This window comes from Puntigrus tetrazona, chromosome 5, assembly GCF_018831695.1.
Source record: "Puntigrus tetrazona isolate hp1 chromosome 5, ASM1883169v1, whole genome shotgun sequence".
In the NCBI taxonomy this organism is placed as follows: Eukaryota; Metazoa; Chordata; class Actinopteri; order Cypriniformes; family Cyprinidae; genus Puntigrus; species Puntigrus tetrazona.
The window spans coordinates 32,076,325-32,213,789 of NC_056703.1; the positions used below are offsets into that span (position 1 = coordinate 32,076,325).

Sequence of the window (137,465 nt, forward strand, 5' to 3'; positions counted from 1 at the left end):
ATGGCTCCAGGTAATCACTGTGTTGTTTGGTGATATGGTGTGTACCACACTGGACCAGAGGAAGCAAAGGAAAGAGTTGTCTCAAGAGATCAGAAAGAAAATTATAGACAAGCATGTTAAAGGTAAAGGCTATAAGACCATCTCCAAGCAACTAGATGTTCCTGTGACTACAGTTGCACATATTATTCAGAAGTTTAAGATCCATGGGACTGTAGCCAACCTCCCTGGACGTGGCCGCAGGAGGAAAATTGATGACAAATCTAAGAGACGGATAATCCGAATGGTAACAAAAAGAGCCTAGAAAGACTTCTAAAGAGATTCAAGGTGAACTTCATGCTCAAGGAACATCAGTGTCAGATCGCACCATCCGTGTGTTGTTTGAGCCAAAGTGGACTACATGGGAGACGACAAGGAGGACACCATTGTTGAAAACGAATCATAAAAAGCAAGACTGGAATATGCCAAACTACATGTTGACAAGCCACAAAGCTTCTGGGAGAATGTCCTGTGGACAGATGAGACAAAAATCGAAGTTTTTGCCAAGGCACATCAGCTGTATGTTCACAGACGAAAAATGAAGCATATCAAGAAAAGAACACTGTCCCTACTGTGAAACATGGAGGAGGCTCTGTTATGTTCTGGGGCTGCTTTGCTGCGTCTGGCACAGGGTGTCTTGAATCTGTGCAGGGTACAATGAAATCTCAAGACTATCAAGGAATTCTAGAGAGAAATGTACTAGCTAGTGTCAGAAAGCTTGGTCTCAGTCGCAGGTCATGGGTCTTGCAACAGGACAATGACCCAAAACACACCGCTAAAAACACCCAAGAATGGCTAAGAGGAAAAAATTGGACTATTGTAAAGTGGCCTTCTATGAGCCCTGACCTCAATCCTATTGAGCATCTTTGGAAGGAGCTGAAACATGCAGTCTGGAAAAGGCACCCTTCAAACCGGACACAACTGGAGCAGTTTGCTCATGAGGAGTGGGCCAAAATACCTGCTGAGAGGTGCAGAAGTCTCATTGACAGTTACAGGAAGCGTTTGATTGCAGTGATTGCCTCAAAAGGTTGCGCAACAAAATATTAAGTTAGGGGTACCATCATTTTTGTCCAGGTCTGTTTCATGAGTTTATTTTTTTAATAATTCTGTTGAAGCATGGTTGAAAAACAATGTCTGACTTTCATTGGTTAACATTTATAGAATTTTATTTATTATTACTTTTGTCAGATTAAAGTTATTTCTGTGACCATTGTGAGTTTTTCTTTCATTGACCAAAGGGTACCAACAATTTTGTCCACGTCTGTACTGTTATATTGGAGTCTGTGTTTAACCTTTTATAAATTTGTAATACAACAGAAGTCTGAAGTGAAAGTGTGTGAAGGAGATCAGTCTGTGTGATGCAGGGCTTGTCTGGCTGCTGGTGTCATGGAGTGAGTCATCAGACGTGTGTGTGTGTGTGTGTGTGTGTGTGTGTAGGTGTGCGTTGCATATGGCAGCTCGGGCTTCTCCAGCCGGTCATGACAGAGCAAAGAGAAAGAAGTGACACAGCCATCTGCCTTCAGTCCATGACCCACACCGCTCCACCCGCCCCGTCTGGACACACACACACTCTATCACACACACGCGCTCACACACACACACACACACACACACACACACACACACACACACACACACACACACACACACACACACGCACGCACACACACGCGCTCACACGCGCTCACACACACAATAAAGAGGTCTACACCTTATTACACGTTCTTCTAATACAAGTCAAGGATTCAAGAACTTCAAAAAATAAAATAAAAAAATAAAAATCGGTCCATTTCATTTTACATAACCACATTAACTCTCCATTAGACTCTTAAACAGGTTGCTTTTGCTACTGAACTTCTACACGTAAATGCCATCCCTCTTGACTGACTAATGCCTGCATTTTTACAAATTTCTGCTCTTATTAACAATCAAAGGCAAATGGTTAATGCCAAATCCGTAATAAAGATTCTATTTTGAGCTACTGCTGTAGATAATGCAGCCTTTCTAGGATTTTGGAAAAAAATAAAATAAATTTTGTTAAATAAACAGATTCAGAACGGGTGACGAAGCATTACTACTAAGATCATGGTAACTGCTAAAATCTATTTCGCTAACTGAAATGAAGATAAAATTAAACAAAAAACATCTTTTTTGAAAATTGAAAATTAGGCACTGAAATAAATGATTAAAACTAAATTTCTAAAATTAAAAAAAAAAAGCTAAAAAAAAAGCTAAAAACTTTAAATACAAATTCTAAATAAATTTGAAAATAAAGCTAATTTAAAATGTTAATAAGCACTATAAAATAACTATAAACATTTTTAAAAGTTTCAAAAATGACAATTTTTTAATAAAAATAAAACTAAATATAAACAAAAAAATTAAAACAGAAACATTAAATCACTAAAAATATTACTGAAATTAATTTCAAATATAAATGAGTAGTTAAAATAGATATATTTGAAAATGACTAATCCTAAAAAAAAAAAACAAAAAGAAACAAAAATGTAAAAAAATGACATTAATAATTCAAAATATTAATAACATTATAAAACAATACTAATATGACACTGCTATATTCTCACATAACACACTTTAAACCGTCAAACACAGAACGTTTTTTCTTGTTGCATATCTTGTCATTATCCCAAAATGCATCATTATGGAAGTAAATTGAGTTGCAAATGCCATTTTGTGTAGACAACATCTCTTATACAGATGTTGAGTCCATATATGCTGCTGTGCAGTGTTCAGTCACACACACACACGCGCACACACACGCACACACACGCACACACACGCCCTTCTGAAGTCTTACTGGATGAAGTGAATGACTTGGAGTCTGTTTAAGACTCGGAGCGTTGCATGTGTCATCATCATCACGCTCAGTGAGCTGAAGAATTACTGCTACGGCTCTAAAAGCCTTCAATATAAAAGTCTCCAGAGGCTGCATGAGCACCAGAGCAGCATCTCACCACTACTTCTCCAAATGTGCGGTGAGAGCTGATGCTGGACGTTTTCACGACCACCATTACATGCACAACATACAAATTTAGAAGCCAGATCAGATTAGACCAGAGTTTTGACATTTTAACGAAGCGCGCTAGAAAATGAAGTTGTCATTGTCAAATGATTCCCGATAGACATCAAGGGCCGGGGAAGATCAGTGACGTCTCTCATTGATCACTCTGGCTCTTGTGCTCTCAATCCCTCCGGTTCACATATTACAGAAACAGATCTGTGCCATAAACCATCTGCTGTTTCTCATGAACACCTGTGAAATCATGACACGTCCGTTACACAAATCTGTGTCGACTGCTGTCACATTAAATCTAATGCCATTCTAGGGGGGAAAAAAAAAAGAAAATCACCAAAATATGGCAGTTACAGAGCGGGTTTGGACATCCGGCGAGAGCCACCGACCTGAAAATCTAATCGCTCTTCCTTTTGATATTAAAAAAAAATATTTTAAACAAAATTACAAAATAGGAAAAAAAAATCTGATGCAAATAAATCTAAAATAAATGAAAAATTTAAATAATACATAAAATAGAAAAAAAATAACAAATGTGTTAAAATTTAAAAAGTAGACACAAATAAAAACACACAATAAGTATGAAAAAATTGTATGCGCACACACACATAATATTTTATAGAGAGATATACAATGCAAATATGACAAAACTATATATGAAAAAGAATATACTAATATAATGATAAAATAAAATAAATGGTAATAATTCAAGTTAAAATACAAATAGGACAGCTTCTGACCTAATTTTTTGTCTTAATGGATATCATGCTTCACTGTGTGATAAACAAGATAAACGGTTTGTGAAAGCCATCGACATACGGAGTATAGCATTAAACAGAACTCATACCGTCACTGCTGCCATTTTAACATCCCTCAAACGTGTTCAAATCACTGTAACGGCCTCCGTTGGCTTATTGCTTTAATCAGCAGGCATTTGTTTCTACTTCAGCCTGTGTCGCCTGCAGACGAGATGCATCATTAACTCTGGAGTGTACACACACACACACACACACACACACACACACACACACACACACACACACACACACACACACACACACACACACACACACACACACACACACACACACACACACACACACACACGGACACACACACACAGACACACACGGCATGCTGTTCAGCAGTTATGTGATCTGCATCACTCCAGAGGCCCAAGATAATTAAGAAATTGTTGCACAGAGAGCTACAACACAGAAGAGGAGAGATTGAACCATGACATTTCTGTAGCATAAATCCTCATTAGTGCTTCTCTGGGAAAGTGTGAGACTTCTGGTGAATCACATTTTTAGTACTTGCACGTGTGTGACAGCCCATTAAAACGCTCATTAAACTGACGGCTCTGTTCCAACACCTAGTGAACGGCCTTGCTGCCTATATAGGCACCCTGAGGCATCATGCAACCTCAAGTGGAACACCCTACATAGACAGCAACTTACAAATAAAATCTCTTCAGGTGACACACCTGCATTATTATACAGTTTGACGTTTACACGTCGACAGGCTAATAATTTAACACAAATTTAGCAATCGGCCACTTTCAGTGTTAAATAGAGTAAAAATACTTATATAAATGACTTATTTATTTTAAAGGAAAACTAGTCGGCTTCTCAACCCTATAAAGCTGACTGCAATGCATTTAATCCAAATTGCTGCGTCTGAAAACAATCAACAAGATCCAAACGATTTAAAACTACTCATTAAATTATATTTAAACGGGTCTTTTAATTGTAGGTAGATGGACACATATGGTTTCACGTAAAAGCACTGTCATTCACCTTAGCGCTAGCAACACCAAGGTCATGGGATCGATTCCCAGAGAATGCATGTACCCATAAAACGTACAGGTTGAATGCAACGTAAGCACTTTGGATTTGATTTTTATGCATCAAGCGACTGCCAGATTTATAAATGACCGTCCACGTGCTCAACAGCACACCTGGACCGAGGCCATGCAGTTAATGTGATCTATAAGATATAGAAGGGGAAGAAAAGGACACGGAAAGAGACTTTGGCAGTATGAATAAGAGTTACTACTTACTGAAATGACAGAAGCTGGCATCAGTGACTGCCTTCGTCAGCGCTGAACACTGAAACACCATTCTGTAAAAGATTCAGTTAAGCGCAAAATCATAGTTCAGTGCTGATAAACAAACTAGTAAGCAAGCTAGCAATTAATAATTAAAATACAAATATAATTGAATATGATACTCCAAATGCATCATGAAGCAAACTCAACCGGTCTACTTCAGCCTTCTGCTGACCGTAGGGTTAAATCAAAACTGCTCCCTCCAGTGGCAAGAAAACATGCAAGTCTTAGTTGTGGACTGGGCTGTAAAACATCGAAGCATTGAAGCGGGCGCTGAAACGATCAGGGAAAAAACACGAAAAGCATTTGTGATGCTGATAATGCACCTAGCTTTAAAAATTAAAAATAAAATATCTATCGGTGCAAGAGTTTGATTGTTTCTCATGGTCATCGGTGCTGCATTTGACCAAAACTACAGAAATATATTGTGAAATATTGCAGTTTTTAAAGAATGATTTAAAAACATTACTTATTTCTGTAATGCAGTGCTGAATGTGTGCCAGAAATCATTTTAATATGCTTAATTTTATTATCAGTGTTGTGCTGCTTAATATTTTGTGAATCCTGTGATGCTTTTCTCTTTGAATAAAGAGCAATTAATAAATTATTGTAATTATTATACAAATTAACTTACTGTTCATAATATAAGTCTTTATTTTCATAATTTTAATTAATTTTATTTTCATCTTTTAATTATCCATTTTAAATAAACGCTGTTCTTTTTAACTTTTTATTCATCTAAATAATCCTAAAAAAAGTATCACAGGTCCCCCCCCAAAAAAACAGTTTCCAACGCTGATGATATATCAAATTCAGCTTTACTTTAACAGAAATTATATTTTATAGTATCTTAAACAAAAAAGCAGCATTGATGAAGACAAGAAACTTCTTTCAAAAAAACAGAAAACAAAAACATTAAAAATCGTACTGATCCCCAACCTCTGAATTGCACTGTATATTATACTTGGTAAAATATATTAATTAATATATGCTAATTTTTCATCATTAAAAGACCAATAAATCACATTGAATATAAGCAGCTGCTCCAAACCCGGTCAAATTTCTCTTGCATTTATTACACAATTGAAACACGTAAATCAAATATTGATAATATACTAAGGGTAGTGAAACAGGGTAACAAAAACAATAAATAGGTAAACACAATCATTTATGGTCCCAAACAAAGGCTTTGGAATGCATATATGCTGTATGGATAAAATAAAACCGATATACGGCTTAAAAATAGCGTTCCCAAACATTTATGCTCCATGAAATAACTCATCGTGAGACGCTGTGCAGGAAGTACAGTATGTTGGTAATTGCATGCAGTCCATCAGCCAGAGAGAGCGAGTGCAGCACCGATGCATTCATTTCGTCTCCTTCTCTCGAACGTTGGGGAAAATATCCGTGCCAAACGAACAGACAAATAAATAAATCGAGGGAGCTGATGTGTGTTCGAGGAGCGCGCTTCTGCTGGTTTGGGGTGAGAGTATTAACAGTTGAGAGCGTGACTATTTATCACAGTGAGTGTGTAGAGGCGGTTTTCCCAGGCGTGTGCTTCCATGGTGACAGCGTGATGCATCACGCTCTCGGATCCATCCGCGGCCACCTCGGAGACGCAGGAGACACGCGGGAATCTGCACTTCTTTAAACGTACCGTTAGTTACCGCTTAGTCACCCACGGCGAGGTCCTCGAATTCCTTCACGAGCAGGTATCAACATTCAGTAGTCAACAGGTTGACGGCGTATCCTGGAGGAAAGCCGGAGCGGGACTCTCTACAAAAGGATGGGTGGATATCTCGGACCCGAAAACAAACCGAAGTTCAAAGGTTTCAAGTTCAAAGTTTAAGGAGAATGTTCAAACCCAAAACAAGTCCTTCTTATGGTAGGTGGAGAGCACATTGTCATTTTCTCCCAATAATAATAACAACTGAAAAATAGAAAATCCATGTGAAATGAGGTTTGAAGTGCACAAGACTATGGATGATGTCATTCTTCCACTTAAGCTGGAGCCAATCAGATTCCTCGACACCGCAGTTCATTGCGTGTAAACAATGGGATTCATTTATGACACACAAGTGAATCATTGGTAAATCCATTCGATGCGACAACTGATTTATCATTATGCGATAAATGCTAATGAAAAAGCATAAAGGGGGCATTGCAAGTAAACACTATATTCGTTCATTAAATACAAATAATCATTGGTAAAACTAAAAATAACGGTCACTGAATCATTTGGTGCGTTGGATGCGTTCACGAAACACGATGAGAATGAATCATTTGAGTACAGTAAACGGTCATTTCATTTTCATTCTGATGCAACCATCACAGAAAACAAGAATCATGAATGATGCCCGTCATGAAAGACGAGTGAACAATCAGTCGTCTAAATCATTTCCATTCATCAAAATATCAATGGATCACATCAAGCCAAAATATTATTACATTTTTTGCTGATATTACAAAGTATAAATGTGTGCGTTGAAAATATCATTTTACTTTTTTTTTTAAAAATGTGTTTATTTCTTATCTTTACTAAACCGCGACTTCCTTTTTTTTAGGCCACCAAACCAAGCATAACCACGAGGGAAAATATTTGCCTAATTTTTTTTTTTAGATCAGCTCCGTTCAGCTGCATTCACCGATTCGGGTTGTTGCTAAAATGTATGAAGTTTTCTCATTTCTATACACGGTCAGGCTCTGAATATGTCGGCTATACATGAAGGACCTTCAAGGTGCCTCAAAATCACAGCATCGGAGACGACGTTCATCTCTGAGATTATCTGGAGTGTACGGACCCGACTATCTAAAACACGAGATCTGAACACAACTACTAACACGTACGCATGCCTTAACAAAAATAAAGATACGGCAAAGGAAATGAACGCATTTACCAGACAGGACGTAACGAACGAACCATGAGAGGAGCCAGAAACTATTTTAAGATCATAAATAATAACACTGGTTTAAGAGCTGCATAAATAGTCGCCAATCTGACTAACGTTAGCATAATTATAAATCTAATTGCAAGCGTAATTGCGATTGCTGCAAAAGTGTGCCTCACCAGCTCAAAAGTAATTCTGTCAACCTTAGCAGTCTGTCAAGAGCCTCGGTCATTAATTGACTTTATAGGATTGCTCCGTAAATGCTTTCATTTCGTTAAGTGTAAAACAATTTAAGGCATTAACGGAAAGAAACCGACGGCGAAAGAGGCTTATGGTATTAAATCTAGTTACGACTGATTATTTTTCTTAGGTTTGATGCATGATATCGTTCGCGAAACACAAGAGGAATGAATTTCTGTGGAAACTGTTATGAAAGCCACTCTTACGTTGTTGGATAGAATTGCAATAGACAACTATCACGAGAATGGTTTGTAAACTCAAGCGGAAATGTTTAATTAAATGTGAAAAGTTCTCTCGAATGTTTGACACAGAAATCAGCTCGGCTCGTGGGTTACGTGCGTCACGTGGATCTGAACGTACGTCTGCGTGTTTAAAGAATAAATAAAAAAGCAAGCACACGGGGAGTTGCCAAAATGTTCGGGGACACACGGTAACAAAGACACACGCGAAACAAAACCAATGAAGATAAAATTTCCTCAAGTCTTTGTGGAACGACTTGTGATCAGTTACTAACGGAATAAACTCTGGTTCGTTTGAAAAACGCATCTAAAAGTTACGTGTCTGAAAATACTGGAAAACGGCATGAGGTGAAAAACGGTGTCATGTACCAATTTATAAAGCTGCAATGCTGGAAGAACAAAAACGCTGTGAGAATTCGAAAGGTTAGGCACTGAAAAACAGGTGGAATGGATTGGAAAATGACCTGGCGATGTCACACGGATGTCAAACCCTGATTGGTTAGAGTTCCTCATAGTCTCCGCCCTCGCTGTTTCCTGGTCCGTCTCCACCTGCCAGGAAGGCCTCGAGATCGTCCACAGTTCCTGCTTTCTTGGTCCGTGAAGATTTCTTCTTCTTCTTTTCTTTCTCGTCTCCTGTTCCCGCCTCATCTTTTTCCTTCTTCTTGTGCTTGTGTCGTTTCTTGCTGCTTTTCTCGTCCTCCTAGAACAAAAATGAGATTTTTCCCTTTTTATTTCACTACATATAACAACAGTTTGTGCACGAGCAACGGAATCTGACGCCATGAAAGAGTTTTAGTAAGAATAAATTATTAACCAGCGCACGCTTTTTGATTGCTGTTGCCGATACAGAGAAGGCAGACTATTTAATGATGAAAAATAAGATGGTCGATGCATTTAGATGAATACTTGCTTTAGTTGCACAGATTTCACTGTATTTGACATTAGTTCAGCTCAATTATGCTTCGAAACAAGTTGTATAAAGCACTATGCAAGTAAACAGGATTTAAGAAAATGTGCAAAAAAACATAAACACCCAAAAAACTATTATTTGACAAGCTTGCTCATAGAGTTTGGAAGAATACACAAGCCAAACTCAAAAAAAGTGGCTGATAAATGAGTCGCAATCAATCAGGAACGTGGTCCGGTTTTTAAATATCTTACCTCTTTGCTTTTCTTTTTCTTCTTTTTCTTGTCCTTTGCCGAGTGTCTGCTTTCATTATCTGTACGACGACAAACGCTTGGAAGTTATGCTGTTACTGGATCATTGGAGCGCATTTTACAAGAAAATATTATTTCAGTCTTACCATTTCAAAATGTCATGTTTATAAAGTAAAGTAAAATTTAGTAAAATTTCACAACATGATTTGATTCACTAGCTTGATTCCGATTTGATTCAATAGTGATTCTTTTGGAAAATATATCAGGTACAGTACAAGTTAGAAGATTTTAGAAGAAGTTAAAGAATCAAAAATCTAATGCTGTAAAATATTCATGATTCAGCTGGTACTACATTATAATATTGGGGGTTAAAATGAACTTTATAATAATAAAGTTCTAATACTAACAATTACACAACTATATTCGGAGTCCAATAGTTTTTTTTTTAAATATAGACATTAAAAGGTGGCTGTCATGAACACTTGACGGATTTTTTGAAACTGCAATAAATTTGCAGTGCTCTACCTTGTGTTAGTCTCACCTATCTTATATTTTTCATCTCAAGTGGTAATTAACCGTAAACTATACATATTTCAGTGACAAATTAAATGAAGTAATCTTGACTTATCTTATACTACACACACACGCACTAGACATACCTTCCTGGTCTTCACTGCTGTCTTTACTCTTAGGTGTTGTCTCTTCAAATCCCAGGCCGAACAGGTCAATGTCACTGTTGAGGGTCCTAAATGAGGTGGCAGCAGGTTTGGGGGGCTCTGGAAGACCAGCTAATACAAACCCATCATCTGACCGGTCCGATAAGTCATCTCGTGCAGAAAAAGTGCCCTGGGAATTAATTGTTGGCAAAGTATAGAAATCGTCTTTTTGTGGGCACTTCTAAGTGCACTTATTAGAGCAGAAAGCATAAAACATTCATTACTTGAACTAAAGCAATAGACAAATGTATGGTATTTGCCAAAGCCAACTCTCTTAAATAATTAAATATTAATAAACTACAACTAAATAAATATTTTTAGGAAAAGAAAAAAAACTAATATTAAAACTAAAAAGCATTCAACATTAAATACTAAAAATACTAACAAGACTAATTGGGGATTAGCAGGCTGTGGCTTGAGATTTCATCAGTTGATGATAAGTTGTACCTAATTATATATTGATTAGTCAAACAACAATAGACTAGAAATGGTTTTCTACCTTCTTGATCTTGGGTGCTTCAAACTCTTCGTTCTCAAAATCAGGGTCATCCAAGACGAACGAAAGCATCTGCTGAGCGACGGGAGCCTCCTGGTCTGACTCGGAGTCAGCCTCCACAGCGCCCCCCGTCTTCAGACCTTGCACCGCAGGTCCTGCTGGGGTTTTCAGGCTTTGGGGTCTCTCAGCTGCTTTAGACTTGGTTTGCAGCTGTTTGACGGAATTCACTGTAGCTCTACACAGGAAAACAGGAATTTTGCTCGGCTCGGGCAACATGCAAAACAGTAAAACCAACATGAAAAAGAATTGTGATATTCATGAAAAAAAAAAAGATATTTTTGCCATATCGCCCACGTCTAACTAACACCTATCTCTTTATCCATCCATCCCTCATCCCTCCATCTATGGAAATTGATTGTGCAAAAATTATATCAAGAAATAAAATCTGGCTGTGCCTTCATTAAGAGTGATTTAATTACCTCTGTGGTCAGGTCTCAACACGCCTGCATCTCACCGAAGCCTTTCTATTAAAAGCATGATGCATTTGACACATCTGCATGCGGTCTCTTACCCCTTTGAGTTTGGGCCCGAGCCGATGCCTTTGTGCTGGGCAGCAGAGGGCAGAGATGAATCTTCCTCCTCTTCGTCACTCGTGAGGGTGACGCCCACGCTCGCGACCGCCGCTTTAACGGCAGAATGAGACAGCGCTCTGTCATCAGGATCTAAATCATCCTGGAAACCGGAGACCAGAGGATTTCCCCGACCTTCTCCATCACTGAGGAAAAGACAAGAGATCAAATTTAAACTCATTCGCTTTCTTAATAAATGCCCCTGCTCTTTTGCTGCGATCGACGCATCAGTCCTACGCATCTGAAATAACTCCAGTAAAATGATTTATGATTTATGCTTTCAGAAACAAAGTGCATGTCATCACATCTCACCTATCACTGTCCAGGATGGGAGCTGATGTTCGAGGTTTGTTCTTTGATTTAATTGCTGCTCCACCTTCCTCCAGAAAGGTCCGGTCCAGGCCCATCTCCGGCACAAAGTCATCTACACTCTGCACCTTTCCAGAGGGCTTGGGGTCTTCAGAGCCTGTAGATTCTGATAAAGAGAAAAGAATGCATTCGATAAACCAACCGCTTTTCCAACTTCGTGGCAACAGGCCAATATTTGCACATTTACCCATTTAAACCAAACACAATTAATAGGATTTCAATAAACATGCGACAATTGGCCAGATGCAAAAACTGTTACACACCTGCAAAGACCAGATATTCATAACATATTTACAACTAAAACACATTTGACCGATTTGTCATGTTATTAAATTCTATTAAACTGTTTTTTTTTAATCAATGTAATGTTATTGGGTTAGTCTGTGATTACACCTCAAGTATCAAAAGAAAAATATTTTATGAAATAGAATATATTTTTAGATAAAACACAATATATTATTAATCGCATTAATATAAAATGCAAGAACGATGTTACACAACTGCAAAGATCAGGTTTTTATACTTGAAACATACTGGACCATTGCAGAATTATTCTGTAATAAAATTCTGTTATGCATTTATTATTAATTATTATAATTATTCTAAAAAAAGGTTCATGCAAACAGAACATAATTTGCTAAATCTGACATCACACCCCAAGCATAAAAATAAATAAATAAATAAATAAATAAACATGAACTTTTATGACAATCAGACTCTTTTCCTCAACAGTTCTTCTTGACACACATTCTGTTTTTATGTGTTGACAGGAAGTGCATTAGCGTCCTTCTGATCAGCCCCATCCCCCAGGATCTGCAATGCAGCAGCAGATGCACTGGTGCAGAGCTGTGTTTGTCAGTCCACCGGTCTAATCACCGTGCAGTGGCGGCTCCAGGGGTGCCTGATAATGTCTCATCGGTATTCACTATATAAGGCAATGAACGTCGTCCCTGGACAGCCCCTTTTTATCACAGTTCATGAAGTCACATTAGCAAACCCCCCCCCACACACACACACCAGGGCAACTGTGCAACGTTAACATCGTAAATGCCTACACTTCACACTGAGTTTGCTTCACTTCAAGGTGCATATTGTATGTAATGGTGCATTTAAGTCCAGGGAAGTCGTTTTTTTACGAGCTGATAAGTTGGGAATGAGTTCAGCTACTCGGTCAAATCAAGAAGGTGATGCTTTGTTTTTGTATTTTCATGTTTGTATTCTATTTATTCTATGTGCTATAAATCAAATTGTCATATATTCTATCATAATTGTACAATACCATCATATTTTGTACAGTAAAGGTAACTGCTAATTTTCTTTATTGGAAATAAAATAAACATAAACCTAAATATAAAGTAAAATAACTTTATTTCACTTTATTTCAGCTAGTTGCCAATTTTTTCCCCATTTTCAATTAAATTAAAATACTTAACTACAATTGAAATAAAAACCAGCAACTTTATAAAGAAATGTAAAATGAGAAAACATAAAACAATCAGTAAAAATAAACTTAAAATATGACAGCGTTCCTGTAGGTAATTTTTTTTACATTTTTAAGACTAAGCAAATAAATTTAAGGAATAAACTGAATGGAACAAAATATGTCAATATGGTCTCTTAGTGTAAATGTCTTTAATCGGCAAAGCCTCCAAATTTGAAAACCTCCAAAAGTTTATAATTAATTTTTTAATTTCATTTAAAAAAAAAATTTCAAGCTCAAAGCACCTAATTCTGTTTAGTTTAACACAAAACAACATGTTAAACCTTCAATTTGCATCTCAAGTGAATGTGTAATTATTTAAGGATGTTTAGGTATTTGTACTGGAATACAAAAATGAAAAACTGAGATGCAACATTTAATGCCACGACTGAATTGAAGATTTTCTGCTCCAATTTAATTTGTGGTGGGGTGAATTAAGGACCTGTAGAAACCCTTTATTAATAAAACCTATTAAGTTACTGATTCTGTAATAACGGTCTACAGACCTGGTCTGTCTGCTGACGTCTCTGCAGCGGACGATCCGAACAGTCGTGAGATAAAGCCTCGTTTCTGGGCAGGAGGAGGAGCTGCTACCGGAGCCACGGGCGAAGGCTCCAGGGTTTGTGATGGTGTCTGGGGTACTTGGGCGGCTGCGGTCTGGGCGGGAGGGTGGGGTATAGATGGCGGCTGCGGAGGGGCGGACTGTGTCTGGAGCGGGACGGGGGCCTGTGGGGTGCTGGGGCTGGAGTTACTGGGAGAGGCGGCCCCCGGCAGCACCACAGGAGACTGGGAGCCTGAGGACGGGCTCTGGCCATTAGAGGGCGCCGGAGAGCCGTAAGCTTTGCGTGCCTCCATCATCTCAAGAAATCTAGAAATTCAGTGAAATTTGGAAAGTGATGGTTGGATGTTGGTCTAAAGAATGGCTCTTTTTCCAAAATCTTTTCAGCTAAATCCCTAATACGTCAAACATTATAATCAATCAAAATTATTAATAATAACATCACCACCACCACAATAAATTCAATAATGAAAACACACACACCTAATACAAAATAATACAAATATTTTGCTGTTAAATGATTAATTGCAATTTAATTTAGTATCTACATGCATTTACAAATATATATATATATATATGTGTATATATATATATATATATATGTGTGTGTGTGTGTGTGTGTGTGTGTATATATATATATATAAAATACACACATATATAATGTGTGTGTTATATATATATATATATATATATATATATATATATATATATATATACACACACAGTTGACATATGTAAACAAAAACCTGTCATTTGGATACAAAATGAATTATACATACATGAACACACATAAGTTCATACAGCGATATGTGATGAGGTTTACTCACATGTCATAGTTCTGATCCTCGGTCTCCTGCTGAACACTGAGCTCTTCTAACGTGGCATCGATGTCAAGCTGATTGGTCTCCAGTTGCCGTAACAGAGTCTCCCTCTGCAAACACAAACATACCGTAAACTCACATCAACACTCAACTCTTTTTCACTCAAGTCAGCTATTTCCTAAATTAGGAAGAGGACTGGAAATGAATGGCTAGAGAGATATGCCAACCTTCAAGACGGCAGCACAACTTTGTATGAAGCACACAAACTAACCGAATAACCTGCACATAAGTGGTGCACAGGTGCGTACGCATGACCTGTGGGTAGCTGTTAATGCATAATCACTGCTTTAGATCAACTAACTGTTATACTGCACACGATTTCCATTCGAAGTGAATACATAAATCTAGGTTATGCACTGCCGGGTACAAAGCAAAACGCAAACTGTGAGATTTTATTCACTTACGCTCTTTACACAACAGCGCTAAATCAGGCAGTGCATATACTTACTTGACGGCAACCTGCCAAAATAAATAAATCAATAAATAAAAACCTAATAAAAGCTTGCTGATGTTTGTAAAATGCAAAAAAAGGAGAAAAAGGTAAATATTAGCATTGTATTTTTAAATGTACTGCAACAATTTTATTTTATTTTACTCGCATATACTTTATTTAATACTCAATACTTTAATTATTAAAATTGAATAGTACTATCAAACTTTTACAAAAATGTTAAAAAGTTTATTGGGTCACGCTAGTAAGGTAAGCGCCAAACCAAACCTCCAGGTGCTCTCTTGAACAATAGATTGAAAAACTTGTGCAGGCCTTCCGGTAACTGTTCTTAACCGGACAGAATTGATTCTTGGGGTTAGAAGTCTGTTCAAAGTCATGGAAGTTAGAAGCGGCCTTTAAACTTTGACTGAAAAAGATAGCAAGGAGAGGAAAACAGATCTCGGCACAGCACTGAAATTTTCATGAGTTTGACGTGCTGTGCTCGACGGACTGATTCTGAGCATGGGATTTGCATCAGGTTTACTGCAGCTAGTCTGAACAACTTGTCAAGCTGTTCTAATAACAACAATATTCACTAATATTAAACACTCCTGTGTAACAGGAGAAGATCTAAACAACCCGCAGACAAAAGAGTGATAAACTGAACTAGAACCCTGTGACACCATCCTGGTTTAGTATCTAATACTTTTATGAGCTATAGAGGTTGCATCTGTATTTATGATCTTGTATGGCTTGTTAATTGAACTAGACTAGAGTTCATTTCTCTAATAGTATCAATAAAATACATTCAATTAAAACCCGGTCCTCCAACCTACTGACTGTGGAGTAACCTCAGGAAGAGCCTGACACATAAGACACACCAGTCGCCATTGAGCCCCGGGCTAATTTCACCCTACCTTATTAATTAATGCCATTCAGTCAGGCTCTAGAGATGCATAACAAGAATACAAATAAGGTAAGGACTTGAACTCTACTGCTAAAGCAGGGGTGTTCAAACCTCCTGAGTGCTCTTCAGACAACATCCGACCAATTAAATTGATTAAAATCACTTTCAGTAGCTGAAATAAAGTATAGAAATAAAATTTAAATAAATACAAATATAATAAAATATACAAATTTGTTGAAAATCACTGGCAACTAACTGAAATAAAATAAGTTTAAATACCAAAAAGGCTAAAATTAAAATAAAATAAAAAAACAAACTAAAACCTAATATTTAAACCTAATATTAATAAAAATGTAAAAAGTACATAATGAAAATATTACAATGTTATAATAAGATCATTAAATTATATTATATTTTATATTTATGTTATTATATTAATATAAAAGCCAATTCAAAATATTAATAAATAATATTAATACTATACAATATTTAAACTATATAATAAACAATATATGTAATACTATATATTATACAATATAATAAAATGAACAATATTTTAAAAATATAAAAATATTTACATAATATACATTTCTAGCTAACAGAAAATTTTAGAGCGATGTACAGAAAAAATAATAACTTTTCGAGGTCAGGAAATCGGATTTAAAATAGTTTGGTGTTTGTAGATTTTCAATGACCACAGGAACTACTGTGATTTTAGAAATTAATTCAGGGTTTTTTTCTCACTAAAAATGAACAAAGTTACAATAACAACGCATCACTTCCTTTTCACTTTCCAAAAATTTCAGCACCAGTACAAAAAAAACAAAAATGTCCAGGCATCAGGTGACATCTTATTCTATTTATCTTTGCATACAACAAAATGGTAGTATGTGAATTAATGTACGTAAGGATTCTACTTGAAATGATATAACTAGACGAAACATTGACCGGAGAGCAAGTGTTCATCTCTGACCTGCAGCTGCAGGAAAGGGATGTTGAAGAAGCGATGGAGGTATTTGAGACCAAAGCCGTTTTTCATGGAGGACTCTGCATAGTGTATGTAGGAGGAGCCCGGCGGTCTAAAATGAAAAAGGATTATGGGATTAGGGAAAAGTTGGCTGATACGTGACAGACATAAATTATGCATAAGAGCTTTGCATGGTATATCTGGAGCCATTTTAACTTTAACTTTAAAAAGAAAAAAAGGTTATCAGTAACATTTTTTTTTGTGTGTGTAGGTTATTCATGAAACCCAGAATTTCATAAAATGCCTGGCTTTCCCATTGTGTGATTCATTAGTATAAATTGTTAAATTGTTTCACACGGGCAAAAAGAAAATTATAAGGTAACTGTATCATTTGAATTTGTTAAAATGCTTTCCCATTTGTATGCTGCCTTACTGGTAAATGTTAACACGAACAAAATAATACTTTCATACTTTCTGCCATCTGACATGTAAACTTCTGGAACAGTAAAACAGTAAACCTTTGTTGTGCCGCATTCGCTTTGACAAAGAATAAAAGGAACTGTTAAACTTAGACTTGATTACATAAAAAAAGTGTTATACCTTTATTTGATTACAGATGATTATGAGAATAAATTTGTATTAAATGCAGAATAATTAAAACGGACAACATTTCTTGAGGAAAAGCATTCATAGGGGCCCATTTTAAAACTAATTGTAAAAAGATAATAAATTAAAGATTTATTAAAGATTTAAATGCATTAGATTTTTTTTTATCATTTAAACCAAAGTATAATTATCAAATTACAAAAATTATAATAAAACAAATCTCTGAGAGAAATTAAAATGCATAACAGAATTTGGGAAACCTTAAAACGGATTTAATTAAAATACTGTTATTACATCATAAATTAAATTGTATTTAATAGTTAAAATTAAAATGTTATTAAACTGTGCACGTTTCAGTATTTTTAATTACACATGCTTTTTTTATTACTTGCCATTTAATTTAACCATTAAAACAGAATCCAGAAAAATGGGGCAAAAAAATAAACTAAATTTAGTAAAAGATCTAAAATATTTGCCAGGACAACGTCACGCATGGAATTGAACTAAGATGGTCTGTAACCCTTATGTTTTGAGTGTTCATCTTGAACTCCCCACCTGTTCAGACTGTTGATGAAGTCTCTGATGTCGTCGGGTAAGATGACCCTGTGCTCGCCCATGTCCCGCTGGTTACCTAAAACACACACTGGGATGTGTGTGGGGACTTTTGGCAACTCCCTAAGGATGTAGTTGAACGTCCTGCAGCAAAAAAGAGTTCGTATGATTCATGTGAAATATACTTTCATATGGCACGATTTCCTAGTCTAGTGCACAAATGTATACATTATATAAACGTATATCTAAATTTGAACACAGTGCGATTTGTTCTCTTTTTTTAACTGATTCTTCAAATCATCTTATTTGCATTATTGGTCAGCTCTCCTAGACTTCATACCACCCACATATACGTTGACAAGACACATGAAGAAATGCCGGTAAGCAGCATTAAAAGGCAAAGCAGTAGACGTATCGTCTTGTTTGTTTGTCTACACAGGCCTGACAGCAGAATAAAAACCAAGCTGAAAAATCAAAGTCATTCTATCTTTATTCAGCCACCATTCGTTGAGTGAACTGAGCCCTGTTTTTCATCTACGGATCAATGAGGTAGCTGAAATTCACTCATGATTTGACAATCCTAGATCGTCCTGTTCTTCAAATCTTAATTTGGGTTTTTACATAAGATATATATATATATATATATATATATATATATATATATATATATATATATATATATATATATATATATATATATATATATATACACACACACACACACACATTTGAAAATGTCATTTTAATAAACAAGATGGAACACAACACCACATTTATTCAATAACACTATAGTTGACCACATAATTAAAAAAATTCACTAAGTTTAATTTTTTACAGATTGAGTATTTGAGATCATTAGAAAAATCACAATCTTAACTATCCCAAATTTGCAAAGATTTTTGACAAACCAAGAGAAAACAGAGAAACATTAAACATCTGATTTATTTTCTTTCTTCTGTTGCGAATAACAGAATATACATTGAAGGATGTTGACCCAGATAGTTGACACTAGCCACCAACTTCCATATTATGCTAAAAATACTACCGAAGTCAATGGTTACTGTAAAGAGTTTGGCTACCAACAATCTTCAAAATATCTTCAACAGAAAGAAACATTTTTTGTAAACTTGGGGGTGAGTAAATAAATGACGATAGAAGTTCACTTTTTGGATGAACCATTCTTTTTGAGTTAGATAGAAATCATGACAATTAGAATGTATTGTGTACGTTAGATACGTTTTGTTAAGCAATGTATGAAAAATGTGTGTACAGGAGCAAAAAAAGCTATTTTTAAGGCAAGAACACGGCCTTATTAATTAAGTAGAGCCCAGGTTTGCAAACAAGTGGCGCCTGTGATGGTGTGCATGGGTAAAACAGGAACGAGCCAGTGGCAGAATGCACTGCAGATCCAGTGAGCTAAGACATAAACAGAGTCAGAACCTTTAAGACACACTGGGCTGCAGGTATTGGTTTCATTGTTTTCTTTGTTCCTCGACTCTACTGAGAACCAGACGCTCAGTGACCCGATGCAACCCAACGCCCAGTTCTGCCAACTGATCCTGACCACAGACCAAAAAAGAGGGACAACGGGGCGGAAAAGGAGCGATGGAGGAACAGGAGAGGGAGATGGAGAACGAACGAGGGGTTTGGAGAGAGCGAACGCGGGAAAGTCAGATTCCTTACCACTGTTTGGTGATGTCGAACATCATGATCACGCCGTTACAGTTCTTATAAACATCCAGGAACTCTGCGTCCAGAGCCATCTCTGTCTCCGACTGCAGAGAGCAAAACAACTCCAAGATTACTTAAACTACATCTTGTTTCCAGCTGAATGAACATTAAAATCAGCTTACAGACTGCATAATGAGAACTTTGAGATGTCAAATGACGATTACCAATCAAATGTCAATACTACACAAAGCATTCTTGATTGAGTCGAGTCAAAACAAAACTTTGAAGTATTAAATTGCATGGCAATTGTCCAGCAGACTTAGACTTCCAATCATAAGTTTGCCGCCTGTTTTTTTTTTTTTTTTTTTTTTTTTACTACTTTTATTCAACAAGAAAGCGTTAAGTTGTTCAACAGACATTTATAATGTTGCAAAAAGATTTCAAATAAATGCTGTTTCCAACTTTCCAATTAGCAAGGTTTCAACAAAAACATGAAGCAGCACAACTGTTTTCAAAATTGATATTAATCAGATATGTTTCTTGAAACACAGAATGATTCCTGAAGAATCATGTGACGCTGAACACTTCAATAAAGATGCTGACAATTCAGCTTTGATCATAGAAAAAACACATTTATAAAATTTATAGAAAACTGCTGTTCATTTACTACATTTTTGATTAAATGCAGCCTTGTTGAATATAAGAGACTTTCAAAACATTACCACAGAATCTTACCAACTTTAAACCTTTCAACGGTAGAGTAACTAACTACAAATACTTGTTTAATAAATACCTCCTGAGGTTCATTTTCCAATTTCAGATTCTCTCCTCGTCTTTTCCCTTTCCCTGCAGTAGTTGGAGAAACACAGACATTACAATTAGGTAACGGAGTCTGAGAGACGAGAAGAGTAATATTCATATGCTTACCACCATACAGTACCACCGAAGCCGCCCGACTATACATTTGCTGTCTTCTTACAAACTTTCCTGAATTCTACACATCTTTACAAGACTCTGAAGCTGAAACTCTTGACTGCTTTAAAAAGCTTGACAGTCACAGCATTACTCTTATTAGTACTAACATTATAATAGAAACTACATTTAGGGTACACATTTTATCAGTTCATGCATACCCGTGAAATTGAACCCATGACTATTATCATGCTATCCACGGGTTGGACACATTACTTAAGCATAGTTCAAATATAATATATATTCGTGAGATCAAAAAGGTTATACATAAACTTGCACAGTTATGCATTATTTGTAGAAACAAGTGTCATGCCTTGTTCCCAGAAACCATATTATTCAGTATAATGTTAAAAATAATTCAATATCTTATTTTAATAATTTACATGTGTATAAATTAAAAAGGCAAAAGCAGATGGAAAGTAATTAGAGCAAACCTGAATCAACAGCAGCAGCTCCCTGTGCAAATATTTTCATGGTAGTCGTATATTACTGTAGATAATGTAAAACCATCATAAACTCATATGGGTTCTCCTTTAGTGTAATATGTTTTTTTTTTTTTTTTTTGGATGAACTTTAAATATGGTATTTTAACACGGTCTATGGCTACCATGAAAAATGCTTGCATGTAACAACAAAGAGTATAAACAGAAAATGCAAGTAAATATTAATGCTTGAGTATTATTGTCACTGAGCCTAATTTAAACCACAACTGACTTCTCTAAAGACAACTTTTAAATTTATGTATCATTTATGAACTTTAAAAGGGGGCTGTCTGAAATAATATTTACATTATAGAAGATGAAGAAGAAACAAAGCACATCGCACGCCCCCTGTTAAAATAAATGTACTGTATCTGATTTTAATGCAAGTCCACACCAAGGTCTAATAATAGCACAAGATACTGAAGGTAAGGTCTATTCTGAGCACGATGAAGATCACAGCACACACACACACACACACACACAGACTGTTTGACTAATATATTACTAGTTCTCACCTACACCTTCTGGAAGAGGAAGCTTTTGCCCTTTGAGTATTTGCAGAAAATAAAAAAAGAAGTAAAGCACATCACATCTTGACATTTCATTAGGTACGTGTTTTTCAGCGCAAATCTTTCAAGTGCTTATTTCTCTGGGGTTCACACACCGAATCGCTGCACCAGATTACCTGTACTAACTAGCAATAGTCACTAGTATCAGAGTGCTTCCTAAAGACTCACCTTTATCTACCACATCCCAGACTTCAACTTTCACTACATCATCTGTTGCTGCGGAGCAAAAAGCAAGAACAAAACACAGTCAGCAGTATTGTCAACGGGTTCTGATGAAGTCATCTAGTATTTCTCTTTTTTGACATGGTATTCTATTTATATAAATTATTTTAGGTGACTGGCAAGGTCTTGAATATAAATCACTTCCCACGAGTTGCCAAATGCATCCTAAACAGAACATTTAGGATGCATTTGATCCCAAAATGACTTAATTTTATATATATATATAATTTGTTTTTGTATAAGTGTATTAATATTATTGCACCAAAATATTTATTTTAAATAATATAATAAACTTAACATTTGGAGATTTTTTTTTTTTTGCATTTTATTTAATATTCAATTAAATATTGATTTAATAATCAAACATATCTAAAATAACAAAGACAAAAAGGTTACGTAAAAATTTTATGCATTGCCCATATTTAGCAAAATCCTGGTCTCTGAGCTACAATTAGTAGTATGGAGCAAGAGAAGATGGGCTCAGCTCAAGCAGCTCCAGGGATCTGTCACAACACTTTAAAGTGTCTCAAAACACTTTTTTTTTTTTTACTTTTTTTATATTACAAAAGCTTATTCTGATTTTTGGATGGCAGGTGTGCTACAGCAATGTTCGTGAAGTTCATGTATTAACAGAAGAAAGCATAGATTAAAATATTGATCTTGAAATCAAAACAATGCTGTTAATTCAATCCTAGTGTTCACACTGCTGACATTTTTCCTTATTGAGTTGATCCACATTGCACAGTCAAGATGCACGTTGCTATTTTAGCCAATTTCTTTAGCACTACAAGCTAGTTTAGGCCGAAACCAAAAACTGCTATTTAAGCCACTGAAATGTCAGTGCATCACTGAGTTACAAGGTAAAGTTACGGGGTGCATTGAGGTGCATGAGGTAATCAGCAACACTCACTTTTGTAGTTCCAGTGAATGCTGGTGACCTGGATCTCCTGCGTGGGGATGTACTCTTCCAGAAACTTTTTCCCTTGAAGCCGGTGCCAAAGTGCACTTTTACCTGTGTTTCTGTCCCCACGGATGACTATTTTCACTGAGAGAGACAAGCAGACACAAGAACATTAACATAATCCAAAGAACATCAAATTAGGCAATTCTAAGTTTCGACGCCTAAACCAAGGAGCGCTGATCAGAAAATGGAAAGATCTAAACCAACACAGAAAGTTATACACCACATCTGTACTGTATTTGTTTTGAAAAATTGCACTGACGAAGCACAGCCAGTGCCGGCCGTGTCTACTAAAACATGCTTCTCACAGCTGTAATGATTGGTATCTTGGGATATGTCTAAAAAAAGACACCTCTACCAAGGAGAAGCAACTGGAAAAATAGGCCAGTAGGTGGGTGATCATGTATCATTCATGCATTTTTTATTAACGCAGAGCCATGGAAACAGCACGACGTGTATTCAAAATCAGATCAATAAAGAAACACAGTCTGGCTCACTGACGCAGCATCGCATGGCAAAACAGAACTTCAACAAAACTCCATCACAACTCGTATCGGTTACTGTACGTCTTGCGGTGCATTTAAGACTCAGAGTTTCATGACAATTGTTATCAAGTCTCACATTTAACTTTGCATTGAATAACTGTTTTATAAGAAAAAATCATTTTCATGAAAATCAATTAAAATTCTGATTACTGTAATGAAATAATACAATTTTCACTATTATTCTCAATCATGATTTGCAAAAAAAAATGTTCCCTACATTTTTGCTTAAATTGGACTAGTATATAGATTTATAGTAGCATTTTTATTATATTAACATGCAATATCTTTACATTCACTTACGACTTACAAATGAGGACAACGGAAGCGATCGAAACCGGCAAAAGAATAACAAGAAGGCAAGTGCTACGGCAAGTCTGGGTTAGCCTTGCAAGCTTTTTTATTTAATAAAATAAATTGTAATAAAATAAAGTGTATTAAAATGTAATACATTTTGTGGATGCATGCGGGTGGGAAAAAAATCGTGAATGAAATATGACAAAGACAAGTTGTTTTTTAAGTTTTAAATGTAACCTAGCAAAACCAGTACCGCCGGGTTTTGTTCATAATACTTTAGACACAAAGAAAAACTCACCGGACGAGCCTAAAGGAAAACAATGGATGTCTTTAACACAATTGAGATCTATTTTTCGGTGGCTCTGCTCAAAGAAAGCTAGATTAAGCTAAAGTTCTTACTGTTGTATTGTACGCCCTTGGCGAAACGCCTCTGTAGACTCTGGTTCATGGACTGCAGGCCTGCGGGAATATTTCTATCCCTGAGCTGCCCGGCTTCAGAGCCCACCAGCTTCTTCAGAGCGGTAAACATTTTGACGAAAGCCTCTTCAGCGGTCCGGCAAAACTAAAGCCTGTTCTTCTGGGGAAACACTCACTGCGGTGTCAGAGATCGAAGACTTCAGACTTTCTTAACCCGACATATTGATGGCAGGCGTGACGTGGTCTAAAGGTCAAAAGTGGAGTCCTTCTTCAATATATATTGATGCAGTTAGCAGATGTTTACTTTCAATTTCAGCGGCTTAAAATCCTAAGATGTACCATTTCAGCCACTGTAACCACTGATATCTGTCCATACCGCTCTACTGGCATCACCTGTAAAAAACAAAAAAAAATGATATCAGATACAGAATACATTATAGAAACTCCCCTCAGTTAGACAAGAAAATGAAATAAATTCAGTAATCATTTACTCACTTTCATGACATCTCTAGTTTATTTCTTACAAGGAGGACAAGCAGAGTATGATCACACTGTCTCTTTCCACAAAATAAAAGCAAAGTGACCAGAGCACAGAACAAAAAGCATAAAACTGAAAATACTAGAGTTCTACTAATTATGGCAGCCACTGTATATTCTCTCCCGAAGCAATGCAACGCGTGTCAGGAATCGGCCAAAATGTTAACGGAAAAGAGCAGAGTGAACAATTTAGCAAAATTTGGGTGAACAAACCTAAACCTCACGAACCAACCTTTTAGAATCAGAAAAGGCAGAAACTATACAGAGTGCATAAAAATATTTAGGTGTCTGACGGATAATAAAATTCGATTTCCAATAACTAAATAACCACATATATACGAATGCACACACAAAATAAAATATGTGTGTGAAAACGTTATTTTTAGTAAGCATAAAATTCATTCATGTCTTATTAGCGTTATAATATTTATTGTAACATTGCAATGATTAGCATAATAATCATTATCCACTATACACATAAGAAGCAGCGCTAAAAATAACCTTGCATTTCAACCAAGTACTGCAATCAGATTACTGCAAAAATTATTTGACGTTGTACACATCGTTTTTTTTATATATATACGTGCATCATATAACCTCAAAAGCAAAATAAAATTCGCAATCTCAGATTAAGACAGAGCAGACTCGTAGATCAAATCGGCAATAATACAAACAGTATGCATTTAGTTAAGCCAAAATAACAGCCTTGAAGAATAAATTGCATCATGAAAACATTTTATCGATAAGCAGCGTTTAACAGGATTCTGTTACACCGAGCTAACTAAACAAAATGAATGCATCCCTCACCTGTCAGCTGCAGGAAATCGGTCAGTTTTACCACAATCACAGATGAAACAGCTGTTAAATGATCTTTTTCCAGCTCCAGTCTGCAGAGGTTTACCTTCACCGAGACGTTACACGCTGCAAGCTGCTAAAAATCGTGCGAAAGTGCGAAAACTGTCCCAGTGAAGGCGCTCATTGATACCCGTGTGTGTTTAGTGAGGTGAATTATTAGCGCTCGTCTGTTTGAGGGCCGTCAGCCGCACTGCTAAAGCGACGTGTCCGTTACAACGCCGACCAAACAGCGGCGCCTCGTTAAACCTCGGCGGCGATTTATTTCCAGCTACCTCCTTACCTGCTCGACGGTCTTCCCCCGCGGGATTTCAGTCACATTCTGCTGTCTGCTGGGGTGAACGGCAGCCCGTTTTCCGCGCTGAAGGAAAACATTTCCTTAGCATCCCTCTCTCATCCCTCGGAGTCCATCAGCTGTGGAATGCCGTGAGGACGGCGAGAGGAGCGCGCGACGCCTGTGCTGCAGCGCCCCTAGCGGTAGGATGATGAATAGCGGCGCTGTGGAGCTCGACGCCTCTAGCGGCAGGATGATGAAACAGCAGCGCTTTAGCGCCTCTGTCGGTAGAAAATTTATCTCATTAGGCAACTCTGCAAAGTACAGCATATTCTACTCACAACAGATGTAATATAACGTAATATAATACAACAAATACAGTAATGATAAGAATATATATGCATAAAACCAAAAACATGCATATGAGAACATAACAATGTTCTATAATACATTATACAATAGCAAATTGTGTGTGTGTGTGTGTGATTATAAATAAATCCAGCATGTAATATAATACTATATTTTATCTATCTATCTATCTATCTATCTATATCTAACTATATATATATATATATATATATATATATATATATATATATTGTGACGGGAGGAGCCAGCGACAGACACAGTGGGCGTGGCGTCATCTATATATAGAGCACATGCTTTTACCATTTGGTATATATATATATATATATATATATATATATATATATATATATATATATATACACATATACCCACGAGGACACAGCGTATGTGTGTATATATACATATATATGTATATAATATATAATGTCATGTAATATGCATTATATATATACTATATATATATATATGCTATGTAATATTTCTAAAATATGTTATTTTTCTACGCGATATTATTATCATCATTATTCATTATTTTAGTTTTACGTACGATGCTGTACGCGTACATTAGATCGGTGTAGGAATCAATGAGAAAATTATACATTTGTATGAATATTACGTACTATATTTACCTTAAACTAAATAATACCGTGTAAAAAAAAATAATAATAATAAGATAAGAGTCATAAATAAGATTACGACCAGCACAGATTCAAATGGATATTATGCGTTTACATTATGCGCCAAATACAGCTTCCCCTGTATTTCGGGAGGTTATCGTGACAGACAGTCCTTCTGTTAGGGGAAGAAGAAGAAAAAAAAAAAAAAACAAGCTCAGAGATTCAAAAGCCCAGTGCACGCTCACTTTATGACGTAATCCAGTGAAAGAGCACGCGCTCTTCTCAACAATGTCGACCACCAAAACACAGCAGCCGCGCCGCGCGCCTCCGTCCAGCAGAACACTGGCACAGCCGAGCAAATGAAAGCGAAATCTCATCGCCGCGCGGTAAGTCCGTCTCATAACGCGCTCTTTCGTTCTTATTTCATCGCGTGCGCGTTTATTGTCAGGATCGCCATATGCCTTTAATGCATGTAAAAGAGGCGTGGCGGTACAGAACGGACGCAACAACCATCCGAAAGATGTTGCATTTGCTTAGCAACAGAGAAAAAGATGAGATGTGCAATTGTCAGCTGACTGCGTGATGCGTATCGACGGGCTGCGTGGCCGATATCGGACAAAAGTGCTTTAAGATATGCACGAAGGGTTCTGGTGCGTGTTTCGTCTGAATGTTTACACCACTCTACACTATTATGCATCGCTTTTGTGGATGTCTGTATTCAAAAGGCACACATACGAGCAAAACTGAAACAGAAACAAAGAGATGACGGTTATGTGGCCTGCTGTGCGCGAGTCTGTCAAACATTAAAGCTTAGGGGGCTTTACGTTTATGTAATTACTTTACAGCCTTTTTATTTCGCCCTGTGAAATTGCCAGCAGAGCATAACAGCGTTATCAAACGCAATAAATGGTACGAATGCATAAACAATAATGCTGTTTGTTGTTCATAATGTGCTCACAAACAGCAAGTCAGCTCTAAATGTGTTTCTCAAGACATAACAAACACAAAATGTGTTCGGGGCTGCTTGTCAGGAATTATTTTATGTAGTTTTTATTTTTTTTGTTTTTTATAAAGTAAACGATAATCAAGTCTGTCCGACTTTGCATTATCTCACCGATTCGCCAAATAGATAAATATATCGATTGGCGTAAAATATTGGTTTGAAAAAGAGTGCAAGATAAAAAAAAAATTCAAGTATTTAGCTTGCAGGAAAAATCAGAAACGTGAGATACAGAATAAATGTAATTGCAACTTTTACGTCTCACAAGAAATACTCGCAGTTTTAAAGAAAAACTCAGAAAGGCGACGAAAACTCAGAAAAGTGGGATCTAAGCTCGTAAGTGCGAGACATAAAATTGCATTTTCAAGAACGTCGGAATGATTAGAATTGCGAAATATAAACTGGCAAAGAAGAAAAAGTCAAAACAGTGAGAGAAAGCGTTTGCAATTGTTTATTCCATGACGGTAGCAATAAAGAAAAACTGATTTGAGAGGAAAAAAGTCAGAATTGCGTGATATAAACTCAGACTTGCAAGATATAAACTCTTTTTTGGCGCAAACAAGCTTTCATAGAATGACCACAGAATTGATTGACCAATCAGAATCAAGAACTCCCGAAGAGCTGTGTAATAATCGTTCTTCTTGAAGGAAGCCCCCGTTGTTATCTGTTTAATGTAAGTATTCTCTTTTGTTCAGATCAGGAAGGTTTAGAGGAGGACATGGCTGCTCAAGAGCCCTCTCCCCCGTCCTCCATGGAGAACAATAAGCCAGGGTTCCCAAAGAAGATTCTGGCCAACAAACTTGAAGATAAACATTTATGCAACTGTTGTCAGAACATTTTGAGGAGACCGTTTCAAGCGCAGTGCGGTCATCGCTTTTGTTTTTACTGCTTCAACCGGACTGTTGGGTAATTCAGTCTGCTGATCGAACACAGATGCTCATTAAATTAATTTCTGATGTGATGACTTTAAAACATTAAATCGAAGATCATAAGGGCAAGTGAAATGAAATGAATAGCAAAAATATTGGAATGATGAAATAATCATAATTACAGTATAAGAGTAAAAATGTGAAATATCATTACATTTAAATGAACCATATTCTATGTGAATGTATTTTTAAAAGTAATTTATTTTTGTCATGCAAAGCTGAATTTTCAGCATCATTACTCCATTCTTCAGCGTCACACGATCCTTCAGAAATCATTTTAATATCAAAAAACACTTCTGATTTATCATCAATGTTGAAAACAGTTTTGCTGCCTCACAATATTTTGTGGACACCATGCTGCGCTTTCTTCAGAATTCTTTGAATTAAAAATAAAAATTCTTGAAAATAAATGATCCATTATGAATGTCTTTTTTATCAGTCACTTTTTATCAATTAAATGCATTATGTGTTTAATATATGTATGTATCAGAATAGTACAAGTCTCGCATTGCCGTTTTAGATCTGGACCGCAGAAATGCAACGCCTGTATCAAGGAGGACATCTTCGAAGAGCCCACGTCCATCCTCATACAAGGATGCGTAAGTGCAAGTACTTTGCTTAATGTGACATATTGAGACTTGTGAGCAATTTTAAAATTATTTAAAGGGGTCATACGTGTCACGGTGCGACTGCTAAAAAGAACATTATTTTGTGTATTTGGTTTAATGCAATGCTGTTTAAGCTGCAAAAAACATTATTTTCGACATACTGTACATCATTGTTTCTCTTCTAAACCCAACCTCCCGAAACGGGCACAAAGCTCATTGTTCCAAAAAAGCGAAGTGTGCTCTGATTGGCCAGCTATCCAGTTAGTTTTAATCGGCCTGAAGCATTTGAATGTTACGCCCCTTACTCTGACGTGATGCCGCATCCTGGCACTATGACACCAAAACAATAAAACCCATTACAAACGAGACATTTGTTGCATCCAGTGGAGATATAATTACTGATTATTATGACTTAGCACTGTTTTTTTACGCCTCGGGCCACGTAAACATAACACCATGTCTGCATGTGTGATCAGAGACACGGCAAACAGCAAACACTAATGTTACTGCTCAAAATTTGCGTTGAAATAGTAAGTAGCTGCTTCTTTTAATAAGAAAATGTAACTTATTTAAAGGTTGTGAGTCAGAAGCGCCATACAGTCCTTGCTCTTGGTTTTTCACGAATGCACTGAACACACTCTAATATTTGTGTCGAACTGTTCCGGAACAGAATAATAGCTCCTTCCTCTGTCTTTGTGTAAACATTTGGGCTTTAGTGTGCACAAGTCATAACTTTTATAAAGAACATCTCTTCGGTTTCGAGGCTTTCATCTTTGGAACAGCTTTTAGCGCACCAAAGCGAAATGAAAAGTTGAATTCACGTCATATAAATCACCTTCGCATCCCCCGTGTTTTCTTGCAGGCGTTTCCCGACAATGCCGCCAGAAGAGAAGTAGAAAATCTTCCAGCTGTGTGCTTCAACGAGGGCTGCTCCTGGAAAGGCAGTATTAAAGATTATGAGGTAACAACTACACGTGCATAAAAACGGAGAGCCTCTCGTTAATCAGTGGGTAACTTGTGTCATATCGCTATTTCTCGTAGTTGAGTCATGAAGGGAAGTGCGAGTTCATGATTCTGCCGTGTCCCTTGTGCAAAGAGCTCATTAGACTGAACGAACAGGAGCGTCATAACGAACGAGAGTGTCCCGAGAGAACGCTCAACTGCAAGTACTGTAAAGAGCCATTTCACTTCAAAAACATCAAGGTAAGCCAGCGGTCTGAGAAAAGATCGGAAGAACGGAAAAAGCTCTTTGTGTCACGAAATATTGTGTTTTCACAGGCCCATGATGAGATCTGTCCCAAATATCCTATGATTTGTGAAGGATGTGCGAAGAAGAAAATCCCCAGGGAAAAGGTGTGGTAATCAAAAACATATCACACCCAGTACGAAAATGATCTTTCAGTAACACCGAGTTAAGAAAACAGAATAAGCAATATGCATGGATTCTCTGCTCTCCTTTCAGTATGTCGATCACATCAAGTTCTGCAGCAAATTCAGGACTCCGTGCAGATATCATGTGGTTGGTTGCGACACGTCAGTAAGTACGGTTTTTATAGCCAGTTTGAAAAGTCCAGATATGGTCTCGAAGTCTTCTTTGTCCATGCAACGCAGGGTTACGTTTAAAAGCAAATGCTAATTATTAATTTAACTTAAAGTCCTAAAATAACTAAAACTAATCAATAAAAATCAATGGTAAAACTATCTAGGTATATATATTATATATATATATATATATATATATAACACAGATAAAAATGACAAACGCAACAAAATTACAAATTTTAATTTTCGTGAAATGAAAGTGAAAGAAAATAGTAAAGAATACAACGTATAAATATTTAATAAGGATAGTATGGGAATAGACTATTAATAAATAAAACGAATAAAATGTTTGACAGAGTACAAAAAAACGGAATGACAAACTGAAATAAAAAAACTAAATAGAAATAAATAGAATGAAAAAGTAGCTAAATAGAAAAATAGAATAAAAACTAAATAGAAATATAAAATGAATTGCTTATTAAAAACAGTGATAAATACTTTATGTAGTAATAATAATAATAATTTTATTTCTCACAGATACAAATCTAAAACTAGAAAGAGAAGATCTGAAAAATAAATAAAAACTTAAAATGTTTGTTGAAGAAAATAATGAAACTAAAAAAAAAGTAAAAAGTGTTGTTAAGTTGTTAAGTTTAGGTATTGGGGAGAATTTATTACTACTTATAACTTGTTAATATTTAGTAATATGCAAGCTAATAGTTAAGATATCCTAAAATAAAAAAAGATTAGATTATATATATATATATATATATATATATATATATATATATATATATATATATATATAAATTGGAACCAAAATAAGACAAAACAAAATAAACAGAATAAATAATAATAAAATAAAAATAATTCAATTAAAATAACAAAAACACTTACAAATAAAAATAAAAAATACCCTGTGCAGAATGCAGTTGCACAATGCAAACCACATGATTGGAGGAATCTTATCTTCTATGGTATAAATCAGATGGGACGTGTTACATGCTGAAGTTTAATCCGGCTGGTTTCTCATTGAGGTGGAGAAGGAGAAGATCCACGATCACGAGCGTGCCTGTGCTCACGAACATCTCAACCTGCTGCTGCACTACATCATGGGTATGAAGGTCAGCCTGGAGGGCCTGCAGCCCCAAAGCCTGGAGCTGGCCGGTCACAAAGCACACGAGCTCCACCAGGCGCTCCGAGACCTGGAGACCAGAGTCAGTCAGCTAAGCGCCATCCCCGGCCCGCCCGGAGCTCCCGTGCAGGGTGTCCCCTCCTCCTCATCCTCGTCTTCGTCCTCGTCCTCCGCTTCCGCCGCCGCCGCGCCTCCGCCCGCTCCTCCGCCCGCCGCCACCCTGCCCACCTCCTTCACTCCTCTGCCGAGCTCGGTGGGCGCCGCGCTGGAGCTCCAGCTGCACAGCGAGAAGACCAAGGTGGCGGATCTGGGCCGCCGCTGCCAGGAGCTGGAAGTGAAGGCTGGGACGTTCGAAGACGTGGTCTGCGTGCTAAACCGAGAAGTGGAGCGCTTCGCCACCACCATGGAGGCCAGCAACCGCCAGCACAGACTCGATCAGGACAAAATCGAGGCTCTTAGTAACAAGGTAACTCTGTTAAGACTGACATAGGAAACAGTAGTCAGAAAAAAAAAAGTTTTGTGTCATATTTGATACGTTTATGGTGAGAATATGCGATCTGTGCCATGTGAGAATTATTTGTGACCCTAGACCACAGAATCGGTCATAAGGGTCATGATATGATATAGTATAATATTTGACTGAGATTTGAAACTAGCGATGCATATTACTGATCAACAATTACATTTTGATGTTTTTACTGTAGGAAATGTACAAAATATGTTCATTAATAATTCTTGGCATAAAAAAAATCGATCGTTTTGATCGTACCCGTGCTCAGGGTCACATATCGGCTCTAAATCTGTAACGGTCCGTCATGTCTCGTGTAGGTTCGTCAGCTGGAGCGGCAGGTGGGCGTTAAAGACCTCACCGTGGCTGAAATGGAGGGCAGATTGCGGGAGATGTCCGCCACCACGTTCGACGGCGTCTTCATCTGGCGGATATCAGATTTCACTAAAAAGAGACAAGACGCCATCGCCGGACGGGCACCTGCCATGTTTTCACCCGGTAAAAACACATTAGAACAGACGCGCTGACTCTGTTTGATTTGTCGATGATGTATTTCGACCCACTTGTTCTTTGTTCTTTCTCAGCATTTTACACAAGCAAGTACGGTTATAAGATGTGCCTGCGCATCTACCTGAACGGGGACGGGACGGGTCGGGGAACGCATCTCTCGCTGTTCTTTGTGGTGATGAGAGGAATGAGCGACGCGCTTCTCAAATGGCCCTTCAACCAGAAGGTGATTTCATTTAGACGGATGCTGATTGTGACACAACTAATTACAATCTGAAAAAAATCTAAATATAGTTCTTATCAATGCGTTTTGCTAATCAAAAGGGAAATTTTTAAATATTTACAGTAGGAAATATACAAAATATCGTCACGGAACATGATCTTTACTTAATATCATAATGATTTTCGGCATTTTTTTTGGCCAAATACTGTGTATTTTTTAGATATTACCTGCGCTACTAAATATTAGTACTAAACTATAAAGTTGTGAATAAATCATTACTAAATATGTTAGTATTTTTATAGAGACCAAATAATATTCATTAATAAATTGCCTCGATGAAAAATCATCATTTGATGATTTCAGGGTTAAAATATGTTAATACTGCAAGTTACATAAGTCGATTTGATGAAATTTAGTTTGAAATGATTTGCAAAGACTGCAAAATAATTGTATTAATTACAAAAAAATATTTTGTAGATTGATTCGCATATTAATATTGCGTATTTTATTTGCAATAATAACATAAGAAAACTAGTATATATTAACAGTATGATTAAAATAAATACTTGCATATTTTACCCTAAATTATATCTATTTTAATATTGGGAATAGCATTAACGTTCTGTGGCATGCGGGTGCGGGAAATGAAACGAACCACATCTTATATAACCTAGCCTAGTTCAAAGTGCACGCGTTGTTATGTGCTTGTGAGCTGCAGTTAGTTACTCTCTTCCAGGTGACGCTGATGCTGCTGGACCAGAGCAACAGAGAGCACATCATCGACGCGTTCCGTCCCGACATCACTTCCTCCTCCTTCCAGAGGCCTGTGAGCGAGATGAACATCGCCAGCGGCTGCCCGCTCTTCTGTCCGCTGTCCAAGCTGGAGGGCAAGAACTCGTACATACGCGACGACACCATCTTCATCAAAGCCATCGTGGACCTCACCGGCCTTTAGGTTTTCTACTTTTCGTACGACATGGCGAGACGCTGCCTCCGACGCGGGGATCTGCTTCACCACAGCGGGAGATTTGTTCCGTGATGTCCGTTTTGACACGTTTCCCTGCATGTGCTAAGCTGTCACAAATGTTGCACTGACGCATAGTTCCCGGGAAGGGTCGGTAGAGCTCTATAATAGGAAAGAAAGGGTCGTGAAACACTGGAATTGAACGTGAAGTCCGGTCCAGTTACATAGTGTAGGTTATAATGCAACATTTAAAGGAATAGTTGAGCCAGGAATTAATATTTGCTGACAATTTGACGAGATGCAGATGAGCTTGTTTCTGCAATAGAACGGATGCATTTTATCGCTTGCTCTCCAACGGATGCTCTAAGGTGAATGGGTGCCGTCGGGATGAGCGGTTAAGAACACGCCACAATAATCCAGTTAACATCTCGCGAAGACTTTTCGACTCGCGTGCACGTGTCTGAAAGAAAGCATTTTTAACTTCAAAAGAGGCGGCCGTATTGCTTTCTTCGGTGAAAAAGTGAATCGGGAGAGATAACGAAACAAGTCCTGAACGAATACGCGTGTGGATTTCGATGCGAAAGGATAACAGGAGATAGACTTTTACACCGGAGGAAGCGTTGTTATGAATTTAAAACTCGAAATTCGGCCGAAAGCGAAGTAAAAACGTCTTGATTCCCATTCTGACGGCACCCATTCACTACAGAGCATCCGTTGGTGAGAAAACGTATATAATGCAAAATTTCTCCAAATCTGTTGCAATGCAGAAACCAACTCGTCTGCATCTTGGGCGGCCCGAGGGCAGAGTACATTTTCGGCAACTATTCCTTTAAGTTCTTCGGCACAACATAGGCTTTTTTGCATTTGCTGTAATTAGTGTAGGTGGGAAATGGATTTAATGACGGTAAAATGTTCTAATATTATCAGTAGCTGAATGCATCCTCTAATTAGACAATTTAATAAACAAACACGCCGCTTAGCATTTTTATAAATTGCAATTTGCATGTCAAAGACCACAAAATATAGCCAGCACACGTCATTGCTAAGTGGATAAACTGCGCTCCTGTAGCGCTAAAGCGTTCTCTTTTCGAGGGTCGAGGGGGTTTTAATCGTCACACAGTAAGTACGGCGAGGGTCATGATGGTGGATTTCCTTTAATCGGCGTTTGGATACATCTGTGGAAGATAGTTTGAAGCTCAAGGGTAAAAAAAAATCGTATAAATCTTACCGTAGGTGTCTGTGAAATATAAACGGTTTCGGGGCGGCACACAAGTTGCATTTTGTACATTTATAAGAACCGACGACAAGTCTCGTCATCGCTTTTGTAAATAGGAGTATTTCTACGGTTTACGCGCTACATCGGAGCTCGAGTTTGTAGCGCTCGCCGGCTTCATGGAGCGCGAGTTTGTATCCGATTCCTTTTTCGATTCTTCTCACTGCCACACGACGTACGGCGCGAGGCAGTTGGCGCATTTTCTAGGCTGAAGCCGAGATGTTTACACAGGACCAAGCATTTGAAAACTTTTGCTACACAATCGTCTTTTGTATTCGGCTGTCGGGGGGTGTAACGAGCCAACCAGAATCCACCGATTTTAAACCAGTTATGACGACTATTGAAACTTCTCTGTGCATGGGAGGCCTCAATCTGAAGATGCACATGATATTTATAATCGCACACAGTTTCCTCATCCAGTGAGTGACGACACCACTGCTGACATACTTTAGAGATGGATAAAATAAATATTAAACATAACGATTATTATTTCATACGATACGCCGCTTCTGTTCTCCAACAGAATAAAAGCAGGTATCGATATAGTCATACTATATAAGCGATCGATATATGTATCTTTATATATAACCATAAACTCTCAAAACGAAGGATCTTTATACAGTAAATGTATATACAGTCGACATCTATTTTATTATATTTAATGCATATTATTTATATAGCTGTACATGTGCAGTCATGGTGGTTTAAAACTAATTTTAACTTCTTCTTAGTAAATTGTCAGAAATGCAGATCGATTTGTACATGCGATGCCTTGCGATAACCTAAATGCGATCACTCGATAGGAGAAATAGTTCATCTCAAAACCGCAATACCGACGAAGCTCAGCTTTAGGGCATTTATTAAAAAGGGACGAAATAAATGATACCAGACATTAAAAAAAAAGATATGTTATACTGTGTTTCTGTGACATTATTTGTGCCAAATATGCATAGTGAAGTGCTGTTAGAGTTATTAGATAATGATCTGTCCTTTAATGAAAACGGATTGAATGTACGTCGAACTCAACATGTGCAATTTTATAAAAACTCTTTATTATTTTTCTCTCGAAATTGAGATTTGCGCCAGGCGAAATTTCCAAGTATATTACGCCGCAAATGCTAAACCTTACGGATTCGTAGAATCATAACTACGGGCCGCTGATTCAGAACGTTTTATTACTTTTAGATGAGCAATTTAATTATTCTGGCTGACAAATGTTACTCGATGTTGTACGTACCAAAAAGTAAGCTACAATAATTAATGCCAAACATTCATTTCAAGTTGATTTTGACTGCTCGCTTTTTTTTCCCCCCCCACTGTTCAGAAAGATGTTTTTCCTGTACCTTTATCTTTTTTAATTTTTATCCAGATATGTTTCTATGTAAGATGCAAAAATGGTCATGGAAAAAAAAACAAAAAAAAAATATTTCACAAACCTTGATCTTGGCTACTGTTGATATTTTAGTTGCATACGTGTTATTATGTGTAATTAACATTGCTGGCTGTTTTACAAAGATTTCAGGAAAAAAAAATATATATATATATATATATATATATATATATATATATATATATATATATAATATATGATATATATAATTAAGTTTTTAACAGCTAATAATTATATATTTGTTAGGTAAAATATGTGTGTATTAATATTAATTTGTTAAGCATATGTGCTTTTGACAATAATATAATTATTATAATTAACTTTTATTACGATAATATTATAAAATACTAAATGTTTTCTATCTATCTATCTTATAGGTAAATAGAAATCGACAACACATTAAAATCCCAACATTACAAATTACATTTTTATTTCCTATTTTGTTGAAGATCACTTTTAGACATTCCAGGAGAAAAGATACAGCTTAATCAGCACTTTTTTTTTTTTTAGGAATGATAGATACTGAGGACTCTATGGGGGACAAAACAAAGATTATAAAAATAAATTTCACAAACAAATGATCAGTAATACATCAGTAAGCAAACCGGCTTGTCATACAGTCTTTTCAGAAAACAATCACATTGAAATTTGCTTCTTTAATTCTGAAAACCGACAAAATGAACATTTGCACGGTCCTGGCTACTGTATGTCAGACCCGAGGGTGCTATTGCGTCAGTTGAGGAAATGACATCACTGGTCTCGAATACACTTCCTCTTCTGAACAGAAAGGTCATTGGATATTTACTTCAATCCTTCCCAAAATGGTTTGCTATTGGGAGATCTTGTACCGTGTTTCAAACATCACATTTGACGTGTCTGTTTCTACCAGGTTGGTGTAAAACCCTTCAGGACGTTTAGAACATATCAAAGGTCTAATGAAACAGTATTTGTTGGCGATGACGTGGAAGGCAGAGTTCAAACGGCTAGAAATGTTTCGCTTAGAAGATCTAATGGTATCTGTCTGTGACGAAGAGAGACGTGCGGGTACGTTTAAAGTCTATGATCTTTTCCGTCTGCCTTCCAAGTTTCTGAAATTGACCGGCCGGATCTTCATCTCCGCGAATGGAATCGAATGCTCGTGGCCTTTCCAGTGGAACCAATTGATGCCCTGTGAATTAAAATAGTTTTATTTCATTTAGGTGCGTTACAAAAGCATTTCACTGTGGTATGTGAAGGGGTGTAAAGTACTTAAATGTATATCGTTAACGCACGCCAACATTACTCGGTAATATAAAGACTTTTATATTTTATGGATTATATTTCCAAAGGAAAAATACAGTTTCTGCCATATTTATTATTCTTAGTTAATGATCGTTTCCAAATGTACTCACTAACGAAATGCTTTTAATCTTCATTCGTTACGTTTTTATTAATTGTGTGTGCGTTTACATATTTCTTAAAAATATTTTACAGCTAGATGCAAGTAACGCTGGAGCAAACCATGAAAAATAAAGCTTATTTAAACATTTCTAATTCATTATTAAAACCAAAAGTTTTACCTGTTCATATTAGCTAAATTAACAGCTTTAACAAAATACTGTTAATAAATACAAGGGCAAATGTGCTGATTTTTAGCTAATGCGTTTCCTGACACGAACTAATGGGTCCTTATTGTAAAGTATGTGAGTAACTTTCATTTTAAACAACCAGTAAAATTTATTGAGATATAAAATGCATTTGGCTTTACCTTGGTCTGTGAATGGAGAATACGGCTTACCTTGCTGTGACTGCTGTCTCCGTATTTCCCCATCAGGTTGACTCGATGGCAGTTTTTATACCAGAACGCTCCCTTGTAGGACAGCGCACAGTTAGTGACCGCAATGTCATTGTCATTGTCATAGGTGGAGAAAGGTCTGTTCTGGTGATACGACAAGGAATCGCCTAAAAAGGGACAAAAAGACAAAACCTTTGCCATCACGGTGCGTGCAATATTAGAAATCATTTAAGAATGATGCATCACGAAGTATGCATGTGTTCTAGAATCAAATTATCTTATTGTTATATTTACATGAGATGCAAAAAAAGGCATTGATGGTTGCATGAAGAACCTTTGACATCCATTGCTTTTTTTGTAGTGGAAAAACTTTTGATTGGTAAAATGTTCATCGCTCTTTTTAGAGCCGACCACAGCTCTGTGAAAACCTCTTTTTGGATTGTAATACGTAAGGCCAAGCGTGTACCAAAAGCATAACGTGCTGAATGTGTGATTCACCTGCTGTACCGCTGTATGCACCGATCTGGATCTTGTATCGGGAACGAGGATCCGCGATGTAAAATTTATCATAGACGGCGAACACGCTCTCCGGTCCGTCGCGCAGGTCCACGCGCAGCTCGTACTGGCCGGCCGAGGTGATTTTGTGAAGATTTGAAAGTCCTGAAAGACAAAGACTCTTGTCGGTAAACCCAGGTTTAGAAACGGATCCAGTAGATGTCGAAGGGGAGACTCACCGAGCCAGAACTCATCGCTCACGTCCCCGAATCCTGCCGAGTAGTTCCTCCAGTTCTTGTAGAAATCCAGCTTGCCGCTCTGACGCCGCAGGAACACCTGTGGACACAAACACAATCACTTACAGGTCGAGTGTGCACGCTTTCTACCCCATACGATGCAATAGCTCAACTGAATCCACTTCAGCCACTTCTTATTACTTTTTTTCTGATACGTGACTGAGCTGTTTTAAGGAATGGGTTGCAAAAGTTGTTCATATGGTTCATTAGTTCATTGGTTCATCAGTAAACATGAACTAAAAATGAACAACACTTCTTTCCTTGGTTAATGTTAATTTCGGCATTTACTGATGCGTTAATAAAATCACAAGTCGTGTTTGGTAACATTAGTTAATGCGCAGTAAACTATCATGAACAAAGTTATTTTCATGAACTAAAATGAACAAGGATTATTAGTGTAATAAATGCATTATTCATTGTTTGTTCAAGTTATCATTAACTAATGCTAACAAATGACCCCCAATGATACCAAATAAATATTAACTGAAATAAGATACACACACACACACACACACAAGCATACAGTATATATATATATATATATAAGTTGGAAGTCTTTACGTTAAACCTGGACTCACCATCCAGCCGCCGCCGTCTGTGCTCATGTCACAGTAAACCCGGACCGGCTGCTTCTCATCTCCACTGATGTAGATGGTGTACGGCCCGGAGGACGTCTCTCCGTTCAGCAGAGCTTCTGAGCAGTCTTTGGTGTTCTTGAAGCGCATGCCAACTGCACACAATATGAGGAAGAAAACAATCAGACACGGATAACAAAGAATTTTCTCACAGTCAAAAAGCGGATGCATTTTTAAAGAACATGACATCCGACTGCACAACATGACTGTTTTAATAATAACCTTCATTATTGGAGGGTTTATCATTGTAAACTAAAACCATTTTTTTCTAAGTTAAAGCCGCAGGGTAACGCTTTTTGCTTAAAATGATCCGAAACCAATATTTGAGCAAGTACATAACCAGCCAGTGTTCAAAACGGTTGCCTTATGCCCGATTAACAGCGCTTAGCTTGTAATGTTTTCTAATTCGAGAGGTACGGGTAGGTTTTCGCTGGCACTGCGTCATGTCTGTAAACAAAGAAGCTGTCCCGGCAAATACAGGCTAGGGCCTTATTCGGCTGAGGATTCTGCAGGAGGAGCACTGTTTAATTATAGCCTCCTCACAGCAGCTGGAATAATTAAATGTCCCAAAAATATTTTAACGGCGGACTGTAATCCAGAAAGGATTATGTGAAATGCACGTGAATGAAATTAAACGCTATTGCAATTATATTTGCATTTAAAAAAGTTTGAAGGGAGCATAGTTTGCTTTTTTGGGTTAAAAGAATTTCTTAACTTGAAATTCGAATGATGTAACAATTGACGAAAAGGCCAAACTGCAGCTTTAAATTCAAACTAAAAACCAAAATTAGATAAAAACTATATTCTGTGTCCGTGTCGTGTGGCATTAATATTATTGATTGAAGATTACAAGGACAAAAATAAGGATGTAATGTTTAGTACTGTCAAAAGATTAATCGTGATTAATTGCAACCAAAATAAAACCTTTTGTTTATGCGCTATATGTACTATTCAATTGTTATGTAAATACACAAACATATAGTGTATAGTTAGAAAATATTTACATGTATATTATTATATATAAGTACATTTAATATATAAACATTGTATATTTTTTCATATGTAAGCAAAAACAATTATTTTGGATGCGATTGAGCACTAGTTATGTAGAATAATTAACATATTATTATAGTTTTTGATAACGTTTTGATACTGATTTAAATATACTTTCTCTTTTTAATTTTAAAGTTTTTACAATTTTGATAACAGTTTCTGTCTTTTTTTTAATCCACGTAACCTGGAGACATTAGAATTTTTGTGTATTCGTTTTATTATATTTCTTTATTTATTTTAGTTACTTTAATACTTTGTCTTAAACGGTGCAAAAATGAGAAACATTGCCTTATCGTTTTTTTCAACTGAATATTGCAGTAAGAGCGGTCCGTTCTGATTTGACGGTGGCTTTCAGCAGCAGCTGACGTGTAGTGACCTGTGGTGAAGACGGTGCTGATCTGTGAGCTCCTCTTGTCGTCGGCGACGGCCTGCAGCCTGACCGTGTGTTCGGTGCTGCTGCTCAGGTCAGACAGACTGTGTGAGGTCGCAGACGCCTCTAGATTCAGCTCCTGTGTCAACATACAGCAATCATCAGCTGGATATCACTAAATAATTAAAAGTAATGTCACGCAACACATATTATGTATTATTTTGATCACTTATAAGTAGTGCGGTCAACAATTATTAGCATCCAAAATAATTATTTTTTTTTTTACATAATATGTATGTACTGTGTATATATACATACACACACACACACACATATATATATATATATATATATATATATATATATATATATATATATATATATATATGTGTGTGTGTGTGTGTGTATATATATATATATATATATATATATATATATAAATAAACACACACACATGCATTTACATATTCAAAAACATGTTAAATACTATATATGTTATATATATTATATATGTAATAATAAAATGTTATATAATATATATGATATAATTCATATAAATATATACATGCAAATGCATGTTTATATTTTCGAAATATAAACTGTATGTGTGTCCTTATATACATAATTAAAAAAATATATATATATTTTGGATAATCGTTTGAAAATAAGTAAACAGTACACACACATATTTAATGTAAACAAAAACTTGCAATTTGAACGTGACCAATCACAATGAATTGTTTGACAGCACTACTTATAAGCTATAAGCTGCATTACAAAAAAACATATAACTACTGTTATGACTATTATGATGATGATGATTATTGTTGTTGTCTAATCATATTACAAAAATATCATTCTAGAATTTGCAAAATGAATAAAACTCTCCAGATGTTCATAATGTGCCTTGACCCATGTATTATTAATTTAGATCAGCTATATTTGTGATATATGAGGACTAACGCGATTTAAATCTGTATACAGCATAGTTTAAAAAAAGCCACACAGGCTTATACACAAACACAAGCTGATTTTTGGTAGAACTATACTTTTATGTGGCCTGTATTCTCATATCATCGTGCTCAACGGCAGAAGTGGGTAACTAGAAGCGTCTGTAGGTTAGTAGTATGTGAGAAATGTCTGACCCCGACATCGCCGTCAGACGCTTGAAAGGTCAGGATATATCCGGTGATGGCGGCCCGCGGCGGCGTCCAGGTGAGAACCGCGCTGTCCGTCTGAATATTACTGGCAACCAGATCACGAGGAGCGTCCACATCTACATCAGATCACAGACACAGTAAGATACTTACGAATGAATACATGAAAAATGCTTTCATTCCTCAGAATAGATCATTAAAGTTTTATAAATTCAGCATTAGTTGACGCACAACGTTTCGACAGTGTTTGTAGTGAAGAAAAATTAGGATAAAATATATCTCTCATCGCTGCATTATAAGAGAAGATATATTTTTTTTAAGAAAAAAGTGCTGAAATGCACTTTTTAAAAAGCATTATTAAATGATATTATCCAGGTATTTTTATATGTAACAGATTATTAGATGCTTAGGCAAAACATGCACTATGTAAACTTTTTTAAACCAAAAATATTATAATTATTAATTAGTAATATTTATACCGATCTATAATATTTGTAATAGTATGAATAATAACAACAACAATAATAATAGTAATTTATGATGCACCAAATCTTTAATAAGGATACAGAAACTATATATATATATAATATATATATATAACTAATTTCATTTCTTAAAAAAACAAAAGCTGTGTTAATGCTTATTATTATTAATGTATTATTATTATTGTTATTACTATTATTATTATTATTTGGTATTTTTCTTATAGGCTAAATGGCTTTCATTTTCACTCAGGACACGTATGATAAAATAACACAAACGCGAGCATTATTATTGCTATTATTAATGTTATACATTTTATAATACATTAAAAGGTCGACATTTTTGATCAGGACACACATAAGACTAAAGCAGCTTTTAAAAAAACATTATCATTGCTACTATATATTTTAAAAAAATGTGCATTAATTGGTCGTCACTCTCAGTTAGGACATATAACGGTGCGTTTTGCAAAAAAAAAAAAATCACTATTTCACTCAAACTGCATAGTCGAATGCTCTCTGTCCCCTGCTGTACGTAAAGTGCAGAGTACAGGTGCATTGGACGTGGCCTGCGGGGGGCGCTGGAGCAGCAGTAATGGCTGACGCTCCTCTCACCTGTGGTGAAGTCTGTGGTCGCCGGGGCGCTTTTCTCTCGGTTTCTGATGGCATAAACATTGACAGCGTACTGAGTCGCGGGAGCCAGTGAGCTCATCTCAAAGTCCACGGTGTTTCCAGAAACCTGCTCCGATATCGGTGGCACTGCGCAGAAAAACGCAAGAATCAGAAATGATTCCATACGACTATAAAAGAGGACGAACATCAACAGACGGCAGTATCTAGAATTATTTTCGCTCTGCTCGGGGAGAGCAGCAGCAGAGACATTGCAGACAAGTCAAAAGCGAATAAAGAAACCCAAAATAGAGCAACAGAGGAGTTTCCTCACCGGTGTCTGCGCTGTATGTGATCACATATCCATCCACGGTTGCTACGGCGGGTTGCCACAGCAACAGCGCCTTTGTGTCAGTGACATTGACAGCAGTCAGGCTACGTGGGGTATCCAGGGCTGGAGGTAAATCATAAAACAGCACATTCAGAAACAAAAACGTCACTTTGTTATGGTATTATTTGTATAATCTACACTTGATTTTATGTGTGAACACTATACGATACATAAAATAAATCAGCAGTCAGGCCGTCACTGTCATATATATACGCGTTACATTATTTCTTATTTGTGAAATTAATTTGTAAACATAAATAAAATGAAAACTAAAGTTAGATATAAATGTAATGTATATTTATACAAATAATATATTACACGTTTTAAAATATTTTCACGCCTTGAATGCGCACACACATAATAAAATAACATTACTTTTTTATGATTATATATCTTATAGTATAGTTTATTTGCAAAAACAGATTTTTTTTAAATTATGCTTTTTATTCTGTTACAATGTTTTTATTGAGTTAGTTAGCTGTGTTGTTTAGTTAAAATTAACTAGAATGTACAATAAAAAAAACATTATTTTTGAAAATTGTATAAAACAGTTATCTGTTTTTGCAAATGAATTATATATATATATATATATATATATATATATATATATATATATATATATATATACACACACACACACACACACAGAATAATATATATAATTCATAATTTCATATGTAAGAAAACTTTAAATAGATATTAAACCAAATAAAATGAATAAAAAACTATTATTTTATCTGATATGTTACATTACATCTAATTTTATATTATACAATATATATTTAGGTTTTGAGATTTTTTTTTCCCGATTGTTAAACCAACCTGTTGTAAAAGTGTCGGACACTGGTTCGCTCTCCTCCAGACCTTTCACTGCAATAACCGACAACTGATACACCTCTCCAGGAAGCAGATTAGTCAGGTCCACCTGAGACTGGGACCCGTCCACCATCAGGACCACGGGAGTACCTGTTCGAACACAAACATGAGCTTCATTAAAGCAAATGGCTTTAATCGACTGTTTTTTAGTCTTTATTTGCAACACTATGTTTTCTTGCGATTTTTTCAAGCATTCTTCAGGGTTTAAGATAGGCCTGGGACGATACACCGATTCTGGATCACTTCAGATATTTTCAGAATGCATTGCGCTTCTTTTCTGGAATCGATTCTGAGCTTAGATTTTAACAGCAGATGGCACTCTCCTGCAGTTTTGATCCACACGCTCAAATGCTCGCGAAGAAGAAGAGTTTGGCCGAGTCGTGCAATTTCACCTCAGCTCAGATCTTTTATGACGCGAGATCAACGCAAACACAACCCACTGTTTCAACCTTTTCAAATTTTAGATTCAAGTGCGTGCAAGGATTTGGAAACGAGCGGAATACGGCTGTTTTCGAAAGCATGCAGCGCCATCTGATGTTCAAAACTAATCTCCTAGAGGAACAATTCTTCAGGAAAAACTTTTAAATCGATGCTGAATCATTTCTCGATCTGTGATGCATTGATACATTGTCCTAGCGCTAGTTTAATCGGCCTGGCACTCACCTCCTTGGGCCGGGAAGTAAGTGATTCTGTAGGAGTCTGGCTGAGATCGAGGTACGGTCCAGGAGACCACAGCTGTTGTGTCCGTGATGTCGGAGAAACGAAGGTCGCGTAGAGCTCCAAGGCCTGCCAGACAGCAACGCAGATACAGGTTTAGAAACAGAATGAAAACCAGCAAAAAAAAATGGAAAACGATCCACCGAGGGTCCGTAAGGCCAATGGGTTATGAAGTTAATATTGGTAAATGGACAAAGAAAGACCACTGAACTGCAGAAGAAGCGGGCCTTTCCCTGGTGCAATAAAAAAAGGCCTAAAAGAGAGATCCATTAGTCACAAAAGTGCAACAACCATCCACAAACGCTTTCATTTTCAACATGATCAATCATGCCAAAATCATTCAACTGCATTCCACAAATTTAACCTGGAGCGAGACGAGGACAAAAAGAAGGCAGGTTATTTTGACCGTAAACCGACACGGAGTCATTAGTTCTCAGTGCATGCGGACAAATGAACATCACGCTTCTCCCGCAACGATGAGACTCGACGGTTTAGTACTGAAATGAACATCGGGACACTATCCTCTGGATGCACGAACAGACACAACGTTCCTTCGTGAGAGCATGCAAGGTTAAAGTCAACACGAATTATCCTGATTATCCTGTTGAAATGCGTGAAGTCAAACGTCTTGCGGACAGTATTTGCTGTTGACTTTAACTCTGGATCGAAATGTATCAAGACAGATACATTTCAGATCGCTGTGCATCACAGATCAGTACCTGTTTAGGATGAAGAGTGTTACTCGGTTTTTAAAGATCGCGCTTCTTCCATCGCAAAGCAGCCAAGAAAGCCCCTGGGGTCCAGAAAGGAGCGATTTTGACAAGTGTAATACCTGTTCTGGCAACAGCAGTAACGGCTTGGGAGCGATGTTCCAGCGTCACACCGTAAAGCTCAATTTCATACTCGGTTCCCCCCAAAAGCTGCGTTAAAACTTTGGTTCTTTCATCGCCCGGCACAACGAACTCTCGAGGGTGGGAGAGTTTTCTCGAGTCTCTAACTTTGAGCACGAATCGATCGAAGACGTCGTCTTCTGCCGTCCAAGCCAGCCGGAAACTCTCAGGGGTGACGTCCGACACGAAAAGGTGCTCGATCTCTGGTTCTGCTTCTGATCGACAAGCAAGGGACATGTGTCTTTTTCTTGTTTTAACAAGACTTTGAGACAAAGTGGAGTGTGCTGCCGGTCTTCACGCATTCCACATGCATCGAGTACGAGTAGAACTACCTGTGTTAGTTAAACCATGGGCACATAGCAACAACATACATGTGTCCCCTTAAGACTTTTGATGTCTGTTAATATTGTAAATGGCATTGCAAATCATGCATGCCACTGAAATAAGGCTGTCTTTCCCACTTTACAGTGCTTTCATGCAAGACTGTGGTTTAGGGCCTCATATAAGACTGTGTTTCCATATGGGCTGCAGGTGAAAAACTTTCCCAGCCAACTGGTAAAAGTCTGGTAATGTCCTTCCAGTAATATTCGAATAGCGTTTGTTTATATTATGTATATGTTACTGCTGTCAAACAATGAATTGCATCCAAAATAAAAGGTTTGTTTACATAATATATGTATATATATATATATATATACTGTATATACACACACATATATATGTGCATGTGTGTTAGTTTATATTGTATTATTTTGTTTTTCTATTATTTTTGTGTTTCAATTCATACACATTTACATAATACCATAATAACATTTATATAATTTAAAATAATATATTTTACACTATTAGAATCTTCATTTAAAAGCACTGGACACATTAGAAAATTCAAAAAGTAATTCAAAAATAACATTTTCTAGCAATATGTAACATACAAATAACCAAGGAAAAATAATAATAATGATAGTAATAAATATAGTCAACATTCAGAAATAAAATGCTCAGATCTTAATGGCGACAATGTTCTTAAAACTTAAAAAAAAGAGGTATTTTTGCTTTAACAGCCATTCAGTAGAAAACACAGTTCAAATAAGGCATCACAGATGTGTATGCTCATATTTTTGAGGCAATGGGGCCAGTGAAGCATGTACTGTTCTAGAGCAGCACTAGAAACAAAGCAAAATGCTTTACTGATGGAGGAGACCTGGCAAAGCAACAAAGGACAGTGTTGAGTTGTGTAGGAGTTTCCCAACCAAAGCTTATATCAAACAGCAGCCTGTAACATCTAAAAGAACGCGTAAACACAGGACATGTTCATCTGCGCTTTTATTGCTATCTGCACGTGTCCTATGACTTTAGTACGTAATAGTATATAAACACCCTATTAGTCTGCACACGACACAAATCACGTCACACTCCAGCAAGGACATTGTTGGTGTCGTTCGTGTCGATTAATAAAGTTATTATTTCTCCACTACTGGCTCATTTATCAAATTGGTGCGTTCTCTTCGCTCTCCGCAAGTTAGCTACAGTTGGTATTCGGTAGAGAGACGTTCGAATAAATTAGTAACTTTGTAACTCGTTACCACGATAGGCACCAGTGCTACGGCGTAAGCTTGTGTCCTTAATGGCATTTTTTTTCGCTTGCGTTACTTTTTACTTTTATACTTTAAGCAGTTTTAAAACCCATACTTTTATTTGAGTAAAAAGCTTGAGTCGATGCTTCGTATTCTAGAGAAGTCTTTTTAAACCCGAGCAATGAACGCGAATACTTTTCACACCAGGGTACATCGCAAATATGAAAATTGAGAGTGGTAGGATACACAAGCACATTTTGAAAACAGTTGAGTGTGCAAGTCCTTTTCCGGCGCTTTCAGAACCAGCACATGGTCACATGTCTAGGGGCTTCGTTTTTAAGTGCTTGTTCGCTGTTCTTCTGCTGGTTTGTTTGTGTGTGTGTGTGTGTGTGTGTATGCAGCCTTGAAACCACATAAATGCAGCAACACTGCATAATATATTAAAGACTTGCTGTACTGGGAGATTTTTTTTTTTAAGTATCAACATTCACTGCACAAAAGATACTGCTTAATGCATTTCAGATACATTAAGATTTCAGAAAAATCGGTGTCATATCTACACGAGAACCGATATTAATATAATTATAATTCAAATTCAAAACAAAAACAGCACTAGGGAGTAACTCTCCAACTCTTTTTTAAGATGCATTTTGCATTATGCAAATATTGGAAAAAAGAGGATACAAAAAGAAGACTAAAACTGCATTAAGTAGCATCTTTTGTGCAGCGAATGTTGATTGCGTGACACTGACAGCAGCAACATTTGTGTCCAAATATAATATCACTAAAGCACCATCAACGGACCAAAAAATTGTCAAGGTCTACAACATACTAACAGAGAGAAACTATCACCCTCTTGAACATGTCTTGTGCATACAAGCCCTGATAAAAATGCAACAGCTGTAAAATATGTGTTACATATTGAAACATTTTTCTAATCAACAAAAAGAAAGACCTATCAAGCTTGGGCAGTGAAACGTTTCATGTGAAGGAGTGACGTGCAGTGGAAAAAAAAAAAGAGAGCGGTACCTGTAACAGCCACTGTGGTGATTGGACGAGACTGTAACCCATTCCCTGACACCCCGGTCACACTGACCTCATAGCCAATGCCAGTGATCAGGCCCAAAACGTCCAGCACGGTCTGGTTCCCCGGCACTACGAACTCTTGCGGCTCCAGCAGCTGGCCAGAGTCTGACACTTTTACCTGAAAATGCCTGAAGCCCTCCGAGGAATCTGCCGCCCAGGACACCCGAAATCCGTACGGGGTAATATCCGAAACCGCGAGCTTTTCCACTTTAGGTAATGACGCTGGGTTACGCGGTACAGCATTGGTTTGGGTCCCGTGGTCGCAGTGTTATAGGAGGGGACAATACAGGGTGAGGATGTTTAACTGATTCTGCAGTGATTGCAAGGTCAAAACAGCTTGTCACTTCTCAAACGCTGCTCAACGGTTCATCGGTAATAAGCTACGATTGCGTGAGCTTTCGGTTCTTGGTTTCATTCAGTGGATGCGACGTTAATGTCGTTAGACAACATGAGCTAAGACTGATGCAAAAATGAGTTTCCACACTTGGATGCAAACTCAAACTGCACCCGAACAAGCATATCTTTTGCATATCTTTTGTCTACAAAATTGCAAAAAAAAGTGCAAAAAAAAAAGGAAAAAGAGGTCTATTTACACCAAGACCAACATGATGAATTATCACAAACCCATAGGTACAATAAATAAATAACAATAATAATAATTTAAATAAATAAATATATATATATATATATGTGTGTGTGTGTATGTATATATATATATATATATATATATATATAGAAACACACTAGTCAACATTTAGTGAATAAATAGTAATTAAGTAGTAATAATTTAGTAATAATAAATAATAATAATTTATATATATATATATATATATATATATATATATATATATATATATATATATATATATATATATATATAGAAACACACTAGTCATCATTTAGTGGATCAAACCAAAATGTTTTTTTGACTAATAAACCTTTAATGAACCTTGATGAACTTTAATAAACTTTTTTGATCCACTTTAAATGTGGACTACTCTAACATAGTCAAAATAACTCAACTGCAGTTTGATTGATTTGAATGCACAATAAAAATAAAACACGATCTTTGAGAATCGTTAAAAACAAGAGTTATCTGCTTTTGCGAAATAACCTTTTTTCACATATATTCTCACTTGGTGTAAAAAGGCCTTATTAAAGTAATGTCAATTATTACACGCATGCAAGTACGCTAAATAAATAAATAAAGTCACAGGCAGATTCAGAAATATGTTTGCAGCTAGTTCTAACTGGATGCAAAACTTGTTAGTTCTGTCGAAAGCTCTGGTTTGTTGTGATTAGAAGCATGAAAAACTTGCACAGTACCTGTACTGGTATTGAAGTAAACTGCTGGAGTTTGACGGCCATGAGACAGACCGTGAAACACTATGTCATAAACCGTAGAGTCCATAAGACCCGTGACAGTAATGTTCCTCTCTGCGCCTGACAGCCTGAGCTCTACAACATCATACAGCTGCTCACGGTCAGTGACACGAGCAGCAAAGCCATCGAAGTGGCCTGACAGTGTGCTCCAGGACAGCGCCAAGCTATTCGGCCGCGTTTCAGACACCACAATGGGGCCCAATTTAGGCTTCGGCTCTGGATGAATGAAAGAAAGTAGTGGGTATTGTTACAAAACTGAACGACAGCTGAGACAAGTGAAAACTGGAGGTTAAATACAGTTAGGAATATTTTGGGTTATTTGCTTCAATGTATGAGAAAAATATAGATTTATATGTATATTGGTCAACATTTGAAGTGGATCAGAAGAGCATTGTTTTGGTTTTAGGACAACTTTAATAAAAGGTTTTGATCCACTTCAAATGTTGAGTACTACATATATATATATTTTTTTTAATTTATTTATTTTATTTTTTTAATAGTAATTTTTATAAGCTATATTGGAGTAATAAATAAAAGCATTTTTCTTAATTAATTAATATTTATAAATTTGCAGTATGGACAGGATTTAGTAAAAAAAAAAAAAATAAATAAAAAAAAATATATATATATATATATATATATATATATATATATATATATATATATATATATATATAATTTTTTTTTTAATTCAAGTTTAGCTAAAATGTAAATATTAGATCAAAACTAAAGAAACATCAAAGTATTAAAAAACAAAGAATGTATTACATTGCCTAAATTGGGGAGACATACTTAACACACGCACACACACAAACTGGTTATTATTCATAAAACTAACCGACTAATCTCGTGCAAGCACTCATGGACGGGAAGCGAATCTATCCAACCCTACTTACAGAAGTCCTGTGCTTATCAATAACATGCCATAGACATTACCTTGCAAACAACCAAAAATACTCAGCAAAAGCATGCTAGGTTTCGAACTCATTGTGAGCCGATGATCTGAGAAGTGGAAGCATGCGCCGCTGTACCTGTGGTTACTAGAGTTGTCAGGGCAGCTGTGTTTGTGCCACCAAAGGTGGCGTACAGCTTGATGTGATATCTCGTGTCTCCTCTGAGGCCGGTCAGGACCGTGGAGCGAACACCTCCGGGCAAGGTGCGCCCGGTCGCCTGCGTGGGCAAAGCAGACTCTCTCACCTCGACTATAAAATTATCAAACGCCTTCTCTCCCGTCCGCCAGGAGAGCGACACTGTGTCTGAGGTAATGTTTGAAACGACTAGCCCAGACAAGTCAGGCTCGACCGCTACAGGGGGGGAAAAAGCCAGCCATGACCATTCATTTAGTGTCTGTTTCTCTGTCGTTCTGTCCATGCTAACTTGGTGCCTAACTGACAGACAGCCTTGGGTAAAGGCATAGTTCACCCAAAAATCACTCACTCAACCTCATGTCACCCAACCGGGAACGTTCAGAACTTCGGCTAATCCAGATTTTTCTCGAACAAACATTTTTTCAATATCATTAATAGAGCGTTTGTTATCTGGTCCTTAATAATTTACTCAGAAAAATTCAATTAAATCCAATTATTATTATTATTATACAACATTTTGAGCAATAAGGGTATATTTAACAGCGACATTCTCATAACATCGTTTGCAGAATCAATCAAATATGAAATAAAAGAAAGCCTGTACGTTTGTTTTCATGACTTAATGGGTATGTTAAAAAAACACTGTGAGAACATATTTTTGTTAGCTGGGAAAGTTCTTTTGCGCTATTTTTCCCTTTTAAAAAAATTGTTCTAGGTACATTATACTTTTAGTTTTTTTTTTTAAACACGTAAATGTATAAATAAAGTTTCTGGGCTAACGTTTTGATGATTAAAAACTGGATAACGTTGAATGAACGTTTTATTAACGTTACAAAAACGTTATTAGTGTTAAATTTTGGATTTGTCTTGATTTTGTGAACGTTAACCTTTAACCTGTAAATTTCATCAATTAAAAAAAAAAAAAAAAAAAAATTGTAAGGTTACTGTTAAATGCTTTCAACTTTGACAAAAAAAAAAGCATTATAAAAATATACACAAACATTTCCATGAAGTTATTTTCTGCTTATTAATAGTTAGTAACACAGTTGGGTATTCGGTAAGATTATGAATGTAGAGTAAGGTCATGTAGAATAAGACTTGCTTAATTAATACTAACAAATGGCTGATATTCTAGTAATATGCGTGCTAATAAGCCGCTGGTTAAGAGACCCTAAAATAAAAAGTGGAAGAAAATCCGATCAAAAAATATGAATGATGTTTTTGTGAAAGCATTATTACAGACCAGATCATGTCGAATAAACATTGTACTAACGTTACTTGAAGATATTCTCTGTTAGCTAGCTGGGGCATTGCGCGAGGAACAGATTTAGTCGCTTTCAATGTGCACAAGCAGAAGGTAAACGTTTCGGTGATTTACATCTTCGATTGTGACGCAAAGCGATCGCGTGACTTCAGAAGACTTGGCATACATGCATCCAGCGTGGTTTGGAGTGACATGAGTAAACGTGATCTTTCGGTTGAACTACTGTACCCCTTTAAGGCCCGATTTATGACTTCCAATAAAAACAAAGGGGGGTAAGCAGCAAGGAAAGGAGAGAACTGCAGTTACCTGTGGAGGCGAAAGCACTGACGGAGTCTGTTCTCCTTCCCTTCACGACTCCAGTGAGGTAAGCTATATAGTCAGTAGTCGGCCGCAGCCCGGTGATTTCATACGACCGTGTGCTTCGTGACAGATTATATTCGACTGGCTCCCGCTGCCAGCTGGAGTCTATAATCTCCAGGATAAACCTCTCAATATCTCCTCTCGTGCCATTCCATGAAATGGAGAAGCTCTCTGATGTAATATTAGAAACGTACAGATTGCCAACCACTGGAGCGCTCTCTGAAGGGAGAAACGGTTATTGGAATAACGCAGTTGCACTCGCTGCACAATATGCATAATTTGCCCGTATCATTAACTTAGTTATAGGAAATATTTGCCGTACTCCTGTAAGAATCGCTACGAATGGTTATGCGGATTAAGATTGGTAATGCACCGGATTATTTTCCATACCCTGCGTCTGCAGCACGCAAACAGCTCATATTTGTTTTTGCACGTTGCTTTCTTATGCAGATTGGGTTTCGCGATGACGACGCTCGCAACGGATATTATTAAAACTTAAATAAGGCAATTAAAAAACGATCGTTTTGAGGGCGATCAGTTCAGCGACGCAGGAATCATTTGGTTTTTTGTAAGCTCTGCTCACACGCTGCAGACGCGGCCTCGCTAAGAAAACACAAAAGCAGAACAAATATTAAAAAAGGATAGGAAACACATCAATAACGGTTTTTGTTATGAATGAATCCGAGGCTATTTTGTTGCTTTTGTTCACTGTAGTGTCAAAACAGGTTAACAAGGACACTGGGTTAGTGCATATGAAGCAATTCACACAAAAGATGCATCAAGATTGGAGTCTATTCTGAATTATTCCCATGCCAATCTCGATCCAATCAATAACATATGTGCAATATGATAATTATTTTTTCTTTTACAGAAAGCCGTATGACTGAATAATTAATGCAATTATTTTATTGTTGAATGAAATAATCAAATGTAATTATTAGATAATGTTTAATATTTTATTTCACGTAGTATCAACAAGCATATTGCTCCTTTTATTATAGCACATTAAAGTATTGCTAATTAAACAAAACAATATTTTTGGATTTTTAATACATGTTTTGCTTTGATTTTCTTACTTCAAACTATCTTTTAATTTAAAAGCATTTTACATTTTTTAACGAATTAAATGAATTAAAAATAAAATATAATGTTGTATTTATTTTTAATGGTTTACCTGCATATAATTTAACCAGCATTAGAGATTCGAACTTATAAAATATGCTTTATGAAATATTTAAGGTCAAAGGTTTGACTGACAAAAAACTTTTGGAAGTCCTCAAATCAACTAAAATCTAAATGAGCTTACTTATTCAATGCACATCGTTTCTACAGCATATTAAATCAAAAGTCGTGCGAAATGATGCAAGTAGATGATGAGATCACAAAGTAAATGAAATTGTATGTAAGAGGATGAAATATGTTGCAATCACTGCAGCTCATCAAAACTCACCACAATGCGGTAAATGTGTGAGATGGGTTCTGGTGCCATGCATTTGGGCAGCGGGATGAAATGGATGACAGTGTAATGGCGGACAGCGATTACTGTTCAACACAAAGCTTTGATTTCAGTGGTAGGAAGCGAATGGAAACACAACATATTCTGTGCCCCAACCAAATCAACAGACCGACACAGTGGCTGGAACAGTAGACGTGACGGTTAGCTTTGTTAAAAGAAGTCATATTAAAATCGACAAATTATGATGGACGCCATGAAGTGTTTGATCGTCATTCTCGACGGCCCCGTGCAACGGAGATGTTTAGATTTTGTGAAAAATTAAAAGGAAACGTTAAAGCGCAGAAGCGCCTGCTTGACACCACAGCTCCCAACTAGAAAAAAAAAGGTTGAAAGAGGGAAAAGATGAAAAGAGAAAAAAGGAATAATAGATCATGGATGTCCCATCCCTTGGGAAAAAGAAGTGCACTAAATATGTAATGTGTGCCAAAGCTTAAAAAAAACACAATATTATTGTATCTAGGATAATAAATTAAAAGCACACCTACATAAATTTGATGTAAAACACATTTACATTACGTAAAAGTATTACAGTAATAAAATATCCATATAATAATTAATAAAATGCATCTTAAGTTTAAGAGTATATTTAATATGTAAAACAATACAAAACTTACTATTCATATTTAAGCATTTATTAAATGTATATTTGTAACATTGTGGACCATGCAAATAATCATAATATATATATATATATATATATATATATATATATATATATATATATAGTTAATATATCCTATGAAATATTAGTATAATAATGAATGAAAACATGGACACTGTTAGTTTGTGTATATTATATATATATATATATATATATATATATATATATATATATATATATATATATATATATATATACATTGGTAATTGCATTTAACATAAATTTCAACTATTCTAAATTCTAAATATACACGCAAAAATGAAAATATTGCATCGAGTTTGCTAAAGTGCACCTCTTTTTCAGCAGGGACATCCAAACAATCATGGGTACCTGTAGCTGCTTGAGTGTAGATCGACCCCAGGATGGAGCCCTGATGCACTCCGTATAATGTAATTACGTAGGATGTGGCGGGACTGAGCCCAGACATCCATAAACTACGTGCATCACCAGATACCGACAGGTTCTGTCTTTCTGGACCTGCTGCATTAGCCACTTCAATCACAAAACTGTCAAAGGCAGAGCCATCCTCAATGGTCCAGGACACATTGAAGCTATCCCAAGATACATCAGACACACTCAGACTGCCAATCTGCGGCCCCTGCTCCTCTGACGGACAAAGAAATCAGACATGAGTTATTGTCACTGAAATTAATTACATTTGCATAATGAAATGAGCTGAACTTGCCAGTGCCACTGGCTTAACGTAATGACAGATAACACAGTTAATAGATGGAATGAAATGATATAAATAAAGACATGAGGCACAGAGAGACGGTGTTCATTCATGTTGAGAATTAATCAGTCAGATCGATCAGATAAAACATTATGTTAATTGTCTCATGTTATAATCCCAAGAGGAAGCTTCTTATGAAAAGTTCAGAAACAATTCTGCAATTGTTTTGCGGCACTAGAGATACTGAAATCACATGTTAAGTGAATATGAGTTTGATTGAGAAAGTGATTTTTGTACAATATTTGATGTTTACTACACACTACAGTTCAAAAGTTTGGGGTCGGTAATACATTTAAAATGTTTTAAAAGGAGTCTCTTTTGTTAACCAATGATGCATTTGGCTTAAAATACAGTAAAAGTAATGCTATAAAATTTTTGAATTTATAATATAATATATTTAAAAATGCAATTTATTCTATCAATCAACTTTGAATCCTTCCATCATTCTAGATACAATTTGTTGCTATTTCCGATAATTATAATTTTTCGGATACCATGATGCTTATTTTCAGAATTCTCTGATGAATGTCTTTACTTTCATAAAAAATATAAATATTTTAAAAAATATACATTGTTCCATTTTTCCATTTTTTTAAAATAAAAACATTAACAAAGATAAAACATTTTTATAAAAACATTCATCGCTTTTCTTCTGTTTAGGTTGAAGTACTAAATAACTTAGAATTAAGTAAAAAAAAAAACTGAACTGAACAAAACCGATATATACAAAATATACAAATAAAGTCTAAATTCAAAATAATAAACACAAAACTGTTAAGATTATATCAGTGTATGCAACTATAACAGTATGTCAAAATATTTTTCAAATAAGACTAATTTAATGTGTCCCAGCTGATTAAAAGCCTAGTGGTGGGGCACATTAAATAAGTGTTATTTTAAAAATACGTTGATATACTGTTACAGTACATATATTACTGACCCCAACATTTTTAATGCTAGTGTTCAACTGAATATTTAACATGCACAAAATGACACTCGCAAGTGTAAAAGCAGACAAGCTAGAATTGTCAGCAGTGTTTCAGTTCTACTGGACTGCTTTCCATCAACCGTCTCACGCATGCAGAATTGCTCCCAAGACGATGTGACAGCTTGTCCTTTTTTAAATGGCTTTGAATGAATGAATATATAAATGGCATTGGAGTCATGGCGGCTGACAGGTGACTGTGGTTTCTGAAGCTCATGTCCATGTACCTGTCTTGATGTGAACATTGACCGGTTGGGATTTCTCGCCCTCCTTCATCCCTTTCAATGTAATCTGATAAAGCGTGTCAGGGTTCAGCCCATCTACATGGACCTGCCTGGCTTCTCCAGACACTTCAATAACACTGTCTTTGGACTTATTCGATGTTGAGTTCAACTCAACGATGAAGCTATCGAAGGCTCCTTCAGGAGCCGACCAAGACAGCCTCAAACTATTCCTGCTCACGTCAGTGACGCTTAGGTCACCCGGAGGCCCTTGATTCGGGCCCTCGAGTTCATCACCTGAGGCTTCAGCTTTAAAATCCTCTGTTAAAAGAGTGGAGGTAGGCACTGATGGCTGAACCTCCTTATGGAGGCTTGGTAGCGTTGTTGAAACACTTTTGAAGGTCAAAGCAACAACGTCAGGAGAGGTAGACTTTGGTGCTATAGAGAAAAGTATTCAGTGTGTTTAAAGTCAGAGATCAAAGACAAGACAAAATTAGCAGAGATTTACCTGTAAAAACAAGAGGTTCAATAATCATTAACTAACTGCACAATTAAAATAGGATTATATACATTTTATCTCCTGGGTTTTCTGATTTGCATGATAAGTGAAAGCAAATGAACTTCTTTTAAAATATCAAAAGTACATTTCAGAATTGTTCTTAAATATTATGACGGTTAACCGTAGTATAATCGTTAATCGTAACTGTAGTGCCACAAGGAACACCGAAGTTTGAGTTACACTGCATGCAATATAACTCAATTGACATGCAAATGACGTTGGCACTTATTTCAGGCTACATGCATGTATCTGAAAACATCTGACATTAATGACTATGAGCCATTAACTGCTGAAGTTTCCAAGTAGTCCACTAGAGCGGAAGTACCTGGGACGCTTCAGGCTGATGGATAATCCATGCAGACCTCTAGATGTTTTGAGGAAAGGACATGCATGAAGTCGATTTTAAAAGTCATAAATAATATTCTAACCTCATATGCCATCATGCATTTTTTACCACACGGTTATTAATAATGTTAACCACTAAAACCTCTTTCCTGACCAATGAGCAGCTATCTCGACTGGGTGAAATGCCAAATATTTCCAGTACATGCACATTAATTAAGAAAAAATATAAAATAGCATTAACGTTACATTAACCAATATTCGACTTATGGAAGTCAAAGATGTCTCTGCATGGCAGTCGGCTACACTGGTGTGATTTTTAGGAATTAAAATGTAAAATGCAAAAAATAAAACATTTTTGTAAATATTTGAATAAATAATGAAATATCACAGTTTACTTCTATGAACTGGTACATTTGGAAATGTTAAACGCCATTCTGTTTTGCCGTATTTTTTTGTTGTTGCTGCATCACCCAGCCCAAATAAGCATCCTTATCCTGAAGGATCATCATGCACCATCATGCACGTCTTAGCGCTCTACCATATGACAAATGGGAGCAGCTGCGTATTATCTGTCATGCAAACCTTGTGTCATTCATTCTTAAACCTATGAGTTTCACAAAAAAACATTTTCATTTCTTAAAGTTGCCATGGCGCTAAATTAAACAGAAGGCGTGAAACCCAGAAGAAAGTTTATACCTGTAACTGCAACTGCTTCTAGTAGAGAAGATCTTTGGTTATTGGATATTCCATAAAGCCTTACTTGGTACTCCATGGAAGCCTTTAGGCCACGGATTTGAGTTTGGTTCACCTCCCCACGGAGATGAACCTCTTCCTTCCACTTCCCTGAGAAATCTTTAAGTTCTACAGTGTAACTATCATAGCCAACGTGTTTATTTGACTCCCACACAAGATCAAATCCTTCGGATGTGACATTCGACACGGTCAAGCTGCCAGTGGGATCCTCGTATCCGCTCCCAGAGAACGGCATCTCTGAGTTGTCGAGAGACACAAAGCTAATGACATTGTCATCGGTGCCTTTGGCTGAACCGAGCTCGGGAAATGTGTTCGCTAGATAAAAAGTGAACGATGCTACAAGAAAAAGACAAAAGCACATGACACTTGGGAAACGACATTGCCAACTCCTCCAAGACCAATTATGACTCAATATTATCTTCTACATGGTTTGCTTGGTTTATCAGCAAAAAGCCTCTCACTGTTCCTTTAACAGGTTTGCATTGCAGCGCAGAACGAATTGCAATCTGACAAATTTGGCACATAACTCCATACGAACCAAACGCAACTAGAAGCGTTTATATTCACATGCTTGCATAGAGTATGTTTCATATCTAAAAAAGATTTTACGTAGATATTTGGGAAAAAAAATGCATATAAAAGACAGTTATGATCAATTTCACAACACAATCTTTGTTGTCGACACCTGAAAACATAACACTGACATTATCGTGTTGGACAAAAGCAATCGCTTTAGGATTCGCTCACCTGTGGAGGCGGTGACGGTGGCGGGAACGCTTCTCCTCCGCCCACGTTCTGCCACGAGGGTGACGGTGTAGTGCATGCCCGGGCTCAGGCCGCTCAGGGTGTAGCTGGTCGCGGTAACCGGCAGCTCCACTTCTTCCCGTCGGCCGTCGGCGGAGACGAACGCTAGCCTGTAGGTGGAGATTTTGGCCCTGGGCCTCTTCCAGACCAGTTCCAGGGTGGTTTCGGTAGAGTCTCGCACTTCCAGGTCCCGTGGTGGATCCAGATCTGTGTGGGTGGAGGTTCGAAACGACAGCACAAAAGACACATTCATGCCAGGAAACTGTGACGGAAAAGAATGGAATCAAAAAGACTGAAGAGATAAAGACCGGTCTGTCATCATCTATTCACTCTCATGTCGCTCCAAACCGGTGTGTCTTTTTTATGTGGTTTTAGATTTTTTGTGGTGCTTCCTATAATGAATGCGAGTCAGATGTTGTGAAGCTCCAAAAAAACTCAACAAAAAAGTTTTAAAAGTGGTTTAGAAAGACAAATTATCCTCTTCAAAATACAGTTAGATCCATGTTATTGTTCTAGGTTTAACTTTTTTTTTTAACTTCGGCATCTTCATAAGAAAAAACAGCATGTGCTTCTATAAAGAGTAAAATCTTTAAGGGATAGTTCACCCAAACCTGAAAATTCCGTCACCATTTACTCACCAGGAAACAAGATATCTTAATTCATTTTGTTTTAGATCATTTCCGACTTTTAGGTAAATCTTAATGTATATAAGACGTTTTTTGCAGTGTGACGCATTTATTTTATCCGACATATAGTGATTTAGTATTTACATATAGTATTTATTTAATACTAATTTAATACATTTTACAATGCACTTTATTCCTGTGATCAAAGCCGAATTTTCAGCATCATTACTCCAGTCTTCAGTGTCACGCAACCCTTCAGAAATCAGTCTAATATGCTGAATTACTTCTTATAATCACCAATACTGAAAATAACTGTATGTGCAATTTACAATTTAATGAGATTACTTTAATGCATCCCTGCTAAAAACAATTCTTAATTTCTTTAAAACTTCAACAATAAAAGTGATCCCAAACTCAGGCACAGCTAGTGTCTGTATCTCACCGGTCAGTGCGTTGGTGGTCGCTGGCTCGCTCTCTCTTTCATTCTGAATGGCTGTGACTCCGATGCCGTACTCCGCTCCAGGCTTTAGGCCTACGGCACACAAAATCCGTTAATCCAGCAGATGAAACACTAAACTGATGCATTTTCAAGCAGGGAACAAATCTGAGAATATTTCCAATAGTTGCATGCATTACATCAACAAACAAAGTGCACCTTCTTAACAGGTGAGTTCACCCAAAACTGAAAATTCTGTCATTAATTACTCACCCTTGTGTTTTTCCAAACCCGTTCATACTTTGAAAATATTTACGTTTATACATTTATATTTTCATACTCTTATACATCATATATTATGTAAACAATTTTTTTGGACGTGATTATGTAATAATTTATTCATTAATAAATTTATATAAATATAAAAAAACAGATAACTCATAACTTTTTAATTTTCAAAAATCATGTTTTATAAAGTTATTATTTATAGTAAAAACAACTGCAGTTTGGTTGAGATTAATTGGAATAGATTTATTTGAATTGTCAAAAATTTAGTCATCTGTTTATTATTTAATTTAATCTTATTTATTATGTAATTAACTCAAATTAAATTAATTCATATATATATATAAATGCATTTTTTGAAGTAAACATATATATATGTTATGTGTGTGTGTTTACTTAAAAAATGCATTTCTCTTTATATAATAAAGCTAAGATATCTGTACTGGAACACAAGACAAAAGCACAGAGGAAAGAAGTCTTTTTTTTTTGCACTGCAACTAGCAAATAAAGTGCCACTGTTAATATTTTTCTCAATAACGGCAGCTTAGCTTTACCTGTAATCGTGGCCCATGTGGTGTCTCCAGCTCTTCTAGGGAACGTGTCTTCACCGTGACCTCCTCCCGCGATCGGGCCGTACTTGACGCGGTATCCGTCGATGGACGAGCGGCTGTTTTTCCACTCCAGCGTGATGCTGCTGTCGGTCTGATCAACAGCTTTGAGGTCAGTGGGGGCATCCAGACCTGAGACGCGCGGGAAAACCATCACGGCCTCATTAAAACACTGGTTTGAAGAACTCTCAGCGAACTACATATTTAGTAGCTACCTGTGGTGAAGCTCTCAAAGATGGGCTCGCTGGTCACGTCTGCCCTCTTTGAGCTGAGAGAGACTCTGTATTCAGTGTCTGGTTTGAGGTCTTCCAGGCTGTACTGCGTGTCTGTGGCCGGGCGGTCTACATCTCGGCGGACTAACGGGTCTGTGCTCGGCCCGTACGACACCCTGAACCCGTCCACCTCAGCCACGGGCCTGGACCAGGAGATCACCGCAGACCGGTCGGTCACGTCGCCAACGTCAATCTGCCCTGGAGAATCGATTCCTGCGAGGAGCGATGTACGGTTATGATCGTAATAATATTCAGTTAAAATAGCAACCCTAACCATACATTCAGTCAGTACTTGATAGTACTTCAATGCATAATTACACTGTAAAAAGGACACAAGTGCATACCGTATTCATTTGGGTCATAGGAGGACGTATAACTGACTCCGCTACGACCGCAAGGTCAAAATAGTTTGTCAATGTTAAGCTATTATTGTACGAGCTTTCTTTTTTATTTGGAGCACAACAGAACTGTATGGAATCAATCTAATCATCCATCCGCGTAATGTCATTAGACAACATGAGCTCCGGCTGATGCAAAAATAAGTTTCCACACTGCAAATGCTACTTTCCTTTCCTTGAGTAAGGCAAGTTAAATTGCAAAACTGAAACTGCATCTGAACACGAGACACTATGGTTTTTGCAAACATATTAACCACAACTTTTTCATTATTGGTAAAAATAACCGACATTAATAATGAAGTACCAATAATCATCCTTAAAGAGACATAATATGAGTTGTTCTTCAAGCTCATAAACATTCAGAAACACTAGAATGAAACAAGAAAGCCTTGTTTTTTGTGAACGTGCAAATGCTGCAGGTTGGTATTTAGTGTGAAGGGTTTATTTAAATGAATAACTCTAAGTCTGAGCGAAAAACACGGTGATGCTTGACTTGGCAAGCGCCACTTATAAACTTGATTAGCTCTTTTTAAGTCAGTCAATGTCTAAGGAATTCTTTCATGCGGTAAATAAGATTTAATGCACCGAGAAGCACAGATTCGTGACGGAGATCTCCGATATCTGGAAATCCGAGCACTTCTACAGGCAGTGAAATGGGGAAATGAGCTAACTACTGCGAGGAATCAAGTAAAAATGCCTTATTGGTTGTTATCGTGGTTCTGATGTGTGCAGAGGCTGTAAATGTCAAGTCCAGATTTCTCACGCTGAAGCACTGAATTGGGTTGTTAAAGCCTTGTTGGGCGGCCCACGCGGGTTAAATGATGGCCCTTAGTCCTCCTGGCCTTTCCAAGCAGCAGGCCTTCGCATACTTTACTGCTGAGCTAGTTTCAACTTCGACCTCCGACACTTTAGAGACGCTTAGCAGATGTAGATTAAGCCAAAAGCTCCAGTCGGTCACCAGCAGGATCGAAAGCAACACCTTCAGTTTAACTCGGATCGTGACACAGGCAATAAACAACAGGAGAGGTTCGCTTTAGAGAAGGTGAATTACTTGTTACTACGGTCGAGCTCGCCTCGGGTCCTCTGGTGTCGTTCTTCACGACTGACAAAGTCACTTCATATTCCTGTCCCGGCCCGAGTCCCTGTTGCTCAAAGTTGGTCTGGGAAGGCGTGGGATTGTTCACTATCTTCCCGTTTTCTTCCTTCTGTTTTCAAAACAATGCAAAACACGCATTTAGCTTTATTTTAGTATCGATTGATCTACGTGTTTAAGAGAATGTATAGATCAGAGAAATTATAATAAACAAAATAATAAAATTAAATAAAATTAAATTAAATTAAATTAAAAATAAAATAAAATAAAATAAAATTAAATTAAATTAAATTAAATTAAATTAAATTAAATTAAATTAAATTAAATTAAATAAAATTAAATTAAATTAAATTAAATTAAATTAAATTAAATAATTAATGCCTTTCATTGTCCAAAAAAGGCCTCTATTTCTTTTCTAATTCTTCACAAATATTTCATGGACTTAAATAGATAAACAAACATTATAATATAGGCAAAACAACTAATCTAGATATTTCTAGATGTTTAGATATCTAAATCTAGACATTTCCTGTTTAATTCACAGCTCTTAACAACCTGAACCTGTAAAAATGTGATTTTCAGACTTAAAATAATAAGAACATTTAAGCCCATGGTCACTTTTACGATGAGCATACATAAACTGGTATTTAAATATACAATAATAAATACAATAAGTAAAAAAAAATGTAATACATATGATGACAGAAATACTTAACTTACAAAACACCTGAGACGGATGTTAGATAAATAAATAAAAAAAAATATTTGGTGTATTTCTGACCCAAAATATAATTTGAAAAGTTAAAGAAACAAACGAATGAATCATTTAATTCAATAAAAACGAAAGATAAATCTTACAAAATAAAAATAAAAAATCTTAATGGTTCAAAAACGGGTTCCTATTTTTAAATGAATAAAATCCTAAAACTCCACACACATTTCATTTCAGTACACATAACTATTTTATTGAGCGCTACTGATCTAGATGACCTCACCGCTAACAGACATATGCTAAAAGTCAACTCCAATAATAATTTTTCAGTCTATATTTATACCTCCATTACTGAAATTCACGATATGACAGAGAATACGTGTCACGCATCTACATTTTATTAGTTTCCTAAATGCTGGTGGCATGAAACAACAGCACTGAAAAGTGAGCAATAAGTTCAAACATCTGGGATTTCTGGAGCACCATAAAAGTGAGTCTTAATGGAGACTTTATGGTTCAAGGATAGTTTTTTTAATGACTCCTTAAATGAGTGCATGAGCTCACGGCCGCCTGCAGCTCTGACTCAAATGGAGAAAATGCCCCTTCACATCATTATAACGAAGAATGATTAAATTACCCATTACTCTGTTTTAAATATGAGAGAGACGCTGCATGACCGTATAACTCTGGCACCTAGGATAGTCTTTATGAATAAACCCCCGTGTGAGCATCGTACCGCAGTAAATCTGCTAACCTAAAGACCGACAAGCTGATACAGAGATACATTTTTACTATTAGTTTTACTGTCACTTATTAACCTAATGAAAGTATTTAGCTTCTAGGGTATTTCAACACTTTTCTTGCACTTTGCTTTATAGTACTTCATGAACGTGGCTCTGAATTGCTTCCACATACTGGGAAGACGTTTTTATGAAGTTAATGAAACCGACCTAAATTCCGATGACTATTAAAGCACCAAAAATATATTTCATTGCATTTTCTTTCTCAAATGCTTGCAGTGTTTTGGCAGTCTGAAGAGCAAAACAACTCAAATATATATCCAATACTGATCAGGTAATAATGATTAAAATGAATAATTAATAATAAAAAACCCTGAATATATAAAATCATAAAATGAAAACACCCTAATACACCCTAAAATGAATATTAGAAAATTTTCTTGATAGGTTCATATTTACACATTAAAGAAAAAAATAATTAAATAAAAAAATAAATGCATAAAAATATAAATGATTAAATACAAAAATAAATACAGTAATAAGTAATAATTATAAATGAATTCAATAAAAACAACTGCAAATAATACAAAAAAAATGTTTGAGTTTATATTTGTTTAAACGCATGAAAATTAAAAAATCAAACAAATTTGTTTTTTGCCTCTCAGGTTAAATTCAAGAATTCTGACTGCTTTGTATCAGAGAAAACAAGAACTTATTAAGAATGCATTCTAAACACATTCCCCATTCTAAATCACACTCATATTTCTTGTTAAATCCATTTAAAATCATATTTTTTGCATCATGATGTTTACGCAATGTCATGGAAAAATGTGCAGCATCTGAATTTTGTGCCTAGATAACAGGCTTCAACATCGTCTCCCGTGAAACTAACCGTGTTACGGAAGATGAGCTCCCAGCCGTCGAATGGGAAGTTCAGCTGGTCCCACAAAACCTCCACAGACGTATCACTGATGGATTTAAACTTCAGGCCCTCAGGCTGGGGTAGGTCTGCAGAGAAAGAGCAGAGGGTAGCGCGATATTCAATAAAGTTTATTAGCAATAGTCAGTGTCTGAATATGAGAATATGACTAGTTTCTAATGCTGTTTGGACAGATTTGCATACGCAATGCAAGCTAGCACATGCATATGCAATCATTGTCGGAGAGATTTTTCTTCAAATAAAAAATAGAGTGAATTATGACTGGGTCATTTACTTGAGAGCTTTCAGAAAATGAGACACATTTTCTCTTTAGATTTTTGTCTGCAATTTTACAATATGCAAATTTTTGCCATGCAGGTAGATGATGGTACCCACATTATGAAAACGGCAAGACCCCAACATCTCCAGTGACAGAAACACTTTTCACTTTTCAGCAGTTAGTGATTGCGTGTGTGAGTGTGTGTGTTAGTGAACATACACGTGGACACCCTGGCACTGACAGGAACGCTCTTCTTGTTGTTGAGGACGGCATAGACGTTGATGAGATACTCTATTCCCGGCTCCAGCTCGGAGACGGTAGCAGACGTACGATCTCCAGGCACGCGGAAGTCCAGCTGCAGGCCTCCCGGTGACGTCGGGACGTACGTCACCAAATACTCCGTCACCAGCATCTCGTTCCTCCATGTGAGGTTCACCTTCTCCGTGCTCACATCCGTGACGGTCAGGTCTTCCGGTGGTGAGACTGGGAAAGACATTAAGGGTCATTTACGTCACAGATGTCGAGAGAGAACGAACGGCGTTCGGTGCCAAGTAGTAGGAAAATTGTCCATGGCTCCGCTGCGGTGACTGGGAAACGTCCCATCAAACTGCTGAGTGCTTAGAATCAAGCTACACTGACTAAATTAACTTTGGTTTCTTATTAATGGCAGCTTTTGGACCTTTTGACATGAGTTTAATTGTTGTCTGCGCTGACCTTCACCACTAATGGTCCTCTATATAAAGCTAATGGATTTCTCAGGCACACATATGGTGCGAGTTTACTGTCAAAGCACTTCTCTGTGCAAAAAGATGGATATAAAATAGTGTGCATGTAGCAGATTTCAGACTGTAGTAGACGTCTCTACATGAGGCTGCAGAATACTGTATATATATTTTACAATGTAATTTATTCTTGTGACGCAAAGCTGAATTCTCAGCATCATTACTCCTTTAGTGTCACATGATCCTTCAGAAATCATTCTAATGTGCCGATTAGTATTAATTTCTTTCTGACCAAGCTTTTGAATAGTGTAGCGCACGTCTTGTTTTTACTAAGTTAGATGTGTTCCTAGGAACAACATTTTAATCCAATATCCCTACAGTCCCTAAAGTCAGAGGACATGATAGATGAATGACACTGATGTACAAGAAACATACTAAACTAAAAAACGGGTTGATCTGATGTTAAGGGTCATATGATGTTGCTAAAAAGAACATTATTTTGTGTATTAGGTGTAATGCAATGTGTTTATGTGGTTTCAAAAAACACACTATTTTCCACATACTGTACATTATTGTTTCTCCTCTAAGCCCCGCCTCCTGAAACGGGTACAAAGCTCACTGTTCTACAAAAGCGAGGTGTGCTCTGATTGGCCAGTTATCCATTGCGTTTTGACTGGCCAAATACTTCCAAGTTTTGGGGGAAAAGTTATGCCCCTAACGTGATGACACTGAAACAATAAAACACGTTACAAACGAGGCAGTTTTACAAATCTTCTTTATAACACTCTGAGGAGAAAGGAAAATTTGAAATAGCATCATATGACCCCTTTAAACATAGGTTTTGATCCAGGAACATGTTACATATGGTAATATCAGGTTCTGCAGTGTACTATATATCATCAGCAAGTTATTTGTGAGTCTTACGGGCTACATCTGTGGTACTTTTGATGCCTGAGTTGTATGGGAAACTGTACAAACATTCCGCATAACATTTCATTTAGTAATTCATTGGAAGAAAGGTTTGTAATAACATAATTCTGGCTGAAGTATCCCTCTAATTTACAACCATAAAAACACAAAAAAGTGTTTCCATCACCAGTACTAAGAACTAATGCTTTTCAGGGTTTTTAGTTGTTAACGAAAACTATAAAAAGTAGTCAATAGTTTTATATTACTATTAGTATCAATAGTGACTAATAGTGATACTATATATATTGTAGTATATAACTTCTTCATTTACCTTCAGAGCAATCCTCGCCAATGTGGCCTTCATCGCACACGCAGCGGCCGTCCACACATTGCCCCGCACTATTACAGTCATTCGGACAGCTTCTTTCTCCACAGGCGTCTCCAACGAATCCCTGGTCACACACACATTTCCCATTGAAACAGCGCCCACGGTTATTGCAGTTTCCAGGACAGGTGGTAACGGAGCAATCCGGGCCCTCAAATCCGTCCTGGCAAACACACTGTCCCTCCACGCACCGTCCACGTCCGAGACAGTCATTCACACACTTTCTTTGACCGCAGTCCTCTCCGGTGAAGCCTTCGTCACAAACGCACTGTCCCGCAATGCACCGTCCGCGATTCAGGCAGTTGCTCGGGCAGCTCAGTTCACTGCAGTCTTCGCCGGTGAAGTCCGCAAAGCAAACGCACTTCCCGTCCACGCACTGGCCGCGGCCGTAGCAGTTCGACGGACATGTTTTGATGCTGCAGTCCTCTCCGCCGAATCCCTCTTCGCAAACGCACTGGCCGTTAACGCATCGTCCACGATTGTTGCAATCATTAGGGCAGCTAAACTCCGAACAATCGTGACCCTGGAATCCCACGTCACATTCGCAGCGGCCTTCAACGCAGCGCCCTCTGCCATTGCAATTATTCGGACAGGAGAGCTTCCCGCAGTCCTCACCGAAATATCCCATTTCGCAAATGCACACGCCGTTGAAACAGCGCCCTCTTTGGTGGCAGTCGTTCGGACAGGTCAAGCCAGAACAATCCTCTCCGGAGTAGCCAGCGGTGCACACGCAACGGCCGTCGATGCAAAAACCTTGTCCCGAGCAGTCATTCGGACAAGCGATCGTGCCGCAGTCCTCTCCGGTGAAGCCTTTATCGCAATAACACGTCCCGTTGTCGCACCGCCCGCGGTCGTAGCAGTCATTTGGACAGATGAGCTCAGAGCAGTCGAATCCAGTCCAGGGTTCATCGCAGACGCACTCGCTATCAACGCAGCGGCCGCGTCCCAAACAGTTGTTGAGGCAGTCCGTCTCTGTACAACCGTCTCCGGAATAGCCTTCGCTGCAAACGCACGCTCCGTTAACGCAACGGCCGTTCTCTCCGCAGTCAACCGGACAGCTCTCCATGCTGCAGTCCTCGCCCGTGAAGCCATCGAAACACTCGCACTTTCCGTTAACGCAGCGGCCCTGGTCGCTGCAGTCTCCAGGACAGTCAGGAACGGTACAGTTGGGGCCCTTCCAGCCGGGCTCACAGATGCATCCGCAGGTGTCCGAGCTGAAGTTTCCTCGGCCGCTGCAGTAGGGCTTCGTTCCTATAGCACCTACACAATCAGAAGCACACGTAAGAATCTAAACATGCAATTATCTTAGCAGGCTAGCCGAGTGTCATTTGCTAAGGAAAGGGTCATGACCTCCCTGCTGTCAATTATGTATCAGTGAAGACATTAGCAATAGACAAAATGGCATTTTTGGGTGTTTTTATTCATTAAAAAGAAATTTGTCTCTAAGAATTCATTCATTCATTCATTAAAAAGAGGATGGTTTTTGCACTTATAAATCCACATTTCTTTGTCTCTGCGATATAAGCTTGAATTATTGTAACACTGAAAGGACAGTGTGAGTAGTGAACCTCAAAAAGCAAACCTGTACCTGTGGCCTGAGCGCTGCAGCAGGAGGTTTCTGTGGAGCACTGCTCTCTGAGCGTCGACAGCTCGCCCTCCAACATCTCCAGCCGGTTCAGGAGATCCTTCAGGTCCGGCAGTCCCTCCATACAGCCGCACGCCTGCTTGGGGATATTGATGCGGTGGGTGAAGACGATCTGATTACTGCTGTCCAGTGTGTGGTCTGTTACTTCCGAGCCAGATGGAGCATCCTTCTGTTCGAGATCTGAACCGGCGGGAGAGTCCAGATCCACCGAGCACAAAGAGCTTCCGGGAACTTTGATGTTGTAGACGTGGTTAAAAACGACCGGTTGGGAAGAGGTCGGAAGGGTCACGTTGTGTATGCCAGGAATCGTCAGAGCTTCCCGTCGGTGTCTGATCATCTTCTTTACCAGGCCGGCGTGATTTAGAGTCATCAGGGTTGCCAAAACCAAACAGCTGAATGTCTGGCCTCCTGGACCCATGTTTCTGCACTAATGGATGCTTGTCTTGGCAAGAAGACCTGCCTGGTGAGTCTGGACAAAGTGCTACTGTCTCTGAAAAAGCAAACACACGAAACATATAATAAAAAGAAAGAAAAAAGATGTTCCTGTAATTGCAAGAATAAAAATAATGCAGAAACATTTTGGGAAACCCATTCCAAACATTAGAAATTTCAGAAATAACTGGTAATTATTAATTTTGATGTAGTTTTTTTATTCAATTTAATTTTATTTTAATTTCAGTAAAATTTGTATTTATTATAATATTTAATGTTTTAGTTATTTTAGTACTTCAAGTTAAACTAAATAAATAAATACGCATAGGTATATTTTATTTTTAGTATTTTCTTTTTTAGGAATTTAGCTATACTCTTGAATGCATTACATTAAATGTGTAAACAGAACATTTCACAGAAATAAAAACGAGTGCCGAAATAATTACTTGCTTACTTTAAATACTGTATACAGCATTAAATGACAAAACCCTTTTTTCATGCAGTCTTTAATTGCAGTGAACAATCTTTAAAGTCATAGCTGAGAAAAAAAAATGGCAAAAATGACAAAAAACCTTGTCAATTTATTTTATATAGCATATATATATATATGCCTTTTTTAAGGGCTTGAAATTCATATTATGTGAGGGGCAGAGTGACATATCTGTTGTAAAATATTGATAGCTAATATATAAAATGCATGAACTGAGCATATGCCAGCCTAAAGTCTGCACCAGTTATTGAACAAAATTTATCGCCACTACATCTTCCAGGACTGAAGTCCATTGATCATCACTATCAATATGCATATTGTTGAATCATAAAGTTTTCTTTTTTTATTTCTTCAAGACACCCTGCCAGATTCCTAAAAGTAAAGTATAGTCCAGTTTTGTCTTTGAGCATATTAATAAAATCTGCCTTTTCCGTCTGCACACTTGATCTGGGATGACTTCATATCTGGACATGGAGCTGTGTAATTTACGGATGGTGGACGGGGGCCAGAGTCTCGGTCTCCTCCGCAGCGTGGGAACGCTCATCTGAAGCTGCTTCTGGATGTCCGTGCTGCCTCCACATGTCTCAGATGTCTGAGCGTGTGCGATGCTGGAGACTGCAGGACCTCAGAGCTATTCAAAAGAGATATCACCGCCTACACGGCCACAGGGACTTCCTGTCTCTGCCGCGTGCGTGAGCGGCACGTCCAAACGTGGAGGAAATCAAACGCAAAAGCCATTTATTTTCATCCAGCCGTTCAATAAAAAGCATTAAGTTTGGGCGAGAAAAACATGCACTCAATGGTCTAGAAGAGAAACACTAGCCAAAAACCATAATGACAGGTTAGTGACAGACACAGATCGTCTTTGTTATCAGCTTGTGAATAATTTTTTGGGGGGGTTTTGCATTTGCATAATTTGAGCAGCCTATAATGAGATGCTTGGAGTTAAATGACTTTGATCGTGTTAATAAGTGTAACCAGACAAGACATTTTCTGTTGATAGAATATTGGATATGTCTGAATAGAATAGAATAGAATAGAATAGAATAGAATAGAATAGAATAGAATAGGCGCTTTAAGCAACATGTTTTGGAATAGTATGCATACCATCTGTCAGATATCTGAGAAATATCGCAGGTGTCATGAAAAATCACACCTGCGTTTGTGACACAACTATGCAAACAGCACACACACACACACACACATACACACACACACACACACACAACTCAAGGGAGCAGTTAGGAAACTAGCCAATCAGAAAGACTCTCTGTCTGTCAGTCATTTCTCTGGAGCTCTTCATTTCTGAGAATCATTTCAAAATTTCTGTTTCAAAAAAATCACTTTTAACACTGTTTGACAAAGTATTTTAAAATAGATATCAATCTTGTTCATTTAATTTAGAATAAACAAAATGACCATTCAACATTTTAAAAGGTATCATTCATGGATACGTACATTATGAGTAAAGTCAAAGAGAAAAACGGTAATTAATACAGTAATTGTGAATTATTACGATGTCAAAAAAAAATTATCCTGTGATCAAAGCTCAATTATTAGAATCATTACTCCAGTCTTCAGTGTCACATGATCCTTCAGAAATCATTATAATAAACCGATTTGCTGATGAAAACAGCTGTGGTTCATATTTTTTGTGATTTTAGGATTCTTTGATGAATAAATACTGTAAAAAGTCTTACAGTCAATGGTAGTACCGTATGCCGAAAGAAGCCATAACCAATCATATATCCAGATATCATCTTACCGAGCCTAATGGTGAAACGCTCTCAAAATTTTGTCTTATTAGTCACAGCAGCCAATGATATGCCATCATCGCAGTTCATGGTATGTGAATAAACCTTTGTGCCCATAGATGTCAAGTAGATAGATGAGAATCTGAAGGTGTAGGATATTGGTGTTTCGGTTCATTTTAATACTCAAATCATAAATGCTTCTCATAAACAAGACTATTTAAAAACTGCTGGTTGGAATCTACAATAGGTAGCAATTATTAACACCCTGAAATAATCATTAAGTCATTAAGCCAGAATGACTCTGGACTAATAACCTGAACAGACTAGAAATCAAGCCAAATCCCAAAAACCTCCTTTGAGATTAAAACAGCATGTAAAACCTTTTTACTGAAGGCAGACATTAACAAAGCAGTGGACCGAAGCAGACCGAGCAGATATCCACGGGATCTTGCTCACACAATAGAAAACTGTGTTGTCACAGGTGCTTTGTACATGTGCTTCTCATTTATATGGCTGCTGGTGAAATGAGCACCATCAGTAGCTGCAAAGTGTAGTAAAAATGAAACAGCGGGAGAAATATTATTACATTTTTGTCCACAATTTTGTTGCATGCCTTCATTTTAAAATGTCCTCGTAATAAAGACTAATCTACAAGTTTAAATGGCAATGTACATAAACGTATGCATATTTATTGTCAGAATATGGCTAGGAATAATTGGATTTACTGAAAGTGTGAAAGATGTTTTTATATATTGCCAGTGCATTTACTTGATAACTAACGTTTTGGCAAAATTAACCTTTTTTTGTTTAGCAAATATTTTATATGTGCAATTTATTATGGTGATGCAAAAATGAATTTTCAGCATCATTACTCCAGTCTTCAGTGTCACATGATCCTTCAGAAATCAGTCTAATATGCTGATTTGCTGCTACTATTTCTTACTATACAGAGAGACATGTGCAAGCATTTTACATTATATACTGTAAATTGAAAACAGAAGTTGGACAGCACGAGAATATTCACTCTGTCCAATAAGGAATCTTTCCATGTGACATTTTTTGGCTTTTTTTTTTTCTTTAAACGCTTTGCCAGCTTAATAAAAATCCTTGAAATAAAAAGTACGCAATCTGATATTTTAGATGCGCAGTCATCGCATTCTCAGTGCAAAGACAGCCTTTAAAATCCAATGAAAATGTATTCATGACCAGACAAAAAAGTACAACCAGACATAGTTCGATGCAAATGTGACGACAAAAATGCGAGATTGAGAAAAAAACTAGTTGTTATTGTTAGTATACAGTTTTTAGGGTGTTCTAATCAATATAAATAATGTAAGTAACATTTAGTCGTTGAGCAGGTGCTTTCATCCAAAGCGACTTACAAATGATGACAACAGAAGCCATCAAAACCTTGTCTATTTTTTCTTATTTTCTACTTGTTTACATATAGAAGCAGACAGAACAGAAAAAAAATAAGAAAACAGGCATTTATAAAATGAATAGACGGTGCAAACGGTCAACAAATAGATCAAATAGAATTAGAATAGAGAGTGCTAGAGTTAGAGGGTCAAGTAAAGATGGAAGAAATGAAGATTTCTTGTGAAATAGACACAAAAAGGTTACAAAAAGCTCATTCATTGTATGCTAAATTGATTGGTATTTAGCTTGATAAAAATAAATCCATGAAAAAAGGCTAATTACAATTTACTAACTGCATGGTTCATACACTCGGCGTTAAGTGCTTTGCAACAACACTGACACCGTCCAGTTTATAGATCTCCTAACCTTTGACCTTTGGGTTTCCGGTCAAGACCTTTAGCCTCCTCCTCGCACTTTGAAGTGTCCACTAAGCGCTTACAAGTACTTTTACATTCCTTCGAACCCTAACAAGGGTCAACCCCGTGACCCTGCAGCCCGTAACGTTCGTGCTCGAGACTGACGCGAAAAGGGTCTTCGCCTTAAAAGAAGAGATTACGAGATCGTATTCTCAGCATGCGCACAATAGAGTTGAAATACATGCCAGTGTTCGGGTCGCTACGGCAGGTTCAGGAACAAAGGTATGAATTCAGTGTAGATCTATTACGGTTCCTGCCACGTTCTTTTAAAACACCAGGATGGGAACATATAAACCTGAGATTGAGTTTCACAGGCTTTCTTCCTACATCTGCAGAAGGTTTCTGGAAAATACCTCGTGTGTCTGAGGATAATCAGTTGCTTAGGACTCGTGTTGTTACAGACGGGGTTTAGACTAAGCCAGGATTAAGCCATAGTTCAATTAGGACATTTAAGTCATTTTTATAACCATGATCAATAAAAATACATCACTGGGGTGCATCTTGAGCCAAAGGCACTGATATATTTTAATGTCAGTCAGTGCAACTTTCTTTTAACTGAAAGAGCTAAGACTTACATTTTAGTCTAGGACTAGGCTTTGTCTTGTCTGTGAAACCGGGGGGGACATAATCATAGTTTTGCCTTATTATCTCAATGTTGACTTAGGTCATGGTTATGAATTTTGATCTCAATACTTAACACTACTAAATATAATGCGTCAGAAATCAGTTCCAAACGAAATAACTCGAGCAAATGTTAATTACGATCTCCATATAAGACGTAAATTAATCGCAAAAACGGTTAACCGCTAAGCACTTTGTAAAGGCATTGAGGAATAAATAGCCTTTAAGAATATTATAAAGGGAAATCCTTAAGTCATAATCCAGAATTGCTCTATCTTTATTAGTTTTCCCTGCACTGGCAACAGAAAGGGAACTTTTCCACCTGGAAACAGGGACTAGGAATGTTGGCCTATGTTTTCCGCCATCTGTTTTGCCTGGTCCGCAGCAAAGACTCTGCGCATGTGTGTGTCATACGCGTTTAGACTAGAAGAGCTCCGGCCATCAAACGTTTTAAGCATTCAATAGATTCCACCCCTAACGAATACACAACCCAGTGTTATACAGAGACTACAGCTGTAACCCTATGGCGGGAAATATCAATCTACACTCCAGATGAAGTACAGAGCAGACTGTATGCCGTGTATGTGAACACTCTAACATGTTTAGTCCACTGCCAGTGGGCGATTACCAGACTTTGACTGATGTCTACACCGAGCAAACTGCCATATGCTGTTTTCCTTGCTGAGGGAAATAGATTTGCCATTTTTCTGGGTAATAAAAGCTTTCTGTAGAAAAATCACAAAAATATTGTGATAAAAAACTTCTCATAGCTAGTCTGAAGTTATTTAAATAAATAAGAGTAGGGGATCGTTCGACCAGATCCAGATCCAGTTTCTTTGCAATTATTTCTTTTTTTATTAACTTCAGTTGCACAAGTAGTTTTCAATAATGACTTCAGAGATGGATGGATTAGAAGTGTGCAATTTTTTTAGTTGTGAATAAGCAAAACATTATATTTATAGGCATGAAGCATTGCATATGATATAATAAGAATAAAAATGAGTGTTTTTGGCATACAGAAATATGTAAGTCGTATATATAATAGTGAATTTGCATTGATTCGTGGGAGTGAGAGGTTGCTGCAGAGCTGTTTTGTATGGGCCACCAAGTGCAACCAATTTCACGAACCGAATGAATTATGTGACATGAAATGCATGACAAAATGCAGTTAGGCTTTAATGCATTTTGAACACAGAAAAGATGTTCGAGGTCGTAATCCCGAATGGCACCAGTAGCATTTCATCAATGAAAAAACACCTAGTTCTAAATCTATATGTATGTAAATATATACATATATATGTATATAACTGCGATACTGTTGTAAGTTGTTCTGGATGGAAATACACTTTATTGTCCTGCGAATCGATGCTTTCCTCATTAAGACGACCTCCAGAAATCTCCAATTTCACTGACCCGCTGAATACTTCCAGAACGTTTTCAGTGATGAGGATACCATCAGAGAACTGCCCCAAAGTGACACTTTCCCTTAAGTAAGTGAGAAGTTTGACAGTGAAACGGATACAACAGACATGAATTCTCTCGTCTTCAGCGGACGCTTACCGGAGCCAATGAGTGATTCTCACACGAGAAAAAAGAGCCTGGAAGTGATCCATCAGCACCAGGCCATCTGCACCACAGGTCCACATGCGACTCAGACCTGTCTGTCTAGACTCAGTGAGATTTATGGGAAGTAGGCGCTTATATCAAAGATTACACATGGGAACACAGACCCTAGAGCACACCGTATAACTAGTTTGCAGTGCAGCTGCTCGGACCGGATCACCGTTGACATTCATTTTATTCAGCAACACCTGAATGTACTTCACTAGAATGAAAAGTTGCATTTGGACAGGGTTTAGATTCCTTTATTTTTTATGTTAGCATCAAATAGAACGACTTGTTGACATCTTAAATGTTCAGAACAGTGTACTACTCATATTGTTTTAGCTGTATGCAGCATATATAATGTGTACAATATAGTGGAAAATGTGTGTATTCACACTGATATATATATATATATATATATATATATATATATATATATATATATATATATATATATATATATATTTATTTTATTTAGTTCAAGTTCGACTTTTTTTGTGTTTTGCAAGTTATGTACTTTTTAATGTCTATAGATTGACGATTAGATATAGATTTCTGTTCATTTTGGTTCATAGTTCACACTAAGTCAAACTAAGTTAAAATTAAATGTTTAATTGCAAAGATTGCATCCACAAAAAAAGTCTTTGTTTGCACAATACATGTGTGTGTGCAGTGTATATTTACTATGCATATATAAACACGCACACCTACATATTAATTTAAATGATAGCATATATAAATATATTAAATATAGAAAGGTAACATTTTTCTTACATGTATATGCATGAGTATTTATATATGCACGTAATAAATATATATGCAGTACACACACATGTATTATGTAAACAAAATCTTTCATTTATCGTCACTAATCGTTTGACAGCGTTAATTAAAATGCAAAATTTTGCATTGACAAATATTTGAAAACAACTATTTTATTCCAGTTGACGTATTTTAAATAGTAATATAACGCTGCATGACAGATTCATTCTCATTTCCTTAACTTCACGACTTCTCTTTATTTTTCGCACTCTGACAAAATGAATTGGCCATTATCATACAATGGCAGATTGGTCGAACAACCCCCCTTCTCGTTTCACACTCATACAATGTTCTCTTACTCTTTCTTAAATGAAGCCCTAAGGCCGTGGGTCGGTCTCACTCCAGCTGTCCCGACAGACCCAGACACCTCTCCGTTCCCATCATTCCTTCCACACCATCACAGGAGGAACCGCACATAGCAGAGGCATCATAAACCCCCGTCAGCCGCTGACCTCCGACAATTTATGCCCTTTGATTTCAGCTGGATGAAGAAGGGGGCTTGACTCTTTCCTCGGGTCTTAAACCTCAAACGGCCTCACCTGATGCACTTCCATAAAGCTGCAGATAAAACTGCCAGGGTGAAGAAAAAGACCATCTGGTTTTAGCAAGAGCTTCAGAATATTTAAACTAATTACTATAATTCATACCTAATACATTCTGCATTATCACACATAGTGATGACCTGTAAACCACCAAAACACCACACTTGTATTTAATGGCGCGGTAGAGCTCAAAACACCATGTACTGTCATTTATGGGGCCACTGAGTGTCTTAAAAAAATTCTACACTTTCCGACTTCCAAAAATACTGCACATTTTCCTCATATAAAAGCATGTGTTGTATCAAAAATCAGGCATCTACTTTTTAAAACCATATAAGGAAGTGATTTGAAATGCTCTAAAACTCGACAGAAATGGCCTTTCACGGGAAGAAGCATTATTTTTTAATAATGGACACGCATTGTGGCCAGAAGTGACACGTTTGGCTTCACAAGATGTAAACAGATGTACTGGAGTGGTGTGGGTTATCGTGATGTCTTCATCAGCGGTTTGGGCTCTCATTCTGACGGCACCCATTCACTGCAAAGGATCCAATGCTACGTTTCGCCAAATCTGTTCCCATTAGGAAACAACCTCATCTGCATCTATTCTTTTAAAACACTTCCTATGTCTGCAGATCACTGGGGCAAAAACCACAGAGCAAACTTCTTATCAGCAGACGGCGCATTTTGAATAATAGTTTACATCAGGAGCAAACACAAAATCTGTGAGCACGAGCTATATTAATAACGATTTGCTAAAGCAAGAGCCACACATTAAATAGTAATGGTCTGTTTATGCACCTGAACCTCAGAAACCACAATCCCTGGAGACTTCCCCTTAAACACATACACACAGAGCAGCTGCTTCCCACAGATCCTTCTCTCCTTTCCACAGGACAATGTAATTTTCATGATGCTCACTCATGTCATATACATAGGCACAGAGTGAAAGATGGATACGTGTCTTTTTGCCAGGTGATATCAAAGACGCCGCACTAGTTTCTGTCTTTCATCACGTGAACATGCTCGCTGCTCACCATGCCTTGATACAGTACCTCATGCATACTTGAACATGAAACAATGTTCACAACTCATATAATCTCTGTATGTTCACACATATTCATAGTTGAAATATTTAATGGGGTCGGATTTGTTGGATATTCAGATTTGGCCAAATAAAATGTCTAAAAACCTATTAATGCATGCTATATGCATTCACACGCAGTATAACAGTCAACTCATTTGGGTCTCATTTAAATTTTGAAAGAAATTTCGGAAACAAACGTTGATACCTCAAATAACAAAGAAATACATTTTTCTTCTGGCTTCCGAAAATAATGATATCTCTTTAATGTCTTAATCGTTTCTCCAAAACAACGAGTTTAAATGGAGAGCAAATTGAGTCTGCTCCTTCTAGTGTAATATCAGAGGACGACCATGAATACCATGAACGTCGCAAGCATGCAATCAAACGCCAATATGTTTGTTTGATGGGAAACATCTGAAACAAAGATGATACTTCAAATATTTGAGAACCCAATTAAATGTCCCGAACAGAACCTTTTTTTCTAGGTTCAGCTACATTGAGAAAAAAAATTAAATGTTATTAATTTAATGATTTAGCTGCTTTTACGAGACAGGAATGAGGAGCATAAGTAGTCTCTTAAGAAATAGAAACCAGTAGTTTCATAAAAGACTTGCCAAGAAATCTGCGATCAAACTCTCAATATAAATAGCGTGCCAACAGTTGAGTCGTTTTAATGAGAATTTCTCAAAGAGACAGTTGAGACAAAGTTGATGCTTCAGATAAATCAGAACTGAATGGAGTCTCCTCAGCTGATGCTTTTAAAAATATATTTTTCCAACACACGACCATAAAATATAAATGCAATGTCTTCAATGTCTTCAATTGTTTCCCCAAGACAGGAATAAGATCACGTGGAGAACAAAAAGAGAACCTATTAATCTCACACGCGTCTCCTGTACCTTCATGTCTCATACTGTACAGAGAAAATATGATAACAGCTGACTCTACTGTACTTTGTACAGTATCTATTTTTGGGAGAAAATTTAGGCAAACATCTTGATGCTTCAAATTCAGCAGATTCAGAAACAGAAACAGATCGTAAAGATACTTTTCTTTAGCTTCCAACACATACATGAATGAGATGTCTTCAATGGCTCATTTGTGTTTCTTAGACAGCACTGAGAGTCCAGAGAAGAAGAGCCCATTAAATGCTCAAATGTGTTCTGTAATTTCAGAAAAGAATGACTCAGACCTGCCAAGAAATCAAAGTTTGCTTTCAGAAGAGAGTTTATCTACTGTATTTACAAGCAGCATGATTTTTAGGAGAATTCATCTGAGACATGGCTGAAGCTTAACATCACCAAGAATCTCTTCAACTGAACCATTAGGTTTCAATGCATCTGAAATCAATTAAATCTCTTCAGTGTCTCAATTGCTTCTCCGAGACCTCAATGAGATCAAAAGGAGAACCAGAGGAGCCTCCTGAGAAATATAACCTATTTATTTCACATGCATCTCAGATCTTAATGTCTCAGACTGTGCTCAGACCTGCCAGGAAACCAAAGTCTGCATTCTCAAAATTAACTTCATGCGAACAGAGACATTTTAGTAAAAGCACATGAGATAAAGTTGATACCAAAAGTAGCGCAATTACGAACCTCCTTAGCTACGAGAGAGAAATCTCTTGAGTGAAAGCAAAGCCCCCTGAATCCATAAGAAGAAGAAACGAGTGAAATTAGAAGGGGAGGAAGTGGATGAAGATACCTGCGGTGATGAATGGAGCTTCCAGCGCCTCCCTGCAGCCGAGCAAATCAGGTGCAGAAGACGAGAATCAAACAACGGCGACGAGGTGAGGATGTCCAGCTTCCGTCTGTCTCCGTCTCTCCACGTGCCGGAAGATCTGAGAGAGTCTGTGATGTATTCCACACACCCGTCCGTCCGTCCGCCCGCCCGCCCGCCGAGCCTCTAGGCTGAAGTGTGCGAGAAGGAGAGGGAGAGAGGATAAAAGCACTACACCTCTTTAATATGAGAGACTTCAGTCAGAGTGCTGTGAATTACAAGGACTGCCCTTAAATAGCCTTTCCACGAACTCATACAAGCTCTCTCTCTCTCTCTCTTTCTCCTCCTGTTCATCCCTCCTACTGCTTTGAGGTGTTGAGATGCCTACACAGGCAGCATATATTACCCATACTCTCTTCTCCCTGGAGCCAGAACATACGCCTATACGTAGAAGTTCAAGAGAGTTTCTACAGAGACATAAGAGCAAACAGAATATTTAATAGTCCTACAATTTTAATCTGAGAGTGCTATGCAGCTATACACAGAAACATAAAGAGGATGAACTAGAAAATGGGTATGAAAGGGCACCTGAATATAGGGAGTCACACACAAGCAGCACAAATGTTTTGGTGCACATCAGAATGATTTCTGAAGGATGTGACACTGAGGACTGGAGTAATGATGCTGAAAATTCAGCTTTGCATCGCAGGAATAAATTATTTTTTTAAATATATTAAAAGAGAAAACTGATATTTTTAGGTTGTAATAATATTTCACTGTTTAAAAATAAATGCAGCATTTTTCAGCATGTTTTTTTTAGATGGATTACAAAAATATAAATGTTTAAATGCAAATAAAAATACAAAATTCTGAAAAAAATATTATATTATAATATTTGTATTTCAAATAAATGCTGAAGCGCTTTATTCATCAAATAATCCTGAAAAATAAAATGTTTCACAGTTTCTAAAAAAAAAAAGAAAAGAAAAAAGCAACATTATAACATTAGGAAATTCAGCATATATTAGAATGATTTCTAAAAAAAAAAGATTGCAGTAATAATGTTAAAAATGTGGCTTTATATCACAAGAATGAACTGCATTTTAAAATATGTTTAAATAGAAAACACTTGTAGTACATTGTAATAATAACTCACAAAGTTACTGCTTTTTGTTATTTTTAGAGTATAATAAATAGATTGCAAAAGAAAAAAATGTTAGCAAATGACATGCAAACCTTAAAATTTCAAACATGTAAAACATCTTTATTTTTTTACTCATTGAAAACCAACTAGCCGGGTATGTTTCATCAGGATACCTACGCATGACAAAACATTCTTTCCCACCATAGCAGATACGAGAGCGTCAAGAAGCATCAAGACACAAACCAGATCTTGGGGCCATTTTTCAATATCAGTTAAAGCTAGATGCACAGAACGGATGCAGAAAAGTAGAAGTTAGAAGTTGTGTTGAGACTGCTGAAAACGCTTTCATCAACTGATGTGGCAGTAATTATCAACTGCGGGCCAACACTTTCACTTCCAGTTCTAACAGGTTTGGAAAATGACTGCAAGAGACATTTTACAGATAATTTACTCACATCTTCAGCTTGTTTACTATTCATCTGAACAGATGCCACTGCACATGACATTATATCTGACATCTAACATCAACAAGCGCTACTTTCTGGTCAATCAGCCACCTGTTTGTAATTATCACGTCAAACGCTCTCCGTTTCTCCATTACAGAGTATTTCCATGTCGCTTAAATGACAATCAGAGAGAAATCCTTGCCAAAGTGTAGGGAATGCTGTGCTATTTCTTCAGAAAGTGTGCCGAACTCACACATGTAGCCTAAAATCTGTCCTCGTTCGCAGATGCCCAGAGGGTCAGCGTCGTAAAGAGTTTTGCAGCAGATATTTTCTTATCTATAATGGTTCATTTGCATGTCAACCGCATTCGAGACTCAATCTAATGGCAAGAAGATATTCTAATGTGTTAATCCCATTTAAAACCGTGGCATTGCAGTGTGTGAACATCTTTACTTTGCAGAAATGTGACTTGAAACTCAAAAAAATGTATAAAAACATCTGCTTGTTCGCAAAAAGTAAATGAAAAATAATATTACCTACAGTAATCGAATGATGACGAGTTTAAAAACATCAATGAACCTTTCGATGAAAAGTAGCCTGAAGAAAAAATATTCAATATGCATCGATAAACGTAATAATAAGCTAAAACTGGCTGACAAATGCGTTAAAACTAGCTACATTTCATGCAACATTTAACGCTTTAAACAAAAGTGATGGAAAATGTCAAACACTTGTCAACGTTTTTTTCTCCGTGACACAGGCCCGTATGATATTCAGAAGTTAAGTCTGAAACATGTGCACAGGGTGAGTTGGTTTGGGTTGGCTCTGTTTCAGCTTGCTATCATTGCCAACTGTTCGCCAATTACGTCACACCGTCCCACCAAATAAAACCAAAATCGCCCACAACTGCATGACTAAATCATTGCCTTACTTTTCCATAAAGAACCTAGAACAATGTTGCCAAAAAAAAAGGGTAATTGAAGTAAAGCTGAAATAAAACATAAAGAAACATAGATGAAAAACATAAAGCAAATGTTGCAAATAAAACATTTTTTTTTTTTTATTAATTTTGAATTTTAATTTTCAATTAATTTTGAGTTTATACTCTTTTCTATATGGATATTATTTTTCCTCATTGTTTCTATAGTACTTTTTTTGGACAAAATAAGTTAAAGCACTAAAATTAAAATGAAGCAAAAAAAAAATAAATCGAAATACACTACAAAGGCAGTGAGGATGGAGACCATCAAGTATAATCATATAAGACTATAATCACGTAGACTTCACCATAACCTCATTAAAAAGTTCACTCTACAAACACGTCTGATTAATATCAATATAAAAATGAAGACTCTCTCTCATTTCTCTCATTAAGCCACGAACATAATCAGCGTATCGGTTCCTAATCTTTCAAAGCTGGAGCACTTGAATGTCTGGAAGTGACGTCCTCGTTTCTAAAGAAGCTAAAATAAATATGGAAATTCTCCAACTAGACCGTCACGGGAAAACCAATCCAATACAACACGTGTCGTGTACACAAAACCACGAATACCTGCTGAGGTCAACATGAAGAAGAAAGTTTTAAAGCACATTTCGGTGCGTGCCATTATAAACATCACATGCAACAACTTGCTGCGGTTTTATTAGAGAAATACATCACATTACAGAAATAAAAACACAAAAGCTCAATCTGAAAAGCGAGATACGCATAGTTAGGTGCAGTCTAAATATTTATCAGAGCGAGAACATCAGAACAGTAAGCATCTGGATAGAAATGACACAAGGTTTCTATTAATCACCCTGACACGAGGAGGTCCGGATGAACGTGGCGGGTCGTTGATAGGTTAGATGAGAGATTGGAAAAGCGCTTCACTTATGTAACTTGTAACCTGATGTTCAGACCGCGTCACTAACTTGTTGCACACAGATTATAAGCATTTTTAATTTAACTGTAAAAGAAGAAAATGAAAAAGTATCGGCAAGGCTGTATTTTTTTGTTAAAAACCCTTTAATATTGTGTAATATTATTACCAATTAAAATAAGTGTTTTCTATCTGAATGTACTGTAAATTGTAATTTATTTTCTGCAATCAAAGCTGAATTTTCAGCATCATTATTCCAGTCTTCGGTGTCTCATGCTTGTTCAGAAATCAGTTTAATATGCCGATTTAAAACTCAAGACACATTTCTGATTATTATAAATGTTAAAAACAGTTGTGAAGATTATGATTTTTATTTATTTATTTTTTTTTATTTTGTAACATTATAAATGTCACTTTTGATCAAAGCGTTCTTCGAGGTTTATAGATATTTTATAGATAAAAAGTCTTAATTCACTCTTTCACAATTTAAGACCTTTAAAAGCTATTATATCAAGTAATGGAATTAAATGTTGCATGCATTCAAATGCTGATTGAATATCTTCCGCAGCTGAAAAATGAAGAAATTTTGTTTTCTGAGAAACTGAGCAAAAGGTATTTAATTTAATTTAATTTAATTTAATTTAATTTAATTAATTTAATTTAATTTAATTTAATTTAATTTAATTTAATTTTTGTTAAAATTCAAGTCTTTATTGTCAATTTAACGTGTTGTTGGATAAATAAAAATCATATTGACCACATACTTATTTATTCATCCATCATTTAAATAGCACTAAAACTACTGGCATCCAACAACAGCCTAAAATGACAACTAATCAACTATTTAGATCTTTGCTAACATTCACTTTCCATGGAATCATCAGCCGAAAAGGAAAGACTTTTAAGAAACTATTAAGAAGAGTCTTTTTTTTTTTTATTCAACATAACCACTCAGGTGAAGTTCATAATATACTGTAGAGTCTTCACAACCTGATTTCAAAGATAAATACAATACAATAATTTTTTTTAATACAAAAAAGGCTTTATAAGTGGTAGAGATATATATAGTGGTATGTCTTTCAACAGTGTTACTAAAACGTTTATGATGGAGAATGAGGTAAATGTCATTCAGGATGATTCAGGAATGAAGAATCCAGTGTGAAATAACTTATTTATTAAAAGCACATAAAATGTGTCTGTTGATTATAATGAAGTCCTAAGTGAGACATAGAGAGTCACCGAAGACTGCTAGAGATTTAAGAAACGTCCCACCGCAGACATACAGCAGATCTGTCACGCTCAGCATAAACATGAACAAATATGGGATTTCAGCCACGGTACCTTCTGAATCGGTCAGCGTGTGGCGATCCAAACAAACCCTCCGACTCACTCAGCGAACCAGACTTAAAAACAGCCAGATGCACAAATGTTGTCTGCATAATTGAGGAACATTTAAAGCCACCAAGCGTGTGCGGTTGTCACGAGCAGATGGTTTCAAGCCCATCGGAAAGAGAAATCGCCCATTAGATCTCCTTGACATATTGAGACACCAAAGCGGCTCATTCATGAAAGACGAGCAGAATGAGTTCGTGTAAGTCGTTCATGAAGCTATTCATGGGTAAAGTGTTTATGGGTAAATTTGATCCAACACGAGGCTTTGTGTTTATGGTTTACGTAGAAATGAGTTCTGCTTTTTTCTCACTGAAATCTCACAAACGGCAAAGTTTGTGTCAAATATTAGTCAGTCTGTAAAAGAAAAATATTTTCAGAAATTATAATGTCTCAAACCGTGCTCAGATTGCCAGATGCTCAGATCTCAATATTAACTCAATTTCTAGTTTTAGGAGAATTCTCAATTTTAGGAGAAGCATGCGAAACAATGTTGATTCTATAACTTTCTTCTGGAGCTATAACGAACAACACTTGAGCACCAATTCGCTAAAATTTATCATATAAAATGAAAAACATTTCAATCATTTCTCCCTTGCAGAAATGAGTTTTAACCCCCTGAAAAGTCCTTTTGAAAATAGGCTCATTCTCCAACTCCCTCAGAATTAAAAAAAGTTGAGTTTTCCCGTTTTTGAATCCATTCAGCCGATCTCTGTGTCTGGCGATAGCACTTTTAGCATAGCTTAGCATAGATAATTGAATCTGATTAGACCAGGAGCATTGCGTTTAAAAATGACCAAAGAGTTTATATATTTTTCCTATTTAAAACTTGACTGAGTTACTTTGTGTACTAAGACTGGCAGAAAATGAAAAGTTGGGGTTTTCCATGCCGATATGTTTGCCATGGCATGGCAGCAAAGTTCCTTGTTTATTACGCCGGAATGAGAGTATAGTTCCTAGTCATATCGGCCTAGAAAACCGTCACTTTTCTTTTTCTGTCAGGTTTAGTTCACGATGTAAGCGCCTAACAACAGACACAAATAAGTCAAAGTTTAACACACAGTAAGAGTATAAAACTGAGGTGAAGGTCAATCATTTAGACTTTGATGAGAAATATAGACTGAGATATATGACTTTTTAGCCTGGTATAAAACTGGGTACACACTGACACATTGTGAGATTATTCTCAAACGTTATTTTAAAAAGTCCATTTGCCATTTGCTCTCCATATGATCTCACTGCAGTCTAAGAGTAACAGCGGAGATATTAAATAGATGCCTGATTTTCGTTTTCAATGGGATGATGGTCCTCCATGCAAAACTACATCCAATTCTATACATAGCACATGAAGTGTTTCATACGAATTGCACGCCTTGCTTTGTTGATACATCATAAAAACGCAGATATATATACAATATGACTTATTTATGATGTTTTTGTGAGTTTTCTCCATGGAGAGACTGGTTTGAAAGGGGCGTATGGAGAGAAGGCACCAGGCAGTGATAAATTGTACAAGGTCAAAGCAAGGTTAAGCAAAAGACTGCAACCTTGACTGCTGAAAAATTGAAACGGGACAATCGAGAGCGAGCAAGGGTCCACTGAGCTCTTTACACATTACAAAAACATGAGCGTGACTGGAAAGATTCATGAAAGCCATATGTATTTCACAGGGATGTGACTTTGGACGGATGAATCATGGATGTAGTTTGACAGAAGTCAAACTAAATAACACATCCTTCCCTAAGAAACTCATTACTCAGAGGATTATGAATAAATAAATAAATGCGGTTAAAGGTGTGGATAGTCAAGAAACACCCATGTGGTTGGCAAACTCGATTTAAACGCTGAATTTAACAGAGATGGGTAGAGATGAGCAGACTGTCATCTAAACAGACATTAAACTATGAGCAATTTTATACTATTTCTGATAGTAATTCAATGGCAAAAGTATTCATTTTCCATTTTCAATGTAATATATTATGAATGATAAAATATATAAAACTAATAAAAATGACTAAAAGTAATATTTCAAAAATAACAACTACATTTATATAAATTATATACCTATCAAATAAATCAAATTGTATTTAAGCTACAGTAATAGTACACAATTCTACTAGTTTAACTGTATGAAATAAAACGCAACCTTGATGAGCGTAAGACACTTTGTTCAAAAACATTAAAAAAATCTTACTGACCCCAACTTCTAAACAGTAGTGTATATAAATGATTAAACACTATAGCAATATCTCTACCAGTTGACACATTCCTATCATTGTATGGTATATAACGTCATAGCTCTCATCCCTGTGGTCCAGTATTTCTAAGTGGCCATCCTAAATCAGCCATCATGTGCTGGACCACCATCACAACAGCAGCAGCACCACCCAAGACGTTCCTCAGAATGACTTCAGGTTCAATATACTGGATCTGGCAATAACCACATAAACAAGATAAACAGCAACTCTGTTATGATTACAAATGCTTTAGAAATGTTTTAGGTGATGTAGCGCTGGACAATTCTTGGCAAACTACTGCATGAATACAGCCTGCTTTAGTCTTGTTTTGCATACACTGTGAAATTTTGTGTTGTAATTACGAATATAATACACAGCGGGGAGGTTTAAATTAAGACGGGAGTAGGCTTAATCTAGAATAGTTAATCTTTGTTTAAAAAAGGGCTTATTGAAACATAGGTTAAGTACAGTTTACCAACTCCTGGACTATGGAGTCCTAAACTAAGAAGAAACTGGATTAATTTAAAACCACCTATGATAATCTGAAAAGAAAAGCTGATAAGAAAAGCTTAAAATTGTATGGAACTGAGAAGCAAATCCAAGGAAAACAACAGAATAAAGCCAATCAGCCAATCTTCTTATTATTATTATTATAATATTTGCTTTATACATAAAGCATCTGTTTTATAGACAGTCATGGTCAAAATTATATTGGCACCCTAAAAATATGGATTGTGAAAAAAAAATAGTTCTATTGTGCAGCAACAGATTGCTGAGCTTTACAAAATATTAATTCAAGAAAATAGCACATAAAAAGACATTTCCACCATTAGGACAATAAAGGAGTTCCAACCAACAGGAAATGGTACAAATCTGCATACTGTATACTGTCTGTGGCAATATTTGACTTAATGCAACATGAGGAGGAATGTTTGAGTTTGACCAAAGACTCTCCAATGATCACAGCTGGAGAATCGCAGAGTATTGGTGTCAGAAAGCCTTTTAAAGGGCCATGACTGGATCTTCTAACAGAACAATGATCCAAAAGAACCAGCAAAATCGACACAAAAATGGGCAGCTGAGCTCAAAACTAAGGTTCTGCCACCACAGATCCCTGAAGTGAACCCTAGAAATTTGAAGAGGTGAGAATATCAACATAAAGCTATGAATCTGAAGGGTCTGGAGGGATTTTGTATGAAAAAAATGGTCTCTGATTTCTTGTCAGGTTCTTGTTATATGAGAATATAATTATACTCAACTTTTTTTAATCTAATTTCAACATTTTGAAATATTAATGTAATTGTATTCAGGAGGGGGCCGGCTAACAGCGTCCATGGAGGAGGCAAAGGTGGGAGGAGCCAGGGAAGAGACCTGGAGCCGGAGGAGTCCAGCATGACCCAGGCCACAGCCATGATGGTAACCCAGGGTGGAGCCAATGGAGGAGGGTTGACCGCTGACTCTAGGAGGCTGACCAAAGACAGTGGAGCAGGTTGAGGAGGAGCCCAATGTGGAGACAGAGAGCCGATGAGCCAGGTTGAGGCCGAGGATCCGGAGGGCCACTTCGGAGCAGGTGGTAGCGATGGCCAATGCAGTGACGGGGATCCGGAAGGCCATCATATAGCCAGAGCAATCAAGGCATGAGGTGAAGCAGGAGGGATGGAGGAGCCTGACAGAACCAGAGGAGTGGAGTCCTGAGGCGGCAGATGGTCAACAACAGACCAAGGGGGAACTGGAGGGACAAGGGAGCCATGCGGAGCTGCTGGACTAAGTGGAGAGGAGGAAGCTAGGAGCCATGGGTCGAATGGCTCCTAGCTGACGGGTCGAAGGGCCGCTGTCGGAGTCAAAGTATCCTCCAGCCATGATGACGATGGAGACTGACTGACCCGTGGCGAATGCAGCACACTGATGGTGGGCTGAGGTTGAGCAGCGAGTGAAGGAGACAGGAACGGGTGGGATGGTGATCATTAGTGAGTCTCTTGAGGAGCGGGCACTGAAGCAAAACCCCGCTGATAATGAACACAAATTTGCGCAGTTCGACAGTGAACAACAGCTCTGTGTGGTAAAATGCAGCTCAATGTGAAACCTGATGGAATTTACCGCTGGTTACAGATCCGGCTTTACTGACAAGATGCGCGTTACATATCACACAATGATTAACGTGCAGCCCTAAATAAAATGTCAGTGATTTATAAAATAAATGATTTCAAAAGTAGTTTTAATCTGTATTAACCTCCCATCCACATGGATGCAATGAAAAACAGCACTGAATATAATCCTGATGGATATATGGTTGTGTATTTCAATGATCTCCACACTAAACCTCCTTCCAGCCTTTTAAATATCGGTTTGACTTCTTGTTTTGGGGTCATTTATTGATACTAGCAGGAAAAAACAGATGTGAACGGTTTCCGATCGTGGAGAATTCGAGTCAAGCAGCCAAACGTTCAATGGCAGCTTTTTACATTTTGTTTGGCCGCAGATCTGAGTCGTTATTTGGATGCTTGACATTTGATGGAAATGAACAGCTAGTTCTTGGACATCTCCTCCAAAGTCCGAGCTGAAGTTTCTTGAAGGCTCACGGATGAGATTGCATAACCGAGAACGACCTGCAAGGGCCGCGAGGAGTCTTCTTTCCCCCGAAATATCCCCGGTTCCCGAAAGACCCCTGATGAGCTGTGTACTCTATTATTATTGTCATAGATACCACTGTGCTTCCAATGCTCCTTTTCGTCATACAAGGATATAATACTCAGTCATCTGAAGCATCTGGTTTACGTGCTACAGTAAGAGGGCTATTCATTCTGTGTCATTCCCACATGACAGCGGGTTTAGAGATTTGTCTGTCATGCTACCCTAAATGGAACTAGCAGTGGCCCGTGTACTAAAGCGAATACAAGCAGTCAACAATCCACTCCACAACAATACATTTAAATGCATATTAAAATGACTTAAATATGAAAATAGTTCACCCTAAAATCAATTTTTGTCTTTCCATTACATATTTTTTAATTCAGGCTCCAGCAGTGAAATAACTGACCAACAAAGCATGCATTGAGAATACTAATACTGTATCTCAAGAGCAATATTCTTGTAACATCACTTTGTTTAGCCATTACACATTTGTCCAAAATAAAAACAAACACAAAGCAGAAAAACTGCATAAACTCAGAAAACAGCTAAATATCCCCATTTACTCTTTCTGAAGCACTTAACAAATCAGCAGTATCGTTCAGTATCCATATGACTCTGTTAGTCTACTTGGGTCTATGTGTTTTCATAAGGATTCATAGTCATTCACATGTCAGCATTTCTGACTTGTGTGATTTTTTATGCTGGAAAAGGCTGGGATTGATTGTAGCACATCCAGAAGCAAAACAAAACAAAATTTTCTCTTGCCAGAAGTAAGTTTCCAGAAACAGAGCGAGATTAATAGAGCGGCGAAACGATTCATTCCTACCAACCTGCCAGAATCATCCTGGAGAAAACATTCACCTGCACATTTGAATCATTTTGCATATGCATCCTAGAAGTCTAGTGGTTGATTCCATCTTTGCAATTTCGTAAGGATTCAAATGGCGTCTGAGCCTTAAGATCTAGCTTCTCCAAAGAGATTTACAACTACTGTCAATGTAAATCAGTGCATCACCATGAATAAAAATATAGCCATTACAACATGGTTAAAGGAATAGTTCCCCCAAAACTGAAAATTCTGGCATATCTTACTCACCCCCAAGGCAAAATCATGGTTCCCATCCACCGTCATTACAAAGCTTGGAAGAGCCAGGATACATTTTTAAAAAAGAAAGTCATATACATCTAGCATGGCTTGGGGTGAGTAAAATACGTCGCGATTTAAATTTTTGGGTGAACTATTCCTATAGAGGAATAACCACTATTAAATGGTTTCAGTTCACTCGGGAGATTAAATAAATCATACTATATTGATTAAAAACATTTAATATTTTCCAAATTTGACTGAAATCTCTATACATGTCTTTTTTTGTAGTAGTTTAGTAGTTCTTTTTTTGCATACATAACCAAACGTATTTGGGCTACAAAGACAATTTGTTTTAAATACCGAAGATATCACAGTAGAAGCGAAAGTCTATTTAATCTCTGTCCACTTGATTATGGGATGAGTTAACTCTCAAGCTTCACGTCCCTGTTCGATTCATCTCCCTACAAGACAAACAGCTCTGAAAACGCAACATCTTTGGCTGAACTCGAGCTGTTTATCAGACAAAAGACATCGGTTTGTATTTACATTAGATTGTCATTTGCATACCTATTCACTGAGAAAAGTCTCGACAGAAAACACTGCACTGATGTCAGCATAAATATTTATGAAAACAGAACAGTGATCAATGCGCCGATGTACCAAATGCAATGAGAGCAAACGGCGCCAACGCTCCCGTCACGTTCGAAGCATTTTGTTTTGAACTGTTTTTCTTCTTAGCTAATAGGTAAAAGGCCACAGCTGCTTATATAGTCAACGAGAAAATTACCACATATAATTCTGAACAAATCAGTGTCAAATCAGTTCACCCTAAAATCTATATCTATAGTATATTACTCAATCCTCGTTTAATAAAGTAAAGTAAATTGCTTGTCTGTTCTCTAAAGTAACAGCACACTCTACTCAACAAGAGTACACTCTACTCATCAATCATTCATGTATGGAGCACAAACGGTGTAGCAAAGTTAAACAAAGTTTAATACTTAGCGTAAGTGATTTAAACAAACCCCCGCCCGTAAGTATAAGCAACCGGAATCGTGAACAAGAGCTTTTCTTTGGAAGATCACTGAAGGCCATTGTTAGCAAAAGATACGCAAGTTGCCTGTAAAGCTAAAAGTCTGTTAACACTCACTGTCTGCAGCTGCTTCACAGTCTAAACAACATCTGTTCTGCTACCGTAAGTCAATACATTCGCTTTCCACTGATGCATTTGTGCATTTACAGGCCACATGCACTCACATTTGCAGGATTTCTAATATTAACTTTCTTGCATTAAAAAGTTGTTTCGTTTAATTAGTCCCTAATAGCTGAAATATTGCCCTTGCTAAGATCATTTAATACGGCTCATTATCTTTCCAAATGAGACAGAATTTAACCTTTTAGGCGGTTACAATCGTATTCGGCATTAAACTTAGCGTCAGAAACCTGCAGCTCAATTTAAGCAGCCAAACGAATCAAATTAACATCTTAGTTTTGCAGCACAAAATGCTTGCTTAACCCGCCATTGCATTTTACATCAATACAACGAAACCATTTGTAATTTGAAACAAACTCATTTTCATTCAAGCACTTGGCAGATGGCTTTATTAAAAGCGACTTACACTGCGTTTAATGTATGCGTTTTATCAGGTCATAAGTTCATGCAACCTCTGGGAATCAAGCTTAGGATCTTGCCGTTGCTAGGGCCAACACGTCTTACGGGCTTTTAAAAAAGCATCGAGCAGAGCCATTCATACATCTAAGTGACCAACAGCAGTGACCTATGACCTTCACTGTCAAACTGAGCTGAAGAGTTACACATGAGGTCATGACCTTAAGTTCCAGTGTTTTATTACTATTTATGTCTGTCTTTTATCTCACTTTGACCTTCAAGAGCAGATTCCATTATTGACCGTACCTTTTCTAGCCATACCAGGTGATGGAAAACCGAAGAAAAATTCAAGTTCAAACTTGAGGAAGAAGAACACATCGGCTTCATTCAAATGCCCAGACCGAGCGCAGCTCTGCTGTTTGGTGCAGATGCTGATATTTATTTGGCAAAAATGTAAGATTCTAGAGAGCTTGTAATGTAAATAAATGATCTTTATAACAGTCTAAAAGAGTAAAATGAACATAATTGTGCAAAATAATGTGGTTTTATGATCAAACCCCTGTAGATTCAAAACATAATGCAATGCAATTATTAAAAGATGAACACAATAAACGTTCCTTAAAAGTTAGATGATTATAATTTATACTCACATTCGAACAGGATTTTTACGTAACATTATTTTTCATACAATTTTTTTTCTTTTAATTTTTTTCTTTAAATTTAAGTTATAATGTTGTTGCATATTTCATTTTTGTCAGAACAAGATGCATTAGACCAGTAATATTATAAACAACATAAAAGTCATTCAAATTTTTACTTCTGTAAAGAATTTAAACAAAATTCCACAAAGTATAAAGTTGGACATCTTTACAATTGTGCTAAAAGACCTTTTACTTGCTTAATAAGTATACGCTATGAATCAGACAACAGAAGCCATATACAGTAGTACATTGTGTAAGTTTTTTCAATGTTGATAATTTAGAGGCCTAGGAATTTTGTGCATCAAATATGACTGTATTTGACCATCTAGTGCTATTAACTACCAAAGTATTGGACCGTCTCTATACTAGCGCTACAACAAAACATGTCGGCATCTCCATGACAACTGCACCATCACATTCTAATGCATAAGACTGTGGTGAATGGCACAGAACCAAATACATTAGTCAGTAGTCATTTTCCCTTGCAGGCGTGCAGACCATGCCAAAAGTCTATGACTGCAGTGGAAGTGGAAGGGCATCACCATCCTCTGAGAAGCAAAACTCAAGTCATCGTCTGCTGAATCGCCCACTCGAACAAACCTCCGGGAAGGCCTTTGGTTTGAAAAAAAAATTAAAGGAACACGACTTTCTCGATTCTTCCAAGACCGTAACACAGTAGTTTAAAGGGTGGAAATGATATTACCGACTCTTCTTCTCAGGTTGCGTACTTTAAGCATCTGTTAAATGCGGGCGAGTTACAAGAACATGCTAGAGACATCAGAAAGTCTATATAAATATCCTAAGAGGAAACTATCACAAGATATGTGTCTCTCTCAATCTCCCTGAACACAAGTGAACATAAATTATCCCAAACAGAAACAACAACAACAGATTAACAGGAAGACAGAAGCCATTTGTATGACCAGATCCAACACAAGAAGCAGCTGGTGTCTCCTCGCTGCCTCCAGCATCCTGTCAAACCAGACTCAAACTCATGATATCCTCGCCAAATGCTTGCCAACTGTAAGTATTAAGGTTTGCTTTTGCTATAAATTACGCCTCTAAGTGTAGGACCACCGACAACAACCTAGAACCATGACAGGCAGAATGCTTTTTTTTGCTTTTATGAAACAGATTTTTCATACTTGTGCATGTATTATCCCAAATAAAGCAAGCATATGAAACAAAACAACTCTTTTCATATGTTAAAAGAAAAGGACAACGTTTAGGACCAATATGCAGATCAAAAGAATCTACAACGTAAAAACTTTTTTATAATCGAAGGAATATCCCAGCAAACACAGAAGCATATGCTTCTTCTTTTTTTAATAATGCTCGAATAATGTTCTCTGTATTTCGTAACCAAAAATGAACCGTCCCAGAACACCGTAGAGACGCACAGAACCTTCTCTAAAGACAAACAAAACTTCTGAGAACATCGCAGATCGGTTTTTGGGACAACCTAAAGAGAACATCTGTAGAATGTTCAGTAATGGTTACTGGTTTTATTTTTGTTACCATAAACTAACCTCCACAGAGAGCCTTTTTTGTCACAACCTGAGGATAATACACAATGTTCCCTTTTTTTATTTGTATATTTATAACCAAGCTATCCATCCTGGAACGCAGAAGGGAGGTTCTTTAGGGTTTTGTTTAAATCCAATGCAATAGCAAAAGAGATTGTATTTTAATTACGCTCTAAGGCGTATTTAACAGCAAATAAAATCAGGATTAGTCAAGCACTTTCCCAGCACTTCCGAGCAACGGCAGTCAATGCGAAAAAATATTATGGCTGACCGTGTTCACCGAGGTTACCGACTTTCAGGACAGAAACCGTAAATACAGGTGTTTAGTGTGATTGTATATAGAAAAGTAAAAACATCAGTAACGGAAAGGTTTATAAACAAGGCTTACTGGTTTGTGTGTCCGGACGATCAGCTCACAAGCAGATGCAAAGGAAAAGCGTCGCACACGATAGTGCTCAGTGCGGATGGGTCAATGTCAGCCTGACACAGATTCTGGATGGGCCTGTAATCAATATTAATAGAGTAATCAGCCAATCGAAAGAGGTCACAGAGCTGAATGACAGGATGCACAATACTGATCACGATTACGGTTACATCAATATAATGATGACATACCTCTCCATCTCCATCTTCACAGGTTGTATGGTCTTCCTTAGGAATACAGAAAAGAGTCAGAATAATCATTCACATTCATAACACCAAAGGATTTTTATAAATCTGTGTACTTGGGGTTTTGTTCAAATCCGATGCAATAGCAAACGAGACGTATATACCACTAATTATAATTTAGATTGAATTTAACGGCAAAGTAATATCAGGATTAGTCAAGAACATTTCCAGCACTTTTTCAAGCAATATAAGCATGCGTAAAATAAGATTTTGGCAACTGGTCCAGAATAATATTTATATTAATACATTTGCGTGCGTAATTAACGATCGGAACGATGCAAAGACGCTAAAGCAAGCAATGGCAGCTCGGACAGCTCGTTTAAAAAAGTGATTGCACAAACGATAGCATCCGTGTCCATCTGTTAAAACTTCTGTAGGTGTTAACAATTCTAATAAGCAACGTGTCTGTCTTTGAAAAGCCTGTCTGAACACAATGCTTCATAAAAACGGACCGAACAGGTCATAAATTGAGGAAGGGAACAGCCTCGAGGAAACAAATAATTAACTTCCTGATTTACAGCCAGACAAAAAATGTGAAAGTCCAAGATGTGACTGAAGATTCGCTTCCGTGCCAAACCGAGTCAGACCACTTAACTGCAGCATGGCTCCGGATGAAAGACGTCTGCCATACAGTGGTGGAAATCTGTGCTGAGTCACCTGGTATGTGCGGTGTGGCGCATGGTCTTATGGGTAATACTGACTTGGTCCGCGCATGTTTAATGTGGCCCTGGAGACTCATTTGTCTATACTTATTTCCTTCAATCCTCAAAATCAAGACTCTACGTATTAAAGAATGGTTAATTAAAAAAATGAAACCCTCATGTGGGTCTAAAACTGTATGACTTCCTTGCTTATGTAAAGACGTCAAGCATAAAATATGCTTTTATATAAAAAACTTATTGGTATACAGTGCAACCAAAGCAACAAACGATCTCTGCATTTATCTGTATATTAATCACATTAACGTCAAAAATCATTGCAGGTCTTATTTCGCGCTGATTCAGTATCATTCCGCTCTGCATCCTTCAAGTCAAAGGCTGGAAGTTTCACTTGGCAAGCAAATTCATCCACTTGTACGCTGTAAGTCTTCGCGATTAAGATCATCTTGTTGGCAAAACAAAGGCAGATCCTTTGGAAAACAAACAATTATCTCAGAGGCTTACAGTCAAACAACACGAAGATCCAAGATTTGAGAAAATCCAAAGCCGAATGATCTAATCCACAGCTTCGTCCGCCGCTTGTGCCGGACAGCTGACCGGAGAGCGAACACAAACACGGTGATTTACACAGATAAGCAAAACCGTGTTTGCCTTTGTCCATCCAAAGCTGGTGATGAATTGTCCGCACAAAAATATTTCTCTTGTGAAGGAACTTATTTAAATATTTGGTTGTCATAGCAACCTCTCCAGACTGGCCTTTTCTTGCAGGAGGAGGTTGGAATGAGATGCGAGATATGGACTTTGCTTGGACAATATGTCTTGTGTTGTTGCAATTTGAATAATTCACAAGCATATCCGAAATAATTCTCAAAGATCAGAGAATACCTGGAATTTGACTTTGATTACCACTAAAAAAAAAAAAAAAAATATATATATATTGTAGCTATAGCAACATCCTGGCAACTGATAACAATCTAGCATTTTGGCATTGAGTTTTGCATTACATTGTTCTGAAATGCAATATATATTTCACCATGTCGTGTTACTTTAAATGCTAGAATAGATTAGAAAATGTTAGATTGCACGTACAACATATTCATGTTTATATATTTTTATAGGCCTACAGCCTACCCGCATTTGGTTATACTCACATTTCTCCCCTCCAAAAAGATTCAGGTCCTGAATTAAATGTGATGCGATAAAAGACGCTTATCGCAAAATAATACCGGAAACCATGCCTTTCTGTACAGTTATAATGCGGATTGTACGGAAAAACAAACACAAACAAATAACGCGCGACTTCCGTCCAGTTTAAGGACATGACAGCTAAGTTAATTTAAGAAAAAACAAAAAAATGACAAAGCAAATACTGTACAACATCCAGTTCACGATCAGACGACTCTTTCTTCGATCGATTTGTAGGTGAATCAAAAACAGTTCAGTCAGTGCGGTCTAATTTAGAACAACGACTCTTACGAACAGGTTCTTTTTAGTGAATCATGCAGCGGAAATACAGCACTCTTCTGAGTGACAGGATTCTGATTCTTCATCCAGAGTACACAGCATAGATGCATATGTCTATGATACACAGCATAAACACTGTAATCTAATTCACCAACAAATTACTTTTGGGCTGTAACCATATAAAATATAGGCTAGTCTGATTTATGTCTGATTCAAATGGCTCTTAATGAATCGTTAAAAAGACTCGGACCTATTGAATTTGTTTCATTAGTTCCAAGTGACAAGTGACTTGAAGAATATGGTCTTTATCCAAGAGTAACCTTTTTTTTCATATACAGCATATATATATATATATATATATATATATATATATATATATATATATATATATATATATATATATATATATATATATATATATATATAATGAGGTTAACTTGAAGTTCTAAAATTGCTAGAACTGAAACTGAAGTTAAATATACGAAAGCTAAATAGAAATAAAACAAAAATGAAATATGCAACAACATTATAACTTAAATTTAAAGAAAAAGTTAAAAGAAAAAAAAATTGTACGAAAAATAATGTTACGTAAATACAACAGTAAGGCACACGTAAGCATACACACATAAAATTAAAATGTTTCAAACGTCCACAGTGAAAATTACATGTTAGGAAAGCAATTATTTTTATCTTAGAAACCGAAATGCAATCCCCTTCCCAAGAGCACATTTGCATTTGTAGATTTCTACGAGCTGAGAAAATGTCTTCTTGTTCCAGATAAGCAAACATTGTTAACTGTCAACCGTTAATATGTCATTTCAATCAGAACATGGATATAATTCATTCTTACACTTACAGGTGGAGTCAGAGCACCACAGCCAGAATATATGTGCTTATCATCCGTGATGCTTTACATTCATGCAGCGTCAAGTGCAGTTCATGATTTAACAGTTTTACAAAAACGGCTCAGTTGCATGGCAATGGAAATTGTTCTCTCTCAATCACAAACTCTGGACTTGAAGGAGCTATCCACGCTGTCGTGTGCAGCTCCACTGGCTCTTTTTTGCTTTTTAAATGCCATGTGACTCTTTTTGGCCCCCTGGAAATTTCCTAAATTGGAAATGTCATTTTATTGGCCGTCTCGTTTTCTGTCAAGCTTCTGTCACTGCGGCCAACAGACGATGCAGACGAGCAATTCGTTTTCAGTGCAACTTCAGACCAGTATCAATGAACTTTCCTTTATGTTTTTATTTTGCAGCTACCTTCAAATGCTTGTCAATTGTATTTTAGACTGCAAAAAAAAGAGTCTTACCAACATCCTAGTGTAGATTTCCACAGGACATTTATGCTCGAGGTTGGATTTATTTATTTATTTACTCATATTTCAGCAATATTGTTGGAAAGTTATTACAATTTCAAACAACTGTAAAATGTCTTTTACTCCCACTAAATTTTCAGCATCCTAACTCCAGCCTTCAGCGTCATGCAAGATGCTGATTGGCTGCACTAGAAACACGATCAATATCAATGTTGAAAATAATTGTGTTGCTTCTTATATTTGTGAAAACCATTTTATTCATGATTCTTTATTTAAGAATGATTTTTATTATTTAAAAAATCATTGGTGTATGTATCGCTAAACGACCCCAAATGTGTGTAATAATATTAAATGCCAATATGAATATGAAAATATAAAGTTTAGTCATTTCTAGCAATATGAGCAGCCTATATCAAGCTGTTGCTGTATTTTACCAGGGTAAATTAAGCAAAAAGCAGTATGCGTATCTATTAGCTGAGAAAACTGTAGTATTGCTTTACGTGCCAAGAGGTTTTTGTGTTTTTGTTCATTCAGCTGAGGTTTTCGAACAGATTTCTTCCACCTCATCATCTGGTGTGCCTTTGTTGTTTCAGTTGCTGTTATTAATTCCACTGCTGGGACACACTGCAGTGTTACGGTAAAGCTCAGTCCCTTAGGTAAGACTCGCTTTGGCCCGGATAAATTCCCTGTCCGACAAGTTCTTTACACATTTTTTCCCTGATATTCCAGGATTCCCTTTCGTCATGCTTAAGAAATGCTCGTCTCCACCTTGGCAGTCGGGCTTCGTTTGACACTGACACAAAAATGGTTAATCCCGACATCACCGAAGCACTTCCTGAGGGTTCAGGAAACATTTCATCTCTGACAACCACGCAAAAGTATTCATTAATTTATTCATTGTTATTCTATTTATTTATTTATTTTTAATGTATAAAATCCAATATTCAAATATGCAGTGTTCAGATTTAGAGATTTTTGTAGAATATATATATATATATATATATATATATGTGTGTGTGTGTGTGTGTGTGTGTGTGTCTTATGCTCAAAAAAAAAAGCAAAACTGTGAAATACTATTATAATTTAAATTAATTATTTATACAGTTCCAAATATAATTTATACTGGTGATGCAAACTTAATTTTCATCATCATTATTCCAGTCTTCAGACTTATATCATCCTTCATAGATATAAAAAAACCCCATTTTTTAGCATTTTAAATGTTTAAAAAAGACTATACATTCTAAATGACATTAACCTGTGCTTTATAAGGATATTAAAGCCTTTTTTAAACCATGCTGACCCCAAACGGATTAATAAATGATAAGAAACAAACTCCTGAAAATGTGTTTAATATGAATTATTATCTCTTTTATTGGCAATAAAGCTGTTAAAGGTGTGTGATTTATAAATGCTGAGGCAACAGAGAGGCATTTCCTTTTCCCACATGGATCCAGCTGCTGTCCACATGCTCGCTTCCACAGATTAAAACCATTTACAGGAATCCTCTCCGTCAGTAGCATCTACAAGCCAACACTGGGTAAAATTACGCTTGGAAATTAACAAGCACTCCAACAGAGGGATCTACATCAGCTTCCCCCTAATTACCATCAATACTGTACATGCCTCAAAACAAATATAAAATCTCCTACAAAGCACACAAAGGAAGGCAGACTTGATTTCCTGTGTCCCGTATTTTTAATTGTTTATTGAACACACCCCAGGGGTCAAATCTGACCCGGCCCGGCTGTTTGATGTCAACACAAACAGCAAAATTTGTGCTGCAAGAAATATTTGCTCCGCACCTGGGTCGGATAATAGAGGAAGGGTGAGAGACATCTGGAAAAATCATTTTAATGAACAGAGAGCTCCTGCTAATCCAAAACCTGGCAGTTCGCTCCGTCTAAGCGGGTGTTTGTGAGTTTGCAATATTGACCAGGAATTGCTCTGCACGAGATGACTTAATTAAAAACATGTTTGGAAATCTCCATTTAGAACTTGACTCATATTTTCCGTCCTCTTACTGTATGTTCATTATCATTGCGAAGTTCCTCCCTGGCATCCTAATTGGTTAATGAGTGATGTCAGACTTTCCTTTTCGGTTTTTTCACTTTGCTTCCCATCGAATGCTTCCTTCGTCTTCTTTTATATGAACATAAATTTCCTACTAATTCACATCAGACTTAAATATGCCAACTAGCTCAGTATTTGTTGACATATGGAGGTCGCAAGAGTGCCTGAGGCTTCCATTAAAAGGCTTTTTCAAATTAAGGTTCAAAGAGAAACATGATTTCAACAGTTCAATGTATTTTCTAAATAAACATTTAAAGTGTGGCTGAGTTACTAAAGTACAGACATTAACATAGCATGTTTAAATTTGATATAGGAGACTTTCCGTTCTTAAGAAACAGATCAAAAATCTTTGGCAACAGGTTTGGGGGCAGTTTTTCAGAATATTTTTATTCAGCAAGGATGCATTAATTTGACACAAAGTAACAGTACAGGCATTTATAATGTTACTCTAGTTCAACAAAATGCTGCTCTTATTTATTAAAGAAAATATGAAATGGCACAAGTGTTGGAAAAAAAATGTTTGAAATGTTTCTAGAGCAGCAAATTAGTATATTAGATGATTTCTGAAGGATCACTTGAGTGACACTTGAGACTGGAGTAATGATGAGTAATGAAATAAAGAGCAATTTTAACAGTATTCAAATAGAAAAGTTAATCTTGAATATCAAAACTACAGATGATAAACATATAATCAATAGGCTTACAAATTATTTTTTAGGGACATGACTGAAACATATAAGTGTTTTAATAGGATATATGAAATTATACTTTCACGAAATAGCAGATTATCTGAGTATATTATTCAAAATATTTCAGTCATTTTATGTTTAATACAGTGTGCTACTTGCTTTTTCATAAACTGTTTGTTTATGACTTATTTGGTAATCTACTACTAGCTTTACTACATTAGCAATTGTTTTAACACCTATTCTTTTTTAAGATTCAATGGAAATCCTGAAACGAATAGGCCTATATTTAAATGCAGGATACTGGAATAATTAACAAGAGCCAAGTCATAATTTTAGTTACTCCTCATATCTTTCTCAGGACAAATTGATTCAGATTGCATTTCCATATACAGCCGAAGCTAAATGGCCTGAGCAAATGAGGTCAAGAAATGATTGAAGGTGCATTCAAGATTTGAGATTTGTTCCTCATGGACATTGAATTACGCTGCTTGTTTTGATTTACAAAACACTCCCTGGATCGGTCCTCAAGAATGTCACGATGAAGGAGCCCTCTGATTTGGAAACCCCTAAAACTGAGGGAAAACAGAAAGCATAGCATAATCCCAGCCTGCCAAAACAAACTCTTTGAATCCATGGCCTGTAATTCATCAGTCAGTGCGAAGGTCAAAGAACAGTTACAGGCAGTCAAAGCTACTGCGGCCACACATGAGGGTCAAGAGGGTCAATCGTGAATGACTGGCTGTGTAGTATTGTTAGGTCGTGGGTGCTCAGGGCTCTTGGAAGATAAATGGAGGCTATTATCACTCGCAGCTATGTCTTTAAACATCTCAGAATGAAGCGGGTAAACTTGAAAAAGACCTTAGAGAAATTGATGACTGCTTCTTCTTGATGTCCTCCATATGGAGTCTTCTGGTAGTCTTGCCGTTATCATGCCGCTGTTGAACTCTGACCACAGTGTAAAAGAACACATATTCCTAATGGTTACATGATCTCGATGCACAAAGAAAATCGTGGCAGGTGGATGGATAGAAGAAATGAACACTAGAGGCAGTAAAACTCTGACAACTACACTAATTTATAGGGTTTCGGTTAATAAAGTGTAATTTGTGCACAATTACGTGAAGAATATCATGTTATGACTTCAAAACAGCATTAGTATGCTGGGGGATTGCTTTTGAACGTTAGCATCACACATATCCAGCTTCATATCTATGGGTTTTCATAGACGGTAGGTTTGTTTGGTTGTTCACGGAGTACAGAGATGGAGCTCCGGTTCAATAAGAGTTCAAATGAAAAGAAGCTACACAGTTGCACCAACAAATGGTTTTTATATCAGGTTTAGGGTTGATTTGGTGTAGGGTATATTTTCAATATGACAGAGCATTAGCTTTTACCAACGGTCCACAGATATTTAATGCTCATTAACTCTTGCGATACATAACTATATCAACATAATAAAAACATGCCGGGTTCAAATCTGTGCTCCAATTTAGCTCCAATCAGAGGTGCATGTTTTTATGAGACCAGGTTGCTACATACATAAAAACGTAAAGACGGTCACCAACCATGCAAAACGGTTTACAGTGAGGGTAGTAAGTCAGATTTTTGGTAGCGTTCTGTTTCATTTCTAACAGTTGACACGACCAGCATTTAGCACTGATTTCAATTTTTCAGCTATTTTTGCTATTTTCAGACTACACACAGTCATTTACATTCACTCGTGTCTGAGAATGAATTTTACAATCATTCCGAATAGGCCGTGTTTGCTTTTAGAGCTCCTAATGGAGATCGCTCATGACAAATCTTTATATCAACATTCCGGAGAGCGATCAGCGCTTCGCATGTATCAGCACCTGATGTGACTTTCATACCGGTCTGTGTTTAGTCTGCAGGCCGCGGCTCACGTTGGTCCATCTGATGACTAAAGCGAGTCGCTGAGTGACGACATCGCGCTGGCAGTCGACGGTCTGGAAGAAACGAAGCTGAAATGAAGTCAAGGATTTCCTGGGAACGACCGAAGTCTGGAACAAGATGCAATGACAGAATTAGACTTCAGCGGGTGCGTTATTCTCACAGCACTTCGATCACTACAGAAACATCTATAAACAAACAGTTTAAATGCATTGCAGAGGACGGCTAAGCAAAGTCTACACTTGGGATTTTAGTTTACATTCTATACTATTTTACTTATTTTACTTTACTTATATGTATTCATAAAATAAGTGGTTAGATTATTTTACATAGAAAAAAAACTCAAGTGCAGATTTTACATACATCTTTTTTTTTCTATGCGAAATAATGTAACAATTTTTTTCACATGCATGGGTTATTTTTTTTTTAAGAATTACGATTTATTTTTGCTCATAATATAACATGAACCTAGAATATTAATCTTATGGAACACATAGTTTTTGTAGTTATAACAAATTCCCGTCAAATTCAAATCACACAGCAATACTGCAATTAACTCACATTCTCTGTTTTTAATCTAATTAAAAAAACAAATGCTGGCTAAAATAAATATTTATGACAAGCACCAAGGACGATTTACGGTGGGATCAGTGCCTTTAAGGCTGGACGCATGCTGCAGAAATATATGTTTAGTCTGTTTTTAGTCTCTTTGACAGATATCACTTGCTTTTAAAAAAAGATGTGTTAAAATGCAAAGGAAGTAAAACGAAAACAAAAAAACCCACACACAGGAAAAAGATTAATGACAAAAAGCTGCTCTGCGGCTGAACCCTGCTCGCCAGCGTTTGCTGTGTTTTGGAGGCCCCTATGAATCCAGCGGGACCTGATTAGATTGGTTTCTGCAGGGGAAAATTAATTTCACGAGTCAAGCGATTGCTAAGCTGAGCCGGACAATCAGCGCATTAATAAAGAAATTGCATAGTAAAATGTTGACAGGAAGGTTTCTCTGGTCTACTAGAAACCAGCACTGACCTTTGTTAACCAGCCTGGACCTGGATGGACGTTCAAACTAATTTTCTGGGTTTCATCGGGTGACTTGCAGCTCTGTAAATCACACTAATCGGGATCGTTTGCACAATTTTCCAATCACAAAAATATCCAGATGCTTCCAAGGCACACCTACTGTAAAAGCTTCCCCTTCCCCGCACAAAGGCGCTTTTATTATGGTTTAATATTCAAATATCGGTTTACACTGGCAAAACTCAATGTTCTTGAAAGTGAAGCAGTGCAGCTCTCACGATACCGTCAGGTGTCTAGTGCTCTATATATCTATCTGACATTATTAGTGTACAGCAACCAAATGTGTGAGTTCACTCCTGAGGAAGCTTCCTGCCAAAAGCAGACACAGGTCTTCAAGAATGCTGGTTGTTTCCACAAACGGACACTTTTATTTACGGCCCAGAAAAACTGAGGAATATTCAAAAACACGCTGTAAATATAAAGAAAGCAAAATAGTGCTAACTCTCTCACAACAAAAGACAAAAAATACATATAATATAATATAATATAATATAATATATATATATATATATATATATATATATATATATATATATATATATATATCATATTATAATATAATATAATATAATATTATTATATATTATATTAATATAATATTAATATCATTCATTTGAATTTGAATTTATATATATATAATATAATATAATATAATATAATATAATATATATAATATAATATGTAATACATAAATTACACATTGATATTTGAATCGGATTTATTTATGTATTTTTAAATGTATATATTCTGAAAGTACAGAAGACTCTTATTTTCAACAAGGCTGTGTTTATTTGATCAGAAATGTAAATGCATGTTAAAGAAAACATGTTAAAATATATTTTATATAAGTGAAATGATATCCTGTGACCCTGAGATATGACAAAATAACTTATAATAAAATCGAAATAATGCTTCAGTGCTTCACTTTTGGTTTAATGTATCCTTGCTGAGTATTCAGTAGTTAAATTATTTGTTTAAATTGTTAAATTACACTACACCAACATTTAATTTTGTACAATTTATATATGTATATATGTATTATGTATATATATATAGTGTGTGTGTATATACATATATATATATATATATATATATATATATATATATATATATATATATATATATATATATGTGTGTGTGTGTGTGTGTGTGTGTGTGTAGGCTATATAAATGTACAAAAATACTAAAGTTAAACGTTCATGCATATTTCAACGAATATTCTAGTACATTAGAATACACAACAGAAATAATTCACAAAACAAAAAAATTCTAAATATGAGAAAGATTCATTTTGATTATCAATCTGTTATAAAAATCCGATTGCTGCTGCTGCTTACAAAAAAAAAAGAAAAGAAAAGTATTAGTCAATGCCCGAGCGCAACAAAACGTTGATTTATGAGGCGTTCTCTCATGTGATGGCAACGCAGCCCAATGCAGCGCGGCGCCCAGGAGGCAAAGACTTTTATCTTCCATGACAAATGCCTGGTCTGCGCACGGGTTCATAAAGACCTGACGTCTTTCCCAGCGCTGTAACATCCCTCACGCTTCTCCAACCTGAAATTATTATTACCAGGTGTCTCAAATGTGAGTCAGCTGCTTGTAAAGCGGCCCTGCAGGTAACGGCATCTCGTTACACGACGGCAGACGAGCACGCAGCGCCTCTAGAGATCAGTCCGCCTCTTAAAAACCTTTCTTTTCCGTTCACGTGTGTCTCAGAGCTGCTATTCCATCACGCTGGGACTCAACCGGACGTCCCTGAATTATGGACCAGCATGCATTTGCCGTAGCTGACAAGCCATTTAAAGCACTGCAGCAAGAAATGCCCTTGACCAACACACTCATATTTATCTCCTGTCTTAATCCAACTTTTCTTCCTTTTTAATCATATCCAGAGCTGTAAGCATGGACACAAATTTTGAATTTTATCTTCAAAAGGAAAAGGTCTAAATAAAACAGTCTTTTATTTTTAAAGCACGCAGAGATAAAGGGTGAATCTCAAGCTTTGGTTTAATTAAATGAAAATAAATCTGATTTTATTTTAAGAAAATTATGCAATTTTCACATTCTGACATAAATTTTATTGTAGTTAAACACATTTACTTTAAATTCTCAATACTGCAATACGGTACAAAGATTTTGTTTTATTAAAATGAGCGTAAATTAATTATAATAAAATAAATAAACAGTAGATTTTTCATTAAAATTATTATATATTGTTATTATAATTATTAAGTCTCATTAATGCAGTACAAAAATGTTTATTTATATGAATTATATTAAATAAAAACATAATAAATAAATATTTAGTCTTATTGAATACAGTACAAACATATTATTAAAATTAGTACAAATTAAATCAATTATAATAAATTACTAAATCCTCAATACAATATAAACGTTTCGTTCAAATTAGTATCAACGACCCGAATTGTAATAAAACAAGTATAAATTAATAAGCAGTGCAAACCTTTTTATTCAAATTCACACAAATCAAATCTATTTTAAACTAGCAATAATACAATTTTTCATGAGAAGCATCCAAATGCGTCTCTTAAAAGCTGCAGACCTTTCTGTGTCTAAACTGACGGATCTTGTGTCTAAATAATAACAAATGCCCCAAGAAATCAATTCAAGGATATCTTTAAAATAACCAGAAACGTATCCTTATACTAAACTTTTAGCCTAATCCATTTGTCAAAGCTTGCGCGTGTTGCGTAAGCGTCTGCTCGGACACAAATAATGATAATATTTATAAAACAGAAGCGCAGGAATCGATGGCGATTGCTCTGCATGAACTTTGGAACAAGCAGGATTTATTCCTGACCTCGGTGCACCAGCGTTTGGGTAATACATCCGAGAAAGGTCTGTGATAGTAAGGGAGAAAAAAGCACGTATGATCTATAAGTGGAAAAAGAGCTCTAACATCTGATATTACGTGATAGACTGGCTCTGTTCCAGACTCACTGCAGCCTACATAGACAGCATCTGAACACATAGAGACGCTCTTGTAGGCAGCAACATTATGCAGGCTATATATTTCATTTTTTGGCAGCATGTAATCTTCATATAAGACAATTCCAAAAATCTACCCAAGACAGGCAAATTAATTCACTACAGAAAAGTACAAAAATTACAAAATAGTTAATAAACCTTATATTAAGTTTTCCAAATAGTTTGACCCAATACATTTTTTTTAGTAGTTGGAAATATTGGTTAACTCATGATTTTTTTGCCAGATTAAATTTAGTGATTACTTACTATATATATATATATATATATATATATATATATATATATATATATATATATATATATATATATATATATATATATATATATAATATAGTATAATATATTAAATAAAATTTTATATATATATATATATATATATATATATATATATATATATATATATATATATATATATATATATATATATATATATATATACATATTATATATATATATATAGTATCATCAGTTCAGCTATGCAGTTTTTGCTAGGAATCATAATATATCACAAGCTGATAAAAAAAACATAGCAATTTTACATTTACAATGCATTTCTTTGAAAAAAAAATACTCTTCACAATATTCACGTTTGTGAATGTTTAAAACAGTTGCTAAACTGTTTTAAAAAAAATCATGTTACTTTACAAGTTTAGATTTATAATTTTACGAGATTTTTCATTTTTTAATGATTCGTTCCTCCATTTGTCCTCAGTGCAATTTTTTGGTGAATTGCATTAAATCCAAATAATGAACCACTTAATTCAGAGCATAATCATAAACAGAATTTTAACAAGATAAATGAGATAAATGCTGAAATTACCTAATAGTAATAATAAATAAACTTAAAGTAATAATAAATAAATAAAACTGAAAACTAAACTCAAAATCAAAAAAAAATGAAAAAGACAAATATTAAAACACTCAAAAATAACATAAATGACGTTGCGATGACAAAAAAAAAAATTACAAAAAAAATAAACCTACATTTAAAATTAAAATAAAAAATGAGGGGTAATTCAAAATGCGTAATAAATAAATTATGTATAATGTGTAACGCATGTGTAATTATGTAATAGTACATAAATGAAGCAAAAATATCAGGCGCCATACTTTGTGGGATACAATATTTCACTGTGCACATAGTGTACACATAGTATAGTACAGTATAGTAGTATGTTGATTATATACTGCACATTTCAACAGATGCAAGATTGTATACAGAATAGATACACAAATATCCAATCATATTAAGTGTAGAAATAAGTTGCACTATTAAGTCTTTGTTAAGGCCTGGTCCCATGCGTCACGACTGAAAACTGCGATCTTCCGTGGAATCTTCCTTAAATAGAAAGTTAAAGCGCAGAGGGTCCGTCACATCAGTTAGCATTTCATCACATTTGTTATTTGTTGTATGGCATGAACCTGTAGCCTGGATACTCCTGTCTAAAGCAGGCGTTCTGGCGCGGCCGGACGGAACAATCTGTCCTCTCAGGACGCTTACGATTCCTTCTGCTTTCCACGCAGCAGCAGCAGCAGCAGCAGCCTTCCAAACGCTGTCAATTATTAAAACATTTGTGGTGCGGCGGGGGAAGAAAAGGAACTGACAGCATGTTCGCTCAACACCGGAGCGAAAAAGATCGAGTTAAGTCTAAATTTATGACAATTTCATATTTCAGAAGAAATGCGTAACCATACACACTCTTTTTTTGAAGTTGAATGATTACGTAAAGACTGTTTCAGGCTTTCTACTGGTTTTCTGCATGTAAAGACGTAAGATAATATTATCAATCAAATAACGATATACACTTTCGCCTAAAATACTTTTATATATATTTAAAAGAATTAAAAGAACAGTTTAATATCTATTTTAGTGCAACTTTCGAGGCTAATATGGGATTTAGAAAGAAATACTTTTAAGAGAGTAATTAGTAAAGTAACCTAATAACATTCTTCTGACATTTGTTTAGAAACAATGACATCCAGACGTTAAGTATCATATCATTTCTGCATAGTTTGTATATTGGATAACACTTTATTTTCTTTCAGCCTTGAAAGTTGTACTAAAATAGATATTAAACTGTCCTTTTAATTCTTTTAAATATAAAAAAAAAGTGACCAAAGTGTTTGAAAGATATATATATATATATATATATATATATATATATATATATATATATATATATATATATATATATATATATATAAAATAATTTGCTTGACAAGAGTTTCTGTGCTGTTTCTTAGGAATAAATGACACTTGCTTTGATATTTTGTGTTTAATGAATGATATTCTCACTTTTGTAAATGTGCCTTAACTGTTTCAATTTCCCCATCAGTTACTTTAATACAGTGTTACAGAGGATGCCCTCAGATGCTGACAAAGACAAACTGAAAGGATGAAGAATTACTCAACATCTGGACTATACCTCCCCCACCTGGTTACTGCAGGCATTATGTGAGTCTCTCAGCAGCGCAGACAGAGCAGACAGAGCAGACACAGCAGACAGAGTAGACAGCGCAGACAGAGCAGACAGAGCAGACAGTGCAGACACAGCAGAGAGAGCAGACAGAGCAGACAGCGCAGACAGAGCAGATAGAGCAGACACAGCAGACAGAGCAGACAGAGCAGACAGAGCAGACAGAGCAGACAGTGCAGACACAGCAGAGAGAGCAGACAGAGCAGACAGCGCAGACAGAGCAGATAGAGCAGACACAGCAGACAGAGCAGACACAGCAGAGAGAGCAGACAGCGCAGACAGAGCAGACACAGCAGACAGAGCAGACAGCGCAGACACAGCAGAGAGAGCAGACAGAGCAGACAGCGCAGACAGAGCAGATAGAGCAGACAGAGACAGAGCAGACAGCAGAGAGAGCAGACAGCGCAGACAGAGCAGACACAGCAGACAGAGCAGACAGCGCAGACACAGCAGAGAGAGCAGACAGCGCAGACAGAGCAGACAGAGCAGACAGAGCAGACAGAGCAGACACAGCAGAGAGAGCAGACAGCGCAGACAGAGCAGACACAGCAGACAGAGCAGACACAGCAGACAGAGCAGACAGCGCAGACACAGCAGAGAGAGCAGACACAGCAGACACAGCAGACAGAGAGAGAGCAGCGCAGCAGACACAGCAGAGAGAGCAGACAGAGCAGACACAGCAGACAGAGCAGACAGCGCAGACACAGCAGAGAGAGCAGACAGCGCAGACAGAGCAGACACAGCAGACACAGCAGACAGAGCAGACAGAGCAGACAGCGCAGACACAGCAGAGAGAGCAGACAGCGCAGACAGAGCAGACACAGCAGACAGAGCAGACAGCGCAGACACAGCAGAGAGAGCAGACAGCGCAGACAGAGCAGACACAGCAGACAGCGCAGACAGAGCAGACAGCGCAGACACAGCAGACAGAGCAGACAGCGCAGACAGAGCAGACACAGCAGACACAGCAGACAGAGCAGACACAGCAGACACAGCAGAGAGAGCAGACAGCGCAGACAGAGCAGACACAGCAGACAGCGCAGACAGAGCAGACAGCGCAGACACAGCAGACAGAGCAGACAGAGCAGACAGAGCAGACACAGCAGACAGAGCAGACACAGCAGACACAGCAGACAGAGCAGACACAGAACACCCTGCAAAGGACTGACTTAATGACGTGTGTTCAGATCATAGCGTCACCTTTTTTTTTGTTATTTTTTTCCAGTTACTCTACATTATTAATTAAAGGTATTAATAACAAAAATAGTATCCAGTGTTTGTATATATACACATATATACAAACACTGGACACTATATATATATATATATGTATGTATATATATATATATATATATATATATATATATATATATATATATATATATATATATATATATATTTGTATATATACACGCACAGAGAGTTCTGGCATGAAACTCTAGATGTACTCGCTGTAGCACTGTGCAGCTTGCTTCAGAAACCCTTCACCTTCCCCAGCTCCACCTGTACAGATCTGCTACGAGTTGAGGCGTCTACTCTATGGGAGTTATATTTATGCTATATTTGAAGCAGCAGTATTTCTTGCACGCTCAGAGTGTTGTGGATGTATTGGCAAGAGCAAGTCTCAGTAGCAGACCTGTACCGGCAAGACCATGTATATTGTCATGTATATTATATGTCGTGACAGACGTAGTCACAAATGTAGGAGAACAAGGAAGAAACACGCATTAAAATGACTAAAGCTTTACAATTTGAATGAAAATATGAAAATCAACATCAAGCAACATCATTGTTCTCATCATTGTTCTATCGGCACCTTTGGTAAATATGATCAAAGAAGGCTGTGAAAGTTAATCTGAAATTGATCACTTATTGATTTTTATCTATTGGTATTTGATAGAATCCATGCTGCCATGTGTCTTAACAAGACGTCCAGGACCTCCAGCAGAAATAGAGGTGTACTTTTTTATCCCTTGATAGTCTTGAGTGTTTGTTGCTGAAAAGCTAATTTTTAGTTTCATCTGAAGCCCGAAGCCAGTCCTAGCCGTTTCTGATAACTGAATATGCTGGAGTTTATTTTTGGATTTTTTCAAACAACATGTGGTGATGTAGGTGCTGTTGGACCATTTTTTTAAAGGTTTTCTGAGCCAGAGACCCAACTCTTTTCTGCAATTTTTCAGCTGTGGTCCTCGGATAATCTTCGGCCACTCGAACTCTCCTTCTCACCGTTCATTAGGATGATATAGACACACGTCCTCAGACACTTTCGTAGCATTTTATGTCGATTGAAAATTCGTCGTTTCTGCACCAGATGCTGGAAATGGGAATTCCCAGCGCTCTAGCTCTTTTCTTAAAGCCACTTCACAAATTTGTGAAGCTCAATTATCTTTTGCTGCACATCAGAAATATATTCTTAGTTTTTTTTTCTCATTGTGATGCATGATTAAAGGAATTCTGCCTTTATTTTCCCTCCTATTTATATTTCTGGGAAACAGGAAACCAAGGATGGATTGTTTCATCTTCATAATCGCCTTGGAGTGAGCAATATTGTGAATATGAACGGGAACATACCATAGAGAGATTTCTATAAGTGGCAATAATCGTGTCCAACGTGTATTGGAGAAAAACATTTATTTGATAATTATATTTCCCCTTGTTATCCAATGAAAGTTAGATTTTTGGCTATGATTGCATACATGTCTCGTTTGTCTCCGATTGAGAAACCTGAGAGTATTTTGACCCAGAAATATGACACACATGACTCTGCAGCATACGTATGAAAAACTTGAACGAATGGCATAGCGTCAGAAACCTTCAGAGCCGTCTGAGTGTATTTCCCAGCTCAGAACATCTTAAAAGTGCAATACAGACTGACAGAAGCACAAAACCATGAGGCAGACACTCACTCAATCGCATCTGTAGTTAGAATATAAATGGAGGCTGCATACACAAATAGTTCTCCCTCCTTGGGGTCTTTTTGCATGCCGAAGGGAAAGTAGCTGATTAAATCTTTATATATTTTTTGCTTCTCCTTTCCACTGTGCTGTTTTTCATATTAAAGCGTTCATGCATTAATGTTCTTTAATGGTTTTAGTAGTGCTACTGCAATGCAACATATTTCAAAAACGCTTTATGATACACACTAGACTAAGTAGTGCACTGCGTGAGTAACATCCCTGAGAGCTGTAGTTATGTTAATTGTTCGGTATAAAATACAATCAGCACATATTCAGCGAGAACACTGGTGCAAAGGTGAGCTGCGGTACCTATGCAGGCGGCATTTATTTTTTCTCACAATTAGAAAAAAACAACATATGTGGTATATTTCTAAATCCTCAGTGGAGCCTTGGATATCAATTAAGGCTGTCTGGGTCTTACAAGACATATTAGACGGCCGCATCGCGTAGCGGCGAGCAATGAATGAATTGTCTTGATAAAATGTGGGTAGGTGGAGATTTGTGGACGCACATATTGGGTTTTCTGCTGGTCTACGGTCAGTGTGTGTGCTGTCATAGGGACGGATCAATGATAACTTAATTAAGTCTAAAAAAATGTTTATCGATTTTGTCCTACACCAGCAGTTTGGAGGCACAAAAGTGATGATAATCACAGCGTGAATTTATTTGTAAGTGGAAAAACCACATCCACAGGAACGAACAAACATCTTGCCGTCCGCGTGACGAAAATCTTCATGACATTATAGTCATGTAACAGTTATTTAATCCGATTTGGATGAAACCGAGAGAAATAAATAGCACTGTCAACGAATGGCGAAATGATTTTTATAGAAAAGCAACGCTATTCGCTCGATACGCATGTACGAATCAGGCTTGAGCAAAAAAATCAGAATTTCCCTTTCAGTTCGTGTTCATTTTAACTGAATTGGCCACAGCCACGAGAAGCTGAACCGGAATTTAAATGGGAATGGCAGTAACATCAGTTTGCTGGATTGAAATTCAACACAGGTAATGCATTCAGGGAAATTGTGTTCTTCCGCCCCGAAGCAAATGATATGATGCAATACGTAAACCAAAGACATTACGAACAGCATCCTTCACGAAAATCGCTGCTTTTCCACGCTTTATTGATATAACAATGTGAAATATTATTGCATTTTAAAAATTAACGTTTTACTATAATATTTCAGTTTAAATTTAATATAGTTTTCATGAACCTTCATCTTTTGCAATGTTATTTACTTCTGCTGAATTTTCAACTAACAAACATATTTGAAAATATACACGCACACAAAAATGCAATTTACATTTTTCTAAATTTCAACTCATTCTACTTCACCCCCTGCTCTCTCGGTTCGAATTCAGGTATTGCGTTTTCATTTAAAATGTTCATTTCAGTTCAAACGTGTAGTTATAAATGGTGCACAACCCTAAAAGACAGACTTTTAACTTAAAACACACAAACTAAAGGCATTCAAATTAGTTGTGCTTCCGTGTCTGCGCTAATTGATATGCAAAGACGGACAAGGACTGACAGAATATGTGTGTGTTTGAGACAGACAGCGATTGCAGGAGTCCTCCGTGATCGGGTATTTCATTAATGAGGACCCCGTCTCACCCCGAGTGCCGCTGGATGGAGGAAAGCCTGAGCGTGTGCAGATTGCTGATAGGACAGTAACTACCACCTCTGTGAGTCACTGTAGTCGACCGCAACTGGACACCATCCATCTTTGGCAAACAACAGAGACGCTCAATCACTGCAGCTCAAATGCTGTTCGCAATGCAACACTAGAGTATAAATACACACTATTGTATATGCTTGAATCCGTCATCATTGGTGCCATGCTTTATTCTGATGATTTTAAAATAGTTTTTTTTAATAAAATGAATCTAATTAGAAAAATCGGCATAAAAATGACCTAACTGTAGGTAATTGGAGTTGTCCATGTATATAGAAAACCTGTGCACGTCTTCATTCGGAGGGGTCTGGTATGCTTTGCACTCGGGTATTCAAAAGACGTGTACTGCTATTTAGCAGGCCTGACTTTTTTTCTGATTAAAAGATCAAAGAACAATATTGTCACTGCAGTCAGCCATGACTGTGTTAATTAGAGCAAGTCTTTAAAAACGATCATTTTGACTTGAATCTGGCTTTCAAAGCCACAGCTGTAAACCACTTTTCATCTCGAAAAACCACCCAAACATACCGCCGTTTGAAGCTGCTGGGTGGGAGACATCCGCATTCGCAAATCAATCCACATTCAGTGCAGAATGGAGCGAGATGCAGCAAACTAAATAAACGGCTGTCGGGAGTTCAAAAGAAACCACTATAGGGATGGTAAAACTGCTGTAACATAAAATCTCACGGCTTTTTAAGGAATGCAGATAAGGGCTATGTTACGAAAGACAACTAAATTCAGTTGATGCACTAAAAATGTTACTGCATTTCATTTAAAGTCACTTACATTTCATCATGTACATGCATTATATCTTTTCATACATTTTTTGCTGGAACTAAAGCGCACAAGATTTGCAAGTTCCTTGTTACAGTGCATAGAACTGTTAAAAATGTAAGGTGTGAGGTGTTCTGTCAAATAACTTACTTACGACCTTTCACGGAATTGGCAATTATTCAGTGGCGCAAATATAAAAATAATGCCAATTTCTGCACTAAACATAATTCATTCGGCACGTGTGTGGTTAGCAGGTGTACATATCAAGCAACGTGCAATTCATTTAAGCTTTTTTTTACAATCTGCACTTCCTGTTGCTATATGACAACCTCATAAATTCATCTATCCATTGCGATATGTTTCAGGTCAAAGCACCTCACTGATGCTCTGATATTGTGTAAACATAAATATTATATATTGTTTGCTCTAATAATATATTAATATTATTATTATTATAAATATTAATATTAATGCTTAATAATAAAAACATTTTTGTTTACATAATATGTGTTTGTGTGTGTTGTGAATATTTATTATGTGTATATATATATATAAATACACATTGAAAAATTTACATGCATTTACATGTCTATATTATTATAAAATATATATTATTAAAATATATACATGCATGTTTCTGTATTTATATGCGAGTAATAAATATATACAGTGCAAACACACAAAGCATATTACCATGTTATAGATGTTTGTGTGTGTAGATAAATGGACAGATGGACAGACAGACAGATAGAGAGATAGATAGATAGATAGATAGATAGATAGATAGATAGATAGATAGATAGATAGATAGATAGATAGATAGATAGATAGATAGATATAGAATGTTTTTTGAAATACTACAACATTTTGAGCAACAAAAATACCGTTTTGATTATAATAAATCTATCATGTAAAAGTTCTAAGTTATATTTTAAAAACAGCTTGAAAAGCACCGTAGCTATTTCTGTCTAGGCCTAAAGGAATCTGGCTATAAACTACAGCTTCTAAGCAGTTTCTCAGCACTGAATAGCTCTATAGGTTACGTCTGAATCCCTGAATGTCTTTGGTTTGATCGTTACAGTTCCATTAGCACATCCGTCTTGGACCGAGACCTTCGCTTCGGATGCGGCGCGCATTTGGCTTCGGGAGTCAGAATTGTTTCTGCCTGCTTGGCATATTTCTCGTCTTTGCTGAAACATGACTTAATAATGCATTTTGCTGCTTGCGTAAAATAAATCTATAATGTTGTTGCGCTTTCGTAAGAATTGATTATGACATGCTATTCAGATCTCTGAAAAGCAGAGGAAGAAACACGAGACGCATGCATTGGCCAAATAAAAAAGGCGAGGAAATGCAAACCTTTAAATATTTATCGCTGAATGTGTATTTTTCATGCATTTGCGTGCATTTTCATCTTTCAAACTTATTCAATGACCCTCTATGGCACTATATTAAAGTGAGAACGAGATTTTGGTGCTGGGGATTAATTTACACGAAAATAGTTTAAACGGCCTCCATTCTGCATCAGCTGTAATGAAACTACCTCCACAATACTTGCGTTTTGAGAGCTGATGCATTATGGGAGTTCAGGTTGGGGTGGGTTGTTTTATGCACAAGATTTTCATATTTTTCTGGCTGTTATTTAAAGATCATATTTAAACGTTTTAGTGTTAGATACATTAACAGTTTTGAGAGGTGTTTGTGTTGTTGTGACGCAGAGCAGGCTTCAGGTCTTTTGTAAAACCGGTCTTAATGGAAAGCTAACCCAAAATTGGAAATCTGCTGAAAATGTGCTCACCCTCAGGTTATCCAAGATATTGTTGCAGAGTTTGTTTCTCGATCGGAACTGATTTTGGAGGAATGTAGCGTTACATCACTTGCTCAGCAGTGAATGGGTGCCGTCAGAATGAAAGCTGATAAAAAACACCACAAGTAATCCACACCACTACCGTCCATCAGTTTATGCGAAGAAAAAACACCTGCTTGTATGTAAGAAACAAATTAATTATAAAAGCGTTTTCAGACTGTTCTGGCTAAAATAGTCCATATTCCGTAATATTGATTTAGTCTCATCTGAAATATGCACAGATTAAGTCAAAAACCATTCTAAACAAACATGTGGGTAGATTTTGATGTGAGAGGACAATAGGAGATGGACTTTTTCACTGGAGGAAACGTTAATATGGATTATTATGGACTCATATTTAAGATGTCTTTAGCAACAGTTTGAAATTAAAACATCTTAATGACGGATTTGTTTCTCACAAACAGCTTTTCACTTCACAAGACGTCTAACTGATGGACCGGAGTGGTGAGGATTATTGCAATGTCTTTATTAGCTGTTTGGACTCTCATTCTGACGGCACCCATTCACTGCAAAGGATCTATTAGTGAGCAAGTGTAATGCTAAATGTCTCTGTGATGAAGAAACAAACTCGTCTAGATTTCGGGCGGCTTGAGGGAAAGTAGATTTTTAGCATTTTTTGTATTTTATTTTTGGTTTTTGAGTTTTTCTGTAATGTTCAGCCATCAAAGCGGAGGTCTAGACCATTTCCAGGCCAGTCTCAGGGTGTTCAGTTCACTGCCAAGTCTCTGGTAGCAAGTGCTGAACAAACATGATCAATAATTGTGTGACTTTGCCAATAACCGTATACGGTGAAAATCACGGTTGTAAAAACAATTTGTAGGTACTTTCCACCAATAGGGTGCAATTTAGTGCCAAATTACTATTTTAAAAAGCATAAAAGTCTTTATTCCTTCTTTTCTGATATATTAGTTATGTCTGGCAAACTATTAATATTAAAATTACCAAGCATTACTAAAAACATTAAACATTTACATTTCTCTATTAAAATTTAGATTTTGATATCCGGGGACTTTCCAACAATTTAAGCCATTAAACAATGCCAAGCAAGTACAACATTATCTATATAACACATAAAAAAAAAAAAAAAAATCTGTGCTCAAAGTTGAATTTTCAGCATCATTACTCCGGTCTCCAGTGTCACATGATCCTTCAGAATTATTATAATATGCAGATTTGCTCCTCAGGAAAAATTTCTGATTATCAGTGTTTGTTGTTTAAACGTACTCAAACCGCACGAGCCGTTTTAATAAAGAGAATGATGATTATTTTCCAGCAGGGGGCATTAGTCAGACAGGAGCCACTTCACTGACCAATACCTCACATCCAGCTGTGTCCAATACAGTTTAATAACCTCCCCTAAATGAAAATGTTTGTCATCTACTCAGACTTTATGTGACTCGTGACCGAAAAAGATGCAAAAGAGTGAATAGGATTTTAAAGCTAAAATGAAGAATGCTCAGAACAGATATTTAAAATCTCTTTAAAAATAGACGTTAAATATCTGAAATATGTGCATTACGTTTGATAAATCTAGAACAGTGCAAAAAAAAAGCTTTATTATTCGCAATAAAAATCATAGTTTATTAACTCACAACCGAAACTTTTTTTCTAGCAATTCTGAGTTACGTGTCGAATTTCGGTATTCTGTTCTGAATTGCATATTGATATAATTATATATATATATATATATATATATATATATATATATATATATATATATATATATATGCGTGAGTGTGTGTTTATATACAGACTGACACACAAAGAAACCTAGCTTTCGTGCGACCGAGGCTTATAAGGTCAACTGTGGAAACTAAAACCCATTTCCCCATGCATGAGCATGTACTCACACACCGAGGGAAACTTTCCTTTCGCAGACGGCGAGAGAGACAAAGGGAGAATACAAAATGATATTTTGCAAATACTGTCCTGCTGGCAGCCACTTTATCTTTACCGTTAGAATAAATGGAAGTGGAGGGGCGATTGACGTACAGCTGGAATGCAGATGAACCTGAGAGGGTGCGCGAGGAGATAGTTGTGATGCATTGAAACTTCCTCGGATTCAATAATTTCCATTCGGTTCCGCAGTGCGAAGAACACAATTCCAGAGGGGGGAGGAGAGCTGGCGCGAGTACAAAGCCAGAGCGGATAGCAGGACAAGAAGTGATCCTGTCAGTCAAGAGAGGAAGGAAAGAGACAATTTCCCAAACTGTGGATGAGGAGGGAGACTCTACGCTTAAGGTGAAATAGCCCTGGCGTACTGCACTGTGTGCATAGATGCACGTGACCTCTTCAGGTTGCGTGTTCATGGGTGCGCAACGTCTGTAAGGCAAAGCATCTCATTCAGGAGCATAGTAAATAAAACCCAGCATGTAGAGATTGTGTGTGTGATCGGCTCTGAAGAAGGACAGGAGCGCGTGTTCGAAGAGACGAGCCGATACCCGCGACCCGAGTGGAAGCTACGCGTGTTTTTTCCGCCCGGAAAATGAGGGAATTTCAATCCTCAGCGGCCTTCCCTTCGGCGTTGGGTTTCTCTCAGCCGCTGGGTCGGTATATACTTTGCTTCCCTTGCCTTCTCTCCCCTCTTTTGCTCTCTCCTCACGTCAACCTGATACTTTGCAGCTTAATTGAACCCCAGCAAATGACAAGAAGTCTGAATTGCTGAGAGCTTCGGCGGCCCCACTTGCTGTTTCATCCTTTTGAATAAAACATATTATTCCTATCACTGTCACTGCTCCAAACCTTAGTCTGAGACTGACCTGCCAGCTGCTAACCTGGGCGGAAAGTTCCCTTACACCTTCCCCTCTGTCTCTCCCCATCTCTCAGTCCTTTAATCTCTCTCTTTCTCTCCAGGCTCCTTTCCATCCAGCACCGCAGCGATTCGGCGAAAAAGCACAGCGTGTTTTTGAAATTTATGAGACAAGACTAAGAGGAGGAGTACTGACAGAGGAAGTCCATCTTCCGGGAACTTCAGCGCTGACCTCCGTCCCCGCGGGACGCCACCGCTAAACTCCAGCAGGGTCACTCATGTTCAGTAGCATTTGATCTCTGAGCATTTCTATAAAATAGCATAACAGAGTTATGATCTGGCGCTCTGGAATGATCTGCTTCGTAATAATTGTAATGAATTTTTTGCTTCTTCTGCTCACCAAGGCTGCAATTATTTAATGCAAAATAAAGAAACTTTTTTTTAAATATTATTACAGTTTAAATGCAATTTCAAACAATTTATTCCTGTGTCACATGATCATTTAGTATTCGTTGTAATATACTGATAAATGAACATTTATTATCATTTCGTATGGAAACAGTTGCAATGAATAAGAATAAAAAAAGTATACTTTTACTGAGCATTGATGATTCTGTGACTATATAAAAGGTTTTCTAAGTAAACGCTGTCCTTTTGAACTTTCTGTTCATCCCAGAATCCTAAAAATAATGATACAAAAATTAAAAATGTAAAAAAGTTGTCAGCACTGAATATGACGATAGTGATCATTAAAAACTGAGTACCAATAACAGCTGGCATATTTTAATGATGATCATGTACAGTGCATGTTAAATATTCATTGATCGTAGAGTAATGATGCTGAAATTTCTGTTCGCGTCACAGAAATAAATTACATTTAAAAATACATTGTAGTGATATTTTACAATGTTACCGTTTGAAAGCATTTCTAATAAAATGAATGAATTTAATCAAATAAAATGAACATAATTGTTCCACGCTTTTCACTGATAGTGTATTGCTTGATTAAATATAAAATGGCAAAAACGTTCACAGGACAGAAATAAAGAGTCAAAGAGCTCACCGAGGGACTGAAAAAACTGTTATTATATTCATATTGTAAAGGAGTAATATGATCGAACTAGACAGAATGTTTTAGACACACACACACACAGACAAATGCACACACACTTGTCATCAATTCTAATGCTAACTGATGTTTGTACTGTTGATTACCTCAAGGAGATCTAAAATACCTGGAGAGAGCTAGCCGTTAGCGTTCTCATTCATCTCAATGACTGTATGCGATTTGAAATCTGACAGCTTTGATCATGTGAACACAGTTCCAGAGAAATCACCATCACAGCCCAGGACAAGGTCACTTCCACAATCCTTCACACTTATTGTCCCTCGGTGGCCGAGCGACCTAGCAACCGTCAGCATATACCAAAAAACGCTTCTTCTGGGAGCACTTGACAAACCAGCCTTTTAATGAACAAATACGCCTTACACATTTCCCTTAGATTTGTGTTTATGCAGATTTGTATCGATGCTTCCCTTGGATTAATTACTTCTGCTTGTATTATTCTCATTTTTAAGTCGCTTTGGATGAAACATCTGCTAAATGAATAAATATAAATGTAAATATACCGGCAGGGCCTAAGTGGGTCGTGTTATTACAAAAGACAGAAAAAGTAATACTGAGAAAAAAAAAATTAAATAAAACCATATCCCCAAAACATAACATATTTTGTTATTTTAACATCAAAAATTTATATTTACATTTAGAGCATTATATGTTCTAATATATCAAAACATATATGTGGTAATATATCACATGTATATATATATATATATATATATATATATATATATATATATATATATATATATATATGTATATGTGTATATGTATATTTATATATGATACATGTGGTTTGTTGTGCATTTGCATTGTATTTTGCTGTATTGATTTAAAAAAATCTGAATAATACAAAGCAATAAGCAAAAAAATCTCATGCAAGTGATTCAAATCCAAAGTGACTGTATCTCAAATTCATTTTGGCACTTCAGTCAAGCACATACATATACTACGGGGGAATTCACTGCGCAGCGTTTGGGTTTTGTTTACAATGTAGACAATTGTCACCTGTCACTGATGGTTGACTTCAATCTCAAAAGGCATGAGGATAAGCTAACGGAGAGAAACCCTTATGTTCCTCTGAGGTTGGTAGCGCCACATCCCATACAGCTCAAAACTACATAAAACAGGTGGTGTGACTCCCGTCAAGGTTTACTGTAACTGGCATTTTTTTTTAGAAACACTAGCCATCCTTGTGATGCACATGCTGAAATTCCTCCGTAGATATGTTCCAAGACGAAATGTCAATCTCATCACATTTGTGAAAGAGCATGTGTTCCTGAGGATTCCTGATGAAATATTTCCACAGGTGCTCTGAGTAATCTTTGCTTGTGGCTAGAAGGGATGAAGCTCAGTTATTATGGAATACGTGCAGCGTTTGTATTTTTGGCCAGAACTATTTAAAGTATTTTTAAACAAGTTTTATATATTTATTCATTTTTATTATTATTATTATTTTACAATTATTGATGGACTGGGGTCATGTGGATTGCACGTGGATTATTGTGAAACTAGAACACTTAAAATGATTTCAAATAAAATCAACTTTAATTGAAATAAAATATTAAAAACGTGTCTACTTTTTTTTTTTTTTTTTTTTAGCTCATTTTCACTACTTATTTTAACTGTACTAATATTACTAAAGCTGAAATAAATATTTTAAAAATTAAAAAAGACATCAAAATTTAACTGTAAATAATATTAAAATAAAAACAGAATATATAAATATGAATTCATAATATATAAATAAAACTATCCCAACGATACTGCAAAAATAACACGGACACAGATTGAACACTAAATCTATTCTGAATAACCTCTGTCCTAATGAGTAGTTTTTTTCTGTTGTTCTGCCTTTTTATTTATTAATGAGATGTGGCCATACATCACGGTGATTAATCTCTGAAGAACGTCGCATCGCTTCAAGTGGAAAGACACGTGTGGGTGTAAAGGCTCGTTTCCCGCCTCACCTCAGGAGCGCAAAACTCACCCTGGATCATTTTCCCCTCGCTTTCATGTGAGCGGTGAAGGCTTGTTCCTGCCTGCGTCCTCACTGGCCTCTTTCATCCTTTTCTTTTGATGCTGCTCTCTTTTTTTTGAGTTGTTAAAGTGTTTTTTCCTTCTGGGTGTAAGTGCCGTCTTTGTTGTGCAATTTCTCCTGCTGTTATTTTTTCCCGTGACTCGTTCTCTGTGAAGTAGTTGTGCTGATACAGAGAGCAAATTAAATGAACACGGACGTAGAAGCGTTCCAGCGCACCTATAGCCTACTTACCGTGGTGTGTGACGACGGACTCTGTGGTTAAATTCGGCAGAGATTGTTAGTCAGTAGAATATATATAGCGTAAACATAAAGTGTTCTTAATTGACTTTCGGATTTTTTTCGGCTGTCCCAGGCGAAAGACTGCCATTTTGAAACAATCGTGGCGAATCAGACATCTCCAGCGCACATGGCCTTTAAAGGCTCGGACATCTTAAGTAACAACTTGATATCAAATATTTATAAAATCCTAATTTGTCAATTAAGTCAATTAAGAACACTTTTAAGTCTTTTTGACTGAAAAGGGAAACATGCAAATACAGAAAGACCAATAGCGTGTGTATATCGTCTCGATGAGGTAATATTAAATCATTTAGAAACAATATTGTCATTATCTTGTCTTTTAATAATACATGAATGATTGTGAATTGGTTGTGAACGAACTGATTCATTCATAAGGAAAACAATTTGGTTCATAAATGATTCATATTGAACGAATTGTTGATTCTGTACGCTCAGAGTTGTTTAATCGATCCTTTGAGTAATTGATTCAGCGAATCCCTTTTGTTCCTCCTGAATAAGTTAGTGTTGTAAGAACGAATCAGTTGTGAATGATTCAGCTTATTCATAAAGAAAGTCACTTTTTCATTCATAAATAGTATAAATAGCCCACCTTATTGGCATAGTCTATTTACACTAACTCCGCCCCCCAACTTGTGATTGGGCTAGTCATCATTACAAAAGGCAACCAACTGATATAATCTCTGGTGGAGCAGATGCTAAAATATATGGTGAATATATTTTATTTTGATACAATCGACCTGGTTTCAAATCCGCCTTCTGACGATTTTTCCCCCTTATGTTTTAAATTTCAAATTACATCAGAAAAGCATTTATTTTCAATAAAAATAAAGGAAATAATTGGGTAAAAAGTTGAAAATAAGTGGTTAGGGTAGGTGTATGGAGGGCTTTATTATCCCAATAATGATGTTAGCCATGACATCTATTTAATAATTAATTAAAATAACATTTTACATTCTGTTTTATAATGTATTTCAATACTGAGGTTCAGATAACTGCCACTTGCAATAAGTGGCGAAAGTGTCAAATAGATTCAACTGCTATTTGCACTTGTATTTAGCAACTATGCTAAGAAAATATAATATTTTCACTTGCAAATAGCGTCTAATTTCTATGTACACTTAGTGCCAATAGCCACTGCCAAATAGTTCACAGTCGTTGGTTGAATCGTTTGAGCAATTAATTCAGTGAATCACTCATAGCTCTCTTTGTTCCTGAATTAATCAGTGTCGTTAAACAAATAACCTGGCTACATCCAGAAATGCATACTTCTTTATATACTATATAGTATAACAGCACAGTATGTGACCATAAAAAGTATGAATTCAGAGTCAGCAAAAAGTACCAGGATGGCTTTTTTCCACTTTTCAAAATGTGTATAAAGTTTGCAAAAGTTATGCATTTGTTTGTAAATTTAAGCGATGAAACTGACGCTAGTAGGTCGCGTGATAATGACAACGTAACTGATGTAGTAATGTGTGTCCTGTAGTAACTAATTTGCGCTAGATAGTTAGATAGAGAATATGCGATTTCGGCCATTGTTGACACATTCACGAATGAACCAGCGTATTTAAAGGAATCTGTCATTTTAACGTAATCTGTCGCCACCTACTGCACTGATGACCAATCACTTCAACGCAAAACGTTTTGTCCTAACCAGACATGATTGCAACAACTGACTAATCTGTTAATCAGCTGAGCTCGCTGATTATAAATATAGGCCTGTTTCTGCCGTGTCGCTCTAAAACAGTCCCATCCACGGAGAAACGTCCAAATCCCGCTCTAAATAGCAGTATACTGAACATCAAATATGTTCTGATTAGCTGTGACATTCTGTCATTTCGTCTTAAGTTTTACTCGGTGTGAAGTCCCGACAGGAGAGAGTGGATGGACCGTACGAACAAAGAAAGAGAAAGAATGATGGACCGTCTGAGATAAAACCGTACCTGATAAAGTGGACAGAGTGGAAGAGTTACTGATGACTTCATTTCCAGAGAGAAGAGAGAGAGAGGGTTAGCCAAGAGAGATTTATTGCTGTTCTCTACATCTCTTAATTTTACATGCTGTCTTTTCTGGATGGGAGTTTAGGTTTTACCGGACTGCCAGCAGTGATTTATGTCGCTATTCATCATAAGGAACAGTCAAAAATATGAGTGTGTGGAGCAAGATAGCCAGGTATAGGTATCTCTGCGGGGACGTGTTCAAAAGAGGCCTTCTTGCGTCCATTAAAGTTAATGAGACGACATATATTGGCTCCAATCGACACACACAAGGCCGTGTAAACAATCATTAGGATTCCCGAGATGAAGGTCTCCGTTCATCCTTTCGTCTGAAAAGGCGACAATTTGCACCATGCACATTACAAGAGCTGTTTTTATAAACGGAGAACCGCTCGTCTTCCGGCAAGTGAAGGGCGCCTTTGATCGAGTTTAAAAGAAGAGTTCCTCCCAAAATAAAATTCTGTCATTATTTACTCACCCTCAGGTCATTTGAAACTTACGCTCCTGTTTTTCAGTGTAACACAAAAAGGGAAATGAAGAATAGTTTTGCATATTTTTTTCCAAAACTATATTTCATTCTTTGCTTTGTTCACTGATCTCTTGATGGTTTAAAAAAATCGGAGTCATATTTACCATGGAAGCCGGTTTTCGCCTCGGAGTATCTCGCAATTCAGCCTCTTTTCTGCTTTTTTTAAAATTTGTATCTCACATTGTTTTCACAATTCTGAGATTTTCAGATTTGTTTTTATTCAATGGTAGAAATAAAACTTTTTTGTAATCTGTTCAAATCGCAGATCAATTTAAAATTTTCTTTATATATCGTAATCCTTTGCATATACACCGCAATTCAAATTTTTATCGTAATTGTGAGTAAAACGTCACAATAGTGACCAAATAACAATGACCTTTTTTAATCACGGCTTCCAAACTAACCACCAATCCAATTTAGCCATTTAATGTTAAAATATCGCAGCACTGTATTTTATTGAAATCGCTTACGTCAGGTTGTACTTATTGCAGTTTTTGCTTTTCGTTCACAAAATTCAGCAGAAAATCTTATTTTGTTCAAAAGAGACATCGTATACATTTCAGTACATCTTACGTGAACCAGGTGCATAAACATTTTTGTCAATCTGTTCTTTGAACTTCGTCTTTTTCTCGTTCTTGTTGTCTCTGTTGTTCCTCTGTGTGTGTATGTTTAAATGTTGTAGGTACGACTGCAGTGGTTAAGGGGGCTTATAGCCACGGCCTGTTCACCTTGTCAGAACTTATCAGCTTGTTTCTGCTTTGTTATTGCCAGAGGCATGAATTAATTCAACTACAAATGCAGCATGCTTTGTGTGTTCTTCTTCTCTACCCTACTTTCCTCTCTCAATCGTTCATGCACAGAATCCAGCTCGCATTTTCCCTTCTCTCTTGATTTGTCATATCTTTCTTGTTCCTCTTCTACACTTCTGTCTCTGTGCGGCAGTGAAGAGTACGCTACCTGAATTTCACACGCATAAGCTGGTTTATTGGCATGCGGGAGCCGTAGCTGCGATATTAAAGTGGACTCATGCCCTCTCAGTGGTCTGTTTTTACATGGCTGGGTTTAAATTGTTATTGTTTCTGCTTTGTGATTCCTTAAAATTCAGCAGGAGCTCTAGACGAGTCTAGCCGTGAGAAATACCTGAGCTGTGCATTAAGATCTCGAGGTTTCCCTCTGATTCAGAAAGAGAAAGAACGTTTATGCAAGAGCACCTTTAACTTTAAGCCCAAGCCTTATTCCTCCATAATCCGTACCTCGGGTGTAAACTAGCTGAACTCTTTATCTCGTACCCTACATCAGGAGTGACAAACTGATTTTAAACAGATGTGTGTCGCTTGACCTTAATGCATACACACACACACACACACACACACACACACACACACACACACACACACACACACACACAAGATCAGAATATTCCTAAAACTCATATTTCTCTTGTTAAATGCCTTTAGATGTACATGCAAAATATTAATCAAACAATATTTAAAGGTCATTGTGACTAACTAACTGAAAATTATTTTATAGCAACTAACTAAACGTCGAATGCAACGTTAGGCCAAAAAAGAAGATCTGCATCTCATGGTTGATTACAGTCACGCATCTATCAGCAGCCTTGAATCGTTTCAATGAAAACAAATGAGAAATTGCTGTATTAATGTTGCATTAAGTTTGCTCATTTGCACAAACGTCTCAATGGAAAACGAGTTGCGTTGCAACAGGGAACATGTGCTGAATGAGCTGAGCTCTGTGTAACTAATCATAAACATAAAATATCAGAAATGTATATAATAAATGAATGCAAAGTTAACTGTTGTTATGTAATTTTACTACAATTGAACTGCACTATGCAACGCAAATGAGGAACGGAACAGTTCAAGTGCTGAATGCATCGATCTATAGCATGCAAGTGAAATAAGATGCATATGCCTATATCATATAATAAAAATGATAATATAACCCGTTCGTGCAATTTTACTGTTATTATTGATCACTTTATTTGTGCCACAATTGAATTGAACAAACACAATGAGAATGAACAGTGATGCATGCGTTGAGCTCCTAGAGCATGCATGCAACAAACGAAAACAATACAACAGCATGATAAATGAATGCAAATATTACTGTAATTACAGATCCCTTTTTGCCATAAGTGACTTCAAAGTGGGAATCCATGAATTTGTACAAGTTCAGACAGTGCTGATATGATGCATTCATGCAAATTTCACTGCGATTGTCAATTAGTTTATTATTAGATTTTCATATCGCACCAGAACCATATAGAGCATATCACACAAACCTTAGCATTTTGTTCAAAAAGTCATCGAGTTGACATTTGGCTCGCTGTGTTCGGGGGCGGCAAAAGATAATTTGAGTTGTGTGGGATGAATTTCAACAGATTGTAGCACATAAATCACAGCAATTCATATTTCTCCTTTACATTGTGCTCCTTGTTATGCACAAAATTACGAAACCACCAAAAAACCCACAGCATCCAAAAAAAAAAAAAAAAAGTCTGGACGCATAAGCCACAATAATCCAAAAAGTCGCGAAGGGAAAAAAAGTCCACTTTATGAGCAAATACAAACGACTTCAACGTTTTGCACACAACGCAACCTTCTTCAGCACCTATTATTTCGCTATGTATCAGAATGATTATGTCAAGCATTTTAAGGCAACATTTTCACCGTTCCAACAGAATGCTTGATTGTTTGTAAAGACACAGGGACTAACCGGCCTCTTGGTTTAGCCCCGATTGTGAAGAGCAGCCTCTTTGGTCTCTTTGATTTGTGGAACCGTTGGATCCTTGGAGTGTGTTTGGGGACAGTATAGCTTTTCCCCAGCTGTTCGCCTTTGGTTTTGGTTCTCTGTTTGATTTCCAGGGAAGCTTGGGGCAATGTTTCTCCTTCCACAGCAGGAAACAGAAGTTGTAGCTGAAACTTGCCTCGGGGGTTGGTAGATCATCCAGCAAATCCACTGCTGTATTTTGGTCCTTTCCTCTGGACTTCGTGTCGAACTGGTGTCAGACTATCTGTCTTTCCTTTTGAATGCATATTGTAGAGCACATTTTACATGCCCGCTGAGTTTCTCTTTGTGACTCACACTACAGACGAGATGGCTTTGAACCTATTCGAAATGACTAGTGCTGGATCTGGAACAAGCAAACAGACACTCATGTGATTTTTATGACAGCGGGGCATCGGGCATGACAGCACGGCTGTTGAATCAACGAGTCTGGCTGATTGACAGCGAACGGGAAGAAGTACTGACAACCCGTTTCAAATGATTTTACCTTTAGATTTGTCTTTCATAACCCGACATTTACATTGCATCTCTACTGACACCACGCTCACGCCGCATGACAATGGCTTGCCGCTATATAGCATTGAATGTTTTATCGCAAATATCAAATGTAGTCAAAAATGCATGGCGCACATTTTAAAAATGACTTTTTTTATATATATAGCGCTTTTGATGATTCAGATTGTGTCAAAGCACCAAACTGTATCAAACAGGAGAATAGAGTGATAGTAATTTATAATGACAAGAGGTTAAATAGGTAATCGAATCAACATTCGTATGCGTTATTGGCGAATTTTGAATTCAATCTTTTCGCCAGCTTGTTTTCTTCAAGTTTGTTTTTGAGTTTACGATCTCATTGATCGTAGACTCATTGATCTTAGATTATGCAACTCAGTTTTTGAGTGAACATCGCCGTAATCATCCACAAATAATGTTCGTTTTTTTTTTTTTTCAAAACTCTAAAAAAACGAGTTGCGTAAGCTCACATCAATGAGGACTTTGATCTGATCGATTGATTTGGAGGTCCAGAAAGAAATAAAAACCTGCAAAGAAAACAAGATTGAAAGATTGAATCCAGTATTTTGTAAAAATACAAGTTCACAAGTTCAGAAAAAAACTAAACCCATCGTCTGTTGCGTGAGATTTCTTACTAATTACTGTTGTAAAAAAAGAGATTTTGCGTACAAATTTCACTTAAATTAAACGGTAGTATGTTTGTAAGAGGTTGATCTGGCCTTACAAAACTGAGAAAACCTAAAACATTCAGTCTATAAAATATCATTTAAACAGACAATATATTACAAACGTTGAAATGTCGTACTAGGATACAAAGCTTGATTATGAGTAGAACTGAATGCATGTTCTCTCAATTTTAAACAACAAGGCAAAATATTTCGAAAGCACCCGGTCTAACATGCTTAAAAATCAATGGCAATTCGTGCTCACACACACAAAAAAGCAACAGCTACCGAAAAGAACATTGACAAAAGCAACATAAACTGTTTTAAAACCTAAATAAATACGATGCTGCTGTAAAGTTTAGCACAGATAAAGTTAAGCTTGGATACAAAATACTTTTGGAAGCCAAGGAATCAATCCCGCATGTTTCGTTTGAGTGCAGATATGCTTAATATGTTCAAGTTATTGAATGTAAAAATACTGCATTTCTGTTGTGTTCACTTCACCGCGATATTCTGCTCTTCTAAAGCGATGCACACTTTTGCAATCAGTTTACGGTCCTAACAGTTTTCTGTTATTGTTGATGTCATTACAGTTATTCAGTGAGATTTGTTTTTAAATTATTACATTGCGTTTATTTATTTATTTATTTGTATTACATTTCTGGAAATCACCATTACAGAGATACATGATTGTGGCTGGTGTTTCATATTCTCATTTTAATTTTAATGAGCACTCAATGATACAGAGCGAAGCGTACAGAAGATATCATTATTTCAAGCCTCATGTTAGTAACACTGATTAGCTCTCTATTTTTGATGATGTTTTGTCTATTGGCCCTATTAAATAAGATTTAATACCTTCTAGGGGTTATTAGACTTTTAAATGGATCCTCAAATGCTTGAGTGCGTTTCATAATGAATAATAAGCCATTATATTTTCTCATTGCTATTTATGTTTGTGATACACCATTAGTCGTATTCTCCACATTGAAGTCGTTCTTTAGTCGTAGCGTTAGTTAAGGCTAAATCAGGGCGGATGACACGACGTTTGCGTGCACTTCATGATTTTGTCGATGTTTTGTTTTCCGCGTTTGTCATTTATTAGGTTCAAGCAAAAAAAAATCGACTGATTCCTGAAAAGTGCAGACTAAAGTCGATGTCAGCGTTCTTATAATCGCACGTCCTTGGAAAAACAGCTCATTTTTGTAGCTAAACACACTCAGAGGATACCGCAGCGACTTTGTGAAAGTGCTGTGTTTACAGAGGCTTTGTGTGGGGCTGACGTTAAATAGTTCTTTCAGCAAACAGCTTTCTTACATATCATATGACTTTTATTTCAGGAGATGGCAAATTCAATATAACACAAACGAGTTCAGGAAATCATTAGCAGGTTGTCAGGGACTTGCTATGCAGATGCTACGGTTTTCTGGGTCGGTTGTGTATTAAAATAACCAACCTCAAAAATCCACAATATTATGGTTTCTTGATATGTCTTTGGCCAATAAGTATTAAAGAGTTCATTTGCAAAAATCTTGTTTTTTATTGCATTCCAAGTAATATAAATTTTTACAATTTTACTGCATTTTACGATTTTTTTTGATTGAGTAATAAACAAATACAGTTAATTTACTAAATTAAAGTTCAATCAATGTATGTTTTTATATATATATATATATATATATATATATATATATATATATATATATATATATATATATATATATATCTCAAATGTCTTTTTTTCGGCAAAAGCAGATAACTCCACATTTCATGTTTTGGAGTTTAAAAACCACCCATTTAATCTTTTTAATCACCTCGAGTCAATGATCATAGACTGTATGTATTGTTTTGCAAGTGTTAAAAATCCGGTCCACGAACATCCCTCATCACATTGACTCTTGCACCGCACAACTGTTGTATTTCACTCTGGACTTCAGTTCACTTCATCCATAGCGCTTCATCCACACACACACACACACACACACAGCTAATTGCACTTATCACAAGCTCACTTGCATTCAATCACTCTCAGGCCATAAATAGCAGTTCCGAACTCTGTTCTATGCAGAGTATTATCTCGCTTATCATTGTTCTAGCTGATGACCAATTCATGGAGCCATTAGCAGACTTCTCTTACTCTAGCCTAGCCTTGTTTCAGTTCGTTTCATTAGTGTCTAGATCCTTGCTTAGTTTGTCGCATCTCATCTGTCAGCAGCCTGCTCTGGAGTTATTGCCTGTGTTTCAGATTTACCCTTCTGGTGTTACCCCCTGGACATTATTTGCCGTTCCTAGACCCACGCTTGTTTACTGGACTGCTCTAGCGATTTACCTTCTACTTACCTGTTTGTCTGCTTCCTCTACCCTGCCTGTTTTGACCACGATTTATAAATAAAGCTTGCAAATGGATTCCAGCGTCTCATGTCTTGTCTGCTCCGTTGCAGGTTCGTATTTTTACGTCCAGAAGATATCATCAAAATTCATTTGTCATCCTCGAGCTTCGACGAAGCTCCTGTAGTTTCTTTGTCGCTTGACCTGAATACAGTACACTGAAAAAATATATATATTGGCTTCTGTTCAAAAACAGCATGGATGTTTGTTGGCTTCAACAATAAAAAGTAAACTCACGTTGCCTTGAAAGTGGAAAACAGCGGCTTGGAAAATAACTTGTTTAGGGTTCAGATGCTATTTTTGGAAATTAATGCATGCCAATCAGCTCTTTTTTTATTTTCAAACTGGCATGTATCTGTTTTTGTAAATAACCTCTTCTATTCTTGACATAAAATTACCATGCAAATACTTTTGAAGTGGAACGGTGTTGAGCAAATGCTAATAATCTAATTAAAACGTTCCTTTCAATTGATCTATTGACCGTCTAACAACAAAACGTTCTGATGAATAAATATCCTTACATTAACATTAACAGACACCTGGTTAAAAATGTTTTACTTTTTTTTTTTTACTTAAACGTTTGAGTTGGATGTTCATCTAACATTCAGAAAACGTTGTTATTTAACATTCACTTAACGTTCATATAACCAAATAAAGCGTTTTAAAACTGTAAAAAACGGACATTTTGTTTGTATCAGAAATATCCTTTTCATAACTTAATGGGTACATAAAAAATTCTTAAGATAACATTTTGTCAGCTGAATGGCTAGCAAACATTAACATGCAAAACAAGTTATTATTTTAGCCAAATATGTTGAATTTTGTACAGCAATCGTGCGATGCTTTGCACAAGCGCCACTCTTCATTACAGAGGTGCGCTCCAAAAACCTACTACATAACAAAACCTCATAAATTCTCACATTACGGAAAATTAAACACTAGCACATATTCTTCCTTTCAAATAGTTCACAAAAACATAAAACAAAATTCAGCCAATGAATGCAGCTAAATTAATTATTGCAGTGAACATTCAGTCTGATTGAATGCAGTGAAAAATGTCAAAATGTTAGAGTCTCATTATCTCATTTTAATTAAGCTTTTTTGAGGTGTATAATAAGCTATTGAAAATGCCTCCCTAGAAGGTTTTATTCTCGCCCTTTAAAATATGCAGGATTCTTTCAGATTCTGGGCTTTTATGATGCCAGGGGTCTGACTCAAGTGAATTTTAATGGAAATGCAAAAAATCGATTCCAGCTTTTATAGCAGATTTTTTTAGATGTCTATGCAAAGATCTGACAGCTTGTGACAAAATATCTTAAACCGCCTGCTTTGCTCTTTATTGGTGGCCAGATCATCCATTCTGCTTAATAATCATTCACTGGCATTGACTAAAAACTGTGTTGTTGAGTAATGCGCGGTCTATACAATACTGTATAAGTCAAAGACAAACACAAGCCGTGATATATATTCAGTAGCATGACACCTATACCTAAAAATGGGTTGAATGGAACCAAGTAAAACCAAAATTTAGTTGTTGTTCTGTCAAAGTGATGTCACTTCCTGGAAAATAACGTCATTAAGAAAAGTGTTTTTTAAAATAGACGCAAAATTGAGGGAACAGCAAAAATATTTGAATAAAAATAAAAAAATAAAAATTATTAATTAATTAATTTTTTATGAGTTTATTATTCTTACCCAACATATTATTACATATATGATGAGGATTTTAGAGCTGTTAAACTGGCATATGGAGGTTTTAAACTTTAATAAAAATGATTTTTCTTCCCATTTTAGATTCTTATTTTCTAAAAGTTTTTTTTTTTTTAAACGATCAGAAGAATTAACAATGCAGATTAATTTTCGCAGCCTTCTTGGATCATATTTACCAAGGGTGCTGATATTTTTGGCCGTGACTGTATGAAAATGTCCTAGTAATAATGATGCTGTATACTATAAGCTTTTCCCATTTAAACCAATAACCGCTGGCGCATTACCAAAGGTTCACGCTCGCTAGCATTAATTATATATAATGACGTATTATCATATTACGGCAACAGAAAGAGTGAAGGAATCCTGCGCTGCATGTATTCGTGTCAACTCTGAGAGATGTTTCAGTGCGATACACGGCAGACGCATTTCCACTCCAAACTCCCAGCGGATCTCACCAGCGCGTAGAGTTCAGTGGAAGTGTCTTCCTCAGCCTCGGGCCAGTATTGAACTGAATTTAGCTGGAGTGGATGAGTGAAGTTGGCTGCGCTCACCTGTGTTCCACCACAGAGCTTCCCTGACAAACACAAGAGCTGCGTTTTGAAGCACGGAGCTTAAAATCTTCAAAGGAGAAAAAAGTTAAAGTGGCAACTTTAAATGAGTCTGCGCCAGTTTCAAAGCTGAGAGATCAAATAAACATGTCATTAATGCTCATTTTATAATTTTTGGAATACATTTAAATCTTAATAGGATCGCGCTTCTTGTGATACCGTTTTAAAACGTTTGTTAAGTTAAGTGCACCTGTTTCTTTAGATGTTATGTGACGGTATTTGCCTCAGCGGTAATAGTAACTGGATGCCATTTAACCGAGAACAGTCATTAAACACAATTTAGACACTTTATACATATTTTCTTGCATTGAAGCTGCTGAAGTGGCCAGTATTATTTATTATAATAAGGGTTTTTTTGAACGAATGAACCCAGAAACATTAAACTACAACATTTGGAGACATACAAAAAATGTGTGATTTTTTTTAAAGCTATACATGTACAGGAATTGTCCAAACAAACCAACTCAATAAAATGAATTGGATTTTTTTTTTTTTAATCTAGATATAGGAGGGAAAAAAAGATTTAAAATCTTAAAGATCTAAAAATCTTAAAAATCTTAAAAATCTAAAAATTAAAAAAATTTAAAATGAACCAGTTCACTAGAACGAACTTTACTTTTTAAAAGATTATTTGAGTTATACATCCTTTTTCTATTAAAAGTTACAAAATGTTTCCACTAACTCCCTAAATATAATGTTATTTTTTGAATGTGTACATTCTAAGAACGTTAAAAAGCCAATGTTCTTGTTGTGATCACAATTTTTATTAAACCCAAAAATACAGCGACCTGCTAACTTTATTTTAATCTATAAAATAACTTTTTAATGTTTCAGAAATATTCTAAGAACACTGTAATGTCCAGTTTTGTTGTTGTTGTCATTTTTCATATGTTGGTCATTAGCTGGGTTCATGACCAACATACGAAAAATACATCATTTGGTAGGTATTTGTAAATATGATTATTGTCCGGTTTTATTTTATTCCACACCATTAGTGCTGTATTTTCTGCCAGCTTTGGTGAAAATTTCCCACCTCGGTGCGTTAAAAAGCATCGGGCTGCGATCGAAAAACAAATAAACAGCACCTGACACAGTTTTTTTGTGTAGTAAAATATTTTATAGAGCTTTTAATGGATTCTGAAATTAAGCATTCACAAAGAATGAAATGACACACTCCTTAAATTCACTTTCTCATTATCTCTGCCTTAAATATCGCCTTGCGTGTATAGTTGTTAGATCATCTACATAAAAGCATTAAGCATGTGGAATAATTGATTCGTTGAAAGGTTTTCATAGTATAAAAGCTGGTGTTTTGACCCTCATTGCTCCAAAATGATGAATCAGTCATCTCGCTTCTATTTCTTACCTTTCATCTCTCTCTCTTTCTTTAATGCGTCCTCGGCGTCCCGTCTCCTGCTGTCACTGTGTATCAATCACTGTCTGCTGTAAAGTTCATCCCTTTCCAGGTAGTAAGTATTGGCTCAAAAGGTACATGAACCAACAAAAAGCCCCTTCTCCCCCTGCTCAGTTTCTGACACGCAAATGATTGCCGTGAACTATAAATCTAGAAAATCTAATCAGAATAAACAGACGCAGTCCTCTCT

The 137,465-nt window shown here is 36.7% G+C and overlaps 3 protein-coding genes across 7 annotated transcripts; 1 reads left to right on the top strand and 2 right to left on the bottom strand.

Moving 5' to 3' along the window:
* Nucleotides 1-6,235: 6,235 nt before the first annotated feature.
* Nucleotides 6,236-27,462, bottom strand: rabl6a (RAB, member RAS oncogene family-like 6a). Of its 2 annotated transcripts, XM_043239589.1 has the most exons (18): nt 27,325-27,462; nt 26,103-26,374; nt 24,770-24,823; nt 24,413-24,674; nt 23,124-23,258; nt 22,160-22,207; nt 20,762-20,817; nt 19,981-20,072; nt 18,301-18,441; nt 17,146-17,251; nt 14,782-14,885; nt 13,902-14,263; nt 11,859-12,021; nt 11,489-11,692; nt 10,921-11,152; nt 10,365-10,551; nt 9,709-9,767; nt 6,236-9,247 (listed from the first exon to the last, which is right to left on the bottom strand). In XM_043239589.1, the coding sequence occupies exons 4-18, from the start codon at nt 24,540-24,542 to the stop codon at nt 9,047-9,049; spliced, it is 2,220 nt and encodes a 739-aa protein (XP_043095524.1). In that variant the 5' UTR covers nt 24,543-24,674; nt 24,770-24,823; nt 26,103-26,374; nt 27,325-27,462; the 3' UTR covers nt 6,236-9,046. The 2 variants fall into 2 exon arrangements, with proteins under 2 accessions (XP_043095524.1, XP_043095526.1); XM_043239591.1 differs by having other exon boundaries at nt 20,762-20,814; nt 24,413-24,823.
* LOC122345455 (TNF receptor-associated factor 2) lies at nt 27,347-37,205 on the top strand. Its single transcript, XM_043239592.1, has 11 exons — nt 27,347-27,465; nt 28,775-28,985; nt 29,529-29,607; nt 30,479-30,577; nt 30,658-30,819; nt 30,895-30,969; nt 31,079-31,153; nt 32,196-32,759; nt 33,122-33,299; nt 33,386-33,534; nt 34,268-37,205. The coding sequence occupies exons 2-11, from the start codon at nt 28,798-28,800 to the stop codon at nt 34,484-34,486; spliced, it is 1,788 nt and encodes a 595-aa protein (XP_043095527.1). The 5' UTR covers nt 27,347-27,465; nt 28,775-28,797; the 3' UTR covers nt 34,487-37,205.
* Nucleotides 37,206-37,571: 366 nt separating this feature from the next.
* tnca (tenascin Ca) lies at nt 37,572-97,740 on the bottom strand. 4 transcript variants are annotated; one of them, XM_043239627.1, is made up of 32 exons: nt 97,637-97,740; nt 96,420-96,455; nt 96,193-96,306; nt 81,158-81,363; nt 70,209-70,755; nt 68,567-69,880; nt 66,824-67,087; nt 66,298-66,413; nt 63,912-64,065; nt 62,406-62,675; nt 62,137-62,322; nt 61,304-61,393; nt 60,179-60,442; nt 59,375-59,767; nt 57,781-58,212; nt 56,166-56,441; nt 53,605-53,877; nt 51,978-52,250; nt 50,890-51,162; nt 49,507-49,785; nt 46,846-47,118; nt 45,960-46,082; nt 45,243-45,386; nt 44,364-44,483; nt 44,036-44,179; nt 42,927-43,057; nt 41,788-41,920; nt 40,302-40,453; nt 39,667-39,763; nt 39,431-39,592; nt 38,936-39,099; nt 37,572-38,326 (listed from the first exon to the last, which is right to left on the bottom strand). In XM_043239627.1, the coding sequence occupies exons 5-32, from the start codon at nt 70,681-70,683 to the stop codon at nt 38,216-38,218; spliced, it is 7,086 nt and encodes a 2,361-aa protein (XP_043095562.1). In that variant the 5' UTR covers nt 70,684-70,755; nt 81,158-81,363; nt 96,193-96,306; nt 96,420-96,455; nt 97,637-97,740; the 3' UTR covers nt 37,572-38,215. The 4 variants fall into 4 exon arrangements, 3 of the variants coding, with proteins under 3 accessions (XP_043095562.1, XP_043095563.1, XP_043095564.1); XM_043239628.1 differs by lacking the exons at nt 49,507-49,785; nt 50,890-51,162; nt 51,978-52,250; nt 53,605-53,877; nt 97,637-97,740 and having other exon boundaries at nt 96,420-97,092; XM_043239629.1 differs by lacking the exons at nt 49,507-49,785; nt 50,890-51,162; nt 51,978-52,250; ... (2 more) ...; nt 59,375-59,767; nt 97,637-97,740 and having other exon boundaries at nt 96,420-97,067.
* Between the last annotated feature and the right edge of the window lie 39,725 nt (nt 97,741-137,465).

Bases quoted from the DNA above. Each gene is read 5' to 3' on its own strand.
- rabl6a (XM_043239589.1), bottom strand. From the start codon at position 24,542: ATGTTTACCGCTCTGAAGAAGCTGGTGGGCTCTGAAGCCGGGCAGCTC. The intron at 12,022-13,901 runs GTCTGTAGACCG...TCTCTTTATCAG, and splicing joins GACGTCAGCAGACAGACCAG to AATCTACAGGCTCTGAAGAC. The intron at 9,768-10,364 runs GTATGTCTAGTG...GTCGTCGTACAG, and splicing joins CAGCAGTGAAGACCAGGAAG to ATAATGAAAGCAGACACTCG.
- LOC122345455 (XM_043239592.1), top strand. From the start codon at position 28,798: ATGGCTGCTCAAGAGCCCTCTCCCCCGTCCTCCATGGAGAACAATAAG. The intron at 30,578-30,657 runs GTAACAACTACA...TATTTCTCGTAG, and splicing joins GCAGTATTAAAGATTATGAG to TTGAGTCATGAAGGGAAGTG. The intron at 31,154-32,195 runs GTAAGTACGGTT...TTTCTCATTGAG, and splicing joins TGGTTGGTTGCGACACGTCA to GTGGAGAAGGAGAAGATCCA.
- tnca (XM_043239627.1), bottom strand. From the start codon at position 70,683: ATGGGTCCAGGAGGCCAGACATTCAGCTGTTTGGTTTTGGCAACCCTG. The intron at 46,083-46,845 runs GTATTACACTTG...GCTGTCTGGCAG, and splicing joins TACTGCTGTTGCCAGAACAG to GCCTTGGAGCTCTACGCGAC. The intron at 39,593-39,666 runs GTGAGTCTCCCC...TTTGTCTTTCAG, and splicing joins GAGCGATGAGTTCTGGCTCG to GACTTTCAAATCTTCACAAA.